The sequence below is a fragment of the Capra hircus genome, chromosome 5, assembly GCF_001704415.2.
Source record: "Capra hircus breed San Clemente chromosome 5, ASM170441v1, whole genome shotgun sequence".
NCBI classification, from domain to species: domain Eukaryota; kingdom Metazoa; phylum Chordata; class Mammalia; order Artiodactyla; family Bovidae; genus Capra; species Capra hircus.
In genome coordinates this window covers 60793330-60937508 of record NC_030812.1, presented here as the reverse complement: position 1 = coordinate 60937508, position 144179 = coordinate 60793330, and positions in this window count along the sequence as shown.

The following is a 144179-nucleotide window of genomic DNA, read 5'->3' as shown; positions in this document are numbered from 1 at the left end:
GTGAGGGAGGTTGTGGGGGAGAGAAGAGAGAATTTTGCTGTGTGTCTTAATGCAGCTTAATTTTTACTTTTTGTTCTGTAACTATTTTGTGAAGATTTACAGAAAAAGGCTCCCTCTAGCACAATACATCTTGTCAACTGTGAAGAACACTATTACAGTTGAAAAAGACCCCCCTCCCCTCAATTCATAGCCCATAGCTTCTAGATGATGGCTCACCTATGAGAGATTTGAAAAATAAAATCAGTTTCAAGACTCTTTAGCCAGTAAATAACAAATTCATACAGAGGGATTTCAATCACCCAAAGGCACCTGTCTTGATGACTCTATTTGTAGATAGTAAAATTATCAGTGTTTATCAGGGGGTGAAATATTGGCAAGTCCATTCTGTATCTTAGTATCTGAAAAAAAATTCTATTTTTCAAGCAAAAAGATCTGACAAACAAATCACATGTAATGACATATATCAGGATCTTACTGCACAATCTCTGTTTCTAGACCATTTCAATCAGCTTTGAGCAGGGAAAGCTAGATGCTGATAAGAATATTAGCCAGTGTTTTTAAGCAATAAGCTTGACCTCATCTCTCCAAAAATGCATAGTTCTTAGAGCACGATCACAGGAACATTGCCCAAAGTTCCTATGTTGCTTCGTGTGTGTGTGTGTGCCTATGTACTCTACGCTGCTGAAAATACTCTTCTGAGCTTGAATACCTTCTCTTGATATGCTTCTTTCTCTTTCTCTTGTCTTCCATAGAAACAAAGGACCCGATGTTCCTTGTTATGTAGCTGGGTCTTTTACCTGAGGAATATCTTGCCTGAGACCCCCTGAGTCTCACTTCTTTACCTACAGAAGTTATGCGTTAAGGCTCAGACCATACAAGGATTACCTCAACATGGTAACCACTAATTTCAGGTTTTCTCAGAAGGGTAGCTTTTGGTATTGTCTTAATCTGTTCAGTCTGCTGTCTGCCACAATGCTGTAGACAGGTGGCTTATGAACAGTAGACAATTATATCTCTTGGTTCTAGAGGCTGGGAAGTCCAAGATCAAGGTGCTGGCAGATTTGGTGTCTGATGACATTCAGCTTCCTCATAGTGGGCAGTTTTTTATCTGTGTCCTTACATGGCATTAAAGTTGTATAAGTGGACCCCAATAGTTCAAGCTCATGTTGTTCAAGGGTCAACTGTATTTACTAAAACAATATGTATTACCTAATATGCAATGATAAAGCTATAACTAAGTAGTCAGTTTAGAATTAGGCTCTGACCTGTCACTACATTGACTAAACTGAAGCCTTTGCAAACACCATATTCTTACCAACTATTTATCATTGATTGGTTGAATCATTTATTAATTCATTGATTAAACATTTATTCAGCATCTGCTGCTGCTAAGTTGCTTCAGTCGTGTCTGACTTTGTGCAACCCCATAGACGGCAGCCCACCAGGCTCCCCCGTCCCTGGGATTCTCCAGGCAAGAACACTGGAGTGGGTTGCCATTTCCTTCTCCAATGCATGAAAGTGAAAAGTGAAAGTGAAGTCACTCAGTCGTGTCCGACTCTTCCCGACCCCATAGACTGCAGCCCACCAAGCTCCTCTGTCCATGGGATTTTCCAGGCAAGAGTACTGGAGTGGGGTGCCATTGCCTTCTCTGATTCAGCACAACATAGGATGCTGGAGTTTCAAGTGTAAAGATGATATGATGACTTTTCTTAAAGAATTTATAGATTATGAAGATGGAAAGCCATAAGAATAGAAACTGCATTACCTTGTGGTCAGTACTTCAGTAAAGGTGTTTCAACATGCTACGGAGGAAAACAGGCTTGAGGAGTTCTGGATGTTGTGGAATAGACTTCACAGGGGAGGAGAAATTTCACCTCAGTGTTTTTCAAGTTGAGGAGTCACTTACAAGTGAATGAAGAAAAGGGCAGGTCAGACCAAAGGAGAAAGATAGTGGGTATAAAATAACTGAAAAGCAAATGCTATAACCAGTGGAGTAGGTTGACGTTACAGCTCCGAGATTATGTGTATGGGGTAAAGGCAGAAAAAAAAAAAAAAAAGCATTTCGAGGCAGTGCTCAGCACAGAAGGGTCTATTGTTACAGTCTGAGTGGGCAGCAAAACGTCTATCTCAGGAGAGAATAGAAGGCATTTCTCTGCAGTTGTAGCAGTTTCCAGAGTGAGAAGTAAAGGAAAGATGTGTTCCCTGAAGTTCCCAAATGTGCACTGATCTGTAGAGTTATTGATACAAACAGCAACAGACCTGGCTATGGTTAGTTCAATGAACAGCACTTTCAGGTGTCACCTAAGAGAGGCATCTGAAGCGGAAGAATACAACCGATTGCAGTTGTTTCTGGTACCATTGTGGACAGACCTAGTAAGTGACATATACTGTATATGTATGGTATATGTATTATCTACATCATATAATATAGAGGATATATTATCTACATCATATAAGGGGTCCCCTTGTGGCTCAGCTGGGAAAGAATCTGCCTGCAATGCGGGAGACCTGGGTTTGATCCCTGGGTCAGGAAGATCCCCTGGAGGAGAGAACGGCTACCCACTCTAGTATTCTGGCCTGGAGAATTCCATGGACTGTATGGTCCATGGATCGCAAAGAGTCAGACACGACTGAGTGACTTTCACTTCACTTCACTTTGCATCATATAAAGCCACAGAAAGAGACATTTGGGACTATTAGGAATTTTAGTGCCATTGAAGGGATGGAAGTGTGGGAGAGGTATGGAAAATAATGGGTTGTATGTGATGCTTAGAAATCGAAATGCTCACTGTCTCTGAGATGTTTATATTGCTTAGGATTGCATTCAGCTATTAATACAAGTAACAGAACACTCAAAGCAAAGTTGCTTAAATGACAAAATAAAAAATAAGAAATAACTGTCTTTTAAAAAAAATACTTATTTTTAATTGGAGGATAATTGCTTTACAATATTGTATTGATTTCTGCCATACATCAACATGCATCAGCCATAGGTATCATATGTCCCTCCCCTCTTGAACCTCCCTCCTATTTCCCACCGCGTTCCACCCCTCTAGGTTGTCACAGAGCACTGATCTGGTTCAGGATTGGTTCATGCATTAATGCTGTCATTAGGGAAACACGCTCCTGCCATGTTCCTGCTCTCCCATACATGGTGCCATTCCTCGGGAAGAGAAGGTGGGAAAAACAGATATAGGAAGTGCTCTCCATGGTTTCTGTCTACATCCCATTGACCAGAACGGTCTCCCAGGCACCCCTGGCAGCTACAAAGTTTAGTAAATGAATTTTTTTCCTTAATTTTTCCAACCTCTACAACAGAAAAACATAGAGAATTAGGAGGTTGGCTTGGATAACAAGTGAGCCAAAGTACAACATCAAACTCAGTTTCTCATGAAAAAAGTCTCAAATCAAATATATTGGGAAATGTTTGCTTTCTCTTGGAGACATCATACAAGATGGGGTAGCAAAGTCTCAAAGAAGTTTTGCAAAAAAGAAACTTGTTTAAATGGGTTTAAGCCAATGTTGAAATCCACCCTAAATATTCATTGGAAGGACTAATGCTGAAGCTGAAGCTCCAATACTTTGGCCACCTGATGTGAAGAGCCGACTTATCGGAAAAGACCCTGATGCTGGGATAGATTGACGGCAAGAGGAGAAGGGGTCGACAGAGGATGAGATGGTTGGATGGCATCACTAACTCTATGGACATGAGTTTGAGAAAACTCTGGGAGATAATGAAGGATAGGGAAGGCTGGAGTGCTGCAATCCATGGGGTCACAAAGAGCTGGACATAGCTTAGTGACTGAACAACAACAAGCCAGTGTTGCCCCAAATTGTTTAACCATAAGACTTTTTCTCAATGAAATACCTTATAAAAAAGTAATCTGTGAGTCATTGAAGATTTTTATGTTGTTCAATTGCTAAGTTGTGTTCAACTCTGTAACCCCATGAACTGTAGCATGCCGGGCTTCTGTCCTAACTCCTGGAGCTTGCTCAAACTCATGTCCATTGAGTCAGTTATGCCATCCAACCATCTCATCCTCTGCCGCCCTCTTCTCCTCCTGCCTTCATTCTTTCCCAGCATCAGAGTCTTTTCCAATAAGTCGACTCTTCCTATCAGGTGGCCAAAGTATTGGAGCTTCAGCTTCAGCATCAGTCCTTCCAATGAATATTCAGGGTTGATTTCCTTTAGGGTTGACTGGTTTGATCTCCTTGCTGTCCAAAGGACTCTCAAGAGTCTTCTCCAGCACTGCAATTTGAAAGCATCAATTTTTGGGGGCCCAGCTTTCTTTATGGTCCAACTCTCACATCTGTATATGACTACTGGAAAAACCATAGCTTTAACTATATGGATCTTTGGCAGCAAGGTGACGTCTCTGCTTTTTAGTATGCTGTCTAGGTTTATCATAGCTTTTCTTCCAAGGAGCAAATGTCTTTTAATTTTATGTCTGCAGTCACTGTCCTCAGTGATTTTGGAGACCAAGAAAATAAAATCTGTCACTGTTTCTACTTTTTCCCCATCTAAGTGCCATGATTTTTATGAGTTTTTATGACAGTGACCTAAAATGTGTGAAAAGTAAAATTGAAAATGGTACAGAGTGTTGATAGGGAGATTATTGGAAGCAACTTCAGTGGTTCAAGCAAGAGGAAATTAGACTTGCTATTGCCATGGCAATTGAGACCAAGAAGAGGAGAAAAATTCAAGTGATGGATCAATATTCACACTCTTTGAGATCCCATGGATTATAAAATCCATGTAATTCTCAAGGCCAGAATACTGGAGTGGGTATCCTTTCCATTCTCCAGGGGCTTTTTCCAACCCAGGGATCAAATCCAGGTCTCCTGTATTGTAGGCAAATTCTTTACCAGCTGAGCCACAAGGGAAGCCCCAATATTCACAAGGGAAAATAAAAAGAAACTGCTGAGGATTGGAGAGCAAACAAACAATAAAGGAACTTGATGAATCAAGAGGGACCAGAGTTTTTAATGTGAGCAACCAGGAGGATTTCAGTATCATTAAATGATATAACGGCAACCACAGGAGAAGTAGGTTTTTTGAAACAAAGTAAAGTTTAACTTTGACTCTTTTGAGCTTGGGAAAACTTGTCAAATATAATTGACTTTAATTTACTATATTGCAAGTATATTGAATCTTCTTTCAAAATAATTTTACTTATGGGCTGCTGCTGCTGCTAAGTCACTTCGGTCACGTCCGACTCTGTGTAACCCCATAGATGGAAGCCCGCTGGGCTCCCCCGTCCCTGGGATTCTCCAGGCAAGAACACTGGAGTGGGTTGCCATTTCCTTCTCCAATGCATGAAAGTGAAAAGTGAAAGGGAAGTCGCTCAGTCGTGTCCGACTCTTAGCAGCGCCATGGACTACAGCCTACCAGGCTCCTCCTTCCATGGGACTTTCCAGGCAAGAGTACTGGAGTGGGGTGCCATTACCTTCTCTGACTTATGGACGGGAGAAGTATTAATCTAATCCAGCTTTCTTCTACGAGAGGAATATGATTAACCATTTTGATATTCATTTATCTTTCATTTATATCTGTTTAATTGAAGGAGAGTTTATTAAGGCTGTGTCATATACTTGGTATTGTATTAGGAGATATACAAGAAGTTTCCAATTTATAATAGGCATAAAAAATGAACACAACACAAAGCATAAAGAGCTATGAATCAGTAAGATATGAAAGGGGACATAGAGGAAGAAAAATAGCTTGCTTGGTATTTGAGCTGAGTATTCACAAAAGGCAATATTTTAACAGGCTGAAGTTGGAGAAAAAGTGTACTCAGAGACCGGTTTTCCTAAATTTTTTATTCTCTTGGTAAATGTTAATGTTTAATCTTCCTAAGTGTAAGTAGTTAATATTCTTCCCTAGAATGTTAAACTCCAGTAGAATGGACATGTTATATGTTTTGTTCCCTGTTGTATCCCTACAACCTGGAAAAATGCCTGGAACATAGTTCAGTTCAGTTCAGCCGCTCAGTCATATCCAACTCTTTGCGACCCCATGAACCGCAGCACGCCAGGCCTTCCTGTCCATCGCCAACTCCCAGAATTTACCCAAACTCATGTCCATTGAGTCAATGATGCTGTCTAAACATCTCATCCTCTGTTGTCCCCTTCTCCTCCTGCCTTCATCTTTCCCAACATCAGGGTCTTTTCAAATGAGTGAGCTTCAGCTCTTTGCATCAGGTGGCCAAAATACTGGAGTTTCAGCTTTAACATCAGTCCTTTCAATGAATACCCAGGATCAATTTTCCCCAGGATGAACTGGTTGGATCTCCTTGCAGTCAAAGGGACTCTCAAGAGTCTTCTCCAACACCACAGTTCAAAAGCATCAATTCTTTGGCGCTCAGCCTTCTTCACAGTCCAACTCTCACATCCATACATGACCACTGAAAAAACCAAAGCCTTGACTAGATGGACCTTTGTTGGCAAAGTAATGTCTGCTTTTTAATATGCTGTCTAGGTTGGTCATAACTTTCCTTCCAAATAGTAAGCATCTTTTAATTTCATGGCCGCAATCACCATCTGCAGTGATTCTGGAGCCCAAAAAAGTGAAGTCTGACACTGTTTCCACTGTTTCCCCATCTATTTGCCAGGAAGTGATGGGACTGGATGCCAATTTTCTGAATGTTGAGCTTTAAGCCAACTTTTTCACTCTTTTTCACTTTCATCAAAAGGCTCTTTAGTTCTTCTTCACTTTCTGCCATAAGGGTAGTGTCATCTGTATATCTGAGGTTATTGATATTTTTCCTGGCAATCTTGATTCCAGCTTGTGCTTCTTCCAGCCCAGTGTTTCTCTTGATGTACTCTGTATATAAGTTAAATAAGCAGGGTGACAATATACAGCCTTGACGTACTCCCTTTACTATTTGGAACCAGTCTGTTGTTCCATGTCCAGTTCTAAGTGTTGCTTCCTGACCTGCATACAGATTTCTCAAGAGGCACGTCAGATGGTCTGGTATTCTCATCTCTTTCAGAATTTTCCACAGTTTATTGTGATCCACATAGTCAAAGGCTTTGGTATAGTCAATAAAGCAGAAATAGGTGTTTTTCTGGAACTCTCTTGCTTTTTTGATGACCCAGCGGATGTTGGTAATTTGATCCCTGGTTCCTCTGCCTTTTCTAAAACCAGCTTGAGCATCTGGAAATTCACAGTTCACGTATTGCTGAAGCCTGGCTTGAAGAGTTTTGAGCATTACTTTACTAGCGTGTGAGTTGAGGTCAGTTGTGCGGTAGTTTGAACATTCTTTGTCATTGCCTTTTTTTTGGGATTGGAATGAAAACTGACCTTGTCTAGTCCCGTGGCCACTGCTGAGTTTTCCAAATTTGCTGTCATATTGAGTGCAGCACTTTCACAGCATCATCTTTTAGGATTTCAAATAGCTCAACTGGAATTCCATCACTGCCGCTAGCTTTGTTTGTAGTGATACTTCCTAAGGCCCACTTGACGTCACATTCCAGGATGTCTGGCTCTAGGTGAGTGATCACACCATCATGACTATGTCTGTCGTGAAGATCTTTTTTGTATAGATCTTCTGTGTATTCTTGCCACCTCTTCTTAATATCTTCTGCTTATGTTAGGTCCATACCATTTCTGTCCTTTATTGAGCCCATCCATGCATGAAATGTTTCCTTGGTATCTCTAATTTTCTTGAAGAGATCTCTAGTCTTTCCCATTCTGTTGGTTTCCTCTATTTCTTTGCATTGATGTCTGAGGAAGGTTTTTTATCTCTCCTTGCTATTCTTTGGAACTCTGCATTCAAATGGGTATATCTTTCCTTTTCTCCTTTGCTTTTTGCTTTTCTTCTTTTCACAACTATTTGAAAGGCCTCCTCAGACAGCCATTTTGCTTTTTTGCATTTCTATTCCATGGGGATGGTCTTGATACCTGTCTCCTGTACAATGTCACGAACCTCTGTTCATAGTTCATCAAGCACTCTGTCTATCAGATCTAGTCCCTTAAATCTTTTTCTCACTTCCACTGTATAATCATAAGGGATTTAATTTAGGTCATACCTGCAAAGTTTTTATTGAAAGAGTGAATGAAGTAATTAATTAATGAACAGACATAATGCCTGTCCTTGGTCTCTTTCTGCTACTGCTGCTGAGTCATTTCAATTGTGTCCGACTCTGTGCGATCCCCTACATGGTAGCCCACCAGGCTCCTCTGACCCTGGGATTCTCCAGCCAAGAATACTGGAGTGGGTTGCTATTTCCATAATGTCTTTTTGGGGAGATGTATAGGTCTCCTTTTCTCTTTAATAAAATTGAAGGAATATGCAGAATCAAAGAATACAGAGTGGGAATTTTTACTAATCCTTGTCAACAGATTAAGAAACATTTTAGTTTTGATTCTTCCTTTTCATTTTTACATGAAGAGTAAGGGAGTTACTATGTATGTCTCATCCTTTGCTGCATCACCAGCACCTAGCATTAGGTTTGGACCTCAAATAACTGAATGAATGAATAAATGGCTGAGTGAATGAATGAGTGACTAGAATACTAAATCAGTAAATAGAAAAGGGTCACTCTAACTTTCAGTTCAAATGCAGGGTTTGAAATCTTTCTGCTGATCAATTTAATACCCCAGTCTTTCCCCCCTAACAAAATTAAACTAGCCATGGAAAGTGATTGTTTAATTTCCAAAAGTTGGAGAACTCATCAGAACCTGTCAGAAGTACTATCTAGTGTCAAATTTGAAATGTGGGAAGGAGCTGTAGAATGCTATATCCTCATAATACATGCAAATGATGTTGGTTTACTCAAAAGAGGAGAATTGACTCACACAATTGGACCAAATGTCTAACTCCTTTTTATTGCTCTATTTCTTCACTGTTACAGTATAATCCATGTACTCCTTGTACCACTCAAGAAAGAACTTACAAGATTCTTATAATGCATGGGAAAATACAATGGAGATTATTACTTCACCATGCATATTTACAGCCTCAAGCTCTCAAGGTTTTGTTCCTTTTCTGTTGTTGTGCTCCTTGAAAACTCCAAGTACTAGTCCTTAGTCTGGGCTGAAGACAAGAGCACTGAATATGCATGCCATGGTCATATATCCTCTACCACAAATATCCTCCAGAGAAGGCAGAGAAACAATTACTCAACTTTAATCACTGAGGCTAAATTGTTTTTGTTGTTGTTGTTCAAAATAAAAATAACTTTTTAAATTTTAGGTAAAGTAAAATTTATACTTATTATACAAATTTTGAGCAACACAGAAAAGCAAAAGTAAGACTGATCAGTTGACTTACATCTAATACTCAGGCCAAATGAGTGTGAGAAGACCCATTTCCCCATATCTTTTCCTACACTGCACGGTGTCAGACTTAAAGTCTTTCTCAAGTGATAGATTAAATTGTTCTTGACAGAATGAGAAAGCTATCAACTGCAAAAATACCGAAAAGGATAGAATTTGGTGGTAATGTGGCTTAATGATGTAGGGTCTATGCTTCTTAGGTTTTCTAAAACAGGCTTGCCATCAACTATCTCTCATATTAGTAGCTAATATTTATTGAGTATTTGTTATCTACTTCTAATGTCTGGGGAACAGTGAACTATTATTATAACATACATTTTACAAGTGAAGTAACAGACATAGAAAGATAGAGTACCTTGTTCAAAGTCTAATAGCTGGGAAACCTACTGACATTGTTTCATGTTAGTGTCCTATTTTTGATTCAAAACTATGCTTACCATGCATGTTGAATAACCAACATATATGCAGAAGATGGAGAATGTGCCTCTTGTGTTGTGTGTGTTTGTGTGTGTGTTCAGCCCACCTCAGTCGTGTCTGATTCTTTGAGACCTCATGGACTATAGCCCACCAGGCTTTTCTGTCCATGGGATTTTCCCAGCAAGAACACTGGAGTGGGTTGCCGTTTCCTCCTTTAGGGGATCTTCCCAACCCAGGGATTGAATTCATGTCTCTTGCATCATCTGTAATGCAGGTGGATTCTTTACTTCTGAGTCACTGGGGTAGTCTCTTTTGGGTGTTGGAGAAGAGAAGACATAACTACTGGGCTGGCCAAAAATTTTGTCCAGCTTTTCATAACATCTTATGAAAAAAAATAAACAACCTTTTTGGCCAACTCAATATATAATTTTACTGACAGAAGAATAGCCCCAAATCACTAAGAGAGCAACAGGGAACATCATGAGAGATGGTATAGTTGAGAACATAAGTGTACAGGTGTACTGGCTTTCCATTATGTCTGTAACAGATTATCACAGGCTTGAAACAACACAAGTGATCATCTGTTCTGTTGATTATAAGTCTGATGTGGGTTTTACTGGCTAAAATCAGAATTGTGGCAGGGTTGTGTTTCCTTCTGGAGGCTCCAGGGGAGAATCCTTTGGTTCACCAACCAAATCCATGCTCTCATGGAGTTTACATTTCCTTGAAGGAGATGAAAAATAAAGGCATGAATACACCTGCAACAAAAAGCAGGGTAGTAGAAAGCATCCTGTAAGGAAGGAAGCAAAGGAGAAAAGCAAAGATATACGCATCTGAATGCAGAGTTCCAAAGAAGAGCAAGAAGACATAAAAAGAAAGCCTTCTTCAGCGATCAATGCAAAGAAATAGAGGAAAACAACAGAATGGGAAAGACTGGAGATCTCTTCAAGAAAATTAGAGATACCAAGGGAACATTTCATGAAAATATGAGCTCGATAAAGGACAGAAATGGTATGGACCTAACAGAAGCAGAAGATATTAAGAAGAGGTGGCAGGAATACACGGAAGAACTGTACAAAGAAGATCTTCATGACCCAGATGATCATGATGATGATCACTAATCTAGAGCCTGACATCTTGGAATGTGAAGTCAAGTGGACCTTAGAAAGCATCACTACGAACAAAGCTAGTGGAGGTGATGGAATTCCAGTTGAGCTGTTTCAAATCCTGAAAGATGATGCTGTGAAAGTGCTGCACTCAATATGCCAGCAAATCTGGAAAACTCAGCAGTGGCCAAAGGACTGGAAAAGGTCAGTTTTCATTCCAATTCCAAAGAAAGGCAATGCAAAAGAATGCTCAAACTACCGCACAATTGCACTCATCTCACATGCTAGTAAAGTAATGCTCAAAATTCTCCAAGCCAGGCTTCAGCAATACGTGAACCGTGAACTCCCTGATGTTCAAGCTGGTTTTAGAAAAGGCAGAGGAACCAGAGATCAAATTGCCAACATCTGCTGGATCATGGAAAAAGCAAGAGAGTTCCAGAAAAACATCTATTTCTGCTTTCTTGACTATGCCAAAGCCTTTGACTGTGTGGATCACAATAAACTGTGGAAAATTCTGAAAGAGATGGGAATACCAGACCACCTGATCTGCCTCTTGAGAAATCTGTATGCAGGTCAGGAAGCAACAGTTAGAACTGGACATGGAACAACAGACTGGTTCCAAATAGGAAAAGGAGTACGTCAATGCTGTATACTGTCACCCTGCTTATTTAACTTCTATGCAGAGTACATCATGAGAAACGCTGGACTGGAAGAAGCACAAGCTGGAATCAAGATTGCCAGGAGAAATATCAATAACCTCAGATATGCAGATGACACCACCCTTATGGCAGAAAGTGAAGAGGAGCTAAAAAGCCTCTTGATGAAAGTGAAAGAGGAGAGTGAAAAAGTTGGCTTAAAGATCAACATTCAGAAAATGAAGATCATGGCATCTGGTCCCATCACTTCATGGGAAATAGATGGGGAAACAGTGGCTGACTTTTTTTGGGCTCCAAAATCACTACAGATAGTGACTGCAGCCATGAAATTAAAAGACGCTTACTCCTTGGAAGAAAAGTTATGACCAACCTAGACAGTATATTCAAAAGCAGAGACATTACTTTGCCAACAAAGGTCCGTCTAGTCAAGGCTATGGTTTTTCCTGTGGTCATGTATGGATGTGAGAGTTGGACTGTGAAGAAGGCTGAGCGCCGAAGAATTGATGCTTTTGAACTGTGGTGTTGGAGAAGACTCTTAAGGGTCCCTTGGACTGCAAGGAGATCCAACCAGTCCATTCTGAAGGAGATCAACCCTGGGATTTCTTTGGAAGGAATGATGCTAAAGCTGAAGCTCCAGTTCTTTGGATACCTCATATGAAGATTTGACTCATTGGAAAAGACTCTGATGCTGGGAGAGATTGGCGGCAGGAAGAGAAGGGGACGACCCAGGATGAGATGGCTGGATGGCATCACTGACTCGATGGACTTGAGTCTGAGTGAACTCTGGGAATTGGTGATAGACAGGGAGGCCTGGTGTGCTGTGATTTATGGCGTCTCAAAGAGTTGGACACGACTGAGCGACTGAACTGAACTGAACTGAACTGAAGGAAGGAGGATAAGGAGAGCCAATAAATAGTAATGGGGGTCGGAGGCTGTGGGATGATTTTTGAGAATGGTAGGGAAAGCTGACTGTTGAGCAAAACCTTCCATGAAATAGGAGATCTGAGAGAGAAGCATTCCAGGCAGAAAGAACATCAAGTGCAAAGGTCATGATGTGAAAAAGATGCATTTTGAGAAAGAGCTATATTGTCGTGTGTCTGCTGCTGCTGCTGCTGAGTCATGTCAGTCGTGTCTGACTCTTGTGACCCCATAGACAGCAGCCCACCAGGCTCCCCCATCCTTGGGATTCTCCAGGCAAGAACACTGGAGTGGGTTGCCATTTCCTTCTCCAGTGCAGGAAAGTGAAAAGTGAAAGTGAAGTTGCTCAGTCGTGTCAGACTCTTCACGACCCCATGGACTGTAGCCTACCAGGCTCCTCCATCCATGGGATTTCCCAGGCAAGAGTACTGGAGTGGGTTGCCATTGTTGTGTGTCTAGGATGGAGCAAATGATACAGAGTTTGGTAGGAGAAGAGGCCAGTAGGGGGCAGCAGTCAGGCCCTCCAGGGCCTTGTAGGCCATGGAGCTGATTGTAGGAGGTACAGAGGTTTTGATCAAAGTAATGATCGTGATCTGATTTCCATTTTGAAAAGACCATTCTGCCTAGTGAATGGTTAAATGCCTTTAAGAGGGTACAAATGGAAGCAGAAAGGCCAGCCAAAATGCTCCTGCAATAATCTAAAGAAAAGTTTATAATAACTTAAACTGTGATGGTGAGTAATGGTGCTCGCATAATATCAGACTCAGGGCAGGGCTTGCTCTGGGGTCATAGTGACAGGGACAGAGAAGCCAAGAGTGGCCTTATGTTTTCAGTTTGAGCAATGAGATGAATGTACCTACATTCTGACCTAGAGATGATAAACACTAGTTAGGAGCAGATTTTGAGGAATATTGAAATTGTAAGAAATTTTGGACATGTTGGATTTGTCTATTAGAAATCCAAGTGGTGATGTTCTGAGGACAACTGGATTCCAAGATTGGAATTTTAGGAAGAGGTAAAACAAAAAAAGCTGGGGAAAAAAAAGATCCCAAAGAAATCCCTTGTCCTTCTGCCTTGTAAGTACACAGCGAAATGATGTCTGTCTATGAAATAGAAAGCAGACTCTCAAGAGATGGCCGTACCTTGATCTTGAACTTGTCAGACTCTAGGATTTTGAGAGATAAATGTTAGTTGTTTACAGACCACTTGGTCTATGGTATTTTGTTATGACAGCCTCAGTGGAGTAAGACACATGCTCACTTGCTAAAAATTCTGAAATTAGAATGCCAACAAGAGATGACACAAATTAGCAAATTAGGTTAATTTGAGGAGGGTTTTTTTTTTTTTTTAAAAAGCTTTGGATAGGATATCAGAACCACAAGAAATAGTGCAGTAATCTGGAGCTACTAGCAGAGACTTTGTTAAGACCCCCAGGTTTGAAGAGACTGGGGGAAAAGATCAATGATTGGATTTGGCCCATGAAAACTCTACAGTCAAGGAACCAGGGAAATATAAGGCTTAGGCAAATATTAAATATCTTGACCTCACTTTTCTTCCACTCCATACATATCTAGTCAAGACCCTGCATTGACCGACTCGGTTTCCAGCCGGAGGGTGTGGGAGCCCACTGATGAGGTATGCCTCCCTTCCTGTCCTAGCACTCACACTCTCTGGGCAGGGAGCGGGGAGCAGGCGAGAGGATTTAGAGTGCATCGGGGGGGGATCAGTAAGTCAGTAAAGATCTCTGGCACAATGCCTACTGAACACCTGCTCTCAATACAAACATCTCCTGCAGGAAGAAGCCCTGTGCATCTCCCGCTTTTCCCCCACCTGAAACACCTGGACTGCCATCACTGTGTAACATTGGCCTTCAGTCCCCATGTATCTTTTCTCCTCTCACCTCCATCTCTCTTTAAAATGGATTTCTTTAATTAGGCCTTGAAATGAGAACCCTTCGCTGAACGTCTCCATTCAAGTAGCTCAATAAATAAAACTGTAGGAACTTAAATGCACTTGACTCACAGCATCTCCTTCCCACCTGATGTACTCTACATTGGAATCACACTGTCTATGTGTATTACTTTGAGAGTTCCTGGACCAGGTCTGGCATCATCTCAAAGACTATATCCAGGAGTTAGTGTTCTATAGAAGGTAATGAGAAACAAATGAATCTTAAAGGTATGCCATAAAAAGCCATTTAAAAATGTTAGTTCCAAGTGCCCTTCTAAAGCCAGTTACTTAAGACAGCGTTTTTAAAGGAACACTGTCATGTTAGTTTGGTCCAGTATAACCTATTGACTGTTAAGTTGCTTTGCCTGTGCAGTTGTTAACAATTTCACTGATAGAAAAATACACTTAAGAAATTGTCAACGTATGCAATGACCATGGCCTTTAAAAAATCACTTCCAGCCTTCTCTACCCAGTGCTATTGACTTGAAACAAAATGATGGTGTTCCTCTGAGTCCCCAAACTGACAAGAAACAAACACTGCTGTCTGGCTGCAAAAGGCAATCAGAAATATTTCTAGGGCTTTTCCAGATGGAGACCCATTGAAAAGAACTTGGAGATTGTATTTTGATTTGCGAGAGTCCCGTGAACAGTTGTAGGGAGAGGAGGTATAGAATAGCATCTGAGAAAGACACTGTGGCAGAAATAACAAGCCGGCAGCCCTTGGAGGCTAGAGTCAGCTTTGTGGTCAGGCGGGGAGTGATGCTGAGTGTGGTGCTCAAGCAGGGAAGATGTGGGCACCTCTTTTGACTTCCAGCTTTAAAGATCTGGGGGGAAAATGGCCTTGGAAGCAGGTGGAACTGCCATTCTTGATTCTCTTTTCTAATTATATGAAGTGTGTGGAAAAAGGATATTAGAAAGAGAGACCCAACTGTGCAGAGTGACAGTTCAAACATAATGAGGACAAAGAACAGCAAGTGGAAGAGGGAAGATGTTTTAATCTCAGGTGTCTGCACACTTCCAGCGTCATATAAAAGGGAGCAAGCAGCAATAATGGAAGAGAAATAATCACATGAATGGGTTCCTCTCTTGTAGTTTCTTCTGGTACCAAACCTTGAATCAGTCACTCAGGAGAAAGTGAAGGAGATGGAGTAGGCAGTTTGCTGTAGAATTTAGAGGGTGTAAAAAAAAAATTTAGAGGGTGTAGACTGAGTGACTGAACTGAACTGAACATAATTCCATCTACTCAAGGCTATGGTTTTTCCAGTGGTCATGTATGGATGTGAGAGTTGGACTGTGAAGAAAGCTGAGTGCTGATGAATTGATGCTTTTGAAGTGTGGTGTTGGAGAAGACCCTTGAGAGTCCCTTGGACTGCAAGGAGATCCAACCAGTCCATTCTGAAGGAGATCAGCCCTGGGATTTCTTTGGAAGGAATGATGCTAAAGCTGAAACTCCAGTACTTTGGCCACCTCATGCGAAGAGTTGACTCATTGGAAAAGACTCTGATGCTGGGAGGGATTGGGGGCAGGAGGAGAAGGGGACGACCGAGGATGAGATGGCTGGATGGCATCACTGACTCGACAGACGTGACTCTGAGTGAACTCCGGAAGTTGGTGATGGACAGGGAGGCCCGGCGTGCTGCAGTTCATGGGGTCGCAGAGAGTCGGAGATGACTGAGTGGCTGAACTGACTAACCAAACTGACAGACGAATCAAATGAGAGTTAACGCCTCTTCCTTATATTATGCCACATGATAGTGAGTTTAAAGGGATTGTTTGAGAAAAGGGAGAAGTTATCTCATGGGAGAAACAAGGCAGGTAAATACTTATCTCTTTCCATTTCCTTCTCTACCTCCTGGCTCTCTTCCCTGTCTCTCTCTGCCTCTCTCCTTCACACAGTCTTAGAAATAATTCCAAAGCATGAACAGCTTGGGAGCTGCCCACAGAAGTGTTTGAGGAGCTGGAATCTCGGGCATCAAAAATAATTCAGACTATTCTCTTCATGTGTCGTAGACACTGTTTGAACGACAGAACAAACTTCCTACAGAAAAGCAGATCCATTTTGTCTAGTTACTTTAGCTAAGTTTTGCTGATTACGTCATGTGCTATTTTTAGTAAGACTTCAGTGTAACCATGGAAACTGCTTTTGCTGAAAACTCTCACAGTATTTCCTTCGAAATTAGCCATAGAGAAGAAAACCTTTGCAGAAAACTAATAAGGAATACATGAGTTAGATTCAAGGGGGGAAGAACAAACTTAGTAGGTCACAATAACATTTACATATATGTAGACACCTATTCATGTGTTGGGGTAGAGTTGCAACCCATAGGTCTATATTTGTAGGTAAAATCACTTGAATTTTTACACTCTCTTTTGACTGGCAACAGCCTGAGCACATGACATAGTGTCGTTTATTACAGTGGTGCAGCACTGCATGTAAATCCGAAGGGAAGCCTGCTCCTCAGGGAATGGGGACTGTGGTCTCCTAGCAACGAAAGATATTGGGAAGTTTCACAAGACAATCCTTCTGACCAATTGGGAACTTGCTGGGCTGTGTATAGTAGGTGTGAAAAGAACATCTCTCCATAAATGCTTGAAAAGACTGTCCCCAGACATTGTCCTGGGGGAAGGAGGGACAGATGCTTAGTCAGGTGACTGTAGATGATAAAGTTATATAGTATAGCTTTGTGGTTCTGCTCTGGGGTAGGCAGGATAGCCACCCCCAAAAGTACCCACACTCGAATCTCTGAAACCTATAATATGTTCCATTACATGCCTAACAGGACTTTGTGGAGGTGATTAAGTTTATGGACCTTAAAATAGGGAGATTATTCTGGACTAATAGATGAGCCCATATCAATCATATGACTCCTTAAAAGCAGAGAACTTTCTTGGCTGGAGTCAGAGAGATGTAGCAGGAGAAGTCAGAGACATTCCGATCGTGAGGACTCCAGCAGCTGGTTTGAAGTTGAAGGGAGTCGTGTGGAAACTGTGAGAAGAAATGAATTCTGCCAACAAAAATTGAATGAGCCTGAAACAAGTGTAGAAACAAGAGTTTCCCCTAGAACCTTCAGATAAGAAGACTGACACCTGGATTTTGGCCTTGTAAAACCCTAAACAGAGCACCCCATCAAGCCCAGTGCACTTCTGACCTACAGAAAGTGAAGTGAAGTCACTCAGTTGTGTCTAACTCTTTATGACCCCATGGACTATAGCCTATCAGGTTCCTCCATCCATGGGATTTTCCAGGCAAGAATACTAGAGTGAGTTGCCATTTCCTTCTCCAGGATATCTTCCCAACCCAGGGATTGAACCCGGATCTCCTGCATTGTAGGCAGACGCTTTACCGTCTGAGCTACCAGGGAAGTCCGACCTAGAGAGTGGTAAGACAGTGAATGGATGCCATAAACGGTGAGGTTTGTAGCCATATATTACTATAGAAATAGGAAACTAGCACATATCCTAAAACTTTTATGTTAGGAATGTAGCTTGTTAGTGAATCTTCTTTTCCACTGGTGCAAAAAGGGCCAACAGAGAAGTTCTTTTGGCGTCTTAAAAATCCCATTGTCATTTATCAAAAGTTTTGAAGACTTAATACCCTTTAGCAAGCAATTATGTTCTAGGAATATATCTTAAGGATGAAGATCTATATTAAAGTTTACAATATGTATAATATTATGCATACCAGCACAATATTGAAGACAACCTAAAATTTTGGCAATAGGGTTCTGGTTAAATTAATTATAGAGCATCTATGTGATAAAATATTATGTTTCATTAAAGTTGTACTGCCTAAAAATATTGGTTGATCTGGGAAAATGTTCATGTAGAAGTTAAAAGGGGTAAGAATAATTTTAGAAGATGTATATGCATTAAATAATCTGGAAGCCTGCTAAAGTATTTAATGGTGTTTCCTTTGGGGTGGTCAGAATATGTTTTCTGTTTTTCAACACTTTCTATGATGAAAATGCATAACTTTGTTCAAAAAATCCTAATAAATGTCATTAAAATAATAAAAATAAATAGAATAGCTTGATTTTGATCTTGGTAAGGGGACAGTTTGAGGCTATGCAACAGCTTCTTTCAAAAGACTCACCATTTTGCTGCCTAGGAAATGGGACTCTATGACTTCAGTTTCCTTCTATTTCTTAATCATTTTCACCAAGCCTGGTTTCGAAATGCATTTGGGGTATGCTTTCTTTTGTATTATATAGGACTTGTGCAGTTTCAAGTAACAAAAATCTTATTCAAAGCAGCTAAGGGGAAAGTCCAGGGGTAGATTCTGGCTTCAGGTAAGGCTGGATCCATGTGTTTTGTAAAAATATCCAATCATGTTTTTATGACTCATCATTTCTCTCCACCTCTTGAACAATTCTTTTCTCAAGAGCTCTGATAATAAAGCCCAGGACTCTGATGGTCTGGTCACAGGAACCTGGGTAATGGGTATTCTGAAAGGTCAGACTTAAAGCAGGTTTAGTCTCACCTGAGTCATATGAATGGCTTTTCTAGAGGAAATAAGGGTTCTGTTAAGCAGAGAGAGGAGATACTGTGCAGGAAAAACAAGAGCTATGCATCAGATCTGTGCAGGACCCTGGTCTGGGGCAACTGGACACCTCCTGGAGTCTTTACTTGATGATGACTAGGAGTCCACTTGCTGCTTTCAGTGCAAGCATGAAAGGGATGTTGGAAGCTTTCTCATCTCCAGCCACATTGTGGGCTCTTGCCATCATCTGTTCCATGGCCTCTGTCATTACTGTTGTGCGTTACCACTTCTGAAACTGGAGGAAATTTCTTTCCACATTTGAGGAACCCCATGCAACGTCAGATTAAAAATGATTCATGCTGTAATAAAGGCTGAATCTTTTGGTTTCTTTCTGATGCATGATGAGTTCCTTGCCTTTCTAGCCCTGTCTGGCTTATGGCAGGATGTCAGTAAATATTTGTTGAGTGAATGGAAGTCTTTGACTTTTGAGCTTGGGGTAAATATGTATTGCTATTCTTTGTTCATGTCTTAACCTCATTGTCACTTGATCTGTACTTCCAACCTTCACATCTTCTTCACCAAGGTTCCCAGAAGATTGAGCACTTCCTAAGTTACGTGAAAAACTGAATTTGTAGGTGCTCATTCAGACTGCGCTTTTTCATTCACATCTTACAACCAAGTCAACCATTAGTATGAATTGTCTAATCTTCTACAAAATGGAAAGCTTCTATTTTTCCACACTTCTTCCCTCTTCTTAATCCTTACATGCTAAACAATGGCTGTGCAATTTTGAAAAAGGCATTTTAAAGCCACAATAAAATTTTACCAGTTTTGAGGGCACAGGCAGAGTTTCTAGGATAGGAAGAGGAGAGGCTAAGGGATCTTTCAAATGACCTTTGGATGTCTTTATTTTCTAATCTTATTTATGCTTCTTTATAAAGATCATTGGACTTCCCTGGTGTCTCAGACAGTAAAGTGTCTCCTACAATGTGGGAGACCTGGGTTCAATCCCTGGGTCGGAAAGATCTCCTGGAGAAGAAAATGGCAACCCACTGCGGTAATCTTGCCTGGAAAATTCTATGGACAGAGGAGCCTGGTAGGCTACAGTCCATGGGGGTCACAAAGAGTCGGACACGACTGAGCGACTTCACTTTCACTTTATAAAGATTGTTAAATTTCTGGATATTCTTTGCTACTGGGAAACTTGGGCATGACAGGCCCCCATATTTAAGATAGTAACAGACTGGGGGAAATGAAGAGCTTATTCTTGGTATACATATTGGATAATGACCTGCATTGTTGCAGAGAGCAGAGTTAGCTGGCCTCTGATCTTTTCCACTGGGAAATTCTCTGTTTCTAATGCTCTGGAGGATCTTTGCACAAAATCTTCTTGGACTGGAAGCAATTGTCTTGCACTTTCTTGAATGCTCTTGAAAAATACTCTTGAGTATATGAAAAGGCTTGAAAATCAGAGGTAATGTGTACTTTCAGATTATTACCCATTTCTTGAATTCTCTTTGGGGATACTTGCTGGATAATTACCAGAACAAATCACTGAGTGACTAGAGGACCCGCAAGGCAAAGGCTGTCCCTAGACAAAATGGCAAAGTAGGCAGAGTTGTCATTTGGTACATCTGGTTTTCCCTATGCATCCCCACTTCCCGCTTCTAGTTCCCCCATGCTTGATGCTGTCTCCCTGCTCTCCAGGACTATCTGCTGTACACTCCATTAAAACATAAGCTGATGTGCTCTGATCTCTTTCCTAGGAAACACAGATTCATGCCAGATCCCAGTCCATCAGACAACCTTCTTGTCGCTCTTTCTGAGTGACACCTCACCTGGCAAAAGTATTCATGCTATGTATGAACTAGTGTTTTCAGGCTAGCAAGGGCTCTCAGGAGAGCATATTAACATACTGAAGTCTAATCAAAGTCTAGAAGACCTTTTCTTCACACTATTTACTTCAAGTTGCATCCTATATTATTCTCTTTTACCAAAATAATCTTAAGGGAGTAACTTGTATGTGATCAGTCCATTTCCTTTCTTACTTTCATAATTTGTATGTCTCTCCTGCTATTCCACAGCTACTGGGCTCTCAAAAATTTCCACCAACCACCAAATCACCAAGCTTTTTCTGTTAAGCCTGTTGACCTCCATTATGTTTCAGTGCCTGCTCCTCCAAACTCCAGCCTCCTTTGGAACTCTACTGGTTCTTTTTCTCCTCCTCTGATGAAATCCAGATCTCATTTATGGGCTTCTCTTTCTTTCTCTAAACCCCTAAATCAGGAGCTTCCACAAGAATCAGTTGGCCTCCTCACTCATGCTCCCTAACACATCCAGCTAATCACAAGATCCTCAGCCCAACACTTTCTAGATTTCCACTCTGTGGCCATTGCTTCCATTTAATCCCAATTATGTTTCCTTTAGCTTTTATAATAGTTTCCCATCTCTAACTACTTCCTATGCAAGTCTATCTCACACACAGCGTGAATTCTCCAGTCTTGATACTTCTACTATGTCTCAAATGTTTGTGGTTTCTCCATTCCTATTCAAGGAGCTCTTGCCACATCATTTTTGGCTTTGTTTGAAGTCTTATCCTTTCACTATTATCTTTCCTTTCTCCTCTGAGTCTCCACCTTTCCAAGAAAAACCATTCAAGAAAGAGCCAGGTGCACCACTCATATTCCGTTCCTGAGAAAATCCTCTGTATGTGTTTCCTAGGGATCTCATAACAATTAAAAAAATTTTTTTTATTTTGGCTGCACCAGGCCTTAGTTGCAGCATGTGGGGTCTTTAGTTGTGGCATGGGAATTTTATTTACAGCATATGGGATCTAGTTTCCTGACCAGAGATTGCTGTGAGCCCTCTGCATTGGGAGTTGGGGAATCTTAGCCATAATCAGGTAAGTCCAATGCCATAACAAATTACCATAAACTAGGTGGCAGATGACACAACCCTTATGGCAGAAAGTGAAGAGGAACTAAAGAGCCTCTTGATGCAGTTCAGTTCAGTTCAGCTCAGTTGCTCAGTCATGTCTGACTCCTTGGGACCCCATGAATCGCAGCACGCCAGGCCTCCCTGTTCATCACCATCTCCCGGAGTTCACTCAGACTCACGTCCATCGAGTCAGTGATGCCATCCAGCCATCTCATCCTCGGTCGTCCCCTTCTCCTCCTGCCCCCAATCCCTCCCAGCATCAGAGTCTTTTCCAATGAGTCAACTCTTTGCATGAGGTGGCCAAAGTACTGGAGTTTCAGCTTTAGCATCATTCCTTCCAAAGAAATCCCAGGGCTGATCTCCTTCAGAATGGACTGGTTGGATCTCCTTGCAGTCCAAGGGACTCTCAAGAGTCTTCTCCAACACCACACTTCAAAAGCATCAATTCTTCGGTGCTCAGCCTTCTTCACAGTCCAAATCTCACACCCATACGTGACCACAGGAAAAACCATAGCCTTGACTAGACAGACCTTAGTCGGCAAAGTAGTGTCTCTGCTTTTGAATATGCTATCTAGGTTGGTCATAACTTTTCTTCCAAGGAGTAAGCGTCTTTTAATTTCATGGCTGCAGTCTCCATCTGCAGTGATTTTGGAGCCCCCAAAAATAGTCAGCCACTGTTTCCACTGTTTCTCCATCTATTTCCCATGAAGTGATGGGACCAGATGCCATGATCTTCGTTTTCTGAATGTTGAGCTTTAAGCCAACTTTTTCACTCTCCTATTTCACTTTCATCAAGAGGCTTTTAGCTCCTCTTCACTTTCTGCCATAAGGGCGGTGTCATCTGCGTATCTGAGGTTATTGATATTTCTCCCAGCAATCTTGATTCCAGCTTGTGTTTCTTCCAGTCCAGCATTTCTCATGATGTACTCTGCATACAAGTTAAATAAGCAGGGTGACAATATACAGCATTGACATACTCCTTTTCCTATTTGGAACCAGTCTGTTGTTCCATGTCCAGTTCTGAGTGTTGCTTCCTGACCTGCATACAGATTTCTCAAGAGGCAGGTCAGGTGGTCTGGTATTCCCATCTCTTTCAGAATTTTCCACAGTTTATTGTGATCCACACAGTCAAAGGCTTTGGCATAGTCAAGAAAGCAGAAATAGATGTTTTTCTGGAACTCTCTTGCTTTTCCCATGATCCAGCAGATGTTGGCAATTTGATCTCTGGTTCCTCTGCCTTTTCTAAAACCAGCTTGAACATCAGGAAGTTCACGGTTCACGTATTGCTGAAGCCTGGCTTGGAGAATTTTGAGCATTACTTTACTAGCATGTGAGATGAGTACAATTGTGCGGTAGTTTGAGCATTCTTTGGGATTGTAATGAAAACTGACCTTTTCCAGTCCTGTGGCCACTGCTGAGTTTTCCAAACTTGCTGGCATATTCAGTGCAGCACTTTCACAGCATCATCTTTCAGGATTTGAAATAGCTCAACTGGAATTCCATCACCTCCCTTAGCTTTGTTCGTAGTGATGCTTTCCATGGCCCACTTCACTTCACTTTCCAGGATGTCTGGCTCTAGGTGAGTGATCACATCAGCATGATTATCTGGGTCGTAAAGATCTTTTCTGTACAGTTCTTCTGTGTATACTTGCCATCTCTTCTTAATACCTTCTGCTTCTGTTAGATCCATACCATTTCTGTCCTTTATCGAGCCCATCTTTGAATGAAATGTTCCCTTGGTATCTCTAATTTTCTTGAAGAGATCTCTAGTCTTTCCCATTCTGTTGTTTTCCTCTATTTCTTTGCATTGATCGCTGAAGAAGGCTTTCTTATCTCTTCTTGCTATTCTTTGGAACTCTGCATTCAGATGCTTGTATCTTTCCTTTTCTCCTTTGCTTTTCGCCTCTCTTCTTTTCACAGTTATTTGTAAGGCCTCCCCAGACAGCCATTTTGCTTTTTTGCATTTCTTTTCCATGGGGATGGTCTTGATCCCTGTCTCCTGTACAATGTCACGAACCTCATTCCATAGTTCATCAGGCACTCTATCTATCAGATCTAGGCCCTTAAATCTATTTCTCACTTCCACTGTATAATCATAAGGGATTTGATTGAGATCATACCTGAATGGTCTAGTGGTTTTCCCTACTTTCTTTAATTTAAGTCTGAATTTGGCAGAGGAGAGTGAAAAAGCTGGCTTAAAACTCAACATTCAAAAAACAAAGATCATGGCATCCAGTCCCATCACTTTATGGCAAATAAATGGGGAAACAATGGAAACAGTGAGAGACTTTTATTTTCTTGGGCTTCAAAAATCACTTAAGATGGTGACTGTAGCCATGAAATTAAAAGATGCTTGTTCCTTGGAAGAAAAGCTATGACCAACCTAGACAGCATACTAAAAAGCAGAGGCATTATTTTGCCGACAAAGGAGCATCTAATCAAAGCTATGATTTTTCCAGTAGTCATGTATGGATGTGAAAATTGGACCTTAAAGAAGGCTGAGCACTGAAGAATTGATGCTTTTGAACTGTGATATTGGAGAAGACTCTTGAGAGTCCCTTGGATGGCAAGGAGATCAAACCAATCAATCCTAAAGGTAGTCAGTCCTGAATATTCATTGGAGGGTCTGATACTGAGGATGGAGGGACTGATTGGACTGATACTGAAGCTCCAATACTTTGGCAATCTGATGTGAAGAGCTGACTCATTTGAAAATACCCTGATGCTGAGAAAGATTGAAGATGAAGGAGAAGAGGACGACAGAGGATGAGATGGTTGGATGGCATCACCGACTCAATGGACATGAGTTTGAGTAAACTCCAGGAGTTGGTGATGGACAGGGAGGCTTGGCATGCTACAGTCCGTGGGGTCACAAAGAGTTAGACACGACTGAGCAACTGAACTGAACTGAAGCAATCCCCATTAATACTGAAGAAAAGGCAACATTTCAGAAGAAGAATCCAGAAAAATGCTTTTGAAACACTTTATTCTTTTAATTTATAACTTATTTTTATTCTACAATATTGAGCAAGCTTATAATTCATAGATTGCTAAGCACTAAATGAGCTCAGTGGTCTTGCAGTCCAGCAGTAAAGATGGGTATATGATTTTCCTAAAGCCACACAGCTGCCTCATGAGGGTCAGGAGTGGAGAGTCCAAGTCTTCCCACTCAAAACCTAAAGAGTAGTTTCTTCTATATTTTCCTGTTGAGATAGAACTAATTTAATCTCCTTCCGTAAACCTGTCCAGGCTCCAATTAATAGCAAGGTTTTAAGGTTTTAGTTTTAAAGAGGCTTTGGATTCTCAAATGCCTTTGGCATGAATATTCTAAATTGGAAAATAAGCAAAAATAACATGAAGATGTATTTCTCATATTTTTAGTGTATAAAATAGCCTGTTTGTTTTTCATCTCATCGTTTTACATTCTCCCTAATAAGCAAAAGTCAGTAGATCATGTGTTCACTGGGTCTTGTGGTCATTAGTGTGAATCACAAAGGTTGTACTCTAATTGCTTACATCCTGCATAAAGCACTCTGTCGACTGAGGTGGAAACAAGCTTCCTCAGCGACAAGATGAATCTCTAGGTCAAAAGCCCTCACCACTTTTTCTTTTGTGATTCTTAGATGTGTTGCTACCAACATGGAGATCATTAGAACCTATTCTTCTAAAATTACATATACTCATTATAACCATTTTCAGAAGGAAAAGTCAGGACCAAAAGATTTCTGCTTAATTTGTAAAATTATGTATTTGGAAATCTTGCTGTGATACAAAAATTAAATCCCACTTATGTATGTATTTAGCAAATGCAAGGCTTTTATGAAAAAAGAATAAAATTAGGTTATCCAAGAAAATCTGGGAATGTGGTCACTGTGTTATGCTTTATCAGCAGTACTGAAAGCTGTAGATAAGTAATGTATATACACATACTCAAGAATATCCTAAAAATGAGAGTTAATCATAGAATTCAGTGAGATCATAGAATAATTGATGAGAAGTAGGGTTGAAAGTAATACTCAGAATGCAGGCATTGGATAGTCTTTTATTATGCCTGATAATCTTGTGATACTGAGTTATTATTAATATTAAGAATGATAATAATGATAACTAGTATTTACTAATGGAGAAGGCAGTGGCACCCCACTCCAGCATTTTTGCCTGGAAAATCCCATGGATGGAGGAGCCTGGTAGGCTGCAGTCCGTGGGGTTGCTAAGAGTCGGACATGACTGAGGGACTTCACTTTCACTATTCACTTTAATGCATTGGAGAAGGAAATGGCAGCCCACTCCAGTATTCTTGCCTGGAGAATCCCAGAGACAGAGGAGCCTAGTGGGCTGCCGTCTATGGGGTCGCACAGAGTCGGACACAACTGAAGCGACTTAGCAGCAGTATTTACTAAACTAACTATATGCCTGATCTGTGCAGTTGCACTAATAGAATCTGATCTCCTGCACTGGCAGAGGCTTCATCCCTGCACCGCCTGGGAAGCCAGATACATGGTGATATTATGTCAATTTTGATAATGACGTAAAGGTTAAGAGAGCAGGGTCTGGAGCCTAAACACCACAAATAGTAATAATAAATAATAAAAGCTTTGCCATTTACTAAGTTGAGTGACCTTGGCCTTGTTATTTAATTTTTCTGTGCCTCAGGTTCCTTACCCGTAAAACTGTAAAATGTGGATATATTAGTACCTACTTTATTATTATGACCTGTGTTATAGGTTTATTTTGAGGACTGAGTAAATAGACATAAAGCTATGTATTTTGGCCAACAGGCTGAGAGGATTGGTTAAAATGTCCCTGCCATAGCGCCTGTGGGTGACTGCGTGCATGCATGCTAAGTGGCTTCAGTCGTTTCTGACCGTTTGTGACCCCGTGGACTGTAGCCCACCAGGCTCCTCTCTCCATAGGGATTCTCCAGGCAAGAATACTGGAGTGGTGTTGGTTGCCATGCCCTCCTTCAGGGGAATCTTCCCCGACCCAGGGGCCAAACCCATGGATCTTATGTCTCCTGCATCAGCAGGCGGGTTCTTTACCACTAGCACCACCTTAGAGTGTGTGTATTCACTTTCACACCCCAATAACCAGGGGTTATTGGGAAAGATACGTGAAGAGGAGACCCCTTTTTTTTTTTTCTCCATTTTTTGTTTATTTTCAGCCTCTAGAATGACTAGGTCATTTGATAACTACACATGCGAACGTGACGTGAGAAGCTTGGGCAGTTACAATACTCAAGTGTCTGGCATCATGTGCATGGGACACAGTGATGGCTGAGCTGTTGCTTTGTGAGGGCAGGTGCTCTGGACCTTGCAGGTGCAGTGAGACAGTGAATGGGCTCTGGTTCTCGGCTCCACTCTAATTGCTGCTTTTGTCCCTCCTCTTGTCTTCCCAGTTCCTTCTGCTTTCCATGCATGCTGGACGGGCCTCATCGCAGAGCAGGAGGAGAAGCCTAGTGAGTTAGGGATCCAGTGTGAGATGGAGTTGCTTTGGAACTGTCTTCTTCCAGGAAAGACCTCTTCCATTTTCTTTCCTCTTTCTCTTCTCACACTTAGGCTTCCAAGAAAAAGATCTGTGACTCTGTTTTGTTATGTATTCCTTTCTTAGTGCAAGGTTTATTTTCTTTCTCTCTTTGGTGATGTGTAAGATCCAGGTGAGCACTGTCCTACCTCATCAAGGTTTAGTTATCAGCATAGTCATCAGGAAGAGTTGCCTGAAATTCTTTAGTGAAGCAAGTCTGGTGAGTCAGGCATCTCTCTCTCAATCCTAGCCTGCAGAGATTGTTTCCTTTTGTTCCCTTAGAAGGGACAGGATAATAGGGGTCTGCTCTCGGGCTCCCATGTACCACGTGGTCTATATACACTGTTCTTTAATTTATTGTAAAACCCTGCCAGACAGACATTATCACCCCATCTCACAGATGTGCAAATAGAGACTTTGAGAGTCAAATTCAGAGAGCTAAAGCAGTGAAAGTGGGATTTGGTTTCCAGTGGGGCTGATTCGAAAGTCAGCATGCTTTCCAATGTGCCATTGCCGTGGGGGTTACGTACATTTTAACTGAGAATTTTAGCAAGAAGGAACTGAGTCTCTCAAAACAGTTTTGGACGTCAATCTGACATCTCTTCTGAGGAATCCCTATCCTGAAATTATAGCCCAGAAATAGTGGCTTGGTGTACCTCTGTTTTAATCTGCCCTGGTGGTCCAGCAAAACTAGTCTTGTACTCCATGAAGGGAGAGACCCACCCCAGGAAACACAGGGCTGATGCATTTCATAAGAGCCATCACTTCGTAGGCCTACACTCCTGTAGGCAGTGATGACCTGCCACTCAAGGACATTCTCTCCAGGCAGTCGACCACAGATATAAACAGGACTCTTGTTAATGAATTTGCTAATAGATGCTTCCTGTTGATTTAACATTGGTCAGATTTCAGTCATTGTCATTACTGTCTGCATGCTTGACTGTTTGAGTGATGTGACAAGAGACACTGCATGACAAGCACCACCCCTGGGTGTGGGGATGGCTGTTGACTGGACACCTGCCCCATCCTCTTCCAGTCCTCATCCTCTGCCAGTGGAGAACTGCTTCGAATTCCATTGTTCATTATCCTTTTTGTGCAGATAACTTCCAAACTGGCATCATCCTGTTTTATTTCCACAAATATCTCCCTGCCTACTAGATATTTCCAGCTAGACATCTCACAGTCAGTTTAAGGCCAGAGTTTCCAAAATCGCAAATTGTCTCCCTTTGGAGCAAAAATTTTCTCCCAAACAGTTCATCTGCTGGTAACTTAAAAATGTCAGTCATCCTTGTTTTAGGATCCTTTATGCACCAGCTCTTTTGTTTATCCCTTACTTTTCTTCCTGTGTAAATTGTCTGGGACTTATTGCTTCATCCTAAGTTCCGTGGCCACCACTCTGCCCTGCAGTGGCCTGGCTCTTGCTCCAGTAGATCTCCATTCTCTTGAACTTGCAGGTTGGGTTCTATCTTCAAATTCTGGGACTCATCCCATTTCTAGACAAAGGAAAATTAAAGAACACTGGACTAATTGTTTTCCACCCCCTCAGGAGCAAGCATCTTAGTTTTAATCAAGCATTTGAACATTTAAAAATTAATTTTTATTAACCAAGTAATAAGTGAATATTCTCCTTCTAATAATTAAAACATCACCATCAAAGCAAAGTCTCCATGGACCCTCCCCACTTTGCCCCCCGCTTCCCGCTGTGAATTCCCAGTTTGTATCATTCCAGATCTTTTCCTAAACTTTAATACCGTATATACATTCATAGAAAATACTATTGTCTTCTTATTTTTTTCTAATACAAATGAAAGTGAAAGTCACTTAGTTGTGTCTGACTCTTCGCGATCCCAAGGACTATACAGTCCATGGAATTCTCCAGGCCAGAATCCTGGAATGGGTAGCCCTTCCCTTCTCCAGGGGACCTTCCCAACCCAGTGATCGAACCCAGATCTCCCACATTACAGGTGGATTTTTTTACCAGCTGAGCCACAAGGGAAGCCCAAGAATACTGGAGTGGGTAACCTATCTCTTCTGCAGTGGATCTTCCTGACCCAAGAACAGAACCGGAATCTCCTGCATTGCAGGCGGATTCTTTTACCAACTGAGCTATGAGGGAAGCCCTGATACAAATGACCACATATAATGCAGTATACTGGACAGACTCTGTGGTAACTTTTTTTTTAACTCAACTTTCATTTATTCAATGAATATTTTTCAAGTGGTTGTTCAGTGAAGTAGACCCAGCTATATAATAACATTTTATCTTAATTACCTTTTATAAAGGCCTACTCTTCAAATATGGTCACATTCTGAGGTACTGAGTTTAGAATTTCAAACTATGAATGTGTGGGTGGGGAACACAATTTAATCTGTAGCAGAATTATGTTATTCTTTAAACTTTTTTTTTACTTTTAAAAATGGAGGAATAGAGGCGCATATATAGAGAACAGACTTTTGACACAGCAGAGGGGGAGATGGTGGGATGAATTGAGAGAGTAACATTGAAACAGAATTGCCATATGTAAAACAGATATCTATTGGGAAGTTGCTGTATAAAGCAGGGAGCTCAACGCGGTACTCTTTGACAACCTACAAGGGTGGACTGGGGTGGAGAGTTCGGGGGGATGGGGCGGTTCAAAGGGAGGGAACATATGCATGATTATGGCTGATTCACATTGTTGTATGGCAGGAACCAACATCATATTGTAAAACAATTCACCTTCAACTAAAAATATTTGAAGTATAGTTGCTATATAATATGTTATAGATATACAATATAGTGGCTTACAAATTTAAAATGTTGTAGTCCATTTATAGTTATCATAAAATATTGGATATTTCTTCCTTTTTGTATGATATATCCTTTTAGCTTATTTTATACCTAATAATTTTTACCTCTTAACCCCCATTCTGACTCACTGTCTTCCCTTGCTCCCACTGGGAACCACTAGCTTGTTCTCTATAGCTGTACCTGCTTCTTTTTTGTTATAGTCATTAGTTTGTTGTATTTTTTAGATTCCACATGTAAGAGACATCACATAGTATGTGTCTTTGTCTGACTAATTTCACTTACACGAATACCCTCCAAGTCCCTCCATTATACTACAAATAGGAAAATTTTGTTCTTTTTATTTATTTTTAAATTTTTTTTAATTTTTTTAAATTTTAAAATCTTTAATTCTTACATGCGTTCCCAAACATGAACCCCCCTCCCACCTCCCTCCCCACAACATCTCTCTGGGTCATCCCCATGCACCAGCCCCAAGCAAGCTGCACCCTACATCAGACATGGACTGGCGATTCAATTCTTACATGACAGTATACATGTTAGAATTCCCATTCTCCCAAATCATCCCACCCTCTCCCTCTCCCTCTGAGTCCAAAAGTCCGTTATACACATCTGTGTCTTTTTTCCTGTCTTGCATACAGGGTCGTCATTGCCATCTTCCTAAATTCCATATATATGTGTTAGTATACTGTATTGGTGTTTTTCTTTCTGGCTTACTTCACTCTGTATAATTGGCTCCAGTTTCATCCATCTCATCAGAACTGATTCAAATGAATTCTTTTTATAGCTGAGTAGTATTCCATTGTGTATCTATCTATCTATCTCCATCACTTCTTTCTCCATTCATCTGTTGATGGACATTTAAGTTGCTTACATGTTTTGGCAATTGTAAATAATTCTGCTATGAGCATTACGGTGCATGTATCTTTTCAAATTAGTGTTTTTGTTGTTTTTGGATGTACATACAGGAGTGGAATTGCTGAGTCATAGAGTAGCTCTAGTTTCAGTTTTTTTAGGAAACTCCATACTGTTTTCCATAGCGACTGTACCAATTTGCATTGCCACCAACAGTGTAGGTGGATTCCCTTTTATCTACACCCTCTCCAACATTTGTTATGTGTGGTCTTTTTGATGCTAGCCCTTCTGACAAGTGTGAGGTGATATCTCATTGTGGTTTTGATTTGCATTGCTTTAATGATGAGCATTGTTGAGCATTTTTACATGTACTTACTGGCCATCTGCATATCTTCTTTGGGAAAAAGTCTCTTCAGGTCTTCTGCCCATTTGAAAAATTGTATTGTTCATTTTTTCTGATATTGAGTTGTATGAGCTATTTATATATGCTGAATATTAATCTCTTACCAATTATATCATTTGCAAATATTTTCTCCCATTCAGTAGATGTGTTTTCATTTTGTCATTAGTTTCCTTTACTATATTAAGAATAATTATGGGCCATCTGTCTTTGGCCCCTTTTTCTTCTTTTACAAACTCCCATTTGACTTTTAAGACTCAATTTGTTCTCACCTCCAGGTGCCTCTTTTCAGCCCTGGTCTGATTTGCTGCCCCACTCTATCTGTGCCCATGAAATCCATGCCTGGCTCTGTCATAGCCCATACTGTATTTTGGTGTAATCCTTTGCTTTTTTTGCCCCTCTCTCCAACCCCTCTGTGAGCTCCTTGCCATGGACTAGGTCTTTGGTGTTTTTGATTCCTACAAACATTTTCTGGTACATGATGTTTGCTCCACATGGATCTTGGCTGAAGGAATGAAGGCATAATCTGAATTCATACCAGAGTCATCTCCAGAGGTTGGGCAGACCATCCCACACTGTTCCTCCCACACTGTTCCTCCAGAGGAAGTGCAGGAGAGTGTGGGAGTAGCTGATGAAAAAATGTGAGGATGAAGGACCTTTCCTAGGGAGTGGATCTCAAGCTTTCTCTCCTATTTCAACAGAATGTGCAGATATGGTAGGGCCTTGGTTCTGAGCTAGATATCAACTACCAAGGCTTTGATGTATAAACCCCCTTTTCCATCTCCTCATGAATGGGGAAGTGTGGGTCTGGACTCAACGGCCAGACATTGTTGCTAGTGAATGAGAGGGTATCATCCCCTCTCTTTCTGACCACAGAAGTTCTCTCTCTCTCTTTTTTCTCCCCAGAAGTGGCTACTTTGCTCCATTGTGAAAGCTCAAAGGACCTCTGTTCCTTCAAGTAGTTGGTTATAATTTTAAAGATTTGCCTGGCTTGTGTTTACCTATCTCTGTAAGCATGGCTGGGAGTTTTACTTGAAAGAAGGAAAGGGAAAAAAGGTAGAATTGTTTCAATGGATGACTGACTCTGAGAAGTAGTCAGGGTGTGAAACCTGTGTGTTTTTTATTTGTTTTCTTTTAAGATGAGACCATCTCTTGCTTGTGATGATTGCCATTTCTCTAGGCTTACCCTGGAAGATTTGTGAGGTTGTTTTATTCTAGCTAACAGCTCAGTAATTGGAATTGTTCAGGGTGAAACAAACCAATGGCAAAAGGAAGGGATTAGCCGCTGAGGGATAACTGGGAATGAAGGAGAAGAAGGGATGGGAAAGTTCTTAAAAATATCAGAGAGGAGGATGCTTTTGAAAGAAGTGGCCCCACAGCAAAATGAAAGTGGCTATTGTAAATCATCTAGCTGTCAGCCACCAGACGCTTGAGCTCTGAATGGGTCTTGTCTTGCATGTAGATACATTGGTAAGTCTGGATATCTGCTTGTATCTTTATTACAGTACTCAATAGGCAGCCCCTAATGGTGAGTGGTTGCCTGGAAAATCCCATGGATGGAGGAGCCTGGTAGGCTGCAGTCCATGCTAAGGGTCGGACACGACTAAGTGACTTCAGTTTCACTTTTCACCTTTATGCATTGGAGAAGGAAATGGCAACCCACTCTAGTGTTCTTGCCTGGAGAATCCCAGGGACGGTGGAGCCTGATGGGCTGCTGTCTATGGGGTTGCACAGAGTTGGACATGACTGAAGTGGCTTAGCAGTAGCAAAGGTGAATGAATTATGCTCCCAAAGTTGGGTCTCAGGTTGTTAGTGAGCTTCATAAACTCAGTTTTGTTTTTTTTTTCCCTACCAAAGGGCTAATCCTACTACTTAAAATGTGCACAGAGGATTCAGATCTCCTGATATCAAACCTTGTTTCCATTGCTTAGCATGTGTGGATTCAAATGGGTCATTTTGCCTATGTCAGCTTCTTCATGGGTAAAATGGGAATATCTGTTGCAGTTCTTGCCTTATGGGATTGTTGTGGGAATGAGAGTATCTAGGAGCAGGCTGCCTGACTGGCTAATGGGGCAGCCACGTTGGAATAGTCACTGGGTCCTTCTCCCTCTATCTTGTTGCCTCTGCCTCCCTCTTTCTCAATTTGAATGGCCACTGCACATAGGATCTTTGCTTTTACAGGAGTTGTTTTCAGAACGCATCTTTCCCAGGAGACAGGGCCACTGGGAATCTTGCTATGGGTTAAACAATAGTGAGCACCCTGGGTTTATCAAAATCAAGCTAATCCATTTATCAAAAATAGTTGGCTTGATCCTTGATAAAATCCCCGTGAGGATGCTCATGACCTTGAACCTGACCAGGTATTAACTTCAACAGAGCTGGCTCTGAATGTTTCTGCAGCAGCAGTTAATGTAACTGAGGCATGGAATGTGGCAGCTCTCTCACTGCACTGGGTGTCCATTTCATCCTCTGCCCCAACTCCTTTCCAGGGAGCTGAATGACATCGTAAAAGGGTGTTAACTAATCTCAGGACCAGACCCATTGGAAAGAAAGAAACCTGTCTACCTGGGACTGAGCCCAAAATACAACCACATATTTGAAAGCATTTTTTACTACAGAAAAGTGGGCACCTTCGGAGCTCAAAGGAAGGTCTAGAATTCATGGTGGGTGGGGACTGTTTCTTCTTTTCTAACCATTTTTTCAGTCTCTCGTACCTAAGCCCCTGTCCTTCCTCCTCTCAACCTCCTTTTTTCCTCCAAATAAGCAGGCTTGCAATGTCTATAGAATTATCGGTCTTTGTTGTTTAAATTCACTTTCAGGAATTATTGACCCTATAGACCTTAATGACATCTTGGAGTTGAGGTTCTTGGAGTAAATCCTTCATCCTTCACTGATTAACAGCCAGATGGGATTTGAAGGGGCTCCAATGTCCAAATGTTAAAATCTATACCAGACTTTCAGCTGAAAGAAAGTTATTATTCCTGCATACTAGCTTGATTTTGTAAAAACTAGAACACCACCAACAGAATACAATTCAGTTGCTATCCCTTTCCTGGGGAGGAAACATTTTTTTTTAAGCCAAGAGACTGATCAACTGGTTGAAAATCAGAAACATGAACAGCTTTCTCTCAAATATGTGGTGTTTGTAGCCTGTAAAATCTGATTCCTAACAATGTCAAATTAATTAATTGTATACAGACCAGCCACAGATACTAATAGCAGATTTTATTTTAACTTAATCCTTGGAAAACAGGGAACAGTTTACTCCTAGGTTCTGCATAAAAAGCCATCCCTCTATTGCTAGATTAAGAAGTGGAATTTTTATTTGCATATTTTAGTGGAGATCCCCTCCATGCTCCTCAAAAGGGAGCTGAGTTTGTTTGCCTTTAGCCAAGTTGTGTGAGCTCAGTGTCAGGTTCCTCTAGGATTAGAAAACATTTAGAGATACAGTGGAGCAGTCCTACTGTGTGAGCCCATTGCTCTTTAGAACAAGCTCAGATGTGCTGCTGGGCCATGTGCTGCTGGCCTGGGCTGGTGCCATTGTTATCCAGTCAGGGTGTCTGCCCATTTCTAATCCTTCAACGGTGAGAGACAATTCCACTGTCCCACATAATATGTACCAGCTGAATGGATCCCAATTTATCAGGAAAACTATAAATTGCAGAACACCAGGCTGAAACTAAAGTAATAAACCCTGTGATCTCTGTACCATACATTTTAGGCCGTTATTTAAGGTCTCCAAGGAGATCAGTGCCGTAAAAACCATTTCTCAGGAATTCTGCCAGCTATAGGAGCGCACTGCAACTGTTCGTGCTAATATATTACAACTTGTTTATTGCGCTCCTGAGCAGCCGTGGCACCAGCAGTTACCAAGGGAGGGGAAATGATGCACATACCCTCTGGATAGGCAGCCAGATTTTTGTTTTCTATGTATACATAAAAAAGGATGCATTTCTTTTTCCCATCCTCTTACGACTCTGCATCCCTCTCCCCAGAAATAGCTTGAAAGCTCAAAGGAGATTGAGAGGGCCTCTATTAATCTTCATAACCCCTTAGAAACTCTCACCACTTTCAGTGGAAAAGCTTGTGCAAAATCTGGGGTACATGTGAACTTGAGAGCCCACATAGATTGAGATGTTAATTTCACAGAGCATCCACGTGGCCTTGGACAAGTTATTTAACTTCTTTAGGCCTTCATTTCCTCATCTGTATTTTTGTCTATTTTTTTTTTTCTTTAAAGTGAAAAGTGAAAGTCACTCAGTCGTGTCCTCCTCTTTCTGTCTATACAGTCCATGGTATTCTCCAGGCCAGGATACTGGAATGAGTAGCCTTTCCCTTCTCCAGGGGATCTTCCCAACCCAGGGATTGAACCCAGGTGCCCCGTATCTAAGGAACAACAATCCCTCCTTGAGGATTAGATAACAGATACAAAGAGCAGGAATTTTAAAAATGTTAGTTTTAAAGGTTGCCTAATTAGTTGGTGGACTGACAGAATAAAGATACCAATTTGCTACTTTTATAAAAGAGTTGAATATATTGGTAACAAGATCTTAGTACATTAACTGCAGCTATTCACCTAGTAAAGAAATCTTCAATGCAGTTTCCAGGCTGTTGATAGAAACAAAACAAAACAAAACAACCCTGCATTAGTTTTCTAGGATTGCCATGACGAAGTACCAGAGACTGGGTGGCTTAAACAATAGAACTTAATTTTCTCACAGTTTTGGAGACTAGAAATTCAACATTGAAGTGTTGGCAGGCTTGGTTTTTTTCTAAGATTCCCCGCTGGTTTGTAGATGACCATCTTCTGCCTGTGTCTTCATGTGGTCTTTCCTCTGGGCATGTCTGTGTCCTAATTTTCTCTTCTTTCAAGGACGCTAGTCATATTGGATGAAAGTCCACCCTAATGACCTCACTTTAACTTAATTATCTCTTTTAAGACCCTATTTCCAAATAAAGTCACATTCTGAGGTACTGGGGTTCGGAACTCAACATGCAAATTTCAGAGGCATGAAATTCAGTCAGTAATACTCTCCTACATTGCCAACCCTGTTTTAGCAATGGGAGGGGGTTAGAGAGGGCCTGATTCCACTTGAGGAGGTTTTATGTGGGTCTAGGTGCCATTATGTGCTCATTTTAATCTTTTAAAATATGAAATGAGTTTGGAAGCTCACCCATTATATTGCTCAACACATGAAACAAATCTAGTGGGTGTAGAGGTTTCAATAAAAATAGTATTATCTTATGACATCCTCTGCCTAATTGACTACCTAGTGAAGAACTTAAGAAAAAGTATCAAGCCTTCCCGGTTATGGATTAGTAATCTGATGATGTAAAATCCTTTAGGTTGCCAAGAAGTCATTTCCCAGTTAATAGAGCTGGTAGTTATCTAGTGTGCCATCACGGTTGCTTTGGCCCATGATAATGGCTGGATCACCGAGTTGGACAACTGGGCTGTGAAGAGGCTCTGAACATCAGTATAGGGACTGGCTTCTCTGCTCTGGGGACTAAGTAAGGCTGGAGAACCCAGTGGCATCCTATCTCTGTGTGGTGAGTGGAGCAAAGCCAATGCAGGGAGGAGCCCAGCAAAAGGGCCATGGCGACTGGTTCTGGAAGGTGTATTAGTTTCCTGTAGCTGTTGTGGCAAATGTCCACAAGTTTAGTGACTTCAAACAACACACATTTATTATCTTCCACTTCTGGAAGTCAGAAATCCCAACTCCATTTCACAGGGCTGAAGCCGGGCTGTTAGTTGGTAGGCTGGTGACTCTGGAAGCTCTGGAGGAGAGTCTGTTTCCTTGCCTTTTCCAGTTTCTGTAGGCCACCTGTATTCCTTAACTCATGGCTTCTTCCTCCATCTTCAAAGCCCACAGTGTAGTGTAGTGTTTTCAGATCTCATTTTGATTCCCTGACCTTGTCTCCATTATCATATTTTTTCTCTCACCCTGACTCTCTCTTTCACTTGTAAGGACCTTTGTGATCACATTACGTCCACCTGGATAATCTAGGATTATATCATCTCAGGATCCGTAACTTAATCAATCCACACAATCCCTTTTGCCAGAAGAGGGGACATATTCACAGGTTCTGGTGACTGGGATATGGACATCTTACAAGGGGCCATTATTCTGCTTGTCACAGGGAAGAACCCTGGCAGATGGGCTCTCGGGCCAGGAGGCAGGAGGTTGTGAGCAGCTCCAAATTGCAAACCAAAGAATTTAAGTGGTTTGTGAGTGGGGAGATGGATGAGCATATGTGTGTATGTCAGTGGGGGGTGGGAGGAAGTATGTGTGGGTGTATTGTAGAAAGGAAGGGTTCAGCAAGCCCATGAACTATCATTCATTCCTGTGAAAGTGTCCCCCTCTTTATATCATCATGTCTACTAGGTTAAGAACCTGTTTCAGGCCTCGAACAAAAGAAAGAGCAGCCAGATCCACAGATCTCAGTGCTCCCTAGAGCCATCCTCTCTGCTCGTTGTCACATTTCTTTCTTTCTTCTTGTGATTTTTTTTTTTTTCTGGCTACCGTCTGTTGAGTACTCACTATAAGTAGATACAGTGCTACCTGCTTTCTCTCTTATTTCTCTTGTAATCCTTGCTATATTTGTTAGCATGAAGCATGCTGCCATCACAAATCACAAAATGGCAGCGGTTTGACTCCAAAGAAGCCATTTCTTGTCCACAGGGCCCTCTGATGATGGCTGGAGATCTGGTCCCAGGGCAGCTCTCTGCATGATGCTTTACTACACCGGCCCTGTCCATGGTGCTGCTCCACATTCTCCAGGACCGGGGACCCTCTGCATCCAGCACCTAGCTGGGGAAATGTAAGTAGAGGGGGTTGACCTGCTCCTTAAGAAGTCCTGGCCAGAAGAGGCAAGTGTCTTTTCTGTTCATTGTTCTTTTGATAGGATACTCAGCCACAAGGGGGACTGGGATGTGCAGCTGTCTGGCTGGGTGGTTTCCTCCCAGTAGTGACTCTGCAAGTTTTGGAGAGTTTTGCTGGACAGCAGCTATCACATCCATCCTTTGAATAAGCCTATTTGGTAAGATTATTTATCAGTGAACAAATCAGGACCTCACGTTATTTCTAATAACGTGACCTGGTTAAGTAAGTGGCATAATCAGGGTTCCTGCACAAGCTTGTCAGAATTCTCTCTGATTGCAAATCCTGTCTTTGTAACCAGTGCCTCATGCCAGCACTTGTCCTGCTGCAGTGTTTATCAACTTCTTTTTTCATCTGATGGTCCTTGGAGAGGTCAGCATTCCTCTGAAACTGTGGGGCCTCAAGTCTGCACACCCTGTTCTGAGAGGCAGTCTGAAATCAGCCCCTTGTTCTCCTTTCTTGCCTTCTGTCTTTTTTCCTGTCAAACTTCCAGGCCCCTTTTGCTGTCCCCAAACTCTATGATTCAGGTATTTTCTAATCTCCTATTTCCCTCAGTCAACAACGTGGATCCATCATGGTTCATTTCTCAAACCAATTCCAGAGATGGTACCAGACATCTTGCCCCTAATGTTGCTATCTTAATTCCTCCCTCTCCCTCATCCATCCATTTATCCACCTCTGACATTTATCCTATGCTTACTCCATGCCAGGCACTGCGTAATCTACTTGGGTGGAATATGACCCAAGATTTGGCCTTGAAGTGCTGATGATGCCTATTTCAGAACCCAGTAATTCCAGCATTCATCCCCCTCCCTGTTTCCACTATCAGATGTTCCGGTGCATGCCCTATTCCCTCTTTCTTAAAGCATTCAGTAATTTCCTCATTAGCCTCCTACCTTATTTATCTTTTATTCAATTGTTTCCATACATTGTTGTCAGGTTAATCTTTAGAAAGCAGAGTCTTGATTATATTTATTTCCGGCTCTAAAATTCCTGTAGCTCCCAATTGGACTGTAGCCCGCCAGGCTCCTCTGTCAGTGGGATTCTCCAGGCAAGAATGCTGGAGTGGGTTTCCATTCCTTTCTCTAGGAGATCTTCCCAGACCCAGGGATTGAACCTAGGGCCCCTGTGTTGCAGGCAGATTCGTTATTATCTGAGTAACTAGGGAAGCCCTACTGACTGTAAAATAAGGTCTAAATGTTCTAGTCTGGCATACAAACTTTTCCATCATCTAGCCTCTCTTGATCTTTCTAATTTTATATTCCGTTTCCCCGGTTTCATGCATCACCCACCCAAATTAATATTCTTAAGATTCTCTCCACATTCTCCTTCTTTACCCCTCACTTGAGTATATATCTCACACACATCCCATTTATCCTAACGTTTAAAGTCTTTGGTCCTGCAGTCTCTCATATGAGAGAGTCTATTTGTGCTTTATAAATAAGTGTTGAATGAATGACTAAGTCCTAGCCTGGTCTTGAACACATCTAAATCGCAAACATAACACTATGTATTTGTCATGGCAATAAATTCATTGTAATTTATATTATATTTGTTTTTATATATATCTTATTATTCCTACTAGATGGTTCTCAGGGCTATACATGATTTAGCTTTAGTTACCATGCACCAAATCATCTTCCACCTGAGTACCAATGCCTCACATGTAGTAGGTCCTCAAAAAAAGTCTGTGCATGTCTGTGTGCATTGAATGGTTAGACCTTGCTAGAATGTTTTGAGGATTATAGAGTCTATTTAAGGCACACAACAGGCTTTCCTTTGGGAACATATCATGCTAAAGTAATGGCTGATAAGTGTGCAGAGGCATTTCTATAGGGGCATTTAATAAGGAATTAAAGGGATAAGCATGTAATATTAGGTTCCTGGATGAACCTAATATTAGGTTCCTATTCTTCAGGGGACCCCCAGCACAGAAGCAGCCTATATGGCCAGACTAGAAACAATTTTTGCATGGTGCAATTAACACTGTAAAATGAGATATCCCAACTACTGGTGAAGCCTGGGTTCTGGAGTTTGAGTGACTGGGTAATCTATCATTTAGCATAGAGTTGGGCAGAATATTGGTTGAATGAGTCAGTAAAGGTATCAGAGCTGAGGTGTGAATGAAAACTCAAGTGTGGGGCTCTTTGCAATAGTCACCTGTCTGGGTGCTTTTCACCGAGGTGCAGACAGACTTAGGATGCTGAAGGATTATGAAACTTCACTGTTGCTGTGTTTAGTGAGCAGGTAGCTCTCTAACTGTGCCCTTTTGATAACCACAAGCATTCCTATCCTCTTCGTTTGGTGCCAGTCCTAGGGAGTGCAGACAGGCTGGGAGTTGTATCTTTATTACAGACATTAGCCACCAAGGGAGCCTGCTCAGAGTTTCACATGATTTTCTGCTGAGCAGGAGGCCAGCAAAGTCACCAGGCACCACATGATTTAATTAGAGACAAGATTTCAAGCTTTGTTTGTGTTCCCAGGATTTGGCGTGATGGTACAGTGGGGACCCTGGTATCTCGGCATCCTCTGTTTAGGTAATTGGTACAGCAGGGAGGGCTTCATTGGGCCAACAGTCAGTTTTCTCCACCGAAGGTTCACAATACCTGAAACACATTTCACTGACTTTAAATGAGTCACTAGATACAATCCAGCCAAGGAAGGCACATGTCTTAGAAACTCTGCTACTTAAATTCTTCTCTGAGACTTTGGAAAGGCAGGATTTGAAACCCAACACATGCAATCCTTACATTAGTGATGTGAAGCTAGCTCTTTTCTGTCACTCTTCTCTATAGTTTATCTCCCTTGTACATTTCAGAATGTCAATCCAAACAAAAAGTATGACACAAGAATCCATCGTATCACTAATCCCCTTACCATCCTGTCTCTTTTTCTATATTCTGATATGACCTAGTCTTACTGCTGCTAGTGCTTTCTCCTTGCCCTGGGCCATCGCGTATCCAGATGATTCAGTGTTGCTCCAAACGGAGATGACAGTTCTTGGCCTATGGGCTGTCATTGATCCCTTCTTCCCTCATGGCAGATAGCACTAATTAACTGATCACAACACACTTTCTTAAAGAGCCGGGTCTTGTGTATGCAGTTTTACTTAGGAGAGCCCGAGGCAGACACCACTGATCAGTGGAAGTTAGTATGTGAGATAAAACCCATTTTCCCAATTAAGCAGTTTCTATTGACTTCTAGAAATGAAAAATGAAGATTGAGCTCACTGACAATAACCCTTTTCCTATTCTTTCTCCTCCAGGATTTTTTTAGCTTTTCTACCGTAAGCTTTTCTTTGTAAGTTTAAGTAAAATAGTTAATTTTCTCTTTTTTGTTCAGTTAAGTTTTAGCAGTATTTCTTGATTTCGTATGTCGTATAGACATCTCTCCAAAGAAGATGTACAGATGGCCAAGAGGCACATGAAAAGATGTTAAACATCACTAGTTCAGTTCAGTTCAGTTCAGTCGCTCAGTCGTGTCCGACTCTTTGGGACCCCATGAATCGCAGCATGCCAGGCCTCCCTGTCCATCACCATCTCCCGGAGTTCACTCAGACTCATGTCCATCGAGTCTGTGATGGCATCCAGCCATCTCATCCTTGGTCGTCCCCTTCTCCTCCTGCCCCCAATCTCTCCCAGCATCAGAGTCTTTTCCAGTGAGTCAACTCTTCACATGAGGTGGCCAAAGTACTGGAGCTTCAGCTTTAGCATCATTCCTGCCAAAGAAATTCCAGAGCTGATCTCCTTCAGAATGGACTGGTTGGATCTCCTTGCAGTCCAAGGGACTCTCGAGAGTCACCACACTTCAAAAGCATCAATTCTTCAGTGCTCAGCTTTCTTCACAGCCCAACTCTCACATCCTTACATGACCACAGGAAAAACCATAGCCTTGACTAGACGGACCTTAGTCGGCAAAGTAATGTCTCTGCTTTTGAATATGCTATCTAGGTTGGTCATAACTTTTCTTCCAAGGAGTAAGCGTCTTTTAATTTCAAGGCTGCAATCACCATCTGCAATGACTTTGGAGCCCCCAAAAATAAAGTCTGATACTGTTTCCACTGTTTCCCCATCTATTTCCCATGAAGTGATGGGACCAGATGCCATGATCTTCATTTTCTGAATGTTGAGCTTTAAGGCAACTTTTTCACTCTCCTCTTACACTTTTATCAAGAGGCTTTTTAGTTCCTCTTCACTTTCTGCCATAAGGGTGGTGTCATCTGCATATCTGAGGTGATTGATATTTCTCCCGGCAATCTTGATTCCAGCTTGTGCTTCTTCCAGTCCAGCGTTTCTCATGATGTACTCTGCATAGAAGTTAAATAAGCAGGGTGACAATATACAGCCTTGACGTACTCCTTTTCCTATTTGGAACCAGTCTGTTGTTCCATGTCCAGTTCTAAGTGTTGCTTCCTGACCTGCATACAGATTTCTCAAGAGGCAGGTCAGGTGGTCTGGTATTCCCATCTCTTTCAGAATTTTTACAGTTTATTGTGATCCACACAGTCAAAGGCTTTGGCATAGTCAAGAAAGCAGAAATAGATGTTTTTCTGGAACTCTCTTGCTTTTTCCATGATCCAGCAGATGTTGGCAATTTGATCTCTGGTTCCTCTGCCTTTTCTAAAACCAGCTTGAACATCAGGGAGTTCACGGTTCACGTATTGCTGAAGCCTGGCTTGGAGAATTTTGAGCATTACTTTACTAGCATGTGAGATGAGTACAGTTGTGCGGTAGTTTGAGCATTCTTTTGCATTGCCTTTCTCTGGAATTGGAATGAAAACTGACTTTTTCCAGTCCTGTGGCCACTGCTGAGTTTTCCAGATTTGCTGGCATATTGAGTGCAGCACTTTCACAGCATCATCTTCCAGGATTTGAAACAGCTCCACTGGAATTCCATCACCTCCACTAGCTTTGTTCATAGTGATGCTTTCTAAGGCCCACTTGACTTCACATTCCAGGATGTCTGGCTCTAGATGAGTGATCACACCATTGTGATTATCCAGGTGGTGAAGATCTTTTTTGTGTAGTTCTTCTGTGTATTCTTGCCACCTCTTCTCAATATCTTCTGCTTCTGTTAGATCCATGCCATTTCTGTCCTTTATCGAGCCCATATTTACATGAAGTGTTCCCTTGGTATTTCTCATTTTCTTGAAGAGATCTCTAGTCTTTCCCGTTCTGTTGGTTTCCTCTATTTCTTTGCATTGATTGCTGAAGAAGGCTTTCTTATCTCTTCTTGCCATTCTTTGGAACTCTGCATTCAGATGCTTATATTTTTCCTTTTCTCCTTTGCTTTTCATTTCTCTTCTTTTCACAGCTATTTGTAAGGCCTCCCCAGACAGCCATTTTGCTTTTTTGCATTTCTTTTCCATGGGGATGGTCTTGATCCCTGTCTCCTGTACAGTGTCACGAACCTCATTCCATAGTTTATCAGGCACTCTATCTATCAGATCTAGGCCCTTAAATCTATTTCTCACTTCCACTGTATAATCATAAGGGATTTGATTTAGGTCACACCTGAATGGTCTAGTGGTTTTCCCTACTTTCTTCAATTTGAGTTTGAATTTGGTAATATGGAGTTCATGATCTGAGCCACAGCCAGCTCCTGGTCTTGGTTTTGTTGACTGTATAGAGCTTCTCCATCTTTGGCTGCAAATAATATAATCAATCTGATTTCGATGTTGACCATCTGGTGATGTCCATGTGTAGAGTCTTCTCTTGTGTTGTTGGAAGAGGGTGTTTGCTATGACCAGTGCATTTTCTTGGCAAAACTCTATTACTCTGCCCTGCTTCATTCCTTGTTCCAAGGCCAAATTTGCCTGTTATTCCAGGTGTTTCTTGACTTCCTACTTTTGCATTCCAGTCCCCTATAGTGAAAAGGACATCTTTTTTGGGTGTTAGTTCTAAAAGGTCTTGTAGGTCGTCATAGAACCGTTCAACTTCAGCTTCTTCAGTGTTACTGGTTGGGGCATAGACTTGGATAACTCTGATATTGAATGGTTTGCCTTGGAGATCATTCTGACAGAGATCATTCTGTCGTTTTTGAGATTGCATCCAAGTACTGCATTTCAGACTCTTTTGTTGACCATGATGGCTACTCCATTTCTTCTGAGGGATTCCTGCCCACAGTAGTAGATCTAATGGTCATCTGAGTTAAATTCACCCATTCTGGTCCATTTTAGTTCGCTGATTCGTAGAATGTCGACGTTCACTCTTGACATCTCTTGTTTGACCACTTCCAATTGCCTTGATTGATGGACCTGACATTCCAGGTTCCTATGCAATATTGCTCTTTACAGCATCGGACCTTGCTTCTATCACCAGTCACATCCACAACTGGGTATTGTTTTTGCTTTGGCTCCATCCCTTCATTCTTTCTGGAGTTATTTCTCCACTGATCTCCAGTAGCATATTGGGCACCTACTGACCTGGGGAGTTCCTCTTTTGGTATCCTATCATTTTGCCTTTTCATACTGTTCATGGGGTTCTCAAGGCAACAACACTGAAGTGGCTTGCCATTCCTCAACACTATAATGAGGTATCACCTCTCCCTGGTCAGAATGGTCATGTACCCCAATGTTCACTGTAGCACTATTTACAAAAAGATATGGAAGCAACTTAAATATCCAGTGATAGATAAATGGATAAAGAAAATGTGGTATATATTTATACAATGGAATATTACTTAGCCATAAAAAGAAGTGAAATTGAGTCATTTGTAGAGATGTAGATGGACTTAGAGTCTGTCATACAGAATGAATAAGTGAGAGAAAAATAAATATCATATACTAACACATATATGTGTAAAAATGGTACAGATGAACCTATTTCCAGGGCAGGAATAGATATGCAGATGTATAGAATGGACACATGAATGCTGGAGGTGAAGGGGAAGGTGAGGTGGATTGGGAGATTATGATTGACATATACGCTACTATATGTAAGCTAGACAGCTAGTGGGAACCTGCTACAAAGCACAGGGTGCTCAGCTCTTTGCTGTGTGATGAGCTAGATGGGTAGGATGGGGGAGGTGGGAGGGAGATCTAAGAGGGAGGGGTTATGTGTATACATATAGCTGATTCACTTAATTGTACAGCAGAAACTAACACAGCATTGTAAAGTAATTATACCTCAGTTTTTTAAAAAAGAGGGTAATAGGTTTCTTGAGGTTTTCTTCATCTTCCTCTCCCATCATGCTTTCCCATGAATTTCATCTTGTCATATGCTTAACATTTACATTCCTTTCTTTATATAGTATGTCCTGATCACTCTTAATGGGACAGTCTACCCCCACCAATCTATCCTTGTTAACCTGCTTTGCCTTACTTTAGAGCATTTTTCACCTTTAAAAAGAAATAGAGTATTTATTTTTAAATTATCTCTCCTCAACTAGAGTTTACATTTCATGAAAGGAGGGAACTTGTTTTTTTTTTTTTTTTAGTGCTTGATGCTATAATTCTAGCATCAAGAATTCTGTTGGCATAGTAAGTGAGGTGCTTAATAAGTACTTATTTAAGGAATAAATGACTTCTAATCATGCTCCATATCCCAGTTAACTCCTGTTGGCAGAAACAGCTCTTTTTGCCTGAGGAAGGCATCTGACCACCACCACCCCTCCACCCGTCCACCTCCCCACAATATGAAAGGACTACCTCACTTTCTGATCCTCTAGGGCATTGCAAACTTCCACTGAAGGCATTCTCCAAACAGGATCCCATTAAAGAACTACGTATTATCTAGTTTTAACTTTTTAGGCATATTGGCTCCCTGAGGATATGGAACCCAGAACAGGGACAGTTTGATGAGAAGGAGGAAGAAAAAGGGAAAATGTTCAGAACTTGAGTTTGTTTAAGGAGGTCAAACTTGGGGCAATTTGGGATTATGAACTCAGAATATAAACTGAGAGTTAGAAAAGGAAAGGGAACTTTACTTATTTAAGACATTTCTTCTTGGATATTTCTTCTTGGAGTGACTAACAGCTATGTGTATAGCAGCAGTATTCTGAAAATACTGACCTGTTGAGTCAAACAGATCTGAGTTTCAGTTATTTTCTGCTGTTGGTTGTATGACATTCGATGAGTTACTCAACTTCTCTGAAGATTAGCTAGCATTATTCATAAATATGAACCCATGTTTAATAACATCTACATACTCCTGCTCAAATGCTCAAGCATAAGATGGAAAATCTCTCGATGCCCTGGGGGAAGACAAGGAAATAAGGGCTGTATTGCCGAGTTTTAAATGATGAGTGTGTGCTAATCACTCAGTCGTGTCTGACTCTCTGCAACCCCATGGACTGTAGCCTGCCAGGCTCCTCTGTCCATGGAATTCTCCAGGCAAGAATACTGGAGTGGGATGCTATTCTCTTCTCCAGAGGATCTTCCCATCCCAGGGATGGAAACCAGGTCTCTTGCATTTCAGGCAGATTCTTCACTGTCTGAGCCACCAGGGAAGCTCTTAAAAATAAAAAATGAGAGGGGCTATATTTTAAGTGATGAAAGTACTTCTCTGTCTTACTTGCCAAGCAGTGTGGTGCTAGGTCATTTTCAGGTTAGTTCAGTGGCTCTGTGGCAATAATGAGTAAAGTCAGAGTCTGTTTTGGCTGTTTCCTCAAGACCTAATATAGCTGCAGCAGCCTGAAGTATATCCTTACATTCCAGAAAGGTTAGAGAACAGGAAAGGGTGCCAGGAAGGTTAGAGAACAGGAAAGGATTTTCTCCTTAGGTTCTTTCTTTTATCAGGGAAAACACTCCCTCCCAAAAGTTCCCAGCAACTGTCATTTATGCTTAGCCCCAAGGCATGATGGGAAATGGTGATGGTGGTTTAGTTGCTAAGGCATGTCTGACTCTTGCCACCCCATGGACTGTCACCTGCTAGGCTCCTCTGTCCGTGGGATTCTCCAGGCAAGAATATTGGAGTGGATTGCCATTTCCTTCTCCAGGGGATCTTCCCAACCCAGGGACTGAACCCAGGTCTTCTGCATTGCAGGTAGATTCTTTACTGAGTTACAAGGGAAACCTGATAGGAAATGAGTGTGTGGCATTTTGAGCCTCCTTCATGGAAGCAGGCTCCACCCAGAGGATGCAGGAGGTAGCTCTGGTTATTGAATAACCCCTGAACAACATACCACAGGGATCAAGTCACTAAGGGAAGGTGTTTGTAGCAGATATTTTCACTTGTCCTCAACACATGGTGCTACTCAGGCAACAGTCAAAAACTGCAGAGTATCCTCATGAAAATTCAAAGAGTAAACTCTTAATGCAGATTCCTGAATACGAGGTACCATTTTCTATTGTGTACTAGACACTTTACCGTCAGCTTATTTACATTTTCCAACAATAGCTCATAAAGTAAGTAGTATTATCCCTCTGTTACAGAGATATAGCAACGTATATATAGCAAGTTGTCTAAAGCCTCCTAGTTAGTAAGTAGCTATGACTGGAATCTATATTTTTATGAGGCCTGTGTGTGTTATACTTCTCAGCCTCCATCACATTCTTCCCTAAATGCTTACCTGCCCCAGCCAAGAGAGGTGGTCTTCCTGTCAAATGCAATAAGGTGACCAGATGACTGCCTCCAACGCCTTAACACAGTCATCTAAGAAGTGAGCATTCTTCGATGGTTTGAAATCTTTTGGCTATTTCTATTTTTTTCCTACTGTCCTAAAACCATTTTTTTTTAAGTACACTTAGGTATGACTCAGTGATTCTGAATACTTTTTCTTCCATTTTTAATTTTTCTCTCTGACTGCTCCATTCCCGTTTGCAGCTTTTGTGGCTGGATAAAGCCTAGGCAAGTCTTTGGATGTCAATCATTTTGAAGGATGACTTTCTTGCATGACTTGGTAAGATCTGAAAGGAGGATAACAGGATGGGGAGGCTGTGGTGAGGCGTTCCCAGACAGCTGGCAGTCTTGAGCATCCAAATGTAATTGCTCTATTTTATTCACCCCAGCCTGCCTGCTGTGTTCATCAGACTGCCCAGTGAACAGAGGGTAATCAGGGCTGAGATGGCCTCAGAAAGTCAGGCACGTACAACCAATGTTAAAAATATGTAAAAGAAAAATTTCTTGGATGTGATTTGCTCTCATAGAACTCAATTTCTGGATAAGAACAAGAGGAAACAGTGCAAAACTGGGGCACTAAAATTCATCTTTGCTGAAGAAAATGCATGGAGAGCTGTGAACATTTAATAACTTGGGTATCTAACAGCCCATAGTAAGTGCTTGCTTAATGCATAGACAAGACAGGGAGGTTCAGAAAGCAGGCGACTCAAGGCATTTCCAATTTATTTAAGGAACTCTTTGATCTGTTTTGAAATTTAGGATTCTGCTTTTGACTTTGCTAGATAAAGTTGGAGTAGAAATGAATTATTCATATAAAATATTGCCTCAATAACACTGCATCAAATAAACATAATGAAAAGCTGCCCATGTTATATAAGGGAAGCTAAGTCACAACTCTTTTGAATTGCAAAGCTAAGCACTCGGGGCTAGACTCTTCCCCAACATTACTCTACGGTAAGAATCTGCTTAGGAGGATGTAACACTCAGATCCTTTTTATTTCTGGTCAGACACGCATTTGCAGTTTATGGGTTTAAACTACAGTTGTCACCATGGTGTTATTAAATCTCACAATTCTCATCCTGAATCCATCCAAGTCATTGGAGGCCTGAGAGCAATTTCTGGGACAATGTATCCTATACCACTTCAGCACTTTAAGTTCACCACAGAAATATGGTAAAAACCAATATAATCCGTGCCCACCACCCCGCCGCCCCCCGCCACATCAGTGCAGTTCAGTCACTCAGTTGTTTCCGAATCTTTGCAACCTCATGGCCTGAAGCACACCAGGCTTCCCTGTCCATCACCAACTCCCAGAGCTTACTCAAACTCATGTCCATCGAGTTGGTGATGCCATCCAACCATCTCATCCTCTGTTGTCCCCTTCTCCTCCCACCTTCAATCTTTCCTAGCATCGGGGTCTTTTCCAATGAGTCAGTTCTTCGCATCAGGTGGCCAAAGGATTGGAGTTTCAGCTTCAGCATCAGTCTTCCCAATGAATATTCAGGACTGATTTCCTTTAGGATCAACTGGCTGGATCTCCTTGCCGTACCCCCACTATGGAAGGACGATATTTTCAGCAATCACAGAAAGCATACCTACATCCATGCCTTGAAGGGAAAATTTTAAGGCAAATAGAACCATCACTTATTGGTAATGTTTCTTTTCTGACAATTCTTTGGATAATAGATTAAAAGAGAGAGAAGGATAAACCAAACCTAAACAGTGCACGTCTGGGGAATTGAGCTCTGCTGAAATTCAACAGATAACACTTGCATTCTTGCTGACAATCCAGCTTTAAAGAATGGCAGTTCAATAAAGGTACAGAAAGGTGCCCAAGACAGCCTTGGGCAAAACGGTGAGGAAGGCAGAGTTTATCTTCAGAGCTACCCTTGTACCCCGTCCCTCTTTTCTCCATTCTTCCTTCAAAAATATTTATAGTCCTGCGCAGTGTACTAGGCACTATGCTAAGGTCTGCTATTCAAGTACAAACAAGATGGCATGGTCTTTGCCTGCTGAGAGCTGACATTTCAGATGGAAGAAAGGAAACGAAGTAAGTAATGAACAAACATGTGCGATGAGTACAAGGCCAGGGGAATTGCAAGGTGCCTTGGGAGTGCATGGCTGGGTGACCTGTATATGAGAGGATGTGCCTTGAGGAAGGATAATGTAAGATTGGAAGCTTACATTAGCTGGGGAGAGGGTTGTTGATGAAGATTTGGGAGAGGGTGTGCATGCACAGGAAACAGCATGGGAAAAGGCCTGGAGGTGAGAGAGAATACAGCATGTTGTATAATTGAAGTTTTCTCTTCCTGGGGATAATATTTTCAAGGGGGAGACTGGAGAGAGATGAAAAGCAGGCTTCTTCTGTGGCTCAGTGGTAAAGCGTCTGCTTCCCAATGCAGGAGATGCAGGAGACGTGGGTTCAATCCCCATGTGGGAAAGATCCCTTGGAGGAGGAAATGGAAACCCACTCCAGTATTCTTGCCTGGAGAATCCCGTAGACAGAGGAGCCTGGTGGCCTACAGTCCATGGAGTCGCAAAGAGTTGGATGTGACTGAACACGCACTCAGGGCCTTATCAGAGAAGAGAGGAGTTAAGAAGAGATCAGATTATAAAGAGTTTATATATATATATATATTTTTAAAGAGTTTATATTTGAGGAGACAAAGGGTTTGAACTTCATGTTCAGAGTAATTGGGAGTTATCAAGGGTTTTCAGCAGGGATGTGACATGGTGAAATTAGTATTTTGAAAAGATCACAGGTGATGGTCTAAGCAGTAATTGAAAGGGATGGAGGCAGAGAGATGATGGGACGCCACTGCAGTCACCTGAGATGGGAGGAAGAGGGATCAAAGAGGTATTTTCAGTAGTACTTGGTGACTGATTGGGTGAAGGGTAACTGGAATACCCTCAGGAAAACTCTCTTAGAGAATGGAGAATAAATTCATTGAAAGAACTGAGCATATTTAGTCAAAAGAGGTAAAGAGGATACATAAGAGACATTTTCAAATAGTACAGCATTGCTTAAATAATGTTTTGATTAAATTCATTGTCTCCCTCTAAGTGACCAGCTAAGGGTACCTCTATTAAAATTTTAGATGGTCACAGAAAATGAGCGTAGGTGTTCTCTGAACTCATGCATTGTGAAACTGGGGAGTGTGTCCCAGTCCAAATATTCTCCCTCAGAAACCCTGGGTTAGGAAGAGAGATGTGTGTGTGTTAGTTGCTCAGTGGTGTCTGACTCTTTGCAACCCCAAGGACTGTATCCCATCAGGCTTCTCTGTCCATGTGGTTCTCCAGGCAAGACTGAGCTTCCTTGATAGCTCAGTTTGTAAAGAATCTGCCTACAATGCAGGAGACCGCGGTTCCATTCCTGGGTCAGGAAGATCCACTGGAGAAAGGATAGGCTACCCACTCCAGTATTCTTGGGCTTCCCTTGTGGCTCAGCTGGTAAAGAATCTGTCTGCAATGTGGAAGACCTGTGTTTGATCCCTGGGTTGGGAAGATTCCCCTGGAGAAGAGAAAGGCTACCTACTCTAGTATTCTGGCCTAGAGAATTCCATGGACTGTATAGTCTATGGTGTCGCAAAGAGTCGGACACGACTGAGCTACTTTCACTTTCAGGCAAGATTACTGCAAAGGATTGCTGTTCTTTTCTGCAGAGGATCTTCCCAACCTGGGGATTGAACCCTGTTCTCCTACATTGCAGGCAGATTCTTTACCATTTGAGCTACAGTGCGGCGAGCTGAAGCAAAGGGCCACTGAGTTCCAGCTATCTGCTGCATCTGTTGGGTGCACATGAGTACAGAGTCAGCGCTTCTCGACCTGAGCTGCACCGTGGGGCTTCAGAGGGGAGGGATGAAGTTACAAAGAGGCAGATACCAGCAAAGCATAAGGAGGGACTTTCTGACAATTGTCTGGCAATTGTTTTAGAGAGGTGAATGCCTCATTCCTGGGTATGTTCAGGTGGATCTGGCCATACATCTGTCAGGCAAGGGTTTTTCTTGTTGAGTTCCACATCACATGATCTCTATTGTCCCTCACGTCTTGTGCTCAGTCATGTCTGACTCTGTGGCCCCCTTCACTGTAGCCCAGGAGAAGGCAATGGCAACCTACTCCAGTACTCTTGCCTGGAAAATCCCATGGACAGAGGAGCCTGGTAGGCTGCAGTCCATGGGCTCGTTACTAGTCAGACATGACTGAGCGACTTCACTTTCACTTTTCACATTCATGCATTGGAGAAGGAAATGGCAACCCACTCCAGTGTTCTTGCCTGGAGAATCCCAGGGACGGGGAGCCTGGTGGGCTGATGTCCATGGGGTCGCACAGAGTTGGACACGACTGAAGCGACTTAGCAGCAGCAGCAGCACTGTAGCCCGCCAGACTCCTCTGCCCATGGGTGTTCCCAGGCAAGAATACTGGAGTGAGTTACCATTTCCTAGTGGGTCTTCCCTACCCAAGGATTGAACCCAGCTCTCCTGCATTGCAGCAGGATACATTACCACTAGCACCACTTGGGCAGTCCACTTGTCCCTTATGAACTGTCTGTAAAGAAATGATTCTAAAGAATTACATTCCCTGCCAGCCATGGGAAGCTGTCCTTCTCACTGGTCGCTGTACCATCACAAATCAGAATGAGGAACACAGGATTATTACTACAGGAGCTTTGAGTCTCTCTGCAGAGGATCGTTGTTCTGCCTTTCCAGATGTTTGCCATCTTGCAGCTGTATTAGTCTATGGTCTCTAGATATTGTCTTCATTTCTCTGAACAAAATGGGAAAGAGAATTTTCATTTTATCAAGTGAAAGCAGCCTCACTGAGTTCTTTTACAGAGATGTTTGTGTTATAATTCAATGCATGATATCAATTTGGGAAAAATAATTAAGAAAGATCCAGAAGAAAATATTGTATCAATTCTGCCTTTAGCTTTGCTACGTTATAATAAAGGCACAGAGAATCAATCTGCTGTTAGGGCTCAAAGTGAGCATGAGTTATATATGCTGTTCGCAATTCCTTTTGAAAGCACTTAGGTGTTCTTTATAATATGAACAAATGGCTACTGAGAACTCTCCTAAAACTGTCAAATTCATTTTACTTATGTCCAAGTTTTTACCTGGATTTGCTAAGTAAATAGAAGCCCATCACCTCTTGTGTCACCTCTCTTCTTCAGGGTTATGCTTTTAAAAGCATTTTCAATAGGAAATACGTTTCATTAGTGCTTGGAAAATAAATTGGTGAGGTGACAGATTCTGCAGTTTGATGGACGCTCAATTATAATTGTATAACATAATACAGCAAGTGCAGATGAAATCCTATTAGGGTCTGGAAATCCAATATCTCATCTCTATGACTTTTAATTGATCTTTACACATATTGTCATTGCAGTCAAATATCTGAGCTGATTCCAGTACACGTAAACAAATGTAAGCACATTAACTCCATTAATAATTTTAACAAGTAATCCGTATTTCCCTTTAGACTGTCTCCAATTTTGCCTTGGCATAATTAAAGATATCAGCAGTGATAAGTGTAATATGTTATTTAAAATATGCATGTATTAAAGTCCTGCTTTTATCATTAAGTAACATATGATGTAATCTGTGTAGCCATCGTTCAGAAATTAGACCTTCTCTTTCTCTGAAGTGAACATGGATGGTGGGGGCTGGGAGAAGGAGGCCCTGTGGAGTGGTGTAGAAGCATCAGATGAAGACTAGAAAGTCTGAGTTCAAGTCTTGACTTTACCCCTCAAATACCCATGGGAGATCTTTAACCTTTCTGATCTTGTTTCATCACCTCCCTTAACAAGGAGATGGCCCTCATTTTTTCTCTTGGTGCTATGCTAACATTCTGGGTTCTATGAGGCAGACAGTGACTCCATACTTTGCTAATAATCGACAGTTGAACTTAAAAACTCTTGTCTTTATGTTCATTTTTGCTCAAATTTCATACAGTCGGACAATGTGAGCTCAGGGGTGTCTGGGGCAGTGGTGAGGGAACGTGTTTCTCTTGCTGATGGCCATATCTGCAACATCAGGCGCAGAGCCTGGAGCTTGCTTAATCAATATTTGTTGAATGAATGAATGAACGAATGCATGCCTGTGTTCCAGTCTTTCTACCTTCCCGTGGAGACTGTCTGGGGATCCCCACTCATATCCCTTGTGTTATTATCGTTCAGTTAGATAAAAACATCATGAAGTTACCTCTGAAAATACACCTTCATGACCTGACATGGCATAACACTGAATGCCTTCTCCTATCCTTAATGAAATGGAAGTGAATCATGACAGACTGCCGTCTCCCAGACTGTTGCCTACATTTGCCTCTTAGTCAGAGCACAGTGTGGAGATGCTTCTGTTAGTCAAGGGCAAGTGGACACTTAATATGTCAGTTTCCAGCTTGCTCCAAGTGGGAACTAGCATCTGTTATGACATATGAGAATGCTCTTTGAGTATATCGAGAACATTAAAGTCTACACCATGCTGTAAACAAAAACAACTTTTAATACCAGCTATGACTAACTCCTGGTGAATGATGATAGAAGCAACGTCCGATACTGTAAAGAGCAATATTGCATAGGAACCTGGAATGTTAGGTTCATGAATCAAGGCAAACTGAAAGTAGTCAAACAGGAGGTGGCAAGAGTGAACGTTGACATTCTAGGAATCAGTGAACTAAAATGGACTGGAATGGGTGAATTTAACTCAGATGACCATTATATCTACTACTGCGGGCAGGCATCCTTTAGAAGAAGTGGAGTAGCCATCATGGTCAGCAAAAGAATCCGAAATGCAGTACTTGGATGCAATCTCAAAAACGACAGAATGATCTCTATCGTTTCCGAGGCAAACCATTCAGTATCACAGTATTCCAAGTCTATGTTCCAAAGAGTAATGCTGAAGAAGCTGAAGTTGAACAGTTCTATGAAGACCTAAAAGATATTCTAGAGTTCTGAGTTCAGTCGCTCAGTCATGTCTGACTCTTTGCGACCCCATGAATCACAGCACGCCAGGCCACCCTGTCTATCACCAACTCCCGGAGTTCACTCAGACTCACGTCCGTTGAGTCAGTAATGCCATCCAGCCATCTCATCCTCTGCCGTCCCCTTCTCCTCCTGCCCCCATCCTTCCCAACATCAGAGTCTTTTCCAGTGAGTCAAATCTTCGCATGAGGTGGCCAAAGTACTGGAGTTTCAGCTTTAGCATCATTCCCTCCAAAGAAATCCCGGGGCTGATCTCCTTCAGAATAGACTGGTTGGATCTCCTTGCAGTACAAGGGACTCTCAAGAGTCTTCTCCAACACCACACTTCAAAACCATCAATTCTTTGGTGCTCAGACTTCTTCACAGTCCAACTCTCACATCCATACATGACCACTGGAAAAACCATAGCCTTGACTAAATGGACCTTAGTCGGCAAAGTAATGTCTCTGCTTTTGAATATACTATCTAGGTTGGTCATAACTTTTCTTCCGAGGAGTAAGCATCTTTTAATTTCAAGGCTGCAGTCACCATCTGCAGTGATTTTGGAGCCCCCCAAAATAAAGTCTGACACTGTTTCCACTGTTTCCCCATCAATTTCCCGTGAAGTGATGGGACCAGATGCCATGATCTTCGTTTTCTGAATGTTTAGCTTTAAGCCAACTTTTTCACTCTCCTCTTACACTTTCATCAAGAGGCTTTTTAGTTCCTCTTCGCTTTCTGCCAAAAGGGTGGTGTCATCTGCATATCCGAGGTGATTGATATTTCTCCCGGCAATCTTGATTCCAGCTTGTGCTTCTTCCAGTCCAGCGTTTCTCATGATGTACTCTGCATATAAGTTAAATAAGCAGGGTGACAATATACAGCCTTGACGTACTCCTTTTCCTATTTGGAACCAGTCTGTTGTTCCATGTCCAGTTCTAACTGTTGCTTCCTGACCTGCATATAGGTTTCTCAAGAGGCAGGTCAGGTGGTCTGGTATTCCCATCTCTTCAGAATTTTCACAGTTTATTGTGATCCACACAGTCAAAGGCTTTGGCATAGTCAAGAAAGCAGAAATAGATGTTTTTCTGGAACTCTCTTGCTTTTCCCATGATCCAGTGGATGTTGGCAATTTCACCTCTGGTTCCTCTGCCTTTTCTAAAACCAGCTTGAACACCTGGAAGTTCACGAATCACGCATTGCTGAGGCCTGGCTTGGAGAATTTTGAGCATTACTTTGCTAGCATGTGAGATGAGTACAATTGTGCGGTATTTTGAGCATTCTTTGGGATTGCCTTTCTTTGGAATTAGAATGAAAACTGACCTTTTCCAGTCCTGTGGCCACGGCTGAGTTTTCCAAATTTGTTGGCATATTGAGTGTAGCACTTTCACAGCGTCATCTTCCAGGATTTGAAATAGCTCCACTGGAATTCCATCACCTCCACTAGCTTTGTTCATAGTGATGCTATCTAAGGCCCACTTGACTTCACATTCCAGGATTTCTGGCTCTAGATGAGTGATCACACCACTGTGATTATCTTGGTTGTGAAGATCTTTTTGGTGTAGTTCTTCCATGTATTCTTGCCACCTCTTCTTAATATCTTCTGCTTCTGTTAGGTCCATACCATTTCTGTCCTTTATTAAGCCCATCTTTGCAGGAAAATTTCCCTTGGTGTCTCTAATTTACAGCCTTGTCTAACTCACTGAAACTATGCCCTGCCCTGTGAGGCCACCCAAGACAGGCGGGCATGGTGGAGAGGTCTGACAAAATGTGGCCCACTGGAGATGGTAATAGCAAACCACTTCAGTATTCTTGCCTTGAGAACCCCATGAACAGTATGAAAAGGCAAAATGATAGGATACCGAAAGAGGAACTCCCCAGGTCAGTAGGTGCCCAATATGCTACTGGAGATCAGTGGAGAAATAACTCCAGAAAGAATGAAGGGATGGAGCCAGAGCAAAAATAATACCCAGTTGTGGATGTGACTGGTGATAGAAGCAAGGTCCAATGCTGTAAAGAGCAATATTGCATAGGAACCTGGAATGTCAGGTCCATCAATCAAGGCAAATCGGAAGTGGTCAAACAGGAAATGGCAAGGGTGAACGTCAACATTCTAGGAATCAGCGAACTAAAATGGACCAGAATGGGTGAATTTAACTCAGATGACCATTATATCTACTACTGTGGGCAGGAATCCCTTAGAAGAAATGGAGTAGCCATCATGGTCAACAAAAGAGTCTGAAATGCAGTACTTGGATGCAATCTCAAAAATGACAGAATGATCTCTGTTCGTCTCCAAGGCAAGCCATTCAATATCAGAGTTATCCAAGTCTATGCCCCAAGCAGTAATGCTGAAGAAGCTGAAGTTGAACAGTTCTATGAAGACCTACAAGACCTTTTAGAACTAACACCCAAAAAAGATGTCCTTTTTATTATAGGGGACTGGAATGCAAAAGTAGGAAGTCAAGAAACACCTGGAGTAACAGGCAAATTTGGCCTTGGAACACGGAATGAAGAAGGACAAAGAATAATAGAGATTTGCCAAGAAAATGCATTGGTCATAGCAAACACCCTCTTCCAACAACACAAGAGAAGACTCTATACATGGACATCACCAGATGGTCAACATCGAAATCAGATTGATTATATTCTTTGCAGCCAAAGATGGAGAAGCTCTATACAGTCAACAAAAACAAGACTGGGAGCTGACTGTGGCTCAGATCATGATCATAAACTCCTTATTGCCAAATTCAAACTGAAATTGAAGAAAGTAGGGAAAACCACTAGACCATTCAGGTATGACCTCAATCAAATCCGTTATGATTATACAGTGGAAGTGAGAAATAGATTTAAGGGCCTAGATCTGATAGATAGAGTGCCTGATAAACTATGGATGGAGGTTCATGACATTGCATAGGAGACAGCAATCAAGACCATTCCCATGGAAAAGAAATGCAAAAAAGCAAAATGACTGTCTGGGGAGGCCTTACAAATAGCTGTGAAAAGAAGAGAAGTGAAAAGCAAAGGAGAAAAGGAAAGATATAAGCATCTGAATTCAGAGTTCCAAAGAATAGCAAGAAGAGATAAGAAAGCCTTCCACAGTGATCAATGCAAAGAAATAGAGGAAACCAACAGAATGGGAAAGACTAGAGATCTCTTCAAGAAAATGAGAGATACCAAGGGAACATTTCATGTAAATATGGGCTCGATAAAGGACAGAAATGATATGGACCTAACAGAAACAGAAGATATTAGGATGAGGTGGCAAGAATACACAGAAGAACTACACAAAAAAGATCTTCACAACCAAGATAATCACGGTGGTGTGATGACTCATCTAGATTCAGACATCCTGGAATGTGAAGCCAATTGGGCCTTAGAAAGCATCACTGTGAACAAAGCTAGTGGAGGTGATGGAATTCCAGTGGAGCTATTTCAAATCCTGGAAGATGACGCTGTGAAAGTGCTGCACTCAATATGCCAGCAAGTTTCGAAAACTCAGCAGTGGCCACAGGACTGGAAAAGGTCAGTTTTCAGTCCAGTTCCAAAGAAAGGCAATCCCAAAGAATGCTCAAAAAACCGCACAATTGTACTCATCTCACATGCTAGTAAAGTAATGCTCAAAATTCTCCAAGCCAGGCTTCAGCAATATGTGAACCTTGAACTTCCAGGTGTTCAAGCTGGTTTTAGAAAAGGCAGAGGAACCAGAGGTGAAATTGCCAACATCCACTGGATCATGGGAAAAGCAAGAGAGTTCCAGAAAAACATCTATTTCTGCTTTCTTGACTATGCCAAAGCCTTTGACTGTGTGGATCACAATAAACTGTGGAAAATTCTGAAGAGATGGGAATACCAGACCACCTGTCCTGCTTGAGAAACCTATATGCAAGTCAGGAAGCAACAGTTAGAACTGGACATGGAACAACAGACTAGTTTCAAATCGGAAAGGAAGAACATCAAGGCTGTATATTGTCACCCTGCTTATTTAACTTATATGCAGAGTACATCATGAGAAATGCTGGACTGGAAGAAGCACAAGCTGGAATCAAGATTGCCAGGGGAAATATCAATCACCTCAGATATGCAGATGACACCACCCTTTTGGCAGAAAGCGAAGAGGAACTAAAAAGCCTCTTGATGAAAGTGTAAGAGGAGAGTGAAAAAGTTGGCTTAAAGCTAAACATTCAGAAATCGAAGATCATGGCATCTGGTCCCATCACTTCATGGGAAATAGATGGGGAAACAGTGGAAACAGTGTCAGACTTTATTTTGGGGGGCTCCAAAATCATTGCAGATGGTGATTGCAGCCTTGAAATGAAAAGACGCTTACTCCCTGGAAGGAAAGTTATGACCAACCTAGATAGTATATTCAAAAACAGAGATATTACTCTGCTAACAAAGGTCCGTCTATTCAAGGCCACAGTTTTTCCAGTGGTCATGTATAGATGTGAGAGCTGGACTCTGAAGAAAGCTGAGTGCTGAAGAACTGATGGTTTTGAAGTGTGGTGTTGGAGAAGACTCTTGAGAGTCCCTTGGACTGCAAGGAGATCCAACCAGTCCATTCTGAAGGAGATCAGCCCTGGGATTTCTTTGGAGAGAATGATGCTAAAGCTGAAACTCCAGTACTTTGCCCACCTCCTGTGAAGAGTTGACTCATTGGAAAAGACTCTGACGCTGGGAGGGATTGGGGGCAGGAGGAGAAGGGGATGACCAAGGATGAGATGGCTGGATGGCATCACTGACTCGAGGGACGCAACTCTGAGTGAACTCCAGGAGTTGGTGATGGACAGGGAGGCCTGGCGTGCTGTGATTCATGGGGTCACAAAGAGTCGGACACGACTGAGCGACTGAACTGAACTGAACTGAATCTGTTTAAGTTTATAATTTCTGAAATTGTTTGTGCATATTAGCATGTATTTATTTCATTGATTGTTTCTTTTGATGGGGATTCTCTGTCTGCTCCTTATTTCATCTGATTTGCTTTTGAAGTGAAAAACCCCTTTCTTCTTTAGGTGTCCTTTGAAAAATAAATAGAATTTCCTGTACATTAAAAAAAAAGTTCTAATAAAAAGCCTTAATTAAGGGCAAAACCCTTACATGAAAAATTATTAGTATACTTCCTCCTGCATTAAAAACTTCTATGGAGAATATGGAGAGAGTATTAGGAACTCCTGAAGTGAATAAGATCAACTCCACAGTGACACCAGCCTCTCTTGGATTAGTGACCTTTTGCTTGGTTTTTCTTGTTTGCACAAGCAGAGGCTTTTGACATATTCCCCAAGACCCTTAATTCCTCTCTGTTTGGCATATTACCAGCAACATAAAAAAGAGAGAAAGAAGGAAGCTCTCATTTTATCTTTGAGCTGCTTAAATATTTATGCTCTAATTTGTTATTGACTTCATGTGGAGTTTTATCAAAATATAGATGGAAAAGTTTAAAGATCGCTCCTGGGAGAGCACTTAATCCATTTAAAAATAAATTTCTAATGGCCAGATTTTCTGGGCTTAAAACATGAAGCTATGAAAGAAAGCAAAACCAAAGAGGCCCAGTTTATATGCTGACATCTGTAGACAAGGATAAAGCAAAATCAGTAATGAAAATGCTAATCAAATATCATTATGAATGCTCATTTTTTCATTTTTTAAAAAATATTTGATTGAAGTCTTTACTAGATTTCTATTTTAATTACTTTTTGTTTGCAAAAAAATGAAAAGTAATTAAAAACACCCTAGGATAAACCCTTGGGAATGAGTCTTTGTTGCATTTTGCCTCCTGTTTGTGTCTCACTTTAAGTATACTTATGCTTTCTTAGACACATAATATGTTAATTCTTTCAGAAATAGCTACATGTTAAATGCTAGGACTGGGCACTATCTATAGCAAAGGATTGAATTTCTAATGGTGAAATTTCAGAGAATGAAAGGAGAAGTCAATTTAGACAGATCATATACACACATTCTTTCAACTCTAGCCATATGGATCTATGCTTGAAGCTGTATTCTCTATCACTGCTGCCTTTATGACATAACTAACATTATTTATCTTTCTATTCCAAGACCTTGCTGAATCTTTTTGACCAAAGTTGTTACAGCAACAAGTTGAATATTACACCGAAGAGCCTTATCTAACTGAGGAGATTGTTTGAATAGCTACTACAAAATTCTAACGTAATAAGACTTACTTTATTGGCAAAAGTGGTATATACATTAATTCTTTTTTTTTTTTTTTTTTAAGACTAGAGACTACTTTGTGCTTTGATTGCTAGAAGATTTTCTTATTTGCCTGGATCAGAATTTCCCATATTTTAGGCCTCAGATCAGGTCCAGTTCAGAGAAGATTTTTATGGGAACTCAAATAAAAGTTTGAATGGAGAAATAAAAGAAGGAGGGAAGGAAAGAAGGAGGGAAGGAAAGGAAGAAGGAAGGCACACAGTGCATGAGTTGGCTTCTAGCTCTGAGGTCATAGGGTAAGCACAGCTTTCAGAATTCCCTCAGCTCCTTCATGTGAGATTTAATGGCTATCTCCTGTTGTGAATGGAGAGGATCAGGTACTTTGAAAGCCATGAAAAAAATGCCTTCTCAAGCCACTTGTACAAACTGCATGTTATCCATATCTAATATCAAAATTCTGGCCTAATTTTTTTACTATTATACCAGAGCCAGCCATATTTGCTATTTATCTTGGGCATCAGATTTGCGTAGTGCATTAGTCAGGGGTCTCCAGAGAAATGGAATTTATATTGGAGATTATCTATCTATCCATTTTTGCTACAATATAATGTATATGCTTTTTAAAATTTTTATTTATTTATTTTATTTGGCTATGCCGGGTCTTAGTTGTGGCAATAGGTCTTCAATCTTCATTGTGGCATGTGAGATCTTTTAGTTGGGACAGGCAAACTTTTAGTTGTTAACATGTGAGTTCTAGTTCCCTGACTAAGGATTGAACCTGGGCCCCCTGCCTTGGGAGCTTGGAGTCATAGCCACCGGACCTCTAGGGAAATCCCACAATACATATAATTAATATAAGGATTGGGTCACACGATTCTGGAAGCCCACAGTTTGCCATCTGCAAGTTGGAGGTCTGGGCAAGCTTGTGGTGTAGTTTGAAGACCTGAGAACTGGAGCTGAAGACCTGGACCAACTGAGAGCTGGTCATGTAGATTCCAGTTCAAATCTGAAAGCCTGGGAACCAGGGCATTTAGGGCAGAAGAAGACTGATGGACCAGTTCACATAGTCAGGCAGAGAGAGAGGGATTTCAGCCTTCTGTTTTCCTGTTCTCTTAAAGCCCTCAGTGTGGGATGATGCCTGTCCACATCAGAGAAGGATGTTTGCGTTACTCAGTACACCATGAATTCAAATGCTGATTTCTTCTGGAAGCACTCTCAAAGACACCTCCAGAAATAACATTTAATCAGATATCTGTCCCGGTCAAGTTGACACATGAAATTCACTGTCACGTGCAATCACCCTGAAACTGTCTACCTGGCTGTGAAATGGGAGAGACTTGTCTAGGACCCCACACAGCTCTCTGTTGGACTTAAGAATAAATTGGACTTATGAACACACTCTTGGGATGTATCTCATTCATATATAGAGGACTTACTCAGCTTTCTTGGTGGCTCAGACAGATCGCCTGGCAAAGGGAATGGAAACCCACTCCAGCATTCTTGCCTGGGAAATCCCATGGATACAGTAGCCTGGCAGGTCGGGCATGACTGTGAGTCAGACAGAGTCAGACACAACTTAGAGACTAGCACTTTCACTTCACTTGTACTCCTAGGGTCATAAAATTCTCTCTACCAGTTACTGGTGAAGCAAGAATTAGTTCTGATGACCACATTCATCTTGTCAAATATAATTTAGAGCTTGCAAGCCAGATACAATGTGATCTTTCTCAGTATCCATTCCAAACACTTTGCCTTACCCTTTTTTATAGAAGTTGTAAAGCTAACACATTTTTAGATTGCCTTGAAACCATGGGTGGCTATGTCACACTATTCTGACCAATGAAATGCAAGCAGGAATTCTTGCTTGAGATTTCTGATAAAGCCTTTGCTTTCTTGATACAATGGACAACACCATCCACCTTTATTTTACACTCTATCTTCCTTTTCTGCCTGGAATAAATGTGATGGATAGGCTTCCCTGGTGGCTCAAACAGAAAAGAATCTGCCTGCAATGCAGGAGACCCAGGTTTGATCCCTGGGTTGGGAAGATGCCCTGGAGAAGGAAATGGCAACCCACTCCCGTATTCCACACACACACACTGGAGCTCTAGCAGCCATAGCAAGACAAGGAAAGTTAGAGACCAATATCCTTCACTTGACAAATCAACACCATCAATTACCTCTCAGGTTTCTTGTAGAAGCCCGGACAAATGGGTTTTCTAAGGCTCAGAACCAAATGCAGACCTTGACTGATGCAGGTAGGCATTGGGAAAATAGGGGAAAAAGGACAGGAGAGAGTCTCTGGCCCTTGATTGTGTGAGCAGGGCATCTCTATAGGAGTTGGAGGCTTTAATGCAGTGTCCTCCACAGGCAAGCTGAGGGCTCATTTCCTGCCTGAGAAACCTGGAGCACATGAAGCGATGAAATACATTTCTGGCTATTAACGCAGAATCAGTGGCAACTCCAGTGTTAATCTTACAGGCTGGAAATAAATTATGCTCTGTCTCCACCAGACCAAATCTCTGCTAAAACAGCATTAATACCTATTTATATTTTTCTATCAATATTTCATAAATTTGAAGAGAAACAGCTTGAAAGAATTCAGATGAATTCAGATGGTTTTTTTTTTTTCCTCTCTGTGTGCTTTCAGAGCATCAATTATTGCTATGGGGCACCTTCAGCCTAGCCTGAAGCTGCAGTAAATCCCCCAGTTCTAACTTTGAAGATTTTAGAAATGCTAATAGTGGAATGTGTATGAATTATTACTTTTGCTCTAGTGCAGTGATACTTTCCTGAAGAGTAAACAAAATCCTCATTCAACTCAAGAATGAATGACCATTGGAGGAGGGGCTTGGGTTGGGGGATGTGAGTGGGGAGTAACAAGGAGGGTGCGCGAATTTCTTAATAGCTTTGAACCTAGTTTCTCACCAAGGGAAGCATATAGATAGGTGAAAAAAGAGTGTTAGTATAATGTCTTTATGTGTTTTTTCTAAATATTTCACCTTTTCTGACCCATCTGATTCTTATAAAAATATTACTTGGCAGGCAGGTTAATTACAACTATTCAGTTTTTAGATGAGGAAACCAAGCCATAAAGCATTTTTTTCCCCTTGATAGGCTTCCCAGTGTTCTCACCACTCAGAACTGGTATTACAATGGAGATCTATTGGTCGTGTCTATTACCTCATTGTCCTTCAAGCTTGGTAATTAAAAAAAAAAAACAAAACAAAAAAACAACCTGACTAACTTCCCTCATTCAACTCTTGAAAACAACAAAAATAACCAAAGGATAGAAATAATTGTGAATCTTTTTATATTTGCATCCAAATTGAACCAGAAGCGGTAAAGAGGGAATGAAAAAGGGAGGAAGGAGGATCAGAACTAGCAACTATAGAATTCTTGTTGTTATTATAAAGATTGCTGGGAAAAATATCAATAACCTCAGATATACAGATGACACCACCCTTATGGCAAAAAGCAAAGAGGAACGAAAGAGTCTCTTGAAAATGAAAGAAGAGAGTGAAAAAGCTAGGCTCCTAAATCACTGAAGATGGTGACTGCAGCCATGAGTTAAAAGATGCTTGCTCCTTGGAAGAAAAGCTATGACAAACCTAGACAGCCTGTTAAAAAGCAGAGACGTTACTTTACCAACAAAGGTCCGTCTAGTCAAATATATTGCTTTTCCAGTAGTCATGTTTGGATGTGAGAATTGGGTCATAAAGAAAGCTAAACATTGAAGAATTGGTGCTTTTGAATTGTGGTGTTGAAGAGTTCCTTAGACAGCAAGGAGATCAAAGCAGTCAGTCCTAAAAGACATCAGTCCTGAATATTCATTGGAAGGATTGATGCTGAAGTTGAAGCTCCAGTACTTTGGCCATCTGACTCGAAGAACTGATTCCTTAGAAAAGACCCTGATGCTGGGAAAGATTGAATGCAGGAGGAGAATGGGACGACAGAGGATGAGATGGTTGGATGACATCACTACCTTGATGGACATGAGTTTGAGCAAGCTCCGGAAGTTGCTGATGGACAGGGAAGCCTGGCATGCTGCAGTCCATGGGGTCACACAGAGTCAGACACGTCTGAGCAACTGAACTGAACTGAATACTTGTTATAGACTGGGAAGGTGTGGGAGGTACAATGTATTATCTCAGGGAGTAGGATAAGAGCTGTATATGAGGTGCCTTATTCCCATCTTATAGGTGGAGAGAGACACTCGGAGAGGTTAGTCACTTGCCAGAGGTCAAGCAGCTAGAAGAATGATTATACTGAGGAATATGCTTTCAAAGTCTATGATCTTGATAAAGAAAATGTAGTATATACATAAATGGAATATTATTCAGTCTTGAAGGAAATTTTGCCATTTGTTACAACACAGAAGAACCTGGATGACCTTGTGCTAAAGTGAAATATGCCATGCATAATTCTATTTATATAAGGTACCTAAAATAATGAAATTCATAGAAGTAGAGAATAGAAAGATGGTTGCCAAGGGTTGAGGAGAGGGCGGGATGGGGAGTTATCATTTAATTACTGTTATATACAATAAGGAAGTTCTAGAAGTCTGCTGATAACAGAGTGCCCATAGTAAATAATACTATATTGTACACTTGTAAATTTGTTGAGTGTAGATTTCATATCAGGTGTTCTTACCCCAAACAAAAACGCACATCACTTGTGCTTTTACAGGTACTTTTTGTTTTGTATCTAAAAAGATTTTGTTTAACCCAAGGTCACAAAGATTTACTTCTATAAATCTAGCTGTTTTCTTCTAGGTGTTTCATAGTTTCATACTCTATAAAATATTTTCATTTTTTTACTTGGAAGAGGGTCAGCCTTTTTGTTCTATTCAAACCTTTAACTGATTGGCTGAAGTCCATCGCATTAGGGAGGGTAATCTGCTTTTCTCAGTCTCCTGATTTAAAGGTTTATCCCATGAAAAACACCCTTACAGAAACATCAGAATTAGGCTGATCACATATCTGGGGTAATTTTTGGTCCTGTCAAGTTGACATGTAATAACTGTTAAACTCCCTGACTCTCTCCTTTCTTCCCTTCTTGCCTCATCTTTCTGGCTGTAACTGCCCAGAATAGAACTTCCATTGCACTGAGCTGGGGTGTAGAAGGTATGAGCATGTTTTGACTCAAATGCCATGAATTCTTCTTATTCTTTTCAAGATTTATTAGAGTTTTCTTCAATACATGTTTCTCCATTTGCTGTATGCTGTTAAGATAATTTCTAGAGAATTTATTACTTTTTATTTTATTTTATTTTAATTTTATTTTTACTTTATTTTACTTTACAATTCTGTATTGGTTTTGCCATACATTGACATGAATCCACCATGGGTGTACATGCGTTCCCAACCATGAACCCCCCTCCCACCTCCCTCCCCATAACATCTCTTTGGGTCATCCCCATGTACCAGCCCCAAGCATGCTGTATCCTGCATCGGACATAGACTGGCGATTCGATTCTTACATGATATTATACATGTTTCAATGCTATTCTACCAAATCATCTCTGGAGGGGCATCCTCTCTGTAATTTTCTTCCTTCACCAGGGATGACTCTGTCCCAGAAGACAATTTCTAGAGAATTTAAAATTTTAAATTCATCAGATAAAATAGAATCCATTCTCCCTCCCTCACTCCCTTTCTTCCTCCCTGCCTCCCTTTCTCCCTCCCTCCCTTCCTTCCTCCAACACGTTTATTAAGGTCTCTAGCCCTGACATAGTCACATTAGAGGAAAGTATCTTATCCACCCATCCTTGTTTATCAAACTCTTTGGGGAAATAACTTGCAAAGATTGGAGGTCCAAGAACTCTGGATGTGGACACTGAATGCCAGCCCTTGGATTACCAATGAAAAAAGAGTGGTCTGGAAAAGAGGTTTACGCTGGTAAGCATCAGACAGGGTCCTTTTTTATAATGGAATGTTAACTTCAAAATCATCTGTCTTATGAGGGAGGTGAAGGGAAGGGAAGGGAAGGGAAAGTTGCTCAGTCGTGTCCGACTCTTTGCGACCCCATGGACTGAGAAGCTTGGTAGGCTACAGTCCATGGGATTTTCCAGGCAAGAGTACTGGAGTGGGTTGCCATTTCCTTCTCCAGGGGATCTTCCTGACCTAGGGATCGAACCTGGGTCTCCCGCATTGTAGGAAGACGCTTTACCCACTGAGCCACCAGGGAGGTGGGAGGGGACATGTGCATACCTATGACTGATTCATGTTGAGGTATGGCAGAAATCATCACAATATTGTAATTTCCTCCAATTAAATATTAAATTTAAAAATCATATATTCTGTGCCTTGGAGTAGTAAATGGTCTAAAGCAGTAATCAAGTGTCTGTACTTATTGTCTTCTGCAAAGGGTGAGTTTTTGTTATTGATCATAACTTTTACAATATTTTGTATGCCTAGATATAGCTAAAATTTCATTTTATAGATATTATACATTGTGTGTTTTATGGTAGTGATGTATTTAGATTTTCTCTGTAAATTACTTGTGTTCCAACATCAGAAAATTAAATAATGATTTTGTAATTTTCTTTATTAAAAGTAGCTAAAACAGTTGTTTTGAAACTAATGGGAGATGAACCATCTCCAATTCAATCATGGATTTTAATCATGGATACTTGGGTGGGATATTTTGAAATCCAGATATTAAGGATAATTATTAGTTCCTGAAACAATAGGTGTTAATTGTGTGTGTTCCTATGTGTATGTATTTATGTTATTCAAGAAATGGAGATTAAGTGGTTTCTATGTATGAGAATCTGTGCCAGAGGCGCAAAAGTCCTCCATCAGCTTTCAGTTTACTTGGAGGGTGGGGAACATGCAAATAAGATGGTAGAAAATCTAAGAAAGTCACATCATAATTTGGAATAAATTCTGTGGAGTTTCAGAGAGGAGAGTAAATGCAATTTGTTGGAGGGCTCAGGATATGCTCAGGGGAGGTGATATTGAGATTATAAATATATGCACTTCGAGTCAGGATTAATTGCTTTCATGTTCTTTGCATTTTCATTGTAGTATTTGTTTCATTCAGCTTTAGCATACTTCATTATTTGTATTTGCTTATTGACTAGTTTTAAAGCTTCTTGAGGACAGGGACCTTGTCTAACCATCTAATCTCCAGGGTAGTTGCTAAACAAATATTTGTTTAATTAAATGTAGCACTACTATGAAGAGAAAATTATTCGGAAGCTCAGAGCTCTAATCTATATGGGTATAGATTATACCTATAATACCTTTAATAAGAGGGTTTCAGATTAACATATAAATCCTATGCATGGGGAGGGAGGTGGGAGGGGGGTTCATGTTTGGGAACGCATGTAAGAATTAAAGATTTTAAAATTAAAAAAAAATAAATCCTATGCAGTAATTAACATGTTCATTTGAAAAGCAGTTAGGGCCCAGATAAAATCTGAAGAGACAAAAATATTTTTGAGTAGCAAAGGGTATATGGCAGGATATCCTTGTCTACAGATACATGGGAGAAAAAGGTGCTTGTAATAATTAAACAATGATTGATGCACTTATTTCGTACCCATGACTATACATTTAACTTTTGCTAAGGATTACCTATAGTGTCCACCTCCCTGTGCAAGGCCTGTGTTACAAGGTATGAGTAGATAAAGAAAACTTGGTTCATGCCCACAAGAAGGTTCTCAAAGTATATTGACATCAAAAATACATTATCAGTGCTGTTTCTCTTGCTTCTGCCTTCTAATTTCTCATTAGTTGATTCTCACTACCCAGCATCGAGGAGGGCATGGAAACTCACTCCAGTGTTCTTTCCTGGAGAATCCCATGGACAAGGGAGCCTGGTGGGCTACAGTTTATGGGGTCGCAAAGAGTCAGACATGACTAAAGCAACTTAGCACAGCACATAGCACCCAGCATCCGCTACATCCTGATTCTAAAGCTAACCCGAGTGAGGTGGAAATCTAGCCTCATTTTCACTTTTCAGAAGGGCTTGAAAATGAGTCCCACTCTTGGGATCCAGGACCCAAGACTCAGCCAAGGACCCTGGGATGTTGCTTCCTTGAGTCTTAGCTAGATTTGAAAGGGATACTGTTTCATCATCACATGGATGGAATTTGTTCCTCTATCTCTTTTATCTGGTCTGGCACCTTCCTTTTTCTGGGCTTCCACCTTATCTCCCACTCTTCTGTCAGCCATATATTTCTGCACATTTTCTCTGGCCCTCCGGCCCCAAACATCAGCCTTCTTGGTTTCATTCAGTCTCTTTCCCTGAGGAGTAGGGTATTACCCTTGTATATCACACGGTGGGCCCCACATCTATAGGGAATGGGTAGGTCTCCCAGCACTGCCATTATTGTCCTCCTCCATTTCCTGAGAGTTCTTACTCTCCTCCTTTCAAAATTTGCTGCTCAAATGCCTGCTGTCAGACCAGATCACCCAGGAGTAACAGTCTCATGAATTGTGCTAAATTTTCTGGACTCCTTGGATTCCAAGTCTAGACCATCCAGCTGCCTCTCCCTGGGCCAGTCACTGCAGCTGGGCCAGATTCTGTGCCTCCTCACCACAATTCTTACCCTATCTGGTTTCTCTCCTCTTTCTTCCATCCCATGTTTGTGAGGTCTCTTCAAACAAAGCTCAAGTCCAGATAGATATTGCCAAATTGATCTTGTATTCAGTGATGCTCCCAATCTCATTAAAATAGTTTTCTTAGCAAGTATGCATACATGCATTCAACTGTAAATCCATCATTTTTAAATATTAACTTTGTGTCCAAGTGTTGGTATTTCTTTTCAACCATGCATCCATCCACCTATCCATCCTTCCAACAGATAAATAGCAAGAAACTATTGAAGTTAAGCTCTCTGGCTCAAATGATGATTGATAAATTAAAGCCATACAAAAACTCTGAAGATGAAACTCTGCTAGTTTCAGAGTTTCTAAGATGACAGTGTGAATTCTTTAAATTTCTTATAATATAATTATGAATTATAAATTCTAGACCATGGAAAGTAACTTTGAGACTAAGCATATTTTAAGCTCAAGTAATAAAAATATGATCTTCACTCTGTTATATGGGATTTTAAAGCTAATTGTTATGTGTCAGGTATTTTACATACTTTATGGGATAGATTTTTTCATTATCCACAGTTTAAGATATGAAGATAAAAAATAGAGACTCAGAGAAATTTAAGTAACTGCTCCAAAGTTAGTTTTCAGAAAGCAGTAGAGAGAGACTATGAGTATTTCTTGGTCTAAAGTCCATGTTCTTATATCTTGTATCACCTCTCTTATATTTGTTGTTGTTGTTGCTCAGTTGCTAAGTTGTGTCTGACTCTCTGAGACCCCATGGGCTGTGCAGACCAGGCTCCTCTGTCCTCCACTATCTCCTGGAGTTTGCTCAGATTCATGCCCATTAAGTAGGTGATGCTATCCTTTGCCTTCAATCTTTCCCAGCATCAGAAATTCTGCTCTTTTCCAAGAAGTCTGTTCTTCACATCAGGTGGCCAAAGTATCAGGGCTTCAGCTTCAGTATCAGTCCTTCCAGTGAATATTCAGGGTTGATTTTGTTGAGGACTGACTGGTTTGATCTCCTTGCTGGCTCAGGGACTCTCAAGAGTCTTCTCCAGCACCACAATTCAAAATCATCAATTCTTTGGCACTCAGCCATCTTTAAGCTCAACTCTCACATCCATACATGTGCTATGCTGTGTTTAGTCACTCTGTTGTGTCTAAATCTTTGCAACCCTATGGATTGTAGCCTGCCAGGCTCCTCTGTCCATGGGGATTCTCTAGGCAAGAATATTGGAGTGGGTTACCATGCCCACCTCCAGGGGATCTTCCCAACCCAGGAATTGAGCTGGAGTCTTCTGCATTGCATGTGGATTCTCTACCAGCTGAGCTACCAGGGAAGCCCCATACGTCACTACTGGAAAAAACATAGCTTTGACTATATAAACCTTTGTCATCAAAGCGATGTCTCTGCTTTTCAATATGCTGTCTAGATTTGTCATATTTTTCCCCTCAAGGAGCAAGCGTCTTTTAATTTTATGGTTGCAGTTATCATCCTCAGTGACTTTGGAGCCCAACAAAATAAAATCTGTCACTGCTTCTACTTCTTCCCTATCTATTTGCATGAAGTGATGTGACCTGATGCCATGATCTCAGTTGTTTTTTTTTTTTTTGAGTTTCAAGCCAGCTTTTCACTCTCCTCTTTCACACCCTCTTAAAGAGGCTCTTCAGCTTCTCTTCACTTTCTGCCATTACAGAGATATTTGCATATCTGAAGTTGTTGATATTTCTCCTGGCAACCTTGATTCCAGCTTGATCCATGGAGCCCAGCATTTTGCATGATGTACTCTGCATAGAAGTTAAATAAGCAGGGTGATAATATACAGCCTTGTCATACTCCTTTCCCAATTTTGAACCAGTCTGTTGCTCCATGTCTGGGCCTAACTGTTGCTTCTTGACCTGCATACGGCTTTCTCAGGAGACAGGTAACGTGATCTGGTACTCTCATCTCTTTGAGAATTTCCCACAGTTTGCTGTGATCCACACAAAAGTTTTAGTGCAGTCAATGAAGCAGAAATAGATGTTTTTCTGGAATTCCCTTGCTTTCTCCATGATCCAATGAATCCTGGAAATTTAATCTCTGGTTCCTCTGTCTTTTATAAACCCTACTTGTACTTCTAATATATAATGGAGATTAAAAGCAGAATTTGAATTTTTACAATATGAGTCTATCAGAATATTTTCTTATTTTTTTTTAAAAAGTGGTACTTTAAAAAATTCACCCTGATAAATCTATCCTTATCAGGTAATGTTATGTGGTCATCTCCCAACAGCAACCCTGCCCCCAGCATTCATGTAGTATTTAAATAATTGGGATTGCAGCTAAAGAAAGGGGTTTGACCAGTGAAAAGAAAGCACATGGCTTTACTTCTGCTCAGAAACTTTTCTTGTGGTGCAGTATCTCTGCCTTTCACTCAAATTTTAACAGCTCTGAATTTTTTACCAACTTTATCATGCCCTTTATGTGGTCTCCTAGCCCATGGCAGACAGCATACGGCTGATGAAGGCATGGAATTGCAAGAAATCATAGCTGCTGTGTTTTGGTGAGAAAATGTGGGAAAACTATAATAGCAGGCAAAGGGACTAAGAAAACAGTATTTGAGAGATCATTTATTGTCAGACCCTAGATACACCTGCCTCAGTAAGGCATTGTATGATAATTGCCTCTTTACAACCATTTTGAAGGGAACTGGTGCATACCAATGCACATAATGATGACTTTGGGAACCAAGTAAAAAATTAAAATATATTCCAGTTCTTTCTCTTGGAAAGCAGGAGAGTATATACTGCGTATGAGTGTGTGGAAATCCAAAATGGTTTTAGGGCTTTACGGAATGAGCTTCTATTAACAGAAAAATTCATTCATTTGAAATATGCATCCCAATGCTACTTCTTACTCTCCCTGTGACTTTGGGGAAGTTTTTGTTTCTCATAGACTGTTCCTTTCTCTTTAAAATGAGGCTTACAGTAATGATGATGAGTTGGTTGTGATGATTAACTTAGATCAAGTGCTAGCACAACTCCTAATGTATGGTAAGTACTGAAGAAAAGAGTTTATTAGATTTCAGGTTCTGACCATTTACATTTTGCCCATGTTTTTTCTTGGATCCTTGGATTTAAGTTTTTTGCATTTTAGAGTTAAAGAAAATTCATCTGCAGAGGTGTGTTTATTAGGGAGCTTTTTAACAGTATCTTAAACTCCATCCCTGACTGATTTCCTTATTACTTCTTAGGATTACATGAGACTCAGTTACATTTCTCATCTCTTTTTTTTTCTCTCACCCAGCCACTACATAGGTACCACATGGCAGCCATGATCTAGTTTGAAGAGCACTAGGCCAGTCTTTAGAGACACAGATTTTATTTTGTCTTTACCTGTAACTGTGAATTCAGATAAGCAGCTTAACTTCTCTGGGCTTTCTCAGTCTGAGTTATTCCCTAATATTCTTATAATCTGTTTTTATAGCATTTTCTATCAGTCTTTGGAATTATTTTAATACTTTCTTTGGATAAATTTAAATATATTCATACAATAGTGTTTTATGGACTCTGGGGTCAGTTTGACTAGCTTCCATACTTACTAGTTCTGTGAAGGCAAACAAATTACCTAACTTGTTTGTATCTCTTTTTACTTATTTATAAAATGGAGATAAACATATCTACTCTGTAGGCTTGCTATAAGGATAAAAAAATTGGTAATGTACCTGCAGCATTTGAAATCATACCTAGCTTATGGTAAAAGCCCAAGAAGGGATATGGAGATGAATACATTTTTAAAGAGCTGGCAGTTTCTTGGGGGAGACTAAAGCATATACCAACAACAAGGAGGAGTATGATGCATGTTCAATAGAGGAGAAATTGTAGAACCTGGTGGAGCATGGAGAAAGGAGCAATTAATTTCAACTGAAAGGACCAGGGAAGGTGTCATGAATTCGGTCAGCTGTGGTCTGCATATGGAGGAGGGAGCTGGATGTCAAGGGAATAATTTCTTGGTGAAAGAAACAAAAAGAATCAAGTGAGGAAACACAGAAACTACCCAATGTGCAGCTCTCTTTAGCTGCAGTGTTGATGCTGAATGAGGGTGTGAACTGGGAGATGAAACTGGGAAAATGGCCTGGGATTTGATTAGCAAGAGGTTCACAAAGGGGTGCAGAGTTGATGCTGTGGGTAGCAGGAAGCACTGAAGGATACTAAAGCGATAGGATCCCATTTGTGAGTTAGGAACAAGACTCAGGTGATTCTGTCAAGGAGGAATTAGAGGAGAGAGAAAGTGGAGTCAGGGAGGACAGTCAGGGGCCACTGAAATAGTCTAGTGAGAGAGTCACATATGTTCATGCTCAGCTGTGTCCAACTCTTTGCGACTCCATGGACTGTAGCCCCCAGGTTCTTCTGTTCGTGGAATTTTCCAGGTGAGAATACTGGAGTTGGTTGCCATTTCCTGCTCCAGGGCATCTTCTGGACCCAGGGATCGAGCCCATGTCTCTTGTATCTCCTACATTGGCAGGCAGATGAGGGTCTAAACAAGATGTATGGTAAAACCAATACAATATTGTAAAGTAAAAAAATAAAATTTTTTTTTAGAAATTTTATTTTATATTGGAAAACACAGTTGATTAATGATATTTTATTGTTTTCAGGTGTATAGCAAAGTGATCAGTTATATGGAAGTGGTGGCAGTGGTGAAGAGAAGGGCTAGAACTGAGATCTGGAAAAATAGGTGCTGCCTTGTAAATTCTCCTTCCTGCACATTGTTCCTTTTCCTCCATGCTATGGAGAAAATGGTCTCCATGCTATGGTTCCTCCTGTCTATCTTTCCCGGTTCTGGGCATCTCCTATGGTGATCTCGCTGTACTCATTAACCCACCTGTATACAGGTTGGCATGGCAAGACCTCAGTGATTTAGGTAGCTGACAGCTTTTATCCCCCCCCCCCCTTTTTTTTTTAAGGCAGGTGATATTTTAGAAGCAGAAGACAATGACACAACAGATAGTTTTTGTTTAATTGAGAGGTTTCCAAACAATAACTAAACTCTGAAAGCCTTCCTTTTCTTACAGGACACCACACTATTGAGAGGTCCTGTTGAGCCTCCTCATTATGTATCTGCAATGGATACTGTGTAGCAGGAATTTTGTGGGGGCATTTTGTAATGCAGTGTCTGAGGTATGGAGGCATTGTATTTCCTCACTGCCTGGGTTTGGTAATAACAAATGTGAAAGGGAACATCTAGATCAATAGAGTTAACTATTATAGGTGGTATCTATGCACTACAAGGCAGATGTTCTCTCTTCTTGAAAGAGTACATTTTAAGCAGCTGAAGGTCACAGGGATTCTCTTTAATTAGTCATACCTGGTCTGACAAAAGGAGGTGAAATTCATGAATCTGTGTGAAATAATGAATCAGAAACCAATCAATGAACACTGATGAAACAGAATAACAAAAGAAGATCAGAATCAGGTAGAAACAACTTTAGGCAGTTAACAACTTTAGAGTGACAGCAATGCCCTGATTGAGAAGAGATGGCTACTGTATGGGTCTTGGCTTCATTAACAGTTATTCTGCCTCAAATGTATTGTTATGTGTGTATACATATAGATATATGCATAGATGTATATGTACCTAATACACATCTATGTCAATGATGCAAGATTCATTCAACAAACTTACCTTAACAGTTTCTGTGTGATAGATGCTATCTCTTCAGATAGATACTCAGATAGAGGTACTGAGGATAAAATAGTCAACAAAAACAGACCAAGTCCTGAAGAACTTATATTCTAGTAGGAGAAACAGACAATAAATATATGTTGAATCAGGAGATGATAAACTCTAAGGCTAAAAATAGAGAACATGTTGGGGGGCGGGGAGGCAGAGAATGAAAGGCAGAAGCAGGGTTACATTCCATATAGTACATCTTTAGTGTGGTAATGTCTGAGGCAAGAAGTGAAGAAGGCTTGCAGAGATCTGGGAATGAAAAGTAGTCCGGCCAGAGGGGATAGGAAGAGCAAAACCCTAAAGTGAGATGTCTTGGTGTTTTTGAGGAACAGCAATGAGGCAGGGGAGTAGGAGCAGAGAGAGGGAGAGGAGCCTCAAGGAGACGAGGTCAGAGGAACAGCTAGGTCTGTCGGGCCCTTGAAGGATAGGTAAGGACTCTTATTTTATAGTGAGAGAGATGAAAAGCTTCTGGAAGCATATTATTAATACTTTATGCTGACTGCATAGAGTTAATTTTATAACTTGCATCTAATTCTTCATGACCTATTTTTACATTTAAAAATTCATAAAATAAGGTATGCCCATATCTAGTCCTCTTTTGTCTTGTTTGCCATTTTCTCATCAACAGTGCCCCACCCAGCACACTGCAGAGGCACTCTGAATGCTGTTCCAGGTCCTGACACTGTATCCTTGGATAGTTTTAGTAAAACACTCTTCTTACTCAGTTCTCCCACCAAGAAAATGGAAATACTCTCACCAAGTTCACTTTATTAATGGTATAACAAGAAAAAAAGAAAATAATACCCAAACTCATGATCTGATAATATTCTTTGTCTTTACATAATTGCCATAGGTTTTCCCTTGTGGCTCAGCCAGTAAAAAATCTGCCTGCAATGTGAGAGACCTGGGTTTGATCCCTGGGTTAGGAGGATCCCTGGAGAAGGGAAAGGCTATCCACTCCAGTATTCTGGCCTGGAGAATTCTATGGACTGATAGTCCATGGGGTCGTAAAGAGTTGGACACAACTGAATGACTTTCACTTTCATTTTAGCATGTAGTAGGTATGCAATAAAAACTTGTGGAATTAAATTAGAATGGTAAAATGGGAGGATATGTAAAATGTTCTCCACATTTCTTTAGGGCTAAAATAATTTTATTTGCTCAGCTCAAAATATACTCTTTCTGGGGAGCATCACTCTTAATATCCAAAATGTGAATTATTCTTGTTTTCATAATGCTCCCATGATACTGTTTCATAAGAATTTATTTAACTCTTTAAGTTAGAGAATGAAGTGTTTGATTCCACTTAGATTTGTACTTTTGATGATCTTACAGATAATGTATATCTAATTATTCTTTTCACAAAATTTAGCCAAGAATTTTAACATATGCCTTCTCTTGTTAAACTTTGCAGAATGTTCCATAATACTTCTTTTGTGTGCTTTGGGTCTAGCTTTTGTGGTAACTTGTTTGCAAAATGGTGAGGAATTCTTCCTCTTCCTATAGGATGCCTTTTTGTGATGTGGCTTTGCAGCAACTCCTGTCAAGAGATGATATCAATTTCTCTACACCCTGAACCTGGGCTTGGGGTTATGATTTGCTTTGCCAGTGGAACATTAACACCAGTGATGTGAGTAGAACATGTCAAAACATAGCACACAGGACCCTCCCTGGCTGCTCTTGGTAACCCTGGGACTACTACTAATTACCTGCTGGATGATGACATATGACATATGGCCAGTTACCTTTTTTTGCTACTAGCAATAGACAATCAACCACAAGACACACCAGTGAGGCTACTTTCAGCTGACACATGATTGAGCCTGACCGACAACATGTGAACCAGGGATGAACCACATCAGCTGAGACTTAACTCACATTGCTTTTTTTGGGAGCTTTGAAAAAGTCATCCCATTAGCCTAAGCCCAGTTGCAGTGGAAAGGGGCTTGTTACGAATAACAAGACCCCATTTCACATTTATGGCTAAGAGGTGATTTCAGGAAGAAGACTCGAGACCAAGTATCACTAAAGATGTTCCCATTGCTCTTATAACTCAAGAAATTGCTAGGGTCTTGGGAATTGTGAGCCAGGAACCATGGATGAAGATTAATTATATATGAGAAATGTATTTTGGGCATCTGAGTGATTAATACATCTATACTGTAAACCACAATATTGCAGACTAGTCCCCCTACATCCACTTTTCTCTTTTTCTTTACTAATAAACCTCCACACTTCCTCCACTTCCCCATATGTGAGTTTTATCTGGGCACCTGACTGTCTAGCTGGAGACTAAATGTCCAAGCTTCTCTTGCAGCTAAGGTGTGATCACAGACAAAGTTTTGACCTGTGGGTTGTGAATGGGAGAAATGGGTGGTAAGAAACCTGCTGCATTCCATTCTCCTTTCTTTCCTTTCATTTTCCCCTCCCCATTTTCTCAGGTTGGGAAATGGAGTCACCTTAGACCCAGAGATGGAAGCCACATATGAAGCGTGGCAGAGATAACCCACAAACTCAGATCCCAGAATGACTTTGTGAATCAGATCTCTTATTCCTCCTGAACCGCTTGTCTATGACTGGTCTGTTATGTAAGAGAAAAATGCACTTCTATCTTAAGTTTGCCACTATATTTTGAGGCCTCTACCCTAACTCATACGTTAACACTGCAGACATAAACACATAAACACACACTACCTCTATAGTACTTGGAACTCAGGAGTTCAATAAATGCTAAATTCTTGCATTTATTCAATTACAGTGACTGAGCTCCTATTGTGTATTAGGCAGAAAGTTGCACGGATAATTACTTTTTTTGGGGGGGGGTGTGGTTGGGAGCTAACAAATGAGAAGAGAAAGATAGAAAAAAACTAACAAAAAAGGGAAATTAAAGGTGAAGAGTACCATAACAGACTACTCTGTCAGGGGTGCTATACAGAGAAAATGAAAGGATTTGGATAGCTCTTAAAAGTTTGCTGCAGTAGGATGAAACACAAATCATGAAACGAACCATCCATTCAATGCACCTGTACAATTTCTTTCACAGAGTTTGGAGGCCTCCTTTCACTTGTGTCTGGGTCACTGAACTTGAGCTGGGGCGGGGGTAGGGGTGGCCACTGGCTTACTGTTTTCTCACTGCAGAGTTCCAACACTAGCTTTTCAAAGGGTTTTCTGTGTCAGGTGTAGGGGTGGCAGTAGGAACGAAGGTTCAGTTTAGAGGATTACTGACAATCCTGTAATAACTTTTGAAATAGCTTTTCAGATCAATTCCCATTCATTTCCCACTTTACAGAGAAAAGAGGGCCAGAGAAGGATCAACAGTTATGAGAAAAACTAAGAGGAAAAAACTCCACTCACGACAACTGGAAATGGAAGATATCTCTTTATTCTCATGTCCCATTTTCTTTCTGTCTTGTTTGTGTTTTCCTCCTACCATCCACAATGGTTTTTGTTTTATATTGAGAATATCCTGGGGAAAAGATATTAAATGAGAAATCATTGCAAAAATTCCAGAAGAGAATATCTATAATATCTTGGGTGTTAACTAAGAGATGCTAAGCATAAAAAAGAATTCATGCCAAATTAGGTAGTTCTATTTTCATTTAATCGCACAAGATCTCCTGTCATGCTCATTTACAGTCATGTTATTTTTTAAAAAATCTTTAGTTATAACAGCCTTGATTTTTATAATAACTTGCCTAAATATGTCCTACATTTAAAAAATACCTTTTATATTCAGGTTGTAAGTATATGTTTGTGCTAAGTTGCTTCAGTTGTATCCAGGTCTTTGCGACCCTATGGACTGTAGCCTGCCAGGCTCCTCTGTCCATAGGCTTCTCGAGGTAAGAGTCTGGAGTGGGTTGCGATGCCCTCTTCCAGGGGATCTTTCTGACCCAGGGATCAAACCCACATCTCTTACATCTTCTGCACTGGTAGGTAGGTTCTTTACCACTAGTGCCACCTGGGAAGCCCTGTGAGGTGTATGTTTTAATAAAAATCATTCGTCCTCTGTAGGCCTCAGTTTCCTTATCTGTAAAATGACTAGATTATCTCTGAACTCTCCTTTGGGCCCCCAATTCCATACTTTGAGTCCCCTTACAAACACATTGATTAAAGTCTGGTGACAACTGTAGCTAAAATGGCAACAGAACAATGAAGCATATTAACAGTAGTGTTAATGTAATAATCAGCTGTGTTTTGTTCCATATGGCAATTTATTTCAACAATTAAGCCAAACTCCATCTGTTTTGGCATACACAAGTTTTCAGATGGGTTCCTGAACCACATCTTTGGAAATGATTTCATGTTTTTCAAATACTGCTACCATCAATAAATGACAACCATGCGGAATCTTTCTGATTAAAAAAAAAAAATCACTGATGCCAAAGCCTATCTTATTGGACAAAGGGATTATTTTGCTTATTTGACCTTACAGATATGTTGCACAGTCAAATCAATAGACCCAGAAAAGGAAGATAAATCTCCGTGTCAGCATGGGGGCGAACATGCATGGGGTGCTGGTTTCTAGAGCAGGCAAAGCCTCAACCCTGTTAGCAGTGGGTTTCTATTTTTCTGACCTGAGGATCCTGTTAGGACAGGATGTGCCTCGATCTATGATGGAGACAAGACAAATGGTACGTTCCACACATCTGGCCGGGGTGCCTTTCTTGAGCCTGGCTTGAGCTGCATTGACAGAATAGCAATAGGGAACATTTGTCTTTATCTTTATAACACTTGACAAGAGGCATGATTACTGCAGTAAGGGTATCAAAATAAAGAAAAAATGGGCTGTCCGAGAGCCCTGTTATTTATCACATTCAGAAAACGCTAACCCAGACTAGCAGGATAGAAATTCCTTGTCAAATTGCTTCTAAAGATCATATTTTCCTCCCAAAATAGTATGTGAAACCCAAGGATCTCTCCTGTACTGTACTCCCCACTTCCTCTGACCCCTCCTCCATTTTTTCAAGTTGGGCACAATCTTCTCCTGGCCCATGCTGTCCCTCCATAGCCTGGGAGTTGCCTTCATGTTGCTTATTGCATTTGCCAGCCTGACAGTATGTATGCCATTCCCTGTATGTGCAGGAAGCACAGGGAAAAAAAAAGAAAAAAAAACCTGCTAGCTGGCAGCTTATTAACAAATATTGAATGTATACAGCAAAAATTCGATTTATTTTGCAGCAAGTGTTAGGATGTCTCCAGGCAAATTAGAGCCAAAGCTGACTTTGTTCAACCCCTTTATTTATTTTCCCAGTCCTTGTTTCCTAATTAGGCAGGCTTTCTTCTGCTTCACAAATACCCTCTCTGCCTAAATCATTGCAGGTCTACTGAATCCTGAACACAATGGGCTTACACATTCATATTAATACCATGATAGGGAGGTATAATCCACCCTTTTGCATAAAGCCGCCAAATCACTACAAGAATGATAGCAAATGCCTTTACGACACAGTATGCATTTTCCCTCTTTGACTTGTGGGAGCCTGCGTGTGCTATAGCCAACGAATTTTTCAAAGAAATTGTGAACAGTAGATGGGTCTAAGAAGTGTTTGCTTTGAAAGGCCACCTCCTTCAGTGTATGGCACCAAAGCCTCTCTCTCTCTCTTTTTTTCCTTCCGAGTGTTCTCTTTCAGCAGGCCTTTGCAAAAGAGGGCACTTGCTCACAATTCCTCATGAAGAGCAATTCAAGAGTTAAATCAATGGCCATGCCCAGAAACTTGTTTGGAATTCAACATTTTGTTAACTTAGCATTCTTTTGTAGGGTTTAGAGCAGTTCTCAACCTCGGCTCTCCATTAGAATCTTACGAGGAGCTTTACAAATATGTTGATGCCTAAGCCCCTTCCCAAGTCAACTGAATTAGAATGTCAGAGGGTAGAACGAAGATTTTGGCATTTCTAAGAAGGTTTCCAAGTGATTCTAATAGGCAGCAAGGGTTAAAAGTTATTGGTGTGTAGAGTTTTTATCATTAGAACACATCTACAGAACTCTTGTTCATTCATTTAATAAGTATTTGAATGACTACTATCCATTAGGAAAAGGACTGTGTGCAATTGATTGGGTGTTCAAAGACATAAAGGGATTTCTCTGTTCTCAAGGTAGCAGGTGAGCTAACAGAGACCCTGAGCTTTTTAACCTTTCCATACATATTATTACACATATCCTATTGTGTATTATAAGCACTGAGTCAGTAGGGTGCAAACCAGACAAGGTCCTTGCTCTCATTGAGCTTGCATTCTATCAATAGTGAACACATTTTAACATAGGTACTGATGAGGGAATTCCCTCACAGTCCAGTGGTTAGGACTCAGTGCTCTCACTGCTGGGGCCCAGGTTCAATCCCTGGCCTAGGAACTAGTATCCTGCACGCTGTGCAATGCAGGCAAGAAACAAAGAAGTGCTGATGAGTTCTATAGAGAAATGAATACAGAGGTAACATGATAGAGTGACCGGGACCGCACAAGAGTTCTAGGATGCTTCTCTGAGCAGCATCTCTGAATGATGAGAAAAAATGGATCAAGTGAAGATCTTGAAGGATTGTTTCCTGGGCAGAAGGAACACCAGTGCCAAAGTCTTGAGGTAGAAGCAAATGATTTCCTGAAGCAGATAGAAGCCAAAGATCTCAGAGGAGGTGGGAGGTCAGAGGTAAAGTCAGAGGTAGACAGGGGTAAATATTCTGCATAAAGTAACCTTGACAGAAGAAAGCAGGCAGGAGTTGGAGATGAAGACGAATAGCTCTGAGCCTTCAGAGCAGAAGAATTACTGCTTTTGCAGGGCCTTGGTGGTTTTAAATTGTACTTTGAAGGAGAGTACCTGAGAAGCTGGAGAGGAAGAACATTTTAAAAAGTAGTGCATGACTGCTAAGTCACTTTAGTTGTGTCTGACTCTTTGCGACCCCATGGACTATAACCCACCAGGCTCCTCTGTTCATGGGATTCTCCAGGCAAGAATACTCGAGTGGGTTGCCATGTCCTTCTCCAGGGGATCTTCCTGACCCAGGGGTTGAACGCACATCTTAAGTATCCTGCATTGGCAGGTGGGTTCTTTACCATTAGCACCACCTGAGAAGCCCCTTTGCTGCTGCTGCTAAGTTGCTTCAGTCGTGTCCAACTCTGTGCGACCCCATGGACTGCAGCCCACCAGGCTCCTCCGTCTATAGGATTTTCCAGGCTAGAGTACTGGAGTGAGGTGCCATTGCCTTCTCCGGAGAAGCCCCTTTAAATAGTGGTATTTCTCTATGAAGACATAAAAGGCACGCCAATCTAGAGTATGAACAGAGAATAGTAGATTGTCTAGCTTGACTGGAATGAAGGATTCATGAAGCAGTAAAGGAAGCTTAGAGGTTTAGATAAAAAAAGGACTTTGTATGTTGAGAGCTTGGACTCTATCCTAAACACAAACAGAAACCCCAATATATTTTCTGCTTATATTATCACCCTTATCTCTGGCCAGTTCTTGCCTTGCTTCTTGTATCCCAGCAACTCCAAACTCCTTAGCACCCCACATCTCATATATATATACTTACAGCACCATGCCAGTTAGGCTTTTATGATTTTCATTCATTCTGTTCAGAATATCTTTCCCATACCCTTGGGTTCTCCTGATCAACTAATCAAACTGCTACGCAGGCTTTGAGTTAGCCATAGTTCCTCCAGGAAGGAGTTTCTTGACCCTCCTTGGTGACTTCATAAAATGAGAGGCTTATTTCCTTAAGGACACTTACCATGCTGGGTCACTCATTCTTGAGTTGTTGTTGGTGTTTAGTCATTAAGTTGTGCCCAGCTCTTCATGACTCCATGGACTGCAGTGTGCCAGGCCTCCCTGTCCCTCACCATCTCCTGGAGTTCATCCAAGTTCATGTCCATAGAATCAGTGATGCCATTCAACCATCTCATCCTCTACTGCCTTTTTCTCCTTTTGCCTTCAACCTTTCCCAGCATCAGAGTCTTTCCCAATGAGTTGGCTATTCACATCAGGTGGCTAAAGTACTGGATCTTCAGCTGCAGCAAGGAGCATTCAGGGTTGATTTCCCTTAGGATTAACTGGGTTGATCTTCTTGATATCAAAGGGCCTCTCAAGAGGCTTCTCCAGCACCACAATTTGAAAGCATCAATTCTTTGGCATTCAGCCTTCTTTATGGTCCAACTCTCACATCTATACATGACTACTATAAAATCCATAGCTTTGATGATATGATGCTTTGTTGGCAAAGTGATGTGTTTACTTTTTAATATGCTGTCTAGGTTTGTCATAGCCTTCCTTCCAAGAAGCAAGCAGCTTCTAATTTCATGGCTGCAGTCACCATCTGCAGTGATTTTGAAGCCCAAGAAGAGAAAATCTGTCACTGCTTCCACTTTTTCCCCTTCTATTTGCCATGAAGTGATGGGACCGGATGACATGATCTTAGTTGTTTGAATGTTGAGTTTAAGCCAGCTTTTTCATTCTCCTCTTTCACACTCATCAAGAGGCTCTTTAGTTCCTCTTTGCTTTCTGCCATTAGAGTGGTATCATCTGCATATCTGCATTCTTGGGTGTTAGAAACCAACTGTTTGAGTCTTGGGTACTGTTCTGGGTGCTTGCTTTACACTCTAATTGATAGACAGCCAAGAAATGCTGAACATAACAAATAAGCAGATTATATAGTTTGTTATAAGATAGTGAATATGATAGGAAAAAGTAGTTCAGTGTATAGGACTGGTGCAGGAGGGCAGATTTGAAGGACAGAGTAGGCCTAGTTGAAAAAACAAAATTTGAACTATTTGAGATTTAGAACAAATTCCAGTTTGCCTGAGACCGAGGTATTTCCTGCAATGCCAGATTTCCAGTACTGAAACTAGGATAGTCCTGGGCAAACGAGGATGGTTGGTTACTCTTATTTGTTAATGTTTGTCCTATCTATTAGTTTTGCATACTTGAGAACAGGAGCTGGAGAGCTGGTGTAATGTGGCTAAGAGTTTAGGCTTTAGACTTTGACTGGCTGTGTTCAAACCCTGGCTCAGCCATTCATTAGCATTGTGACCTTGGACTAGTATGATTTTTTTTAAACCTCCCTGATATCCTGCTTTTTCATCTATGAAGTGGAGGTCGTTAGTACAGAATAAACAGTTAAGAAATATTGCTATTATTATCATTCATAGTGCCTAGCATCATCTCTGGGACAATCACTCCTCAATAGATGACTATTGAAGTAACAGATAAATAAATGATAATCCACCATGTACAAAGCACTGGGCTAAACTCTGGACATAAAACAACAGATAAGGCATGATTGCTGCCTTCAAGATCACAATCCAGCAGGGGATATACATACACCAAATTTTATCATCTGACTGCTGTCTTGATCCACCATTACAGTCCTTATCCCCTTTTATGAAGTACTTTTTCATTTTTTTGTGGAGCACATGACCTTCTAATATACTACATAATGTATATCTATTTCTGCGTTATTGGCTATGCCAAAGCCTTTGACTGTGTGGATCACAATAAACTGTGGAAAATTCTGAAAGAGATGGGAATACCAGACCACCTGACCTGCCTCTTGAGAAATCTATATGCAGGTCAGGGAGCAACAGTTAGAACTGGACATGGAACAACAGACTGGTTCCAAATAGGAAAAGGAGTACATCAAGGCTGTATATTGTCACCTTTCTTATTTAACTTCTGTGCAGAGTACATCATGAGAAATGCTGGGCTGGAAGAAGCACAAGCTGGAATCAAGATTGCCAGGAGAAATATCAACCTCAGATATGCAGATAAGACCACCCTTATGGCAGAAAGTGAAGAGGAACTAAAAAGCCTCTTGATGAAAGTGAAAGTGGAGAGTGAAAAAGTTGGCTTAAAGCTCAACATTCAGAAAACCAAGATCATGTCATCTGGTCCCATCACTTAGTGGGAAATAGATGAGGTGAAAGTGGAAACAGTGTCAGACTTTATTTTTCTGGGCTCCAAAATCACTGCAGATGGTGATTGCAGCCATGAAATTAAAAGATGCTTACTCCTTGGTAGGAAAGTTATGACCAACCTAGATAGCATGTTGAAAAGCAGAGATATTACTTTGCCAACAAAGGTCCGTCTAGTCAAAGCTATGGTTTTTCTAGTAGTCATGTATGAATGTGAGGGTTGGACTGTGAAGAAAGCTGAGTGCTGAAGAATTGATGCTTTTGAACTGTGGTGTTGGAGAAGACTCTTGAGAGTCCCTTGGACTGCAAGGAGATCCAACCAGTCCATTTTAAAGGAGATCAGTCCTGGGTGTTCTTTGGAAGGACTAATGCTGAGGCTGAAACTCCAGTACTTTGGCCACCTCCTGTGAAGAGTTGATTCATTGGAAAAGACTCTGATGCTGGAAAGGACTGGGGGCAGGAGGAGAAGGGGACGACAGAGGATGAGATGGCTGGGTGACATCACCAACTCAATGCACATGAGTTTGAGTGAACTCTGGGGGTTGGTGATGGACAGGGAGGCCTGGCATGTTGCGATTCATGGGATTGCAAAGAGTTAGACATGACTGAGTGACTGAACTGAACTGAACTGAATGTACAATATTCTTATATGTCCCAATTATTCCCACTGGAATGTAACTTTTCTCATTTTAAAAAATACTATTGGGATATAGTTGCATTACAATATTGTGTTAGTTTCTGCTATGCAGCCAAGTGAATCAACCTTATGTACACATATATCACCTCTGTTTTGGATTTCCTTCCCATTTGGTCACCACAGAGCATTGAGTAGAGTTCCCTGAGCTATACAGTAGGTTCTCATTAGTTTTCATCTATTTTATACTTAGCAGCATATATGTATTAATCCCAATCTCCCAGTTCATTCCACTCACTTCTTCCCACCTTGGTAATCACAGATTTGTTCTCTACATCTGTGTCTCTTTTTATGCTTTACAAATAAGTTCATCTGCACCATTTTTCTAGATTCTACATATAAATGATAGTTGTTTTTCTCTTTCTGACTTATAGTCTTCTGTATGACAGTCTCTAGGTCTATCCACAACACTGCAGATGGTACTGTTTCATTCCTTTTTATGGTTGACTACTCTTTCAGGAGGTCCAACCAGTCCCCCCTAAAGGAGATCAGTCCTGGGTGTTCATAGGAAGGACTGATGCTAAAGCTGAAACTCCAATACTTTGGCCACCTCATGTGAATAGTTGACTCATTGGAAAAGACCCTGATGCTGGGAGGGATTGGGGGCAGGAGAAGGGGATGCCCGAGGATGAGATGGCTGGATAGCATCACTGACTCGATGCACATGAGTTGGGGTGAACTCTGGGAGTTGGTGATGGACAGGCTGGCCTGGTGTGCTGCGATTCATGGGATTGCAAAGAGTCAGACACGACTGAGTGACTGAACTGAACTATATCATCCCACTGGAATGCAACTTCTTTAAGGCAAGGGCCTGGTTTTATTCACTGAAATGTCCCAAGTTCCTGAAAGTGTACCTGGCACCAAGATGGTCAATAATATTTGGTGAGAGGTATGTACAGGTGTGGATGATTCCTTTTGGATAGTCAGGGGAGATTCCATAGACAATGTGGCATTTGCAGTTGACCTTGAAGAATTTATAGTTTCTTTAGGAGAAGAAGATAGCATGGTATTTCAGGCTCTGAATCCAGCAAGAAGACTTGCCAGGAACAGGAATTTTTCAAGAGAATGCAGGGTCATGGAAGCCAGAGAAAGGGATTAAGGAAGTGACCTTATAGCATTAAATGTTGCAGAGAACCTGAAGCAGTTAAACATGGGTGAGGTTTAAGAGACATTTCAGTTTGTTGATAGAAAATGGATCAAAGGGTGAAGCAGTATGTGAAGTGACCATGTAGAGACCAGTATGTAGTTACTTAGGAATGTGGAGGGAGATGAGTTGGTAACTTGAGAGAGGTTGATCTTAATTTCTACTGAAGTGAGATTACTTCATCAGGGCTTACCTGTGGCTCAGAGGTTAAAGCATCTGCCTGCAATGCGGGAGATCTGGGTTTGATCCCTGGGTCAGGAGGATTCCCTGGAGAAGGAAATGGCAACCCACTCCAGTATTCTTGCCTGGAGAATCCCATGGACGGAGGGGCCTGGTGGGCTACAGTCCATGGGTCACAGAGTCGGACCCAACTGAGCGACTTTTGCTGGTAAGATCACTTGAGCACATTACTAGACTAAGCGGAAAGAAATAGCCAATAGAAGAGGTAAGTACAGACACAGAAGAGGGCACGATGCACTGAAGTTCTGGAAGGGATGAAATTGAGAGGACAGAGAGAGGGAGAGTTGCTCATTCTTTCTCAGTGACTAGAGATAAGGAGAGAAGGCTAAGCATCTTACTACCTGTGTGAAACTCAAGTGATTCATCAGGTCGTGGAAGATGGTATTGTTATAGATGAGATGGGCATGTTGAGGGTGGTATGACCTGAACAGACGATGATATATTTTTTTTTTTGTAGAAGCTGAGTCATTATTGTCAACTAAATTGAATTCTCTTAACTTACTTTATGTTGGATGACAGTTAAGAAATGTGGCAACTAGGAGACATTCTTCATGAGAAGTGTTAAGGAAAAAACAGCTGTTTTAATTATTAGAAAACACAGAGTGTTTTCTGTATTGGAAATACAGGTATATTGGAAATATAGAGTTCTTTAATTCAGAATTTACAGAGAAACACTTTATGTTTCCAACCATTGTTAAAGTGATTGTGTTTTTTTTCTTTCATGAGAATGATACTTTGAAGTAATATTTTGCTTTAAAAATTTTGAAGTGATTCAAAAGTTGCCTCCAAAGTTTATTTATTTATTTTTAAATATAAATTTATTTATTTTAATTGGAGGTTAATTACTTTACAATATTGTATTTGTTTTGCCATTCATCAACATGAATTCACCACAGGAACTGCGTTATGGCCCAGCAATCCCACTGCTGGGCATACACACTGAGGAAACCAGAATTGAAAGAGACACGTGTACCCCAATGTTCATCGCAGCACTGTTTATAATAGCCAGGAGATGGAAGCAACCTAGGTGTCCATCAGCATATGAATGGATAAGAAAGCTGTGGTACATATACACAATGAAGTATTACTCAGCCATTAAAAAGAATACATTTGAATCAGTTCTAATGAAGCGGATGAAACTGGAGCCTATTATACAGAGTGAAGTAAGCCAGAAAGAAAAAACACCAATACAGTATACTAACACATATATATAGAATTTAGAAAGATGACCATGATAACCCTGTATGCAAGACAGCAAAAGAGACACAGATGTATAAAACAGACTTTGGACTCTGGGAAGAGGGCGAGGGTGGGATGATTTGGGAGAATGGCACTGAAACATATATAATATCATATGTGAAATGAATTGCCAGTCCAGGTTCGATGCATGATACTGGATGCTTGGGGCTGGTGCACTGAGACGATCCAGAGGGATGGTGCGGGGAGGGAGGAGGGAGGGGGGTTCAGGATGGGGAGCATGTGTATGCCTCCACATTTTAATTCCAGTTCTCCTGAGTTGCAGAAGTAGATACAGATGGTGTAAGAAATTGATGTTAATGGATATGGAATTTAGGATGTCCCTGGAGAGAGTCCCCCCCACTCCAAATCCCCCAATTCCAGTTGTAGCAAAAATATTTAGTGGACTGAGGATTTCAGTTATTTAGATTTTACTTATTTTTGACTTTTGTATTGCATCTGAAAATTAACTTCTAGAAATTAGGAAATGGAAGCTTATAATAATGAGTAACCCAGGTTTTACAATTTAAATTTTTGCTTATAATTTTGTATTGGGTGGGTAATCTTTATATTCTGCCATCAGCCAAAGAAGTGGGTTGTCTCTGAATATAACTATTATAATATCAACCATAATAGTCTTTTCCTCAAGGGCAATTTCTCAAACAAATGATTTCAAAATCAATAAACACCCTGTAGCCTCCTGTTTCAGAATTTACTTATTCATGAGATGCTTATCTCTCTGTAAATTCCCAGGAAGAATTCTTATTGCTTAATCCCGCCATATTGGAATGAACACTTATCAATTCAAAATTAGTTCTTATTAAATTTTCTTGGCAACTTTGTAACCATCTCAGGGGTTTCTCCCCTAGAGAGTTTTCTTACTTTAAATCTTACATGAGTAGAAGCTCATTTTAACATCCTAAAGATCATTAAACATCGGCCTGCCCATTTGCAAAGGGTTGCATTTCAATTATTAGTTGGGGCAAAGGCCATATGCCCATAAACAGCGCTTTTTAAAAGAGACTATTTTGCATGGCTGCATGTTTTTGTTATGAGACGCTCACATTCTCCATCACTGACAGGCAGTGACCAATTGAAAGCTGAAGTGGGGTAGAGCCTGGTGTAGGTATCTTCTCATTTTCCACCTTGAAGTCTGTTTCTGTTGTCCTTTTGTTTGGTCACAGGATCGTTAGTAGCTTCTCTCCATATCTATGGATGTAATCGGATGTCTGTGGAGTTATATTACCACATACATGGTCAGGTAACCAAAGTGGGATGGATGGTCTGCTCTGACTGCCTGATTGTGAGAGGATGCCTGTTCAAGATGGCGAGTGCCTCAGAAATAATGCTCTGCTGTGGGCTCATTTGAATAATCTCTCCACTCATTAAACACAGCTGCAAGGCAGGAGGCAGCGGAGTTCAAAAAGCAAGCCAAGGGAATATATTAGTAATAGAATTATAGTTTAAGCCTTTAGGCATGTTTCCCCAATATTTTTGTACTCCATTAATTACAACTAGAACACTTTTGTCACTTACTTAGAAAAAAGGTTAGAGGAATATTTTGACTAAGAAACGTAAGTAAAATGTATATATTTTATAAAAGTGTTAGGTAGGTTGCAATTAAATTTTAAGACAAACTCTGGAAGTTATCCAGTAAGTCATTTCCTTATTGTACAATTTAAATCCCTGGTGAGCTGGGATTAGAAACTGTCAGCACAATTTAGCTTCATGAGTCACTTTACCTTCTGCACAACACATGGGTGTCTTCACAGTCTTATGGTGAGGATGACTCTGTGTGGGGGGGGGGGCAGGGAGCACGGGCATGCATATGCCTCTGGTCTGTTGGGTGATTTCTGGTCTAAAATCCCAGAGTACCTCTTACAGTCATTCAGAACATTACATTTATTATAGGGCTAGAAATTATTTAATGGAAGAGAGAAAAGAGTGGAAATGAAATGCGGAAACACAAAACAAAGGTTTCCTCTGGAAGACTTCACTGGCAGCTTTCCTCCTCCTCAGTGTTTTTGAGGTTCAGGGTTGCCTTGGGCTCTTCCGGAGTTGCAGCCTCTCAGCCCTTGTTTTTACTCTTGATCTGTCTCCACCCCTAATCTCTTCCACCACACCATGGTGCCTGGATGACTCACCAACATGACATTTGGAGATATTAGGAATTTGATGTATTTAAATTCTGAATGGTTTAACTCTGAATCCAATTCTATATACTCCCTTGGGCCCAGGATTGAATTGAATTTTGTTTTATTACCCCAGGGATGCATGTCCTCTTCCAATACAGAAGCAAATGGCTTTCACTTTGTCACAGAGTTTCTATAAGGATTTTAAGGATATACTGAACTCCAAGGGTGGACAACTCCATTCTTTCTCTTCTCCTCACACACCTGCTTCAGTTGACCAAAACTGAGGGTAGATGTAGCACAGTCTCAGGATGCAGAGAGATTCAGGGTCTCTGTTCTCTCATTTCCATATTAAGCTCTTCCTCAGCATGACGCAAAATGGTGATCCTAAGAAGCTTTCTGTTTTGTTTTCCTAGGCATCTTATTCATCTAGCATTGTATGAATAAAGAGTTCCTCTAAGTGAATTTTCCTGATAACTGAATATAGCAAAACTTTAAGAAGAGTAATCTGATAATTTGTCTCTTGCTTTCAGATTGGATGTCTGCCTCTATCTATGTGACTTTATGTGTTAAATGATAGGTAAGCAGTGAGTGTGGTACACTGAAAAATGGGCCCTCAAAATATCTCTGCATCCTAGTCCCTAGTGCCTGTGAATTTTACCTTGTTGGACTCAGAAAGGGGTCTTTATGCATGTGATTAAGTTAAGATCTTGAGACAGGTTGATATAATGGATTATTCTTTTATGTATGTGCATGCTAAGTCCATTTAGTTGTGTCTGACTCTTTGTGACCCTATGGACTATAGCCCACGAGGCTCCTCATCCCATGGGATTCTCTGGGCAAGAAAAACAGAGTGGGTTGCCATGCCCTCCTCCAGGGGATCTTCCCAACCTAAGAATTGAACCCATGTCTCTTGCGTCTCCTGTTAGGCCCTAAATGCGGTAACAAGTATCCTTATATGAATGGAAGACTTGACACACACTGAGAAGAAGCTAATGTGGAGCCAGAGCAGAAGGATTTCAAGATTCTGGCCTTGAAGATTGGAGTGAGATAGCCGCAGGCCAAGGAAATGCCAGCAGCAACTGGAAGCTGGAAAAGGCAAGGAATGAAATTTCCCCTAGAGCTCCTGGAGGGAGTATGGTCCTGCTGACACCTTGATTTTGCCCCAGTGATACTGATTTAGAGCTTTTGACCCTCAGAAATATGAGATAATAAATTTCTATTATTTTAAGCCAATAAAAAATGTGTTATAGCAGAGATGGGAAACTGAATAGTGTACCCCTATTTTTCACTTGCTAAGTTGTGTCTAACTCTTTGTGACCCCATAGACTGCAGCATGCCAGGCTTCCCTGTCCTTCACCATCTTCAGAGTTTGCTCAGACTCATGTCCATTGAATTGGTGATGCCATCTAACCATCTCATCCTCTGTCATCCCCTTCTCCTCCTGCCTTCAATCTTTCCCAGCATCAGGGTCTTTTCCAGTGAGTTGGCTCTTTGCATTAGGTGGCCAAACTATAGGAGCTTCAGCTTCAACATCAGTCCTTCTAGTGGGTATTCAGGGTTGATTTTCTTTAGGATTGACTGGTTTGATCTTGCATTCAGGAGTCTTCTCCAGCACCATAACATTTAAACATCAAGGCCTACCAGTCAGACAAATGAAACTCTGCAGCATTTGTTCCATTTTTGCAAGTTTTCTAAGCTAGTTGGAATAATATAGCTGCCTGTTTCAAATTCAGCATGCATAAACATACAATATTTAGCAAAAAGAAAATACATTTATTGACTTAAAGGCTATAGACCAAAAGAAGAATATAGCTGGCATGCATTGGCTCATCCCTCTCTCTTGTTTTTGGCTTAAAAATGATACCGGTTCTTACAACCTGGATGCTTTTTTTCAGGAAGGATGTAGATGACATTGGATATGATGCAAATAACTCTACTTGGATGAAGATTTGACTGCTGCCATGTTCCCATCTTTAGTTGCCTGTTGTGTTCTTATAGAAGTCATGAATTGTTAACTTTGGTGTATCAGGTGGTCCAGCAAGATCCAGGCCACAGCATTCCCACCCTTTAATGAATCTCTGACCTCTCACTGATCCTCTGATTCAAAGCTCTGACCTCTCACTGACCCTCAGGGAATAAAAACATCTTTGACTGGCCCCACCAGCTCCATTTCACTTAGGGAGATAAGTTGCAAAAAGAGAATATATCAAAACATATCTTTGGCTAGAGTAATGAAACCAGGATAATATATGTCTTCTAAGCAAAAGAGTCTGAATCACTAGACTATTAACTATATCTGAATGACTTAACTTTTCTACCAAGAGGAAAATATTTGGATCTTTCTCTGGACAGCCTCCATAGTAAGGACAATGCTGTTTTACATTTTACTCTTCCAGGTTGGAAATCATGAACAGAACTTTAAGAAGTATTTCATATATCTCTAAACATAATAATTACCTAGGCAGCCAGACCTTATTAGCTTAGAATAATGATGTGAGGGTGGAGGAGGCCATGGACAGCTGATAATCTGGTTGCAGGAAATTTTTGAAGAAGAGCACTTTGAATACATATTATCAACTAGAGTACATCAGAGAAAGATATAAATGTACATTAGTCAGTGGAGTAAAGCAAGTTGGATTCATTTAAACATTCATTCACACTGGATCAAAAAGGCAAAAGTCATTTAATATACAAGAATTTATTATGTCTCTTCAGTGGTCTAATTTAACAAATCTGGAAGAATATTCATGAAGAAATCCTTTGTTTCAAGAGCTTTTGGTTCAATATGACTGCTAGTTTTAAACTAGGTTCCCTCACTAGAAAAGTGAAGTGAAATAGTCACTCAGTCCTGTCTGACTCTTTGTGACCCCATGGACTGTACCCTGCCAGGCTCCTCTGTCCTTGGTCTCCTGCATTCCTGGCTGATTCTTTACCATTTGAGCCACCAGAGAAACCCTCCCTCACCAGTAAACCCCCCCCCCCAAATTTTCCAAGAATGTATTATTTTGCCTTTCTATAATAGATAGAATGGGCAGACACCATGTTTGAAGACTACATTATCTGTCCTCTCATTTAGAACTGAGCTCATCACAGCACCATTTTCACATACTGCCTGTTTATTCACCTCCTTTCCAACTTCATCTCAATACAATTTTTCTTCTCCTTGATTCCATCAGAATTGTTCTTGGAAAGAGGAGCAGTGATGTAGTTGCTAAGCCCACTAGACTATTTTAGTCCTTGTTTTACTGACTTGGAAGAACAGTGTGATCTGGTCTCTGCAGTAAGCCCAGTAACACAGCTTGCCATCTGCTTTGAGAATTCTGCTGGACTCAATCAATTATGCTCCAAGGCCTCCATCACCCTGATCATTGATCCAAGCTTGATCCAACTACCTTTTCTTCTTTGAGGACCTCCTCTGGGCAGACCCAGTGCTTTGGATGAGAGTAAGACAGTAAGAGGGCTTCCTTGGTGGCTCAGATGGTAAATGAATCTGTCTGCAATGCAGGAGACCTGGGTTCAATCTCTGGATTGGGAAGATCTCCTGGAGAACATAATGGCAACCCATTCCAGTATTCTTGCCTGGAGAATTCCATGGGCAGAGGAGCCTGGTGGCTACAGTCCATGGACTTCCAAAGAGTTAGACATGACTGAGCAACTAACACTTACACTTTTTTTCACTTCAGGACAGTAAGAGAAAACTAAGCTCTGATCCTAGGGTAACCCATCTAAGTTCTGATCCTAAGTCAATCTCCTGGGGCACCAGGGGAATCCATGGTTCCTTTGGGCCAACTACTAGAAACATGAAACATGAAATAACTCTTTTATTTCATAGAACTTAGGGCACTTTTCACATTAAACTGTGGAAAATTCTGAAAGAGATGGGAATACCAGACCACCTGACCTGCCTCTTGAGAAAGCTATATGCAGGTCAGGAAGCAACAGTTAGGACTGGACATGGAACAACAGACTGGTTCCAAATAGGAAAAGGAGTACGTCAAGGCTGTATATTGTCACCCTGCTTATTTAACTTCTATGCAGAGTACATCATGAGAAATGCTGGGCTGGAAGAAGCACAAGCTGGAATCAAGATTGCCAGGAGAAATGTCAATACCCTCAGATATGCAGATGACACCACCCTTATGGCAGAAAGTGAAGAGGAACTAAAATGCCTCTTGATGAGAGTGAAAGAGGAGAGTGAAAGAGGAGAGTGAAAAAGTTGGCTTAAAGCTAAACATACAGAAAACGAAGATCATGGCATCTGGTCCCATCACTTCACGGGAAATAGATGGGGAAACAGTGGAAACAGTGTCAGACTTTATTTTTGGGGGCTCCAAAATCACTGCAGTTGGTGACTGCAGCCATGAAATTAAAAGATGCTTACTCCTTGGAAGGAAAGTTATGACCAACCTAGGTAGCATATTGAAAAGCGGAGATATTACTTTGCCAACAAAGATCTGTCTAGTCAAGGCTATGGTTTTTCCAGTGGTCATGTATGGATGTGAGATTTAGACTGTGAAGAAAGCTGAGTGCTGAAGAATTGCTGCTTTTGAAGTGTGGTGTTGGAGAAGACTCTTGAGAGTCCCTTGGACTGCAAGGAGATCCAACCAGTCCATCCTAAAGGAAATCAGTCCTAGGTGTTCATTTGAAGGACTGATGCTAAGGCTGAAACTCCAGTACTTTGGCCACCTCATGTGAAGAGTTGACTCACTGGAAAAACCCTGATGCTGGGAGAGATTGGGGGCAGGAAGAGAAGGGGACGACAGAGGATGAGATGGCTGGGTGGCATCACTGACTCCATGCACATGAGTTTGGGTGAACTCCGGGAGTTGGTGATGGACAGGGAGGCCTGGTGTGCTGCAATTCATGGGGTCACACAGAGTCAGACACAACTGAGCAACTGAACTGAACTGAAAATGTACAGTTTAGTCTTTATTGAATGGGGCTTCCTTGATAGCTCAGTTGGTAAAGAATCCACCTGCAATGCAGGAGACCCAGATTTGATTCCTTGATTGGGAAGATCCCCTGAAAAAGGGAAAGGTTACCCATTCCAGTATTCTGGCCTGGAGAATTTACTGAAGTAAAGTCTTTACTAGAGTCTTTACTGAAATTGACTTTATTCCTATCTGGAGTAAAATCACAGGGCCATCAGCAATACACAGCAGTTTACACTCCCAACCTCCTCTCTCTCCTGCTGTATCCATTTCTCCTTGTATACCAATATATATCCTAAAAGTACTAATTTAACTCCTTTTACTTCAATGAACTAGCTTTGAAACTTCTGTTCTGTGTACAGAATGTGTACAGAATCACATCTCACATAGGTCATATCACAGGACTGACACATCCTACATCTTAGAATGTCCTCTTTTCTTCTTTGGCACAGTGTCCTGGTCTTTCTCTTGCTACCTTGGTCACACCAGACCCTTGATCTTCACTAGATCCCTTTCTGGTCTCATTCTCATTCTCTTCTCTAGGTCATCTTATTTCTACTCTCATAGTTACCTATACTCTCATTTTATCTAAACTTTCAATTTTGATTGTTACCCTGCTGACTCCATGGTCTCTATCCCTGGCCCAATCCTTTGGTTGAGCTCTAAACCCATCTACCCAGTCTCCTTCAGATATCATTCCCAGGCACCTAAGACTCAATAACTCTAAAAAGCAGCTCAGCATCTTTCCCACAAATGTGTGCCTCCTGTGTTTCTAGTCTCATTCAGTGGTGATCTCATTTCATGAGCGTCTAATCTCATCTCATTGCTCAGCACTCAGCCCAAGCTCCAAATCTGGTCATCGTCCTTACTGCACTCCTTACTTGTCTTACAGGCTAATTATTTGTCTCTAAGTCTCATTTTTTTTCTCATTTATAGAACACGAAAAATAGTACCTATTTCACAGACTTGTCAGAGTTGAATGTGTATATATGTGACAGTCAGCACAGTGGCTGATTTATAATAAGTGCTCAATTCAAGTCATTTTTTATTATAATTCATTCCTTCTTTTTCAACAGCTCCATATCCAGTTGATCACCAAAGCTTCTTGTGCCTATCTCCTATTCTATTTCTATGTTTCTAATTTACCAACTTCTTACATCCCCATTGCTAGGATTTTAGTTCAAGCCAACAGCGTCCCTTAGGTAACTTATATCAAGTGGTTTCCTCACTTCCCGTCTTGCCAGCTGTCAATCTATCTTCCACCATCCACCCAGAATCATATATCTGATAGTATAATGCCTCTGCCTAGAAATCTTTACAACTTTCCACTGTCCTCAAAGTGCCCAAATGCTTCTATAGGGTCCCCATGGTTTGGCATCTGCTCATCTCCCCTGCCTTGTCACACTGTGCCCTGTCATTCTGAAAAACTGTGACAGGTGCCAGTCTCTTGGACTCCCTGTGAACTTAAAAGAACTTGAACCTTCTCTTGAAATTCCTTCCCTCTTTCTCTTTTCCTGATTAACTCCTATTCACCTTTCAGATCCTGGTTTCCAAGTCAGGGTTACCAATATCTCCTTATACACTTCTTTACCACTCAGATCACACTTCACTTTATGCTGTGTTGAAATAGTCCATTTACCTTCTCTGAGAGTTATAAGATATAATAGATAAAAATCCAGGGCACTTAGTTAAACCTGAAATTCAGATAAAAAATGAATGATTTTTTAGCATGTGTGTGTCCAAAACAGCCGATTGTTCTCCCACCAGACTGATCTCACTTGAGGGTCATCCTTGTTCCCCACACCTAGCATTTTGCCTAACCCATTGCACAGACCTTATTCACTGATGACAGAGGAATGAACCACTTAAGAAATCTAAACATATATTTGTTATTTGTATATAATGTGCGGACTTGATCCAGAGCTGTCGTTTTGATACTGTATTCATCATAAAACACGTTCTTCTAGTCCTGTTGTCTATTTTTCATATGTGTTTTAAGGCAAGCAGAGAGCTTAGGAATTTCTCCCCCTTCCCCCACCACAGTTCACTTTTGCATGAATGATTTGAAAGGCCCATGTTTAAAATCATCACTGTGTCAGAATGAAGTTGAAATTTCAGCCACAATTTTCACTGAAAAGCAAAACAGAAGCAAAAACATACCCTCCTCAACCCAACTGCCTTTTCCTTTTTGATCAGTTTGAAGGGCTTTTGTTCTCTCTAATACAAGTGTTTTCTGTTCATGCATAGCAAAGACATAATCTAATCTCCAAGGTTTATTTGCCAAGAGAATTGCTAGATGTGGGAAGGAGCTAGGGTTTGAATTTTTATTAATTTGGGATGCAAGTGCACCTGAGAATTAGTGTGCATGTCTCTCGGAGGAGTCTTTTCAAAATAAAAGCATAACTAAGGGAAAGTTCATAGACATTTTCCAACCTGTGAACTTACAAAGTTTAGTTAGCCAAACACTCACATTGTGCAGACTGTGAATGGAATAGAAGCAAACCCAGTTTCAAGGTAAATCTTCATGCTTTGAAATGCTCAATGCCTTCCTTTTAGAGAGAACAACAGATTTCTTCAGCTATTTTATAAAATTTGAGAATACCATGGGGTCTGAGCTCTCTACTCTCTCTTGTGATTGGCCAATTCCTCTCTCCTTCAGCTATGTCTATTCTATGGTCTAGTTTAACAAACAAAATGCTGCACTGCTTTCAAAGAAGGGACAAAACACCCTACTGCATTTCCAATAATCTATTATCAAGGCGAGTAACCACAGGGATCATGCCCTAGAATGTTCTGCAAATGAGATGAAACAATACCTTCCACACTCATTAAAAAAATCTTCTTCTGCTTCTGGTTAACAATAAAGCCAACATCTCTTATTCTTTTTGGTGGCTGTATGACTTACACAAGTCTGAAGCCAAAAAGGCATTCTACAAGAAAAGAAAGGCATGCACCAACCATGTTTCCCAGGGGATCAAGCACATTAAAATCAAGAGGCATTCTCACTGTAGGGTTTAATTGAACTATTTTTCAGTAGCTGGTATTTAGTTTGCTTTATTTATATTTAATGCAACTGTAAGTGGGAAGACTGTGAGTTGGGTCTCTGGGCTAATCATGCTGAAGTGTTCAGGATGAAACTAGGTGTGGCGGGGTGGGGGTGGCTTTCCATAATGGAGTTCTGTGGTCAGGACAGCACTGTGTTGTTGAGTTTCTGAGGTTGAGGATGGACTGTGTCAGTGTACACTTTTACAGATAAAGGAAAGAAAATTACACCTGGTGGCAACAAGAAGAGTCAAGAGTAATTTGCAGTGAGTGAGCAAAAGGAAATCCTATAGGAGATTGAGTTTGTTTAGCCAGGAGGTGTCACTGTTGTCAACTCACATTACCGGAGGTTGGGGGGAGGTAGGCCGTGGCTGGCATCCTTTGACAGTAACAGAAGACAATTTTTTGGATCTTCCCTCTCCCTCCCTCCCTTTCTTCTTTCCTTTGATGCTCCAGTTTACATCCTCTATGTCTGTTACACATAATGCGTGTGTCAAAACGCTGTTATTGTTAGTTACATCAAGAGGAACAATTCAGTGTTGGGGGAAGAATGGAGAGAAATTCAATAGTTTTGGGGTCACCAATTCATTTACACTTTAGCTTTTTTCCCCCTCTTAGTTTTGACTTAGTGACTTTAAACTAATGAAATTTTGATACCATAAAGTTGCGGGAACTGACTTTTTTGCATCTCTCTATTCCCATACAACTCAAAAACGTTGCTTATAATTATCTGTAGTAGGTAGAATAGATGGTCTCAGTTCCTGCTTTGTGCTAATATTTAGATTTTTAGCAATGATGTTGGAAACGTCTGAGTTGTCTTTATTGTTGCAGGCTCTGAGATGAGGTCAGAAATTTTGAGTTGAGACTCTGGATTTATGTAATCCAGCCATGTAAACTTCTATGGCAAGTTGTTCACTCTGCCAAAGCCTCAGTTTTCTCATAGAAAGTGAGGATAATAACATTATCTATTTTCATAAAAGTATTGGGAGGATTAAGTGAGAGTGAGTGAGATAATATATGCAAAGCACAACAGAATGCATGCTGTGTAGTTAGAGTTCAATAATGGTTAACTTGGTCATTAACTTTTGATACTGACATCTGGACGAGATGATGATGGAGAGGTCATAGCAGAGTCTACGAGTCATACCCCAAACCTCCCTAACTTCTCTCTCAATTGTCTATGGAATTTGGGAAAGACCTTATGCCCTTGTTTTTTCTCACATCATTGTCCTTGGCCCTGATCTTCATTTGGTTGATATTTTACAAAACATGCTGATGAAGCTTATTAAGACACTATCCTTTGTTGGAGATGGTGATGTGCTTTTCTTTCTCCTCTCTGCAGGTCCAAGTTCTTCCTTTCCTTCCAGCTCCAAATCAGTTCTTACCTTCCATATGCAGTCTTCCTTGTCTTTCTTTGGCTGAATTCCTGTAGCACTTAGGGTCTATATTCAAAAACTTGATTACCATCACTACTGTCTTTTTCCCCTTCTAGTAATAGTGTTAGTTGTGAAAACTATGTCATTAAAAAGCCTTTCTGTTATTTGATGGATATAAGGACATTTGTGTCTTTCCTTTATTGCCTGCAGTACCCAGATTAGTTCTGAAAATACAGGAGGGACTGAACACATTTTTTGTCACTGGTTGATTTATTGAGACTTCAGAATGTCATGGATGTTAAATCAAACACAAACAAGTAATTTTGCAATTCTAAATAATATGAAAAAATTCAATGGGGACTTGGAGTTGAGGGTGGAAAGGTAGATTTTGAGAGAAGTCAGAAGGAAATTAAAAAAAGTATTTGGCTTGAACTATGATGAATGGCTGGGAGAAATATCAATAACCTCAGATATGCAGATGACATAACCCTTATGGCAGAAAGCAAAGAGGAACTGAAGAGCTTCTTGATGAAAGTGAAAGAGGAGAGTGAAAAAGCTGGCTTAAAACTCAACATTTAAAAAAGGAAGATCATGGCATCTGGTCCTATCACTTCATGGCAAATAGATGGGGAAACAATGGAAACAGTGAGACACTTTCTTTTCCTGGGCTCCAAAATCACTGCAGATGGTGACCGCAGCCATGAAATTAAAAGACACTTGCTCCTTGGAAGAAAAGCTGTAACAAACCTAGACAGCATATTAAAAAGCAGACACGTTACTTTATAGACAAAGGGCTGTCTAGTCAAATCTATGGTTTTTCCAGTAGTCATGTATGGGTGTGAGAGTTGGACCAAAAAGAAGGCTGAGTGCTGAAGAATTGATGCTTTTGAACTGTGGTGTTGGAGATGACTCTTGAGAGTCCCTTGGACCATAAGGAGATCAAACCAGTGAATCGTAAAGGAAATAAGTCCTCAATATACATTTGAAGGACTGATGCTGAAGCTGAAATTCCAATAGTTTGGCCAACTGATGCGAAGAACTGACTCATTGGAAAAGACACTGATGCTGGGCAAGATTGAAGGCAGGAGGAGAAGGGGATGACAGAGGATGAGATGGTTGGATGGCATCACCAACTTGATGGACATGAGTTTTGAGCAGGCTCCAGCAGTTGGTGATGGACAGGGAAGCCTGGTGTGCTGCAGCCCATGGGGTTGCAGAGTTGGACACGACTGAGTGACTGAACTGAACTGAACTGATGATGAATGGATAAAGGCAGCCCTGTGTGGAAGAGATGATGGGTTCTCTACAAACAATGCTAGAGTCCTAGTTTTGGGTTTTCATTCTATCACTACTGGTGTGTACCATGGAGAAAACCATGTAACTTCTCTGGACCCCTATTTCTTTGATTATAAAATGAGAAGCTTGGATTAGATGACTTCTAATGCCTCAACTGATTGTTTTTTTTATTGTTATCACAGTGTCACGTCTTATTGTTTTGCTGATATTCAGCACTGTAAATGGCTTGATGCATAGCTTTAACATCTGCATATTTCTTTTTTTACAATTTTAATTGGAGTATAATTGCCTTGCAATGTTGTGTTAATTTCTACTATACAGAAAAGTGAATCAGCTTTATGCATGCATAGATCTCCTCTTTTCTGAATTTCCTTTCCATTTAGGTCACCACAGAGCACTGAGCGGAGTTCCCTTTGGTATACAGTAGGTTCTCATAAGTTATCTAATTTTATAAACTTCCCTATAGCTCAGATGGTAAAGAATCTTCCTGCAATGCAGGAGACCTGGGTTTGATCCCTGAGTCAGGAAAATCCCCTGGAGAAGTAAATAGCAATCCACTCCAGTATTCTTGCTGGAGAATCCCATGGACAGGAGACCTGGCAGGCTATGGGGTCAGAAAGAGTCGTACATGACCAAGTGACTAACACACATGCATCAATAGTATATGCAGTCAATCCCAAGTTTCCTATGCATGCCACCACCATGCCTTTCCCCTTTGGTATCCATACATTTGTTCCCTATGTCTGTGTCTCTATTTCTGCTTTGTGAAGCCCCAGCTGGTTCTGAAACTCTTTTACTAAGATAGGAGAGGAATAAGCAATTTTAGACAATATTGGGTGGACAAATTCCTGGGATTCCAGAAGTTCCTTTTTCTATCCCCCAAAGTGTGACATAAGTACTGTGGGTTGAAGCGCTGACCCTGCACTGTCCTTGACTCCCTGTGTGCCACCTATTCATTCATCTACCAAATGCTGACGGAGTCATACAATGCGGCAGGCGTGAGGCCAGTGCTGGTGATGGATATATCCCTGCTCCATGGGATTTACAACCCAGTGGGGAGAAAATGTAGAAGTGTGAAGCTACAACTGTGATGAGTTCTAGGCAGGACATGTAGATGATGGGTGAAAGGAATCTGACTTGGACTAGAGTCTGGGAAGGCTTCTGTGTGCAAATTATCCAGAGGAATGGCAGGAAGAGGAAGAGAGTACCTGTGAAGATTCCTTGGTCAGATGTAGAATGGCAAGTTTGGGAAACAGAAAGAAGAGTGTTGTTGGAACTTAGAGAACTAAAGAGGGTAATTTAGATAATCTTGAAAGGGAGGGAGTCAGATTATGGAGGACCTTGTCAAACATTGTAAGAACACATTTAAGAACAGTGAGTGAGAACCCGTGAGTGAGAAAGTGGGGTCGTCAGTTTGGTGGTAAGTGAATTTGAGAAGGCTGGGGTGGGGGCAAGTCTAATCCATTGGGAGGAATCCAGGTGAGTGGTAAAGTGATAACCCCAGCTTAGTCTAGGAAGGTAATGCTGGAAACAAAGTGATACAGCCTATCAGGATCTCAATTTCCTCCTTGCAAAAGGAGTGAACGCAACAGTAGGATGCTTTCTGGCAATTTCTTGGTTTGGTGGAATGGAAATACTTTGAGGGAGAATATGCTGCTGTGTGACCATATGACTGGTATGTGGGGGGAGCTTTTCCTGGACGTGGGGGTTCTCTTTGAACTTCTCAGATGAGGCAAGCTTTACAATAGTGCTTCAGCTTCATCGTAGAACTTTTGACAACTGTGTTTAAAAACTTTTTTAACTTTGACTTGAATTATAACATAGGATGAGAGATTATTGAATATTTTTTTGACTTAAAACCTTCTCTCTCTCTCTTTTTTTTTTAAGTCCATATACTAGACACAACAAAACAAACAGTTTCATCTACTAGTTTTAATTCTGGCTCCACTGGAAGAAATAATAAGAGCACTTTGGAAGCATTTTCCCCCAGGAAGCATAAATCCCATGAAAATCTCAAGCATTTTATACCGTGACTTAAGGCTTCCTAGTATAACAAGAAAAGAAACAATCTATTGTAAATTTTATAGTCTTTCCCCTGACTATAAAAATATATGCTCACCGCAGAAAATTTCAGAAAATATGGACAATGGTAAAAAAGAAAATTAAGATTGCTCATAATCCCACTACCTAGAAATAAACACTATCTTAACATTTTCATTTGTTTACGATCCTTTCTTTCCTACCAGTATAAATCTGTGAACATATTTAAACATCTAGACATAGGCACCCTTCTGCTGTTCCTACAGGGTGGCATAATGTTTAGGGTGATGTACTTTGTAGTTAGGCTTCCATGGTTCAAATCTAGGTAAATTTAGTAATTTTCTACTTCCCTAAGCCATAGTTTTCTTACCTGTAGAATGAGCACAACTGATAATGATGCTATTCTCAGGGACACAGGAGAACTAAATGATATAAAGTATATAAGGTCTTTGCTATGGGTCCTGACATCATTATTTTTATTTGGATTAATAAATATGTTATTTTTATATCATTTATCTCTATCATCTTAGATTTTCTTCTTTCTTCCTGTATTCTCAGTTATTTTCAGTTTCTCCAATGATTTGGAAAGTATACATTTTATTTTTATTTCTAGTGGTTACCTTTGAATTTTATTTTAAAACTTTGCTCAGTCTGGTGGTTTAGTAACTAAGTCATGTCTGACTCTTGCGACCACATGGATCGTAGCCCACCAGGCTCCTCTGTCCATGGGATTTCCCAAGCAAGAGTACTGGAGTGGCTTGCCATTTCCTTCTCCAGGGGATCTTCCTGACCCAGGGATCAAACCCATGTCTCATGCAGGCAGTTTCTTGCTTTGCAGATGGATTCTTTACCAACTGAGCCATCAGGGAAGCCCTTGCTCAGGCTCTGTTTCTCTAAGTATCAAAGTCAAGAATGAAATGGTACTTTTTGACCTTCTGCCATCTTGAAAGATGTGGACTGTCTTAAGGGAGACAGAACCACTGAATGTTTGGGGGCCCCTCAGGATATCTTGTTTCCTCAATTTTCATAAGAGATAGACTGTTTCTCCCATTGCAAGATGAAACAGGCTTAGAGAGAGTAAGTAACTTGGCTATGGTTGCAGTTTTAAGGTACAGAGCAAAGGGTCCAACTCAATTCTTTTTGATTCTAAACTTTTTCATTCCTGGCTGATGTCCTCACTATCAAGTGGTCATGAATTTCTGTATGAACATTGCTGGGGACAAAGGACTTAACCACTTTTGGGTCAGCCTACACCAAGTTCCCTGGTGGCTCAGATGGTAAAGCGTCTGCCAACAATGTGGGAGACCTGGGTTCCATCCCTGGGTCAGGAAGATCCCCTGGAGAAGGAAATGGCAACCCACTCCAGTACTCTTGCCTGGAGAATCCCATGGATGGAGAAGCCTAGTGGGCTAAAGTCCATGGGATCGCAAAGAGTCGGACATGACTGAGCAACTTCCCTTTCACTTTCACTCCAACTTCAGTTCAGTTCAGTTCAGTTCATTCAGTCGGTCGTGTCCAACTCTTTGCGACCCCATGAATCGCAACACGCCAGGCCTCCCTGTTCATCACCAGCTCCCGGAATTCACTCAGACTCACGTCCATTGAGTCTGTGATGCCATCCAGCCATCTCATCCTCGGTCGTCCCCTTCTCCTCCTTCCCCCAATCCCTCCCAGCATCAGAGTCTTTTCCAATGAGTCAACTCTTTGCATGAGGTGGCCAAAGTACTGGAGCTTCAGCTTTAGCATCATTCCTTCCAAAGAAATCCCAGGGTTGATCTCCTTCAGAATGGACTGGTTGGATCTCCTTGCAGCCCAAGGGACTCTCAAAAGTCTTCTCCAACACGACACTTCAAAAGCATCAATTCTTTGGCACTCAGCCTTCTTCACAGTCCAACTCTCACATCCATACATGACCACAGGAAAAACCATAGCCTTGACTAGATGAACCTTAGTCGGCAAAGTAATGTCTCTGCTTTTGAATATACTATCTAGGTTGGTCATAACTTTTCTTCCAAGGAGTAAGTGTCTTTTAATTTCATGGCTGCAGTCACCATCTGCAGTGATTTTGGAGCCCAGGAAAATAAAGTCTCTCACTGTTTCTACTGTTTCCCCATCTATTTCCCATGAAGTGATGGGACCAGATGCCATGATCTTCGTTTTCTGAATGTTGAGCTTTAAGCCAACTTTTTCCCTCTCCTCTTTCACTTTCACCAAGAGGCTTTTTAGCTCCTCTTCACTTTCTGCCATAAGGGTGGTGTCATCTGCATATCTGAGGGTATTGATATTTCTCCCGGCAATCTTGATTCCAGCTTGTGTTTCTTCCAGTCCAGTGTTTCTCATGATGTACTCTGCATGGAAGTTAAATAAGCAGGGTGACAATATACAGCCTTGACGTACTCCTTTTCCTATTTGGAACCAGTCTGTTGTTCCATGTCCAGTTCTAACTGTTGTTTCCTGACCTGCATATAGCTTTCTCAAGAGGCAGGTTAGGTGGTCTGGTATTCCCATCTCTTTCACAATTTTCCACAGTTTATTGTGATCCACACAGTCAAAGTCTTTGGCATAGTCAAGAAAGCAGAAATAGATGTTTTTCTGGAACTCTCTTGCTTTTTCCATGATCCAGCGGATGTTGGCAATTTGATCTCTGGTTCCTGTGCCTTTTCTAAAACCAGCTTGAACATCAGGGAGTTCACAGTTCATGTATTGCTGAAGCCTGTTTTGGAGAATTTTAAGCATTACTTTGCTAGCATGTGAGATGAGTGCAATTGTGCAGTAGTTTGAGCATTCTTTTGCATTTTCTTTCTTTGGGATTGTAATGAAAACTGACCTTTTCCAGTCCTGTGGCCACTGCTGAGTTTTCCAAACTTGCTGGCAAGCAGTGCTAAAGAGTCTGTCCTTTAGGGCAACACTGGAGTTTTGTCCTTTCAACTGCCTTCCCTGTAGTCTGCTTCCTATCACTTGTACGAAAATGCTAATGTATTTTGAATAATTGTTCAAACATTTCTTGATCCTTATTATGTGCCTGGATTCAAAGCAAGCACTATGAGGTTATGAACTATGATCTTTGCTCTCAAGTAGCATTTTGGCAAAGATAGATCAAAATACATAAAGCAGTTAGACAATAACAAGAACCTGTAAAAAATTAGGGTAAAATACATTGAGCAAATTATCAGCTTATGAAAGTTCAACAAAAAAAGGGGAAAACAGAGGGTACAATTGCCAATGAAGGTTTATCTTTGTCTTATCTCTTACTCCATCTGAAATGATATAATTATAGTTAACACTTCACGATTCAAAGTGCATTATTAGAATTAAATAGCAATGTAATAGCCAAAGAAAGTTCTTCAGGGGTCCTTGGATGTTTGATGTAAATGTAAAACAGATTCCACTAAAATAATAAATGTCAAATATAAAATCCATTGTTTCCAATTACTGCCACTTCACAGACTTTAACTACCTAATTTAGCCAAAGCATGAGGTGAAAATATTTTGCACTTGAAAATGCAAATTAAAACATTTTCTAATGCAGCAACAATACTGCATTATTGAGCTTGGCAGACCCCGGCTCCATTTCCTATGGTCCATTACTCTGGCCCAGCGCCTTGGAGCTTATCAGAGCTGCAAGACATTCTTTGCTTCAGACTCTGCCTCTTTGATAAGGGTTATCACTTTGCTAGATATATAAAGCTCCTAGGTGCCAACTTGGGGCTTGCATCAGAAATTCATGACAAGGTAAGGGGCAAAACTCATGGGTTTTTTATTTTTTTTCAGAGCCTCATTATTTTTACCAGAAAAAAATTGGGATATGTTATTTCCATCAAACTTTTGCAAACTTCCTAGTGGTAAAGACACAATGCTTCTGCCTATTCAGGGTCCTTTATTGAACCAAGTGTTGAGTTCTTTAGGTGGACCAGCTCAGAGAACAGGAAGATTGGCCCATTCTCCAGGGAGTTTATTTTAGGGAAATTGTTTCAAGGTCATCTTCAAGACAGGTTAAGCTCTGGGTATCTCTGTCATGAACTGGAGGGTCTTTGTGACACACGGCTTCTCCCTGCACATGCTCCGTTCTCCCTTAGTATTGACCAGCTTCCTATGCTTTCTCACAGTTTCTGCTTTCTCACAATGGCCTGCGCATGGCCTGGAGTTGCCTTGATCCTGGGGTTTACCTGGTAATACTAGCTATCACTTGCATGGCTTTATATGTCAGCTCTCATTCCAAGCACTTTCCATATTCATATACTCTGAATCCTTATAATAAACCTACAAGGCATGTTCTACGGTCAGCTCCATTTTACAGATGAAGGCACTGAGACAGAAAGAGGTAAAGTATCTTGCCCCAGATCACACAGGTGGGAAATAACAGAGCTGGTACATGGAGCCAGGCCATCTGGCTCCAGTGTTTATTTCCTATTGTAATCTGACTCCTAGTATTAACAGTATTCTTTCAGTTTAACTTCCACCTGGCACTGCCTTATTCTCTAAGTATTTCTAAGTTCACATTCTATTAGAGACTGGATGTTTGTGTCCTTCTCAAATTTATTTGCTGAAGTTTTAACCCCTAAGGGGATGGTATTAGGAGGTGGGGGTATTTGGGAGGTGATTAAGTCAAAAAGGTGAAGTTTGAATGATAGTATTCAGTTCAGTTCAGTCCCTCAGTCATGTCCGACTGTGACCCCATGAACTGCAGCATGCCAGGCTTCCCTGTCCATCACCAACTCCCGGAGTCCACCCAAACCCCTTCTTTAAAAATCCTTCCTTCTCCCATGTGATGTGAGAGTGAGAAGATGGCTGTCAATGAGCGAGAGGCTCTTACCAGACACTGTATCTGCCAGAACCTTAGCCTTAGACTTCCCAGGCTCCTGAATTGTGAGGAGTAAATGTTTCAAAGTTGTCCAGTCTATGGTATTTTGTTATAACAGATCAAATGAACTAAAACAGGTTCCTGAGGGAAAGAATCTGGTTGGCCCAATTCATCATTCTATGCCTAGTTTTATCTTAAAATGCTAGTTTTGGTCCAATTAGCTGTGCAGTTGAGTAAGATTATAGGATGAAACGTGGTTTGAAACGTGGCTGGCTTGGATTTCTTTTTTTGTCAAAAGGGTCATAGAGAGGGCAGAGTTGCCTAGATCAGGTAGTGGAAAAGTAGGTCCTGTTAACTAACCTCCTGTGTCTACTGACACTATTTTTGACTTGTAGGATTAAAATATTTATATGTATCCATAGGCTCATCACTGAACCTGTTAGCTTGAATACCTGTCCAGTCTTTGAAATGTTCATCTGTATTATTGTTACCTGGTTGAGATGAAGGCATAGTGCAGTCCTGAAAGCATGCTGCCTGCTGGTTTGTTTAATGTGCTCCCCATGGAGCCCAGCATAACCCACTGTGTTAGCACATCAAGCACTGCCTGCTCATAGGTGATGTGTAGAGTGCGTGCCCCGTCACTCAAATTAAAAAAAAAATTTTTTTTAATTTTAATTTTTACTTTATTTTGCTTTATAATACTGTATTGGTTTTGCCATACATTGACATGAATCCACCATCGGTGTACATGTGTTCCCAAACATGAACTCCCCTCCCACCTCCCTCCCCATAACATCCCTCTGGGTCATCCCCATGCACCAGCCCCAAGCATGCTGTATCCTGCATCGGACATAGACTGGCGATTCGATTCTTACATGATGGTATACCTGTTACAATGCCATTCTCCCAAATCATCCCACCCTCTCCCTCTCCCTCTGAGTCCAAAAGTCCGCTATACACATCTGTGTCTCTTTTGCTGTCTTGCATACAGGGTCATCATTGCCATCTTTCTAAATTCCATATATATGTGTTAGTATACTGTATTGGTGTTTTTCTTTCTGGCTTACTTCACTCTGTATAATCAGCTCCAGTTTCATCCATCTCATCAGAACTGATTTGAATGTATTCTTTTTAATGGCTGAGTAATACTCCATTGTGTATATGTACCACAGCTTTCTTATCCATTCATATGCTGATGGACACCTAGGTTGCTTCCATCTCCTGGCTATTATAAACAGTGCTGCGATGAACATTGGGGTACATGTGTCTCTTTCAATTCTGGTTTCCTCGGTGTGTATGCCCAGCAGTGGGATTGCTGGGTCATAAGGTAGTTCTATTTGCAATTTTTTAAGGAATTTCCACACTGTTCTCCATAGTGGCTGTACTAGTTTGCATTCCCACCAACAGTGTAGGAGGGTTCCCTTTTCTCCACACCCTCTCCAGCATTTATTGCTTGCAGATTTTTGGATCGCAGACATTCTGACTGGTGTGAAGTGGTACCTCACTGTAGTTTTGATTTGCATTTCTCTAGTAATGAGTGATGTTGAGCATGTTTTCATGTGTTTGTTAGCCATTGTATGTCTTCTTTGGAGAAATGTCTATTTAGTTCTTTGGCCCATTTTTTGATTGGGTTGTTTATTTTTCTGGAATTGAGCTGCATAAGTTGCTGGTATATTTTTGAGATCAGTTGTTTGTCAGTTGTTTCATTTGCTATTATTTTCTCCCATTCAGAAGGCTGTCTTTTCACCTTGCTTATATTTTCCTTTGTTGTGCAGAAGCTTTTAATTTTAATTAGATCCCATTTGTTTATTTTTGCTTTTATTTCCAGAATTCTGGGAGGTGGATCATAGAGGATCCTGCTGTGATTTATGTCGGAGAGTGTTTTGCCTATGTTCTCCTCTAGGAGTTTAATAGTTTCTGGTGTTACATTTAGATCTTTAATCCATTTTGAGTTTATTTTCGTGTGCAGTGTTAGCAAGTGATCTAGTTTCATTCTTTTACAAGTGGTTGACCAGTTTTCCCAGCACCACTTGTTAAAGAGATTGTCTTTTCTCCATTGTATATTCTTACCTCCTTTGTCAAAGATAAGGTGTCCATATGTGTGTGGATTTATCTCTGGGCTTTCTATTTTGTTCCATTGATCTATATGTCTGTCTTTGTGCCAGTACCATACTGTCTTGATGACTGTGGCTTTGTAGTAGAGCCTGAAGTCAGGCAAACTGATTCCTCCAGTTCCATTCTTCTTTCTCAAGATTGCTTTGGCTACTCGAGGTTTTTTGTATTTCCATACAAATCTTGAAGTTATTTGTTCTAGTTCTGTGAAAAGTATGGCTGGTAGCTTGATAGGGATTGCATTGAATTTGTAAATTGCTTTGGGTAGTATACTCATTTTCACTATATTGATTCTTCCGATCCATGAACATGGTATATTTTTCCATCTATTAGTGTCCGCTTTGATTTCTTTCATCAGTGTTTTATAGTTTTCTATATATAGGTCTTTAGTTTCTTTAGGTAGATATATTCCTAAGTATTTTATTCTTTTCATTGCAATGGTGAATGGAATTGTTTCCTTAATTTCTTTTTCTACTTTCTCATTATTCATGTATAGGAATGCAAGGGATTTCTGTGTGTTGATTTTATATCCTGAAACTTTACTATATTCATTGATTAGCTCTAGTAATTTTGTGGTGGAGTCTTTAGGGTTTTTTATGTAGAGGATCATGTCATCTGCAAACAGTGAGAGTTTTACTTCTTCTTTTCCAATTTGGATTCCTTTTATTTCTTTTTCTGCTCTGATTGCTGTGGCCAAAACTTCCAGAACTTCAGTCACTCAGTTGTGTCCAACTCTTTGTGACCCCATGGACTGTAGCCCACCAGGCTCCTCTGTCCAGGGGATTATTCAGGCAAGAACACTGGGGTTGGTTCCACGCCCTCCTCCAGGGAATCTTTCTGACCCAAGCATCGAACCCACATCTCCTGTATGCTGCATTGGCAGGCAGATTCTTTACCACTGAGCCAACTGGGAGACCTGGTGTATAGAGTACAGAACAGGAATAAGAGAATGTCTCTGCCATAAGGAACTTATAATCTCCTTGAGGAGAAAAGCTTCATGCAGTGAAACATAGAACCAAACCAATTCCTACTGATAAAGGATAAATTCCAGCAATATTTATCAACTACTATGCTGAATATTTCTACAAATGTTACCTCAACTGGTCTTCACAATAACTCTGAGATTTATGGTCCTTTTTCAGATAAAGAAATCATGAGATGGAGATATATCTTCTCCAAGACACAGTTGATGGTTTATATACCACAGGCATGGTCCTCAACTGCATGGTGGCCTCACTTGTCACTGATGATGGCAGACCTGCCTTGATGAATACTTACAATCTTTGGTTCCACATGGTTCACCCTCAGTCAGAATGAGTCACATGGGTTTTCTTTTTATGTAATTGCCTCTGAGAGCCACCCAAAGATGGAACTTGTTTAGCAAAGCTTATTAAGCAGATATTTGCTATAGCAAAATTCTGAAAACCTTTGTCTTGGGTCTGGTTTGTTGCATAAACAAGAACAGCCGATGTGGGCTGGAGTTCAGTTCTCCCAGGTGGAGCTTGGAGGAGTGCTGAGGTGAGGTCTTGCTGGATACAGAATCTACAGGAGAATGAATCGGCAGCTGTGTTCAGCTTGCTCCACCACTCCTTAACTTAGGTGCTAAAAAGGAGCTCGGATAAGTCTTGGCTTGTATGATCTCTCCTTTTTCTGGTATTTAGCATAGTGATTAAGAATTGGACTCTGCCATGCGAGATGGGACAAATTATGTGATATCCAGAAACCTTTGTGTCTGACATGTGCTTGATAGATGGTGTCTGTTATCATTAGTTATTATCATTTCTTTCATTTTCCAGGTCCTGCCTTTTAAGCAAAGCATTTTTTTCTTTTTTAAGGAAAGCATTTTAACGAGGATTTTCTAAAACTGAGCTGCTTTGGGTTAAGTCTTCTTTTCTTTTTCCTCTCCTTCTTTGAAAATCAGTATTTACTTCTCTGTGATCTTCTGACCAGTGAGGAGTTTGTTATTTGGGCCAAGTGATAAAATGACACATGGAAGTAATGATGTAAAGTGTCACCAAGCAACCTTGCACAGGGCGACCTTGAGCATGCATATGTGTGCCTCATGCTGCTATACAAACACACGGTAGGCAGTGGGCCTCCTGTTTCAATAACAATGAAACTGCCCACTTTATTCCACTCCTAAGAAATGTTTTCCTCACTCTAATTATAAGGTTTGGATGTATTCTTATGGATCCCACCAACTTGTCCTCCACTGATTGGTCTAGAATGGACATGTGATCTGTGTTAGGACAATCAGAACACTTTTCAGGCTTTTAGAACTTGGGATGGTAGAGATTGAGATATAATGCTTGATCATATTGGTGACAGTGTTTTCTCTCATGTGGAGGAAGCTAATCTGACAGAATGAAACATGTGCAGAGAGAAACAGAGATGAGAGATAAAAGAAAAGAATTCTGGCTCTTTTCGTGTTCCTTGTTCCTTTTTCCCAGAAGCCAACCAACCCCAGACTTTTCCCATAGTTATATATAGGTTAAAAGTCAGTTCAAATTGGGGTCTGTCACTTGCAACCTGTATTGTTGTCTATTGCTGTAAAATAAATTATTCTAAAATATAGTGGCTTAAGGTAACAATATATACTTACTATTTCTTACAGTTTCTGTGAGTCAGGAATTCAGGAGCAGCTTGTCTGGGTGGTCTTGACTCGGGGTTGGTTGGTCTATCCGTTGTTGGTTGAAGCTGAAGTCACCCAAAAGGCTTGACTGGGGCTGAAAGAGCTTTTCCTAAGTGGCTCAGTCACATGGCGGTACAATGGCACTGGCTGTTGGGAGGAGATTCCAAGTCCTTCTCCCACAGACCACCCCACAGTGCTGCCTGTGCTCTTACGCCATGGTGAATGGCTTCCCCTAGAATAAGCAGTTAAGGAGATCGTGGTGGAGGATGCAAATTTCTGCCATGGCTTAGCCTTTTAAGTCACTCATTGTCACTTCTTCCATATTCTGTGGTTGATAAGGGTCAGCCATGATTTAGTATGGGAGGGGAATACACAAGGACATGGATACCAAGAGATGAAGGCCATTGGAGGCTCTCTTGGGGGTTGGGTACAATTAACCAAGCATCCTGACTGGTGTATTATGGTGACAGATATTCCACCTCAAGGCTAGATTTTATACCACTTAGGTATCCTGATCACTCAAATAATCAATATTTATTCTTAAGGTAATTGCCATTATTCATCACCTCTCATCTTTTTGGAAGTTAAATTCACGTATTTCTTTTCATCACATATCTTATATATACTTGATTCATGAATAGAGAAGTTCCCTATTTGTCTGGAGAGATTTTTCCCTGCTTTAAGGTCCCTGCATGTGGACAGGGAGCTGTGAGATGATGACTTGAGGAAACTGGAACTCCTCTAGTTCCCAGGTTCTGCTGTCTTCCTAGTTCATAGGTGATATGGTTAAAGCAAAAGGGAGGGATCTGGCTTCTAGTTCTGAATTTTCCACATAAACTGTGTGACCTTGGCCACTTTATATTGATGAGTCTCTTTCCTCATGTTTAAGAAAGGGGTCAACTTAAAAAAAAGCTTTTTATTTTGTATTGGGGTATAGCCAATTAACAATGCTGTGATAGTTTCAGGTGCTCAACAGAGTAACTCAGCCAGACATATACCTATAGCCATTCTCCCCCAAATTCTCCTCCTGACCAGGCTACCACATAACTTTGAGCAGAGTTCCCTGGGCTATACAGTAGGTTCTTGTTGATTATCCATTTTAGATACAGCTGTGTTTACATGTCCCTCCCAACTCCCCAACTATCCCCTCCCCAACCCTTCCCCCTGGTAACCATAAGTTCATTCTCTAAGTCTGTGAGTTTGTTTTTATAAATAAGTTTATTTGTATCATTTCTTTATAGATTCTTTATATAAGGGATATCATATGATATTTCTCCTTCTCTTGAAAATTGAGTTGGAGTTAATTAACTAGTTCAGGAAAGTGGATGAGAGTTTAGGGGAGTGCTCCAGGTGGAGGAAAAAGCCTTCATAAGGAATTCAAGGTAAGAGAACACACAGGATGGTCAGAAAATCATTTGTTGTGGCTGAAGCCAAGTGGCAAAGGCAGAATAGTAATAATATGTAAGCTAGGGGCTTAAAGAGACAATGAGTCATAAAGCTCTTTCTAGACTCTGCCTTGGATTTCATCTTGAAGGCAATAAAGATTTCCTGAAGGATTCTCAGGCAAGAAAGAGATACAGTCATATTTGCATTGTAGATCAATGGCTCTCTCCATATTTCTCAACGAGGCTGCTATTGGCATTTTGGGTGGAACAATTCTCTGTTGTGCAGCTCATTCCAGGTGTGGTTGGCAGATTAATGTCTCCCCATAGATGTCCATGTTCAAATTCTTAGAAACTGGGAGCATGTCATTTTACGTGGCAGAGGGGGTTTTGCAAGATAGGACCTTAAAATGGGGAGGGTATCCTGGATGACTTAGATTGGGGTGTGTACATGCTGTGTGCTCAGTTATGTCTGACTCTGCGACCCCATGGACTGTAGCCCTCCAGGGTCTGCGGTCCATGGGATTCTCCAGGCAAGAATACTGGAGTGGGTTGCTGAGCCCTCCTCCAGGGCATCTTCCTGACCCAGGGATCGAACCGAACTCACGTCTCTTATGTCTACCTGCATTGACAAGTGGGTTCTTTACTGCTAACGCCACCTGGAAAGCCCCCTGAGCCATCATAGACTTGCTTTAATCACCCTGTGCCTTCAAAATAGAAGAGGAAAGCAGATGTCAGAGAAAAACAAGGTAGAAGAGAAGGCAGGAGACACAAGCTGTAAGAATTCAACCTGTCATTACTTACTTTGAAGGTGAAGGGGGTCATGAGCCAAGTAACATGGGAGACCACCTAGAAGCTGAGAACAACCCTTGATGATAGCCAGCAAGGAAACCGGAGCCTTGGTTCTACAGTCCCATGGAACTGAATTCTACCAACAACCTGTCTATGCTTGGACAGGGATTCTTCCCCCAGGATGTCAAGATACTCCTGAAATCTCAAATTTAGCACTTTAGACCTTTGCCAGACTTCTGCCCTACAGAACTGTGAGATAATAAATGGGCATTGTTTTAAGCTGCTGAGTTTGTAGTATTTCATTACCAGAGCAATAGGACATGAATGTGTTAGGTATTTCAGGGTCCTTGGTTCCTGCCCCCTTAATGCTAGCATGTCCCCCTCCCCCCCTTATCATGACAAGCCCCAAACACTCCCACACATTTCCAAATGCTACTGAGGGAGGTACACCCCTGGCTGAGAACTACTGCCATGAGGATTAATAGGAAGAAGCTGGGGTCAAAGGCAGAGGAACCAATGAGAAGGTTATTGGGATATTTAAGCTGAAGAATGAAATGGCCTGAAGGAACATAGTGGGAACATTCATGGGAATAGAGAAAGGGCTGAACTTGAGAGATAATTAGGAGGCAGAGTCAACAGGACTCATCAGTGGGGGCTTGATTAGCACTGGGGGTGAGCCATCTCCTTGGTCCCTGCCCTCCCCTCCACCACCCTTCCACTCCCACCATCACAGCACATTGAAAAGCAAACAGTATTTTTGCAGGAGTGTGACTGCCCTTCCAGCGAGCAAGTGCGTGAGAGGACAGCTCTCAGAGCTGTCAGCAGTTTGTACCAGGATCAGCCAAAGAAGAGAAACGACAGCAGAACTATTGCAAACCCAAAGGGCCCCTTATGGCCAAAGGCACCCAGTTGGTGAGACACAGTAATTGCTTGAACAATTTGCAGCCATTCCATGTTGCAACTGACGATAGGAAATGAGGAGAGATTTTTATACCTCCCAACAGGAGCAAGTCAGGCGATCCAAATGCCTGAAATGCAATCTGAACCAGGGTGTTTGGTTAAGCCGACCGAACCCCTGAGGACAGTTTGAAAGCATTTCACTCTTTGCTGTTGTTCAGTTCTCAGTCGTGTCCCTTTGAGATCCCATGGATTGCAGTATGCAGGCTTCCCTGTCTGTCGCCATCTCCCAGAGCTTGCTCAAACTCATGTCCATCGAGTCAGAAATGCCATCCAACCATCCTGTCTTCCTGCCTTTAATCTTTCCCAGCATCTGGGTCTTTGATAATGAGTCGGCTCTTTGCATCAGGTGGTCAAAGTATTGGAGCTTCAACTTCAGCATCAGTCCTTATGATGAATATTCAGGATTGATTTCCTTTAGAATTGATTCTAGAGATTTTTTGGTACTTTGTCCAACAGGCCTATGCCCTCCTCTACACTCATGTTAACGAGCTCCGTGTACTAGATCCCTACTGTACAAAGTAATTAATGTGGTCTCTGTTTTCCTCGTTGGACTGCCATGAGGCAGTGGACACAGCACGCAGTGTATCACAGGCCTATTTCAAACATACATTTGTTCTCACTCCAGGTGTCTTCAGCCCCCATCCAGTTTATGCTGAGCTTCCTAGTCTAGTGACTGGGAAGACCACCACTGCATAATTAAGCCCTAATCATGGGAAGCTGAGCACCACAGAGCATGTAACCAGTTATCCAAGACAAATGCAAGGGTCACGGGAGCTTTTAAAGTTGGTTCTAGGTGAACAATAAAAATTTCCCTGGCATTGTTCCTATCTTCTTGAAAACAGCTGCAGTGACATGAATGAAACATCAAGTCAGAAATAATGATTCAACATAACTCATAAGTCCTGATAGAGAATCTGAATTTTTTGTGCTCTTTCATGCATAGCGATTGATGAATCTCATAGGTTTTCTTGGCATTAGCACTTTGGGTGAGGTGTTCAGTGTGTAATATTAAGGCTAATTGGCACATATGTAATTCATATGAAAGTTTTGCCTATCAAAGTGTCCTATTAAAGTTGACCACACTCTTCCATCCCCAGTGGAATTTAAATGGATATGGCACTGGTCCCCAGCCTTTTTGACACCATGGACTGGTTTCATGGAAGACAAGTTTTCCAGGGACCAGGGGTAAGGGGGATGGTTTTGGGATGATTCAAATGCACTACATTTACTGTGCACTTTTTTCTATTTTTATTGCATCAGCTCCACCTCAGATCATCAGGTATTATATCTTGGAGGTTGGCGACCCCTGGTTATGGCATGGGTAGTGTGGGTCTCGTTAAGAAAGACATGTTCCCCTTCTCAGGCTTTTGATCAAATTCCATTACATGGAGTCGATTCTGTTTCTTAAAGATGAAAGTTGTTTCATATTGTAATAAGTATAATAATGTTAAGTTTCAGATTCAGCCCTAAAGTGGGAAAACCCAGCACTGATGATTCTGGCTGTGTCTACACTTACCTTGCTTTGGAGTCATTTTTGGGTCCAAGAGACTGTCTTTTTCTTTGCTCAGGCACCGAGGAAAAGCCAAGGACAAAAAGCAAGCATCCCTGTTCTTGGTGTCATTTCCTGGCTCTGTATTAGTATGTGTGATTTTATAATTACAGCTATTTACTTGATCCTGGATAGGCAAATCAGTTTGGGAGCTGAAAGGATGTTTTATGTCAAGATGCTCTAACTTTGGTTGGCAATTATCTTCTGAATATTTAGAAATGGTGACAGCCATCTCTCCATTCTTGAATATATTTCTGACTGAAGTCAGAGCTTCAGTCTCAAAAAGGGAGAGAGAACACTGCCACATAAGATGAGAGAACTAATAAAACTATAGAATTGGGATTTTTTTTCTATAAAAGAAAATCCATAACTGACAAAACACCTCACTAAGTCATTTTTCCTCCCCAGTGTCTTGTGCTGTGCATGTGTTTGGCACATGCACAAATTAAGTTTACAGATTTTGTAAAGCAATTCATCCTGCTCTGAGTCTAATGCCAGTAATTTTTCAAGGAAGTCAGCAGAATGTAGCCCAAGAAGGAAAACATTGGCATTATTTTTTAAACCATTATTTTTACTCAATCTGTTACTGAACTGTGACTAAATCATTTGCTCTTCACATTTAATTTTTAATTTTGTGGTATTCTCCTCCCCACTCCTCACCAAATGAAGTTGAGTCCTAAATCCTTGTACCCTAACATCCCAGCTGTACAATCATATAAGAGGTTTGTTTCAGTAAAAATGATTACTGGTGTCTATAATAGAATTGTAATAACTCAATACTATTTTATAAATTTTTGATTCACTCTGCAGTTTTTATTTGACAGCTTGCCAAGTTCCAGTTTTTATCTGATCATCTTTGCATCAATAATGCATGAGACTGAGATCTTCTGAAAAGAGGATACTTTTTCCTCCCCCCTCACTGAATGCTTTGCTTTTGCAGCAAAAATATTGATTTGGATTTAGTAATCTATAATCCTTCCGGTTTGATCACACTTAGCAGGAAACCCTGGAAGGAGCAACTGCCATATACTCGCTAACATGGAATCAATTGCTCCTCTCTAATAAATGGAATCATTGAGCACTTGATTCATACTATTGCTTGTTATATGTAATTAATTAAAGGGTTGAAACAGTAGAGATTTGAATGGTTCTGGGTTTCCCTATTCAGGTCCTCTCAACCAAAAAATAACAATCAACAGAACCTTTGCCACAGAAAGATGATGTTTCTGATTATAATTTTTTGTTGCCTTCATCAACGCACATTTTGTCACACTCTGCTTTTAAATGATCCCAGCAGTGCTACTGATCTTGGTCTGCTCTCGCTCCCAGCTATTCGATTTCAAATCCATTGTGAGTAACAGGTCCCTCTTATCACCTGCTTCCAGGATTATTGTAAAATAATAAACATCAGGAAAATAAACTGACAAGGAACTCAGAGGGCCCTCCAACTACTCATCTTCTTCCATGGTCTTAATTTCCATCTGTAAGAATTGCAACCAAGGGCATCTTGTAGAGTTTGGTGTTCCCATCTCAAATCAATGACAAGAGCTGATGAGTAAGAGGATCGCTAACCCAGTGGTTGTTAAGCAATTAAATCAGAGTCTCGGGGGGTACAATGTGGGCATTAATATTATTGAAAGCTTCTGGGTCATTTTTATGTGACTCCGTAGTTCTCTACCCTGAAACTTTGCCACTCTTGGTGCAGCTGGGTTCCAGCCTCATGGACTTAGTAGAACTGCGGAAATTTACCAAATCAGGTTGATTCTACTGAGCCTTGTTTGCTGAATCAGAAACTGCATATCAGCAAAATCTCCCAAATGATTTGTAGACACATTAAAGTTTGAGAAATAGTGACCTAAATCACTATTATAAGAAACCTCCCCAAGTTAGCAAATCAATTACTAAACAGAATGGCAGCCTTCAGTGTTTCTAGAAGAAGCAGGGGTCAGTAGCCATGAGTTCTTTTGTCAGGCAGTCCTGGCTTTATACCCTGGTTATCCGTTATTAGCTGTGCGCTTTGGGTCAGTCTCTATAAATTTCACTTTGCTTATCTGTGATGATACTAGTGATAGTACCCACCTCCATGATGTTATTGTGAAAATGAACCAAAATAATACGTGTAAAGTACATAAGACCATGCCAGATACGTTGTAAGCAAGCAGTATGTTTTAGTAGTTAATACTAATATTGATAATAAGGCTATATTCTTCAGAGACCTCTTCAGTTGCTAAATTGTCTAAATGCAGGTAATAATGCTCTTAAAATTTATCTTTTTACCCTTAAAGCCTACTGAAGCTCTCATGGAAGTTGGACCTAATGTCTACCCCTGCACTTTTAGCTTTCATTTGATCTCATTCATCACTTACAGGAGGGACAACAGGAAGGTCAGTGGATGCTTGGAAAAACAGTGCAGTGGTAAGGTCAACTTGAATGCCTTCCTTGCACCCGAGCCTGGGTGACTTCAGCTTAATTTTCTCTGGGAGTCATGCCATTGTGTGTAAAAGGACTCACAAAGCTGGCTTCGGTGTGAGGTGGATTCTGTTCACCTAAATTTGGCCTGATTTGGAAAGCTTTCTTGGCTCTCTCCCACTGAATCCAAACAGGGATGGGAGATTTTATTAAAATGACTTGGGCCCAGCCTGCTCTGTGCTCCGAACCATTGAAGGGAGCCAAAAATGTCCCCTGGTGTCCACAGAAACATTGTTCTTATTTTTCAAAATTAATCCAGCTGAATTTGCAAGGCTGCTTCACCTCCATCTGAGCCGCCGACGGCCAGGACAAAGAACTGTTTTGATGTTCCCAGCTGGGAACCCTGCCCTCAGCAAATACAGTTGATATAAATAAATGGTCTCTTGCCTGCCTACATTCATGCCCATCTGTTTGGAGGGCATGGTGCCCAATCAAAAGTTGCCTAGACGCTCACCATGGGCACCAGAGCCAAGGAAGGACGATTCCGTGGCAGCCTGCCTAACGCTGTGAGTGCCGTCCCTTCAGGAGTGGGTTCTCATCCTGGACCAGAATAGGAGCACTGGCACTGCGTGTTTCCTTACTGTTGGTCACACCTGTTGACAAGACAGTGCCAAACCGGAGGAAGAGGGGAAGAAAGAAAACTGCTGTGTAGGAGCATCTCTGGACTCTCGGGGCCTGGTGGGCCCACTAAGACAGATTCTAATTAAGTGGAGAAAATCTCTGCCATGGATATTCTGATGAGGCCCAAGACTGGCAAGGCAGACTTTGTCTGGCTTTATTGCAGGGGCAGAGGGCAAGCTGTTCCCAGCTGGCAGCTCTTCCCCTGTCTAATATAGGAAATATAATAGAACACTGGTCTTTGATGACATCAGGAGCCAAATAAACCAGGAGGAATGAATCAGGCTCAGGCCGGCCCACACTCTTCTAGCTCCCAATTTTCACCCACCCACTGGCAGCAATTGGTCTGATGAGTACCAGCCACAGGATGTAAAAACCCAGGAGCTGATTTTGTTTTGCATTGGCTGGACTTGAGGAAGAAAATGTAGCCAGTCAGTAGAAAGCATGATGTAAGGACATTTTTATGCTGATAAAAGTGAGTAAATTCCCTCTGAGATTGTTAAGCACAATTGGAAATAAATTTACGTACTTGGTCACCAGGGGATCACAGAGGGGTCTAGGAGAGAATTCTTACAGCAAAAGTCAGGAGCTTCCTCATCCCCATGGACGTCTCCAGGACTAACAGTGGCTTTCAGCCATGGAGTTATGCAGTGTTGGGGAGTGAGCAGTCTTTGTCGGTGAGAAGTTCATGTGTGCTGCCTCATCCTCTGGAAGGAAAACAGGTTGAGAAACTGCTGGCTCAAAGACTCACAGCAACCATGCCTTGTTTATACATAAAAGCGCATTTGTTAGTCCAAGATCTGTATGTTGATTTTTTAATTGGGGTGTAGTTGTTTTACAAAGTTGTGTTAGTTTCTGCTGTACAGCAAAGTGAATCAGCTGTATGGATACTTGTATCTCCTCCCTCCACAGGGCACCAAGCTGAGCTCCATGTACTATACAGTTCCTTCCTAAACTAGCTATCTAGTTTACACATGGTAGTATATACATGTCAGTCCCAATCTCCCGTTCAACCCACCCACCCCTGCCGCATATCCACACATCTGTTCTCTACAGCTGCGTCTCTATTCCTGCCCTGCAAATTGGTTCATCTGTCCTGTTTTTCTAGATTTCACATATATGCGTTAATTACAATATTTGTTTTTCTCTTTCTGACTTACCTCTCTCTGTATGGCAGGTTCCATTTGGTGTTGATCCTAAGTTTGCACTGCCTTCTTGAAGTTTCAATATTCTATCAGTTAGATTTGTGGCTGAATCTTTGTGGTGGGCTGGACAACAGTCCTCTGAGATGTCCAGAACCAGAGAATATAGCACCTGATAGGGCAAAAGGGATCGTGATGTATGATTCAATTAAGCATCTTAAGGTGGGGGGATTATCCTGGATGATCTGGGTGGGCCTGGTGGAATCATAAGAGTCCCATCAGACAGGAGGCAGTGTGATGAAGGCAGAAGATGTGTTAAAGATGGAATAAGGGTCCAGAACCCAAGAAATGCAAGTTGCCATCAGAGGCTTAAAAAAAGCAAGGAAACCAGTGCTCTCAGACCTTCCAGAAGGAAGCAGCCCTGTAGACAACTTGACTTTGGCACAGGAAGACTGATTTTGTAGTACTTAGAATAAATATATGTTGCTACAAGCCAATAAGTTTGTGGTACTTTTTGAAGCAGGAATAGGAAGCTAAGACAATCTTTATCCTTATGGAGCTGACTGAAGGTGGCCCAAGATGAGAGGCTCCCAGGCTTTAAAAAGAAAGCTTAGAGCAACACCATCCATTGGCTGCTCCAATAAACAAACGAATTGAGTTTTCTGTTTTCCTCACCAGCTCACTGGCTTTTTTCCTCTCCTAGTGAACACAAAGGATCATGGTCAAACCCAGTGTTCTTGCTTTTGTTATTTCTTTTGGACATTGTGCAAGTCTAAGTTTAGAAGAAACAGGGCCAGAATACCACCCACACTGACCTAAGCTATTGGTAATGCCAATTCCATCACAGGCACTCATTTCCCAAAGGCAGGGAACAGTTTTAGAGCAGCAATTCAGATTTATGTTCAGCTAATATTACTATATCCCTACTAAGCGCCTGGCACTCGTATAACATGTTTGACGTGTGGAATATCTCCTTAAGCAACACAGTGGGTAAACTACAAATCTCCTGGACACACACGTAGCATGAAATAGCCACTATTATAAGAAGTTAATGCTTATTCTTCTCAGCAAGTATCATAACACTGTAGGGTATGTCACTGAATGTTAGCAGCAGGTGCCCGTCTATGTACCCATCCATCATTCCATCCCAGCAACTGCACTGCTCATCATTTTTCTGCCTGTGGTGGCCCTGATCTGCAGAAAGCAGACTCCAGGAAAAATCCGGAATTTACAGTGTGCTTCAGTCAGGTTTTATATGTACACACACACATATATATTACTCAAGTAATATTCAGTATACTACTTAGAGTGGGCCTCTTTTGCGTCTCTTTCCTCTCAACTATAACATAACACACAATAAACAATAAGTCTGCACAATAAGTAACCATGCACTCCAGAGTGACCAGGATCTTACAGAAGGAAGAAGCGATAGTTTAATTGTTTTACTTTTCCTTCAAATAAATTAAATACATTGAATAGCTTTCATAAAAATTTGAGAAATTGAAACTCTGCTAGTTCTATTGTTTATCTCTGTTGAATAGAGTTAAAAGAGATCTTTTCCAAGTTGGCTGAGTTTTATCCATGTTCCCTATCAATTGGTTTATTTCAACATGCATTTCCAGTGTTTGGCATACTAAAAAATTACCCCCATCACTTCTACATCTACTGTTTCGTCCGTATTCTGCCCAAGCTTTCTTTTTAAGAATAAAAGTAAATGAAAATATTTCTCTTGGTGAAGCGCCATTTTCTCAATGCTATTTTCATTTTTTTTTTGCTTGCAATCCAAGTTAGTGATAATTTAGTCATTTATTATGATGATAGCCTCAATATTTGAGATGCCTATCAGAGTGAAATGAAAGTGCCTCTGTAGAATTCAATAGACCAGAGAAGAAAATAATCAAAGTACTGTTTATTCACTCACTTATCAACACACGTTTATTGAACATTTAGTTGCCTTGGTATCCTCTCTTTTTTTCTGCTTTTTCATTCTCTTCCTTCCTCTCTCCTACAAAATTGACATCATATTTCAGAAACTGAAAATTCAGAGATGAATAAAATATAGCTCCCAGCCTTAAGGACCTAGAGACAGTAACAATACAATGCAGTGCAACTGTTCTGTTACAAAAAGGAGCGAGAGGTGCCGTGGGTATATCAGAAGGGAGAGGCCATTTGTGCCTGGGAGCATCAGGGAAGGCTTCACAAGAGAGGTGACACTTCAGTAGAGGTTTGAGTAGGAGTTCACCAGAACAGGGTTGGGGGTGTATTAGTTTTCTATCTCTAAGTAACAAATTACCACAACCTCAGTGGTATAAACATTTACTATCTCACAGTTTTTGTGGGTCAGGAGTCTGGGCATGGATTATTTGGGTTCTCTGTTCAAGCTCAGGGCTTCCCTGATGGTTCAGTGGGTAAAGAATCTGCGTGCCAATGCAGGAAACACAGGACATGCAGATTCAATCCCTTGGTTGGGAAGATCCCCTGGAGGAGGACATGGCAACCCACTCGAGCATCTTGCCTGAAATCGCATGGAGAGAGGAGCCTGGTGGGCTACAGTCCATGGGGTCGCAAAGAGTCAGACACAACTGAGTGACTAAGCATGCCCAGTTCAAGGTCACACAAGGCTCAACTCAAGATATACGGTGGGCTGAATTTTCATTTGGAGGCTTGAATGTGGAATAATGCATTTCTAAGCTCGCTTATATTGTTGGCAGCTTTCATTTCTTCATGGCTGTATGACTGAGGACCTGAGGCTGTCCTCAGGTCCTGGAGGCTGCCCACGGGTGTATTGCCATGGTCTTCTCCAACATGGCTTCTCATTTCATTAAGCCAGCAAGGAGAGTCTCTAGTCTAAGACAGACTCTTATACAGTGTAACAAAATCCCACTACCTATTCTATCAGAAACAAATCACAGGTCTCATGTGCACCTAAGGACAGAACCATGAGCAACAAAAGGTAAAGTCATGAACACCAAAGGAGGGCCTCATTGGGGTCCATGCCGGGGTCTATCACATGGGATGATAAGAGGAATTGGATAGACAGATGCCATGTAGGGAATGAACAGTGGTTTCATATGGCTGTAATAGGATGGAAAAGTTAGGAGAGAGACTCAGACTGGGGAAGTAATAATCACTGCCAACATTTATATAATACTTACTCTGTGCCAGAGTGCTTTCATATATGTTAAATCATTAATCTGACCAAGATTATAGAGATTGTAAATGGTCAAACTGCATTTTAATTGCCTGGCTCCTGAGTCTGTGTCTTTAAACCACTATGCAACACTGCCTCTGGGCAAGTATTGAGGTGCTCCAGGAGCATATTATGAAGGGTCTTGTTAAGGAATTTAACTTTATTCCAAGAAGTGCTGAAGAACACAATAGGGGTTTGAACGTATGGGGTTTGAACATAGGGGTTTTCTTATGTATTACATGAATTATTTATAATTTCTAAATTGTATTGACTGTGTTATCTGATTTAATACTGACATCAACTAGTAACAGTATGTCCTGTTATACTCATTTTATAGATGTGGACATTAAGGCAGAAGAGAGTGACCAAACTGAACCCCAAAGTTCAATCAAGAGTACTCATCATCCTTCCTCATTATAATAAATCTTGACCAGAATAATGGAGACCCTCGAGAATATAACATTCTAACCTGAAATACTCAATATAATGGCTGTGATTCTTGCAATCCTTTTTTTTTTTCTTTTTTATAAGGACATCAGAGAAATAAGACCTGAAAACATAGGCTGCACTAAAAACTAAAAAGAGGAAAGTATCATGACTGGCATTAAGTGATATTAATTAATTATGTGGCCATCACAGAGTGTAGTCTAAAGAAGAAGTCTATTTGTTGAGGAACTAAATTAAAAACTAAAAGCCAGGGGAACAGACTGTGGCTGTCATCCTTGCTCCAGCACATGCCCACCTCTGTCACTCTGACCTCTTATCCACTCACCAATTCAAAATAAATCTAGCAAAATCACCTTCATCATCAGTGTGGCTTTCAACTAATCCACAAGCAAGATTGACAGTCTTTGTTTTTCCCTTCAAAATTCACCCCTATTCTTTTCTTATCTATCTCAATTGTCTGATTTCCTTCCATTATTTGAAGTGTATCTTTTTTTCTGTTCTTTTCCTCTGAGATAACAGCTTCAGTTCAGTTCAGTCGCTCAGTCATGTCTGACTCTTTGCAACCCCCCGGACTGCAGCATGCCAGGCTTCCCTGTTCATCACCAACACCCAGAGCTTATTCAGACTCATGTCCATCAAGTCAGTGATGCCATCCAACCATCTCATCCTCTGTCATCCCCTTCTCCCACCTTCAATCTTTCCTAGCATCAGGGTCTTTTCTAGTGAGTCAGTTCTTCGCATCAGGTGGCCAAATTATTGGAGTTTCAACTTCAACTGGAATACTGGAAATAACAGCTTAAGAAATAAGATAACATTTATCCTTTTTCCCTCTTTTCTCTTGTTTGCTTGTCCTATCTCTTCCATGACCTACTTTCCTCCCATGTAGATGGAGATCACCTTTTCTGCTTCAAGAATCAGTTCAAGAATCCTTTTGGGGTAGACTTATTTCTAAGAAGACCCCCATGTCCCCTGCCTCTTTGTCTTCAGGCCTTATTGCAATCCTCCACCCCTGCTTGAGCCTGGGCTGAACCTAGTAATTTGCCAAAGATTGGCAAAAGTAATGGGATAATTAGTATGGCAAAAGTGATGGGGTATCACTCCAAGGCAGGGTTATGAACAATTGTAAGATTCATCTTGCCAGGAGGCTCTCTCTTGCCTTCTTGGCTTGATCATTTTGATGAAGCAAGTTTCCACATTGGAGAGGTCCCCGTGGCAAGGACCTGAAGACAGCCTCCAGTCAACAGAGAGGAGTCAATGCTCTTTCCAACACTGCACACAGAAATGGATTTTGCCAACAGCCATAGTGCTTGGAAGTGGGTCTGTTCCCCAGTAGAGCTTTCAGATGAAACTGCATACTTGGACTAACACCTTAACAGCAGGCTTGTGAGAAACTATGAAACAGAAGACCCAGCTGAGCCATGCCCAGGTTACTGACCCACTGATATGATGAGATAATATACATGTGCTATTTTAGGTCACTAAGTTCTGGAGTAATTTGTTACACAGCAATAGATTGCTAATACATCTCCCTCCTGAGCAGCTTCCCTGCACCCCAGGCACCTCTCCTTTGTGCAGCCATCTGTACAGCCCTATTCTTGTACTTAGAACACAGAATTCTAATTATGTGTGCCTTTGTTTCCTGCTCTGCACCAAGCTCACTGAGGGCAGTGACCTGATTTATCTCCCAGCACAGCACCTGGCTCAACAATAATTGTGTGTTAGGTAATGAACATGTATTCAACAGCCTTCTCTGCTCCCACTTCTCTCCCGCTAATCACCGGCAATTGGTACCATTAGAGCAAGAGAAGATGGTTCAGCTCCAACCATCTCAGGTAACTGCTATAATTCTGCCTTTGCTCCTGCTCTCTTCAGCCCTTTGGGCAACGTATGCTGGCAAAAATGAGATGAGCAGATTTCAGACACATTCTCTTCTTTGATCTTCCCATCAATCCTGTGAACTAGATATCAGGATCCAGTGTATAATGAGGAAATTAATGTCTTGCACTGAGTTGCATAGCTGATAAACAGCAGAGTCGAAGTTAGTATTTGAATATATCTGATTTTTGATTCAATACAAATCTCTATTCACAGTTATGCCATGCATCCTGATCATGGACAAAGTTTCCTATTCTCTAGGATAAACTATTGAAAATAATAACAAAACAATGTTATTTGAAAACATTTACTGAGTTCTTATTCTGTGGCAGGCACTCTTCTACATCCTTTAAATGTATCTACTCATGACATTCTTACAAAAGCTATGAGGCAGATATTATTATTATCTCCATTTTACAGAGAAGAAAACTGAGACAAAGGAAGGTTAAATAACTCACCCAAGGGCATATGCCGGGAAAGTGGGAGAGCAAGGATTCAACTCAGAGGGTCTGGGTTTAGAAATCAGCTTGGCTTTAGGGAGCATGATTCATTTCAGGTAATTTTGATTTGCTCCTATAAGAGCAAAATGGCAGATCACTACTCACAGGAATTTGAATCCTAGTTTCCCCAGATAAAGTTAATTTGGAGATTCATTTCTTCTTTGTTAATGAGCATCAATTCTTCTCTGGAGAGAGGACCCCCTCCTGTTATGGATCCCCACTGCAATGTAGGAGCTCTAATTAAGTCTCTGCAAAGTACATAAAAAATGGAAATAATGAGAATCTGGAATTCAGAAAGACATGACTCTGATAGCAACCCTGAAAAGAGTTTGGCCAGATTTTGTCCCTTCCTTTTAGTATCTTGTGGCTGTGAGTAATAAGAGGAGATGTAAAAATACGTTAATATTTGAAAGAAGAAAGCTTAATTGGAAGATGTTTTCAAGCAAGGGCACAGAGCATTATGTGAGCCTTCAATTCATTTGTTGAGAAGAGTTTATAAATTTAATGTAATTTTTTTCTTCAGTTGTAATTGCCAGATAAAAAGTCAATTAGTTATGTAAGACCTATGAAAAAGGGCATCTCCCAGCCTTGTCCCTTCTGCGTGCCCCCACCTGAGGAAGCTACCTCTTAAAACCTTTTCAGCTCTTTCTCTTGATATTTACCTTTGTATTTCCAAATAACTTGCTCATACTATCTCTTATTTCAGCTTGAGACATCATTCTGGAGAAGGATTTGTCACTGGCATTTTATATGTCAAGTTAGCATTTCCTTTTCAGACATTTCTGCAAGAATGAAGACAATAATGCAAAGAAGTAATAGTACCTCCACATGAGGAGTGCATACATATTTATACAAAACGCCTTGAGATTTACAGGCTTGGGAGAGGGAATAGCTATAAGAGACAACCTAAGAGCAGTAAACAAGTAGATGGGCAAAATAGCCATCAGCACTTGGGAAAAAAAAAGGCATACCAGAGCAAGCCTGAGATGCTATTTTACATGCGATAAATCAACAAAGAAAAGTTTAATAAAACATCCAGAGCTGGTATGGTTGTTATAAGTTGAAACACTCACATGCTTCTAATAGAGTATTTTTGAAAGGCAACATGACAATACCTACCAAGTGCCATAAAAATGGTCATACTGTTTGACCCAGTGATCTACTCCTGGCAAGTGATCCTAAGGAAATAGTACAACAGATGCAAAAACCTGTATATTACCAACAAGTTCATTGTAGTATTAACTATGAATCAATATAAATCATTGGATGGGTTATTATCTAGATGTTAAAAGTGATAAACATGACGCTATATCAAACATGAAAAATACTTATGGTTCTTGTTAACCAAACAAAGCTAAACACGAAATAGTATATGCTCTCTGATTTTAATCCTGTATAAACAAGTGTATGGGCTTCCCAGCTGGCACTAGTGTGTAAAGAACCCACTTGCCAATGCAGGAGACTTAGGAGATGTGAGTTCGATCCCTGGTTCAGGAAGATCCCCTGGAGGAGGGCATCTCAAACCACTCCAGCATTCTTGCTGGGAGAATCCCGAGAACAGAGGAGCCTGGTGAGCTACAGTCCATAGGGTCGTGAAGAGTCAGACATGACTGAAGCAACTAAGCATACACACACCTAAACAAGTGTACATGAGGGCTTCCCAGGTGGCTCAGTGGTAAAGAATCTGCCTGCCAGGTCAGGAGATGCAGGAGACATGGGTTCAATCCCTGAGGCAGGAAGATCCCCTGAAGGAGGAAACGGCAACCCACTCCAGTATTCTTGCCTGAAAAATCCCATGGACAAAGGAGCCTGGCAGCCTACAGTCCATGGAATCATGAGGAGTTAGACACAACTGAGCAACTGAGAACACACACACACACACACACACAAATAAGTGTGCATACCTATAGGAGTGGCTTCAGTATGAAGGATATGGATGAACTGATTTGAAGTTTGGGTCTTTTATTTACAAGCTGGGTGTCCTGGGGCTTAAAAATTACTTATCTGAGCCTTGTTTGTTGCATCTACAGAATCAGAAAAAAATATTGACCTTTTAGAGTTGATGTAAACTTTAGAAAAATGTGTAATTGGATGCTAATACAATGTCCAGCTTATTATAGTAAGGGCTCAATAGATGGTTACGAGTACTGCTAACATATGTACCCAAACAAGAAGGCAATATTCAGGGGTGGGGAACTATCTTACAAAGATGGAACTATGGATGATGCTTTTTCCCTTAAAAGTTTTATGTATATGAGTATATAAAGATTATATATACATTATACCTAAATTTATAAAATATATATATAAATTTACAAAATTGTATATAATTATATGTAAGCTATCTAAAATTATATATTTATATATATGAATGTATGTTTATATATAAATGTTATATGTATAATTCCTATATGAGTGCTTTAATTCAATGGAATCATACAGAGTGTCTTTGCCAGTAAGGAAGGCCCATGTGACTATAGGTGCCATAATAAAATAAGCCTGAAGAGAAAGCAAGGTTGGGAGCCTTGGTCTGCTACACCTCTGTTCTCTTTTTATTGCCTTTGGCTCTCCCAGCTCTTTGTTCTCCTGTGGGCAATTGCTGCTGGAACTGGTGCATTCCTGTTAAGTGGCATTTTAACCCCGATATTCCCACAACTCTATGCTGTTTCCTTAACTGACGTTTGCATGGCAGATGGCGCAAATGGCCTAGCAAATATATACCGGGTCGCTGTGAAAGAGCTGCCAGATTGATGGCTGTGTTGGCTGTGTGCCTCCAAGCAGACACACGACTGGAAATTACACAAAGGCTCAATTTTCCAGACCAACTTGTGGGCTTTCTGTTCCTCCCTTGCTACAGGCGATCAGTAGAACAGGTGAAGATGGTCTGACTGGCTTCACTTTAAATAGACATTGATGCGGGCAAATGAGTTGGCACACAACATGCTAAACTGGGAGCTGAATCTTTCTCCTTCTAATCCTGCCTGCATCAGATTTGTGGGGCTCCCCAGGTGGCGCTAGCGGGTAAAGAACCTGCCTGCCAATGCACGAGATGCAAGAGACATAGGTTCAATCCCTAGTTCAGGAAGATCCCCTGGAGGAGGGCATAGCAAACCACTCTAGTATTCTTGCCTGGAGAATCCCATGGACAGAGGAGCCTGGAGGGCTCTAGTCTATAGGGTGGCAAAGAGTTGGACACAACTGAAGCAACTTAGCACTCAAGGATGCCAAAACCTTAACCTGTTCATTTCCAGAGTGTTCCATGGGATAATACTAAGCTTCTTGCAAGGAGTATCATGGAGGCTGACTTAGGAAGGAAGAACAATTATCTAAGTGGTTAGAGAAAACTTGTTTATTTAGTACTTCTTAGTTCCTAACTGCTTCTGGGGAAGAATAAGCCATTGACTTGGCTTCTACCTCTTCTTGGGCTTTCATCTCTGTAACACAGTTATTTTCTGTGCTCATGGTCTTCCCATCTAGACTGTAAGTTTCTTGAGGACACAGACTAAATGTTATGGATGTTTGTCTTTCTGATGGCGCATGGTAGGACTCTTGCCAGTGCTATCTCTCTGTGCCTAGTGAGTACTTTGTGAAACAAGCACTGTGGGCCTGGTTCGTAGTGCTGTAACAACAGGCAGTCCTGGATCTAGCAGGGCCCCCACCCTGGATCTCCTGTGGCTACGTCCCTACTGTTGGGGCCAAGAGTCCAAGGTTTTATTATCTCAGTAGATGGTTGTGAACATGACATGATAGGTAAATATGATTCTACTTGGACTTCTCTCTTCTCTGCATCTATAAAACTACATTTTTCATGTCCATGTCCCTGGAATTTCCTATCTCAATGGCCTTGAATCCAATTCCAGAATCTGCATGGGTCTCTGCCAAAGGAAGACTATGATGCCAGAGTTTGATATCCTTAGGCCTGCGGGATGGCCAAGGGGGAGCTGTTTGCAGGAAGCTGGGGTGGGGGAGGGGAAGGTAGAAGGCAGTTTGGAAATGTGAACCAGGAGGCACATGTACTGTGAGTACATGATGGCTTATAGTGCAGGATGGAACTGGGTTGGGAAGAGAAAATGACTGAATAGCAGGCTGGGCGAAGATGTTCCCTAGGCTGCCGTGTTCAGGTGCAGCACATGAGTTCTAAATTTGAATCTGGCCTTCAATTTTCCAGACTAAGGTAGGACTATAGGACAAGGCATATGTTTGAAAATAGATTGAATGTACTTTATTTCATCTGTGTTAGCTTCACTTATAACTGTTATTCATTTGTATTCATGCTCAGTTCTGCAAATTTTAAGGGTAGGTGATGCCAATGAATTCAACTTGCAAAATAATGTTGGGGTTAAAAGGTAATGTCAATTCCTATATTTTATGTACTTATTTAACCTTCCTGTGGACAGATACATTTGAATGTAATAAATGATAAAAAAAAGAATGTGAATTATGGAGTAGTTTGAAAAACAAAACAATTTTAATCATATAATTATCCAAACTGATCAATTAAGTATTGCTAAGTTGAAGTCCTATGAGCCTCCTTTAGTAAAATGGTAATTAGCTCATTAATGTCTCTGAATGAAATGAAATAAAATAGTTCTAAAAGCACTCAAAAATAATATTTTCTAAATGAGCCTTCATATTTTGCCCATTTTCTTTATACAGCTAATTTACTTAGGTCATTTAGTTCTCTAAAATCAGGTGAACTTCTGCCTACTTTAAGTAAGAATGATGACCATTTCCAAAATGTGCAGGCCCCAGCTGGCAAGGTTTTGTGGCATTGATTCATGTTTGTGAATGTGACAGGGCAGGTAAGATTCCAGACCCAAAGTCAAGGTCCAATCCCTCCTTTGAGATCTCACTGGGAGTGAACAATCATTAAGACAATGATTATTACACTTTATAGAAACATTTTATTGTTCTTTTTCAAATGATTAAAAAAATCCCACTATAAGCAGGAAGAAATTAGATTCAGAGGGAAAACAAGAACTTTATAGGCCATCTGCTCAGACTTTCAGATTTAAATTTTATACATAAGAGCACATTAGCTGTGGGGAAAAATGTGATCACATTTTGTAGCTGTCTGAGCAATGAAGAAATTTCCCTCGTTGGGTTTTTTTGCATGGAAATAAAAGGAGCCGTTTTGCTGAAGAAAATGAAATGGCTTCGATATGGGGGAAATTTGCTGTTCACCATTTTATAGTTATGGAGTGCTGAATTTACACCGTTCTTTATAAAATATGAAGAAACGGTCCATGCCTCCAGGGTTCATGGGGGACATTAGACAAACAGTATTTGAGAGCACCTCACAAAGAGAAAACTGAGACCTTGACAGCTTGTTAGTGGCGGCAAGTAACAGGATGGATGGGGTGGATTCACAAGGGACAATGGGCCCACCTGTGGGTAGGAGAACACAGATGCACGAGCGAAAGGAGGCTGTTCTTTTGTATCCCTTCTCCAGAAGCCAGCCCCCTAACTTAAAGCCTGGTCCTGGTGGCTGGTGCCTTTAGGAATCTGCTTTTCTCGCCTGGTGGTGGAGAATGGGAGGATGTGGCTGACAGCATGAGAGTCAAGGATCACCCTGAGCTGGGGAGGATGGGTGACAGCCACACCGCTCACATCAGCTCCTGCCTCCTGCAAGCCACAGCTGGCGGCTTTCCTAGGAATGGTCAGGGCAGCATTTGATTAGGTCAGGCTGCTCCTCCTGCTGCCTCTAACCTACCTGTCTGACGCTCCGTGACGGGGGCAAGAGAGGTCGTAGCAAACACCAGGACAATTAGTGTGCACCGTCGCTTTTTCTAACTGCCTGCCTCCCTTCCTAGGCTGTAATCATCAGAGAAATCTCCATCTTCATTTGCTCAAATGAAGCCAGGCAAACAAATCCAGCCTCCTTCCCCCACTTTGTTTTGCTGTGAAAAGATGAAGGAGGCTCAATGAACGTTTAAAGTGATGGAATGAATGCTGACCTCGGCAGCTAACAGTCTTTTACAGTCAGCCGTAAGAGCAGATACCTTAAAGCAACTAGTTTAGAGAGGTATATGAACCATTTTTTAAAAAATACTAATTAAGGAAAACCAGTTAAAGGGAAAACTGTGAACTGAGAGTCATGAAAAACAAATTAAATTCATTTGAGTTGGTGCTATTTTAGAAAAGCTTAGATTAATCTGATGGTAACTGAATGAAAGGAGCACAGAACTCAATAGGAATGATAGCACTGAAAATCAAATTTCATTCAGCTATAAATCATAAAAGTAAAATAATATAGCAGTTCAGGGTGAGCCTTGGTAGTCAAAGCACCTGTGTTTGAATTTTAGGTCTCCCATCTTTTATCTATGTGACCCTAAATAAGTTAATAACCCTCTCTGTGCTTCCATTCCCTCATCTGCTTCCATCCCCTCATCAGATAGTATTAGAGAGCATTAAATGATCACTGCTAATGTGACTGCAGCCATGAAATTAAAAGACACTTGCACCTTGGAAGAAAAGCTATAAAAAATCTAGACAGCATATTAAAAAGCAGAGACATTACTTTACTAACAAAGGTCTGTATAGTCAAAGCTATATTTTTTCCAGTAGTCATGTATGGATGTGAGAGTTGGACCATAAAGAAAGCTGAGTGCTGAAGAACTGATGCTTTTGAACTGTGGTGTTGAAGACTCTTGAGAGTCCCTTGAACAGCAAGGAGATCAAACCAGTCAATCGTAAAGGAAATCAGTCCTGAATATTCATTGGAAGGACTGATGCCGAAGCCCCAGAACTTCAGCCACCTGATTCGAGAACTGACTCATTGGAAAAGTCCCTGATGGTGGGAAAGATTGAAGGTAGGAGAAGGGGATGACAGAGGATGAGATGGTTGGATGTCATCACCAACTCGATGGACTTGAGTCTGAGCAAGCTCCAGGAGTTGGTGAAGGACAGGGAAGCTGCCCTCCCCCTACTGCCCTGTCCCCACTGGTAACCACTAGACTGTCCTCTGTATCTGTGAGTTTGCTTCTTTTTTATATATATTCACTAGTTGTATTTTTCAGATTCCACATGATATCTTATAATATTTTTATTGTCTTCTAGTTCTGCCTTATTTCACTTAGCATAATGCCCTCCAAATCCATACTTGTTGCTGCAAATGACAAAATATTGTTCGTTTTATGGCCAAGTAGTATTCCATTGTATATATGTGTATGTATGGATATTTATATACATATATATAAATAATGCATCTTCTTAATCCATTCTTGTTGATGGACATTTAGATTGCTTGTATACCTTGAAAGCTATAAATAATGCCACTATGAACACTGGGGCACAAAAAAATAGAACACCCAGTTAAATTTAAGTTTCAGATAAATAATGAATAATTATTTAGAATAAGTTTGTCACTGATATTTTATCTGGCAATCTTCCTTAAGGGTTTTTTGGTTTTTTTTTTCTAATACAATTTTGCTATTAAACCATTGTTTATCTTCTATACTTCATTTTAGAAGCTAAGCTCAAAAATGTATATTTATCTCAATTAAATTTCATTCCATAAATTTCAACTTCTTTTTCTGACTTGTCAGAAGTTTTAAATTCTTGATTTTATGAAGTCATTGTATTCACTCTGCTTCTTAACCCTGAATCTCTAGTTTGCTATTTTGGCCAGATAGGGAAGGTCCATGAAAGGAAAAGTAAAGAGCAAGATGGAGTTTAGAAAAAATGGTGGTGGCAGAGAGAAAGCCAGTTAGAAGGAATGACTCAGGATAGAAGTAGTTTTAGGGAAATTGGAGAAAGAGGAAGAAACATACATTGAAAGGAAAGGTATCAGTAGTCAGAGTTCTTCATTTCAAAAAACTGTTCAATTTAAGCAAAGAATAAAAAAAGATCAATTATATGAAGAGATAGAAGGCTCATAGACTCTACCAGAATTTTGGATAATGGGCAGGAATCAAGAGCTGAGTAACAGGAACCACAGCAAAGTCTGTGAAGTAGAAACAGGCTGGACTCAAGGCCACTTGGGCTACTGCTGAGCCCGTGAGGATTTCCACCTTGGGTCAGAGGTGAGCTCTGGCTAAGAGTATCCCACTGGCCGAGCTTAAACCCATCCTCTGGCTGTGTAGCACTGAGGGGATCTTTGGTCAAACCCTTTGGTCTCCATCAAGGAATGCTCAACACAGTATTTAAAATGTACAATTAGGAAGGGGCTTCTATTTTAGACTTCTATTTCTATTTCAAAATCACTCAAATCAAATCAGTCAATCAGCCATTCAGTAAGAAAGAAAACAAACCAATATTCCCAATGGAAAGGTTAAAAGGATAGAGTCATTTACACTCTATGCTGCCTCCAGCCCAGGCCTCTTATCCATGCTGTTAATCAGTATAGTCATTGCCTACTCAGTGTCTCTAATGGTATGTGTGAGTCAAAGCAATACCAATAAAATTTCTCCAAAATCTAGCTCATGCTCTGCTCCCACTCTACATCCAGCCTGTGTCTTCTCTGAGAGTAGCCCCTCTCTGTGAACATCACACCTTCTTAATATAGAATCATTCTTGACACTTCCCACTCTTCAGTCCTTTATACTAAATTTACCTCCAAGTTCTGCTGAATTTACTCATTAATCTCACTTGAATATCTTTACTTCTCTTCATCACCTCCACCACCCTAGTCCATCCTAATCCTATCTCTTGCCTTTACTATTATTAACCATGGCATAACTTATATCTCTGGATCTATTCTGCCACTCCTGCAAACTGTTCCACACCCTGCAGCCAGAGCAATCTTTCCAAAATGCAAATTTGAACATAACACCTATCCCCACATCTCTCAGCATGAAATATTTCAATGGCTTTCCATTATGCTTAGAAAAAGATCAAGATCTTTAGTCAACAAGGTTTTAAATGATCTGAACCCCAGATATTTCTCCCCAAACTCTGTACCCTGGGTTTGGGGAGAGGTTGTGGAGGTGATGGTGGTGTATTATGTGGGGGGCTGGTCTCCAATAGAAGTTTCTACAGCAAGAGTGTCTCTTGGCTAAGAGTCAGCCTCTAAGCTTAGAATTAATTCCAGCCTTTACTGAACACCTATTGTGTGTTATAGTCCTGATGCTTGTACACACATTTACTTAATTAGAAGCAAGTGTCTTGGCCAGAGGATGGCTCATACTTCTCTCCAGTTCACGCTGTGGTGTTTTAATTGGCTGCTTGGAAACATTCTGACAACTAGAGGGTTTCACTGCTTTCTTTGCCCCTTGAAAGGTGCTCAAATACTAATAGTCAGGAACCATCCTCTGGGCTCTGAAGGGTTCTGGAGTGTGTGACCCCTGTGAGCATTTTGAATATTTTGCTGAAAATATTTTTATTATCATTGCATAGTTTTACAGTGAAAACAGTAAAAAATAAAAGCCAAGAGTCCCTTCTTTTGGCATTCCTAATTTGTAGATAAAACTGGCAACTTGGAACTCTGGGTCCCTCAGCAAGGCATGGTTCCTCTTCTGGTTCCCTTCTGCCCTTGCAGAAGAATGTTTAGGGTTGCAGAGAACTTCGTGTTACCAGAATGACTACATCCCAATTCCCAACATTTATATCCTTAGCATCACAAGCTGCTTGAGACTGTCATAATCAATCTTACCATAACCTTTATCCAAAAGGGAATGATAAATCCTGGTTTGCCAAGTATGGCACTCTCTTTCACTCCTCAGAATGCCCAAGTGCATGGTCACTTATTCATCCATGTTTACACCAGGTTTTCTAAAAAAACCTAATATTCTCAGGCTACCACCTTCCCCATGGATTTTATTCCTCTCATGTATCTGTATCTGACCACATTGCCCATTCTTTCTCAGTTTCCCAAATCAGTCCTAAGAGTTATCTGAAGCTCACAATCTCCCTTGAATCTAAAAAGGTTTTCCTGAATGTTCTCAGCAGTCTCCTTTTAATTGAAATCTGATTTCCCTGAGGATGGATTCTGCTTCTTGTTTGTGCCCAAAGATAGAGGTGGTGGTGGCGGCTGATCGTGCCTTACTCTTACCACCTGGGCCATCTCTTCTGGACCTTCAGTGGGTCTTACTTATGACAGTGCTTAGTAATTAGTTGGTAAGTAACTTTCTTTGAGTCAATGCAACTAGTCCTAATACCACACCTTGGCATAATCCCAGTTATATGGTTGATCATTGGATGACCTAGAGCAAGACATGTGGTTCCAGCTTCTGCAAAATGGGGATATGACACCTGTGTACAGCATTCCTAAAAGAATTCCCTGAGCTCCAGCCCAGTGCTTGGTGTACACTATTCAAGTGAGGGTCTGACTGTACACTAAACCATCTCAGCAGGTACTTAATACAATAGCTGTAAGAGGTAAAATAACATTAGAATTCTCGTTTCATAGGGAAAGAGAGAGAGAGAACACACTTAAATAACATTCTCATGTTCACAGAGTCAGGAGAGAGTAGGATCTGCTTTCAAACTCAAGCAGATGAACAGCATGGCCTGTCTTGAATAATAATAATGATAATAATGATAACGACAACAACAATAATGTGCAGAGGGTGCATTTAATAGAAGGGCATTGATGTTGTCTTTGATGATGATGATGTTACTGTATTACCCTTCTCATGTGGCTCCATTCTCAACTTTCCACCTTTCTTGGGGCCTGTATCTTTTCCAGATCATGCGCTTTTGTTTTCATTCAATAGGCATTTCTTGAAAACTGACTCTATGCCACACAGTGTCTCAACTAAGAAAAGTAAATCAGACAGACATGGTTCCTGAATTCCTGAAATAGTTCATTGGGGAAGATGTCCATGGAACAAAAAGTGTTAGATGATGAATTAATTGCAAGTATGAAAAAGCAGAAATCAAGAGAGCTGGGAAAGCTGATCCCTGGGGCTCTTATCTTGGTGGGAGTGGAGGGGACAAGAAGCACTCTTATGTTAGAAGAATTCCCCTCCTCTTTCCTGTAAGCTAGCAGAGGAGGGATGCAGGTGTTTTTCTTAGGAGATTCAGAACAGGCTATTTGAGCTTTTTTCTTTTAAATTTGTTATTTATAAAAGAACAAAACAACTCATGGGTTTTGGAAATTATAGGACAGGCCATTAGGAAAACTGAATTAATGAAAATATGATGAAGTCTCTTAGTTTTCTCTAAAGGAGTTTCCTTCTGCCTCAAAAACCCTATCCTCCATCTATTCCCATGAAATTTCATCCAGTCTCCTCTGTTGTTACCCTGTCCTGATAGATTTGGGTTTGGGATAAACACTCCATGTTCATCTATTAGGACCTCTGCCTCTAGCTCTTCCTAAATTCTAGATTGTCCTTCAACACAGAAGCTTTACATTCTTGAGAGCTTTCTACAAACATACAACTATGCCAGTTTATCCTTCTAGATCTGCTTTAAATATTTACATTGCCTTAAAATGTTGAAATACTTAACTCAGGGATCAGTTGCTTTCCCACAAAATGTTGTAGCTGTGTATTATATTTCTGGCTAAAAATATAGAGGAGGATTTGTAAAATATTTAGGTTGAAGAAACCATAGCACAAACCTAATTTATAAAATGTTATAAATGATAATGAAACAGTTTTCTAATTAGAAGCTGTTTCCTCAAATAAAGGCATACAAAGTAGTTTATTTCTGTAGTCCTTTTGAAAAAAATCAGTTCATCAGCATATCTGAAATCCATTCACTAAACTGGCAGAAAATCAAAATATTAATTTATGTGGGAGAGGAAAACCCCTAAAGATTTTCATTTAAATATCTATATCTTGGACTCATTTTAGGTTCTGATTTAAAATTGGGGGTTCAATATTTCACGGCCGATTATAAGGCAGAATCCAGAGAATTAGATAAGACATTTTCTGACTCGTATTATCTCCTTGATGAACCAAAACCTTACTTTCAGATTCATTTTCCGTATGATTTCCCTGTTGGATACGTCCTGGATGCTGCGGTGAGAAGCCAGCAGGAAAACCCCAGGGAAGAGGTCAGAAACGATGCTATCAGAGACAGAAATGTCAAGGGACAAGGACTGAAAATTGGAAACAATGAGAGAGGGAGAGGGAGGGAGAGAGGGAGAGAAAAAAAGGGAGGGCGAGATTGAGAGAGAATTTGTATGCAAGGGAGCACAATATAAGAAATAATACATGGAGTACTGCCACCAACATGATCGTTTTGGTTCCTCTTATTTAAACCCTCTTTAAGCCTTCACTTGTAATTAATAAGAACTGCTATTTAAAAAAATTTCAGAAGGACTTCTGTTTAGTGTTGAAACATAAAAGAAAAAATATTGGCCTTTCATCATCTCCAAAAGGAAAAAGAAAAAAAAAAGAAAACCCACACGATTTATGTATATACTTTGGAATCAAAGCCCCTTTTATGTCTCTTGGTGCTGATGATAAATAGAAGCCAAATCTGATCGCCCCAAATAATAAAACAGTGGAGAAAAAGATAATGCACCCTTACCATTTAAATACTTGGACCTCATCATTAAAAGTGGTCCAAGTAAGTGCTATTAAATTAGTCCTAAGAATGTAGGGCACTGAAATTTGTATAGTAGGGGCTGGTTTTCAGTATAGAAGCAACTACTAAGCCATCAGTAACAGTACACTTTTTATGGTTGTTTTCTCAAAAGAGGTGCTGGCCTATATAGATATCATGCTGGCCACCAACTCTCCCTAACCCATTTTCTTGGAACTACTGCTGTTTTCTATGTGTGTGTGTTTATTTATTTATTTTTTTTTGGTAAAGTGGAAAAAACACAAATTATATATATCAGTGCTAGTATTCAATTGAGAAGTTTACTTAGCAGATTAGCAGAGCTCTGATGGAAGTGAAAACTTATCCTGAGAGGAAGAAATTAGCTGTAAATTTGGTGAAGAAGGCAGCTGAATTTTTCTCCAGAAAGGCCAATTGACATATACAACCTGAAGCATATAGCAAACATGTGATGGAGAGCCAGCTGAAACTTAATAAGTTTCCCCAATGAAGTGCATTTGGGAGGTTGTTGTGGGGGGGGGGGTTCAAATAGAGATAAACAGCAATCCAAGATGGGGGAAGCATCCTTAGAGGCAATCATTTTTTAAACAAAAAACATAAAGGCTTATGTATACAGCTGGTATTTACATGAATTCTTCCCACTAATGCTTGGGACTTTGGAAGACACACCAAGAGATAGGAGGTAAGCAGGTGTCTGTGCAGATATTGTCAACAAAGAGCATTTGGAATTCCAATCTATTATGCAAAACCTATAACCAGTGACTTTTACCTGGGGATGTGGGGAAGAAGGGCATCTAGTTGATCTCTAAATGCTTATGTGTTCAGGGCTTATTCCTGAGCCTCCTTCTTCACCTGCTTTTTCTCCCCAGGTGAACCCACACAGTATGTGAATGCAATCTATGCTGATTTAATGTTTATAAAGTGCCGAGAACCTTGCCTAGTTCACAGTAAACAACCATAGAAGTGTCAGCTATTGTTATTTATTATAGCTAATTGCCTAGTAACTATTTCCACTTGAATGTTTGATAGGTATTTCCAAATTAAATCCAAAATGAAATTGCAGGTTTTACTGTTCCCCCAAACCAATCTACCCTGTGTTGTTTTTCCATCTCTGTAATAACAGCTTGACCTGGTGACTCAGGCCAGAAGCTTAGGAATCATTGCTGATTTCTCTTTTTCTCTTACTCTTCACATCCAATTCATCAGCAAGTCATCCTGGTCAAACCTTTGAAGTAGAAAACAATTTCATCCACCTCTTTTCATCTTTGCTGACCCTGATCTTGAACAAGCCTCCTCATCTTGCATGGAGAACCGCAGAAATTTGTCCCCTGTTCCCTTTGTTCCCAGATTTCCTTACAATCTGTTTTCTATACAGCAACCAGAAGGATATCTTTAAAACTGGAATGCAGGTCAGGCTTAAGACACACTAATGACTTACCAGTGCCTTTGGCATAAAGTTGAGTCTCCTTTTGTTTTAATCTGTTTGGGCTGCTATTACAAAAATACCATAGGCTGGGTGTCTTAATGAATGAGTATTAATTTCTCATAGTTTTAGAGATTGGAAGTCTAATATCAAGGTGTTGACAGATGCAGTGTCTGGGGAAAGCATGCTTCCCTGTTCAGAACTGACTTGATGTGCGCTCACATGGCAGAAAGAGTGAGGGAAGCTTTCTGCATGTGTGCTCAGCTGCCCAGTTGTATGTGACTCTTTGCAACCTCATGGACTGAGGCCCCCCAGTCTCCTCTGTCCATTCGATTCTCCAAGCAAGAATTCTGGAGTTTGGTGCCATTTCCTACTCCAGGGGATCTTCCCGACCCCGGAATCGAACCTGAGTCTCCTTCATCTCCCTCATTGGCAGGTGGATTCTTTACCATTGAGCCACCTGGGAATCTTTGAAGAAGCTCTCTAGGGTTTTTGTTATAACAGCACTAATCTCATTCATGAGGGCTCCACCCTCATGACCTAATCACCTCCCCCAAGTCCCTCTTCCTAACACCATTGGGTTAAGATTTCAACTTGTGAATTTTGGGGAACACAAGGATTCACTCTATAACACCTTCCTAAGTCTTTACTGGCTGACCTCTTCGATCACTTCCCTATATCATGCTCACTACACTCTAAGGCAACTGGACTTCTCTTTGTTCTTTTCTTTTGAAAGAACTTCTCTTTTGAAAGAGATGAACTTTGTTCATCTCTCCCTCCAGCTCCAGGATCTGTCCCTCACCCACGCTAGGTCCCTTCTCAAAGTTTAGATTACAGCTCAAGTGTTGAAGGCTTTCCCTGACCCTTTGGCTCATTCTAAACAAGCTCCCACCCTCTTTACTCCAGGGTGGTTCTGTTCTTGCATTCATCACCACCCAAATTTATCTTCTTCATCTGTGTATCTACTGGTGCATTGGTAGCACCAGCTCTATGAGGGCAGAGCTGCATCTCACATGCTCAGGACAGTCCTGGAACAATGAAGTATCTCAGTGAATACGAAGGATCCAGTTCTCCCGATCAATGGACAGGGGATAAAACCTCAAATCTATCTATAAAGAGCAGTAGATGTGATATATAGGAATGATAAAACTACAAGAGGAGGGGCCTGGTGATTTACTTAGGAAAAATAAATGGTAGAAGCAGCGCTCCTGTCTGAAGCCAAGCTCTTCACTTGCTCACTAGATTCCATTTCCTTACCTACTCAAGGACAATGTTCCAGAAATTTCTCTTTCCCCCCTCTAAAATTATACCTTTTTTGTGCTCTGCTGGATTATTCCTATCATGCAAAACTGTGATTTTTCCCTTCTTTAAAAAATAAAAAACAAAAATCCAAAATTCAACTTATTTCCTTGTTCTCCTAAGTTTACAGAAAAATGTCTGGTCTTGCTGCTCCAGTCTCAGACTTCTAGCTCTTTTTGGACCAGCATGTCACCAAAATTGCTGTTGTAAGGCTCACAGATGACCTCCACATAGTCAGTCTTTAGTCCTTGTCTGACATTTCCTAATAGGGACTCTTGATCACTGTTCTCCTTGGTGTGATTTTCTACTTGGCTTTAATACACTTCACTGTCCTGGTTACTTCTTTTTCTACCTTCCTGACTGCTTCTTGTCAGTCCTTTTCTTCCTTTTTTTTTTTTGCTGATTTCTCCTTGTCTTCCTCAGTTCTAAGTGTTCAAGTGCCCCAGGACTTAGAATTTGGGTGTTTTCTTTTTCTGTCTTCACTCACTTCCTTGGTAACTTCATAGAGCTTCACAGTTTTAAATTCTGTCTATATGCTTATGACTCCCTGATTCCTGTCTCACACCTGGATATTTTCCAAGTCTTGCCTATTCATCACCTCTACTTGGATATATAATAAACTTCTCAAAATTAAAATATCCTAAACACAACCCTTGATTTTTTTTTTTCGCTCGATTCTCCTCCTGCACTATTTTCTCCAGCTAAGAAAATGATGACTCTTTCTTTTTGATTCCTCAGAGGGAGAAACAAAAACTTAAAACCTTGGATCCATTCTGGACTCCTCTTTTTCTTGTCATGGTGGTGGTGGTATGGTATTCAGTCCTTTAGTCATGTCCAATTCTTTGTGACCCCATGGACTATAGTCCACCAGACTCTTCTGTCCACGGGATTTCCCAGACAAGAATACTGGAGTGGGTTGCCGTTTCCTTCTCCAGGGGGCTTTCCTGACCCAGGGACTGAACCTGTCTCTTGTGGCTCCTGCACTGGCAGTGGGTTCTTTACCACTAGCACCACGTGGGGAGCCCATACATTCATTCTGTAGACTCTAATGTACCCAGATTCTGGCACTGTCTCTCCACTACTATGCTTGTTGGAGCATCCTTTATTTGCATAGATTATTTCAATATCCTCCTAATTGTTTCCCCTGTTTTCTTCCTGAACTATTACAATCTATTTTTAGCAACACAGCCATAATGATCCCTTTAGAACCTGAGTCAAGTACTCTCCTCAAATCAGTGCATACCTTCTTGCTCAGAGTAAAAGCTGAAGTTCCCATTGTGAATTATAAAGACTTATTTCCCAATAGATCGTAAGGTTCCTGGGAGGTTTGTAAAGTCCCGTGCAAGGCACCTGGCACATTA